The sequence below is a fragment of the Tamandua tetradactyla genome, chromosome 16 (genome assembly GCF_023851605.1).
Source record: "Tamandua tetradactyla isolate mTamTet1 chromosome 16, mTamTet1.pri, whole genome shotgun sequence".
Classification (NCBI taxonomy): Eukaryota; Metazoa; Chordata; class Mammalia; order Pilosa; family Myrmecophagidae; genus Tamandua; species Tamandua tetradactyla.
In genome coordinates this window covers 29,198,908-29,302,404 of record NC_135342.1, presented here as the reverse complement: position 1 = coordinate 29,302,404, position 103,497 = coordinate 29,198,908, and the positions used below count along the sequence as shown (strand labels likewise).

Below are 103,497 nucleotides of genomic sequence, written 5' to 3'. Positions count from 1 at the left end.
GACACTGGCATTTGAGACTGTATATCATATGACAGTGCTGTTGTGGCCGACTGTGAGTGTGATGAAAAAGGCTTATTCTGTGACTGTAGGAATTTGGTGTGTCGGAGTAGAGCTTCATTTCTGCGGTTTTAGGTTTGATGTTCGGACTGAGGAGTCTGTGGAAAAATATGTCCTTGAGTATGTTTGTGACTCTGACGACTCCAGTGAAGACCATCCTCGGTTAACCAGTTGCCCTGTGCCACAACGTCGCCTGAGTTGTCTTCATCAGGACACTTCAGCTTCCAGTGACCAGCCTAGTGCTTAACACAGATTGGGTATGGGTGGGGTCATTGTTGTCTGCCTAAAGGCCAATTGTAGATTCAAGATAGTTTCTTGGACTGTATCCCTGGATTCCCTGTTGCTTCCTCTGTACTCTTGCCTTACAGCTAGATGGACCCTAAAGGGGAGTCAAATATTTGAATCATAAAGGTTGCAAGTAAAAAAAGCACAAACATGTTTTGGGGATAGGAATTTCACAGTTGGAAGTGCCCCTTAGGCAAAGTTCTAGGAAGACATAATGAGGGAAGCCTAGTAGGATTCCTCCCTCAGAAGACTTCCCTTGGGAGCTAGCTGTGGGAGGACAAGTTCTATGTTTCAGAATAACATCATTCTCAGAGCTCTCTTCCCAGGAGATAGCTATGAATTTAAGAGCTTCCAGGCCAAGGTGTGAGTGACTCTGGTGTTGCTGACAGGGCGACACGAGAATTAAGACAGACACAGATTTCTGAAAATGGGAGCAGGGAACTCTTGAACTTCTAGAGCCAACAGCCCTTTGCTAGTTTTGCTCCAGCTAGTTATTAGTGGTTATTTCAAAAAGCAGGAGGAAGTAACATCAAGTTAATCTTTAATGTTAATTATTATTACACCAATATGTAAAATGCAAAATCTTTTAAGCTAAGTTGTTATCTGTGAAGTCTCTTCTAAGAATAGCACATTCTAGGCCCCCCCTCCTACCCTTCAAAGCTTCCTTGTAGGTGTTCCACAAGAACGATGTGACCCAGTTCTCTGGGTCACTGTCTCAAGGTTTAGCCTGAAGGTCAAAAGGTCTGTTTCCCACACCCTGACCTTTCCCTGAAATACTAACAAGGATTAGCATTCCTCTAGCCTCCGCTTTACTTCCATCTGGGTATGTGTGTGGTAGAGGAGGTGAGCTTGTGTAGTAATGGAGGATCTGTTCTAATTAGCCAGTCTGGGCTCCAAGAAAGGTCTGAAGTTTCATGTTCATACCTCTACACCTCCTATTGTAGTTCTATGAGAGAACCCCTGAGGAAAAGGAAAGCATTACTGGGCATATTTGAAAACCTACCTCAAGGTCAATTTGCTTGTTTCTCATGATCTTTTTGTTTTTCAGAAGAGGGAATATTTGTTCACCTCTTGAAATGCTATTTAGTGGTTAGGTTACTATTAGACAGGGCTTTGTGATGTGCTTTGACCAACAGAATGTGGTAAAAGTAACATTGTGAAACTTCCAAGATAAAGCCTCAAAAGGTTTTGTGGCTTTTGCCCTTGCTGTCTTCCTGCCCTGAGACCACCATGTACTCAAAGCTAAGGCTAACTCACTTGAAGACAAAAGATCACTTGGACAGAAAGTAGCCCAGTTGACAGCAACAATAGCCAGGTATTTAAGTAAGACCACCTGGACCATCCAGTACCCTCCAAACCACCGGCTGACTCCTGTGAGTGAGACCAGCAGAACTACTCAGCCAAGTCAAGTCCAAATTACCAGTCCCCAGAATCATGAGCTAATGAATATTTGTTGTTTTAAGCCACAAACTTTTGGTTGGTTACATGGTGATAGATAACTAAAACAAATGATTAACTTTCTAGACATTTTTGAGTCTCTATATTGCTGTAATTGTATTGTCCAATCTGTTTTGTAAATTGATTTCTCTTGAAAATATTCCATATCCATAAATATTTTCTATAATTTTGCATTTAATGTCTTAGTATTAATTATATTGCATGGATATTCTATAAATTATTTGCCCAGTAACCTTCCTGAGCAACTCCTACTTGCTATCTACTTCCCATGTCTTGACCAACTTTACATTTCCTCCCAGAACCCTATGGAGTCATAGATACCTGTCATTTCATGGGTATATTGACTCAGGGAGGTGGTACTCACTTCTAAGGGTGGAGTATAGAATCATTCGCCCCACTCAGAGGAATTTGTTCAGGGGTGTGAGATAGGATTTATAAACATTTATTTAACCAACCAATTGGGTCTTGCTGATTTCAAATATATCTTTTTACCTTTCTAATTCAAAATCTGCATTCTGGAGCATCTTTCTTCCTTCACTGTGACTCATTGGGGGAACTTTTGGAGTGCATCACTGACTTTATGAAAGTTTATGATTTATAGAATTGCAAATAGGCCTTTCCTCTGTGTTATTCCTAAGATGCCATCTTGATCTTTCACATTGCTGCCTCAACTTCTTTCCTATTTCATGACCAAGGAAAAGGCATAGACACTTTAAGCCTAAATCCCATTTCTTTTCTTATGTATGGGGATAATGTTAATGATGATAATGGTGATTGATTGATTTCCAAGCCAGATGTTATTTCCTTATTGGAGCAATGGTTGGTTGAGAGATTGGTAACAAAAAACATGAGCCCAAGTAAGTTAGGGGTAACCAGTAAGGGGAATCTACTGTGTCTCAGCATTTGAGATTTAGGAGCTTTAAAGTGGTGTTTGAATCTGAAAGGCCTCATCAGCCAGAATTCACAACACTTCAGCACCACTGCCGTATATCATACACATCTCCTTTTATTCTATCTTACTCTCTGAAAGATGTATTAACTCCTAGAGACAGCTACTTTTAACCTAGAGACAATTCCTTTGAACATTTTATTCCAAATCATTTCATCTTTCTCTCTGAATAAGCACATGGATATAGGCATATAGGACTTTTAATATGGTTTCTTTTAGAGCAGTTTTAAATTCTTATACAGAAAGTACAGAGCATTCTCACTTAATCCCTATACCCCCACACTTTCTCTGCCCTTGTTTTAATGTGGTACATTTGATGAACCAATATTGACACATCATTATTAACTAAAGTCCATTGTTTACATTAGGGCTCACTATTTGTGTGGCTTGTGACAAATGCATAATGTCATATGTCCACCATTATAGTGTCATATGGAAGAGTTCCAGGGTATTAAATATTCCCTGTGCTCCCTGTTTTCATTTCTTCCCCTTTCTGCTGGAACCCCTGCCACCCACTGATCTTTTATCTCTACAGGTTACCTTTTCTAGAGTGTCATACATTTGGAATCATAGAATATGTAGATTTTCTTTCACTTGTTAAAATACATTTAAGGTTCTTCTGTGTCTTCATGGATTGATCATTTCTTTTTCTTTTTTTTTTTTATTGTATAATATAACATATACACAAAGCAAAGAAAGAAAAAAGCAAGTTTTCAAAGCAGTCTTCAAAATAGTTACAGGACAGATCCCAGAGTTTGTCATGGGCTTCCATGCCATCATCTCACAGTTTTTCTTCTTGCTCCACAACATTGGAGGCTAGAAGGAGTAAATACTTTTTTTTTTTTTTATCATTTCAATCTACCTTTTTTTTTTTGGTGTGTGTGAAAAATAACATCTACACAAAAAAGCAATAAATTTCAAAACATAGCACCACAATTAGTTGTAGAACAGTTTTCAGAGTTTGCCATGGGTTACAATTCCATTTTAGGTTTTTACTGCTAGCTGCTCTAAGATACTAGAGACTAAAAGAGATCTCAACTTAATCCTTCAGCAATCATATTCATTTGTTAAATCCTGTCTTCTGTGTATAACTCCACTATTAACTTTGATCTTTCTATCCCTCTCTTTAGGGGTATTTGGGCTATGGCCATTCTAACTTTTTCATGTTAGAAGGGGGTGTCATATTGTGGGAGAAGGAAGTAGCTGATGTTCTGGAGAGGCTGAGCCCTCTAGGTTTCAGGACTTACCTGGTCCAGGGACCTATCTGTAGGTTGTAAGTTTCTGGAAAGTTACCCTAGTGCATGGAACCTTCATAAAATCTTATATATTACCCTAGGTGTTCTGTAGGATTGGCTGGAATGGTTATGGTTGGGGTTTGGCAAGTTATGATAGGTAGTAATGTCTAACTGAAGCTTGCATAAGAGCAACCTCCAGAGTAGCCTCTCTACTGTATTTGAACTCTCTCTGCCACTGATACTTTATTAGTTACACTTCTTTTCCCCTTTTGGTCAGGATGGAATTGTTGATCCCATGGTACCAGGGCCAGACTCATCCCTGGGAGTCATATTGCACACTGCCAGGGAGAGTTTCACCCCTGTATGTCATGTCCCAAGCAAGGGGGACAGCAATGATTTCACTTGCAGAGTTGGACTTAGAGTGAGGCCACATCTGAGCAACAACAGAGGTTCTCCAGAAATAACTCTTAGGCACACCTGTAGATAGGTTAAGCTTCTCTGCTACCTACATAAGCTTCACAAGAGTAAGCCTTAAGATCAAGGGCTTGCCCTATTTATTTGGGTGCCCCTAAAATTTGACACAGTATCAGCAGATTCCCTGATGGTAAAGTTTAATACTTCCATAATTTTTCTTCCATCCCTCAAGGGACTTTGCCAATGCTTTTTTTTCCTTCCTGCATGGGCAGGCTCCAGGAATTGAACCCGGGTCTCTGGCATGGCAGGCGAGAATTCTGCCACTGAGCCACCATGCACTGTTCTGTCAATACTTTTTGATTATCTGCTTAATATATTCTAGGAGTTATCCAGGTATTACATTAAGCTATACAGGATTAAAGGCCCTCTCTCTTATTTTGGGCTCCCAAATAAGATTGATATTTATTTCAATGTGTTTCATTTCCTCAAATGAATATACAGATAGATTAAGTTCAACTATGTGCTACAGAGAATTTAGGTTCCAGACAAAAGAAACCTTTCTTCCTTTGTTCTCAAAGAGTATGTGTGGTTCTAAAATAGAGAGTGTCTTCTTTACCCCGGTGTTCTGAATTACTTTAACCCCAACCTGCTCAGCTTCATTCTTATATATTTATTATTATTTCTAAATACTGGGTTGTATGTGTGTGTGTGTGTGTGTGTGTGTGTGTGTGTGTGTGTGTATTATATATATATAAAACAGCCTCTCAGAAAACAGAGATAATAATTACCACTCCAGACTAAATGTATCTGCTATAAGAGCTTACAATCTAGGCTGCTGTTTTCTTATAAGCATTTTCTAAAGGAGACCACACAATAATTGTTCTTTTGTTTCTGGCTTATTTTACCTCGCCAAATTACTACTTTGTTCCTTTTTGTAGCAGTATAACATTTGATAATATATGTCCACCATCATTGCCAATTTACTTCTCAGTCAGTGCATCCTTCAGCCACTTGGATTCATTAGGTATCATGTAGAATGCCCAAAGTCCACACTCCCTCAACACTCTCAATTTTAGATAATTTCATTGTTCCCAAGAGAAAGATAACCAATAAACACACCCTCACCAAATAGGAAATCGAAACCTTCTCTTGTCAATCCCCTATCTCTGCTGCTGCTGAGGTAGTGCTGATGTTTTCCTCTTAAACATAGCCCATAGCCTGCCATAACAGTTTCCCCCCTCTCCTGGATTTAAACACTCTTTTTACATGAATCATACCTTTGAAGTAGTTCTTGCAAGAACTAATTCTAGTGTTAATCAGTGGGACACATAGGTCTATACAACCTCTTTCAATCTTGTTCAACTTCAGCATGGTGATATTACTTATAGACCCACTAGACAACCGCCTTCACTTCTATTTATTTTGTTACATTTGAGTTCAAAATCATTAGCTAACTGTTCACCCATCTCTAGCTTCTATGTATCTCTAAGTCCCCTATATTCAGTATTGGAAGCCTCTGATTTTACCTTTACAATGGGCATAAAAGTAAAGTCATACAGTATCTGTCTGTTTGTGTTTGGCTTATTTCACTCAGCATTATGTCCTCAAACTTCATCCATCTGATTCTGTGCTTCAGGAAGTCATTTTGTCTTACTGCTCCATAATATTCTAGCATATTGTGGTAGTTAGATTCAGTTGTCAACTTGGCCAGGTGAAAGCACCTAGTTCTGTTGCTGTGGACATGAGCCAATGGTAGGTGAATCTCATCTGTTGCTAATTACATCCGCAGTCGGCTAGGAGGCGTGTCTGCTGCAATGAGTGACGTTTAACTTAATTGGCTTGTGCTTAAATGAGAGAACGCAATGTAGCACAGTCTAGCAGCTCAGCATTCCTCATCACGGCACTTGCAGCTCAGCCCAGGCCTTTGGAGAAGTCACCCCGGGGAAAGTTGTTGGAACCCAGGGGCCTGGAGAGAAGACCAGCAGAGACCATCCTGTGCCTTCCACGTAAGAAAAGAGCCTCAGTGGAAAGCTAGCTGCCTTTCCTCTGAAGAACCAACAAAATAAATCCCCTTTTATTAAAAGCCAATCCGTCTCTGATGTGTTGCATCCCAGCAGCTAGCAAACCAGAACACATATGTATATACCACATTATTTAAAACCACTTGTCTGTTCATGGGCATTTGGTTTGTTTCCATCTTTTGGCAATTGTGAATAATGCTGCTATAAACATTGGTGTGCAAATGTCTATTTCTAAAAGAAAGACACACACACACACAAAAAAAAGAACAAAAGAAATGTCTATTTGTGTCATTGCTTTCAGCTTTTCTGGGTACATACCAAGTAGTGTTATTGCTGGATCATAAGGGCAACTCGATATTTAGTTTCCTAAGGAACTGCCGAACTGTCTTCCATAGTGGCTGCACCATTATACATTCCCATCAGAAGTGCATAAGTGTCCCAATTTCGCCACATCCTCTCCAACAATCATAGTTTCCTGTTTGTTTAATAGCAGCCATTCTTACAGATGTGAGATGGTATCTTATTATAGTCTTGATCTGCATTTCCCTTATACCCAATGAAAATGAACATCTCCTCGTGATTTTGAGTCATCTGTTTGCTCTTCAGAAAAATGCCTATTCATATCTTTAGCCTATTTTATAATTGGATTGTTTGTATTTTTGTTGTTGAGTTGTATGATTTCTTTGTGTACACAGGATATCAAATCTTTGTTTGATATGTGATTTCCAGATATTTCTCCCATTGAGTTGGCTGCCTCTTCACTGTTTTGACAATCTTTTGAGGTGCAGAAGCATTTGATTTTGAGGAGGTCCCATTTATTTTTTCTTTTGATGCCTGTGCTTTGGGTGTAAAGTTTAGGAAGCTACCTCCTATTACTAGATCTTGAAGATGTTTCCCTACATTTTCTTCTAGAAGCTTTATGGTGCTACTTCTTATATTTAGGCGTTTGATCCACTTTGAGTTAATTTTTGTATACGGTGTAAGGTAAAGGGTCCACTTTCATTCTTTTGGCTATTGTATCCAATTCTCCTGTGCCCATTTATTGAAAAGATTGTTGTGTCCCAGTTCAGTGGATTTGGGGGCCTTGTCAAAATCACTTGACCATAGATTTGGTGGTCTATTTCTACGTTCTTGATTTGATTCCATTGGTCAAAACTTCTATCCTTGTGCAAGTACCATGCTGTTTTGACCACTGTGGCTTTATTAATAAGTTTTAAAGTCAGGGAGTGTTAATCCTCCCACTTTGCTCTTCTTTTTTATGATGCTTTTAGCTATTCCAGGTCTATTTCCCTTCCAGATGAATTAGGTAACTAGTTTTTTCCAAGTCTCCAAGGTAGGTTATTGGAGTTTTGATTGGTACTGCGATTAATCTATAGATCAGTTTGGGTAGAACCGACACCTCAACTATATTTAACTTTCCTATCCATGAGCAGGAAATGTCTTCCCCCCATTTAGATCTCCTTTGATTTCTTTTAGCAGTGTTATGTGGTGTTATGTATAAGTCCTTTATGTACCTAGTTAAGTTCATTCCTAAGTACTTGATTCTTTTAGTTACTATTTTGAATGGAATTTTTCCTTAACTGACTCCTCAGCTAGGTCATTGCTTGTGTATAAAAATGTTACTGATTTTTGCACATTAATTTTATATACTGCCACCTTGCTGCATTTGTTTATTAGCTCAAGTAACTTTGCTGTAGATTTCTCTGTATTTTACAAGTATAGTATTGTGTCATCTGCAAATAAAGTTTTGCTTCTTCCTTTCCAGTTTGGATGCCTTTTATTTCTTTTTTCCTGCCTGATTGCTTTAGCGAGAACTTGTAGCACAATGTTAAATAATAGTGGTGACACTGGGCATCCCTGTCTCATTCCTGATTTTAGGGGGAACGCTTTCAGTCTCTTTCCTTTGAGTAAGATGCTGGCTATTGGTTTTTCATATATGCCCTTTATCATATTGATGAAGTTATCATTGATTCCTATCTTTTGGAGTGTTTTAATCAGAAAAGGATGTTGAATTCTTGTTGAATGCTTTTTCAGCATCAATTGAGATGATCATGTGATTTTTCCCTTTTGATGTGTTAATGTGCTATATTACATTAATTGATTTTCTTGCAACAAACCATCCTTGCATTCCTGGTATAAATGCCACTTTGTTGAGTTGTATAATTCTTTTAATGTGATGCTGGATTCACTTGCTATATTGTGTTGAGAATTTTTGCATCTATGCTTATTAGGGAAACTGGCCTGTAGTTTTCCTTTCTTATAGCATCTTTACCCATGAACTGGTTTGAAAGGATTTATGTACCCTAGAAAAACCATGTTTTAATCCTAATCAATCTTGTGGGAGCAATAGTTTCTTCTAATCCCTATTTAGTACAATAGGTTGGAAACTTGATTAGGTTATCTCCATGAAGATGTGACTCAATTGATTAACTGTGGATATTAAACTTGATTAGATGGAGACGTGTTTCCACCCATTCTACGTGGGTCTTGATTAGTTTACTGGAATCTTATAAAAGAGGAAACATTTTGGAGAGAGTGCCTTTTGAGAACAACAAGAAAACCACAGCAGTCTTGTTAGTGGCCCATCAATTTTATTGATTTTCTCAAAGAGCCAACTTTTGGTTTTATTAATTCTTTCTATTTTTCTCCCATTCATTTAACTCTGCTTTAATCTTTGTTATTCTCTTCTTCTATTTGATTTAGGGTTAGTGTGCTGGTTTGAAAGGATGTATGTCCCCTAGAAAAGCCATGTTTTAATCAAAATCCCATTTCATAAAAGCAGAATAATCCTTATTCAATACTGTATGTTTGAAACTGTAATCAGAACATCTCCCTGAATGCTGTGATTTAATCAGGAGTGGTTGTTAAGCTGAATTAGGTGATGATATGTTTTCACCCATTCGGGTGGGTCTTGATTAGTTTCTGAAGTCCTATAAAAGAGGAAATATTTTTTTAACTTTTTTTATTAATTAAAAAAAATTAACAAACAAAACATTAAGATATCATTCTATTCTACATATACAATCAGTAATTCTTAGTATCATCACATAGTTGCATATTCATCATTTCTTAGTAATTTGCATTGATTTAAAAAAGAAATAAAAAGACAACAGAAAAAGAAATAAAATGATAATAGAGAAAAAAGATTATACATACCCTACCCCTTACCCCTTGCTTTCATTTACCAATAGCATTTCAAACTGAATTTATTTTAACATTTTCCCCCTATTATTTATTTTTATTCCATATGTTCTACTCTTCTGTTGATATAGTAGCTAAAAGGAGCATCAGACACAAGGTTTTAACATTCACAGAGTCTCATTGTGAAAGCTATATCATTGTTCAATCATCATCAAGAAACATGACTACTGGAACACAGCTCTACATTTTCAGGCAGTTCCCTCCAGCCTCTCCGCTACATCTTGAACAACAAGGTGATATCTACTTAATGCATAAGAATAACCTCCAGGATAACCTCTCAACTCTGTTTGGAATCTCTCAGCCATTGACACTTAGTCTCACTTCACTCTTCCCCCTTTTGGTCAAGAAGGTCCTCTCAATCCCTTGATGTTAATTCTCAGCTCATTCTAGGTTTTTTCTGAGTCCTTTGATGCTGAGTCTCAGCTCATTCCAGGATCTCTGTCCCATGTTGCCAGGAAGGTCCACACCCCTGGGAGTCATGTCCCATGTAGAGAGGGGTAGGGTGGTGAGACTGCTCGTTGTGTTGGCTGGAGAGAGAGGCCACATCTGAGCAACAAAAGAGGCTCTCTTGGGGGTGACTCTTAGGCCTAAATTTTAAGTAGACTTGACCTATCCTTCGTGGGGTTAAGAGCCCCCAAGACTGGGGGCTCAGCCTATAGCTTTGGTTGTCCACACTGCTTGTGAGAATATCAAGAATTCAACTTGGGGAAGTTGAATTTCTCCCTGCTCTCACCATTCCCCAAAGGGGCTTGCAAATACTTTTCCAGTCACTGATCAAATCATTCTGGAATTCATCGGGGCATCACTCTGGACAAACCAACAAAATCTCATGTGCTACCTGAGATTCCAAGTACTTATGACATTCAATCAAACTATCTACATGAGTTATATTAGGAAATGCTCTAGTCAAAATATAAATTTTGTAACAAATAAACATTTTTTGCTTTAGTCTCACACATAAGGTGACATTTTAAAGTATTATCATCTATTTTCAGCACTCTGCAATAATGACATTCCTTTGTTCTTCCTCATACAAAAACATTTTTAAAATTTGTACATTGTACATTTCGCTATTATTATACACTCTAAGGCATTCCTAGATTATACCATCTCGATCTTTAACATCTATCTTTCTTTCTGATTTCATTTATGTCCCCAGCCCTCCTCCCTCTATCATTCTCACATGCAGCTTCATTCAGTGTTTTAACATAATTACATTACAGTTAGGTAGTATTGTGCTGTCCATTTCTGAGTTTTTGTATCCAGTCCTGTTGCACAGTCTGTATCCCTTCAGCTCCAATTACCCAATATCTTACCCTATTTCTATCTCCTGATGGTCTCTGTTACCAATGACATATTCCAAGTTTATTCACTAATGTCAGTTCATATCAATGAGACCATACAGTATTTGTCCTTCAGTTTTTGGCTAGTCTCACTCAGCATAATGTTCTCAAGGTCCATCCAAAGAGGAAATATTTTGGAGAATGAAAGAGATTCAGGGAGCAGAGCAAAACGACATAGCCATGAGAAGTAGAGTAACAGCCATCAACCTTTGGAGATGAAGAAGGAAAATGTCTCCCAGGAACTTCATTAAACAGGAAGCCAGAAGAAGAAGCTAGCAGATGATGCCATGTTCACCATGTGGCCTTCCAGATGAGAGAGGAACCCTGACTGTGTTCACCATGTACCTTTCCAGATGAGAGAGAAACTCTGTGTTCACTATGTGCCTTCTCTCTTGAGAGAGAAAACCTGAACTTCATTAGCCTTTTTGAACCAAGGTATCTTTCCCTGGATGCTTTAGATTGGACATTTCTATAGACTTGTTTTAACTGAGACATTTTCTCAGCCTTGGAACTGTAAACTAGCAACTGATTAAATTCCCCTTTTTAAAAGCCATTCTTTTTCTGGTATATCACATTCCAGCAGCTAGCAAACTAGAACAGATTTTGGTACTGGAGAGTGGGGTACTGCTGCTGAGGTTTGCAAATACAAAACATGCCGGAATAGCTTTTTAAATGGACAAGGGGAAGATTCTGGAAGAGTTGTGAGAAGGTTGATAGAGAAGGTCTAGAATGTTTTGAAGAAAATCTTGCTTTGAAGATACCTCTGCCCAGGCTCTAGACAGAAATGAGGTATGTGCTATTGCAGACTGGAAGGAAGACAAGCCTTATTTTAAAATGGCAGATAATCTGGCAAAATTGACTAGTGGCTTTGGCTGGAAGGGAGATTTTAAAAGCTGTGAACTTGGATATTTAGCAGAAGAGATCTCCAAATTAAATGTGGAAAGTGCAGCCTGTTTTTTTCTCACAGCTTATAGTGAAATGTGACAGGAGAGAGATAAGCTGAAAATTGAACTCTTGGGTACAAAGAAACCAGAAATTGATGTCCTGGAAAATTCTGTGCTTCCAGGAACGGAGACCCAAGAGAATAGTGCTCCATGTGAGGATCTGGCCAAATGTGGAACCAGTCAGCCATTTCAGAGAAAGCCAGGATCGGACATGGAGTTATCCAGGAAGGATTTGTGGAAACTCCTTATGTCTGATGGGTACAATCCAAGGCTACTGCATAGAAAGCCAGCAAGAGTGCTATGGGACCTGTATTAACAGAGCCACTGCCAGTCTGGACTGGGGGGTTCAGAGAAGGGACACATTGGAGGAAAAATAACATCAGAGGCAAAACCATGGAGGCTGAGGTCTGAAGTCAAGAAGCCTTGGGCCAGGAGAGTGGACCCACCCAAGCCCTTGGAGAGGGTGAAATTCCCCAAAGCCAGAGGATGGGCCTTCCACCTCCTTGCAGTGAAAGAGTCATGCCACCTCAGTCCTTGGAGAGGGTGAGGACATTCCTTGGGGTTTGGGGAGAGCCTGGCTGCCACCACATGGAGGGGTTGAGTGTGTGTCCCAGAGATGGCAGAGAGCCCGGGTGTGGCCCCAATGCTTGGAGGGGGTGGAGCTGAGAAAAAGGTGGTCTCCCCAATGTCCCCCAAGGTTCCATTTGGAGAGAGGCAGGCCGCTGTGTAGGCCTTCGGAAAGGGTGGGACTGCCGCTTTCTAAAGCCCCGAAGATAAGTGATTCTCAGACTTTGAAATCTGATGGACTTTGCCCTGCAGGTTTTCGAAACTATATGGGTCCAGTGATCCCTGTGTTCCTTCCTCACTATGGAAATGGGTATATGTATCTTATGAATGTTCCTCCTTTGTATGTTGGTAGCAAATAATTTGTTTTGAGTTTTTGTAGGTCCAGAGCCAGAGGAAAACTTTGCCTTAGAACAGACCATGCCTGTAACTAACTTTGATAGTTTTTTTACTGTTTCCAACTTTGTGTTTCATTTGTTTTGCTACTGAAATGGTTTAAGGATTTCTGATATTGTTGTGAAATTAATGTATTTTGTATATGGGGAAAACATGTCTATTTTAGGGTCCAGAGGGTGGAATGTGCTGGTTTGAAAGTTTCTGGTGTATCGCATTCCGGCAGCTGGCAAACTAGAACAGTTAGTTTGCTGTTCTTTCTCAAGTTCCTTCAGGTGAGCAGTTAAGTCCTCAATTTTTGCTCTTTCTTGCTTTTAAATATAGGCATTTAGGGAAATAAATTTCCCTCTCAGCACAGCCTTTGCTGCATCCCATAAGTTCTGATATGTTCTATTCTCATTTTCATTCATCTCCAGATAGCTATTGATTTCTCTAGCAATTTCTTCTTTGGCCCACTAGTTGTTTGAGTGTGTCATTTATTTTCCATTTATTTGGGAATGTTCTCATTCTTTGGTGGTTATTGAGATCCAGCTTCATTCCATTGTGAAATTTGAATAATTTCAATGTTTTTAAATTTATAAAGTCCTGTTTTGTGCCCCAGCATATGATCTATCCTGGAGAATGTTCAGTGAGCACTGAGAAGAATGTATATCCTGGTGTTTTGGGGTGTAATGACCTATATATGTCTGTTAGGTCTAATTCATTCATCAAGTTAACTTCTCTATTTCCTTGCTGATCTTCTTCTGGTTGTTCTATCTATAGGGGAGAGTGGTGTATTGAAGTCTCCTACTATTATCGTTGAAACCTCTATTGCTGTCTTCAGTCTTACCAATGTCTGTCTCATGTACTTTGGAGCTCCTTTATGGGGAGCATAAACATTTATGATTGTTATTTCTCCTTGGTGAATTTTCCCTTTAATTAATATATAGTGTCCCTCGTCTTTTATGATGTCTTTACATTTAAAGTCCATTTTGTCCAATATTAGTATAGCTACTCCTGCTTTCTTTTGGTTACAGTTTGCTAGGGAAATCTTTTTCCATTCTTTTGCTTTCAATCTATTTGTATCCTTGTGTCTAAGATTAGTTTCTTGTAAGCAGCATATAGCTGGATTATATTTCTTTATCCATTTTGCCAATCTGTATCTTTTAATTGGTAAGTTTAGTCTGTTAACATTCAAAGTTATTAATGTAAAAGCATTTCTTAAATCCACCATCTTATCTTTTAGATTTTACTTGTCAGATCTATTTATATATTTTTCCCCTCTTTCTCTTTTTATCCTTTAAATACCCTTACTGGTACTCTTCAATTCTGTGCCCTACTCCAGACCTCCCTCTCCTGTTTTTTTTTTTTTTTTTTTTGTCAGCTGTCAGACTCCCTTTAGTATTCCTTGTAGGGCCATTCTCTTGTTGACAAATCCTTTCAGGATTCATCTGTCTGTGAAAATTTTAATCTCTCCCTCAGTTCTGAAGGACTCTTTGGCTGGGTACAGAATTCTTGTTTGGAAGTCTTTCTCTTTCAGGATCTTAAATTTATCATACCATTGCCTTCTCACCTCTATAGTGCTCGTCGAGTAGTCTGAATTCAATCTTATGTTATTTCCCTTATATGTAGTAGATTGTTTTTCTCTTGTCACTTTCAGAATTTTCTGCTTCTCTTCAGCGTTTGACAGACTGATTAGTATGTGTCTTGAGGAATAGTTATTTGGATTTATTCTATTTAGAGTTCTTTAAGCATCTTTGACTTGTGTATTTATGGCTTTTATAAGGGCTGGGAAGTTTTCCCCCATTATATTCTCAACTAATCTTCCTAGCCCTTTACTCTTCTCTTCTCCTTCTTGGACACTGATGATTCTTATATTTTGTCCATCATTTCCCTGAGATCTAGTTCAAAAATTTCCAGCTTTTTATTGCCATTTGCTTTTTTGTGTGTTCAAAATCAGTTGTCCTTCTGTTGTTTTAAAGGGAAATTGATTCCCTTTAGTATTCTACAGCCTTGTGTTTGTGGGATGGATGTATAGCAGGATATAGGGCACACGTTGGGGCACAATAGTGCAGTGATGCGTTGCAGCATAGGTATAGGTGCAGGTTGGGGATGCTATGTTGGTGCCTTTAAATGTCAGCACCCAGCAGTGGGGATGGATGTGGCTGTGCAGATGTATGGGTCTGGGTCTGGGGGGCATGGCCCTGGTGTGTGCTGGTCGAAGGCACAGGGCCCATTGTGTACATGCACAGAGCTATGGCAGTGGGTTGGAATTATGCCTGCATGGGTTTGGGGCAGATGTGATCTGGATGCGTAGGTCAGTGCTTTTCCAGAGTGGGGGTGTATGACTGGGGTCTGTGCCCATGTGTGGGTTCTAGGAGTGCTGTAAACTGATATGCCCATGCGCAGAGCTCAGGGGGGATGGGGTGGGGCTGTGCCACTGTATGGGCAGGGGGCAGGTGTAGCGTGGGTATGGAGGTAAGTGCCTGCAGCCTTTATGTGCTAGTGACAGTCTGCAGGGAGGGGGAGCTAGTGCTTGGGTGGGGTACAGGGGAGGTAGTTTGGGTTGCACTTGGGGTGGGAGTGAAGGGCAGGTACATGCACGAGTAGTTGTTGGGGTGGGGGCACTTGGAGCTTGGGGAATGGGGGCGTGTGAAGGGGTTCAGGTACGTGGGGTGTGTGGTGAGTTGTGGTCATGGGCCTGCACTGGTGAGGGTAGCACATTCAAGGAATGCAGCTTGCTTACTTCCTAGTCCCCATCTCCCTGTCCATGCACTCCTGAGGGCTCTGGGCTTCCACGTTAGGGTGTTTGCATCAGCTGGATGTTTCTCCAGTTCTCTGTTTCTCAGTTCCTCAGTTTTTGCAACCGGGGCCACCCTATATGATGCAGAAGACTCTCCCAGATCACTTACACTCTGGAATCGCTGTCTTAATTGCCGTCCCATCCCTTCTCTAACTGTTCCATGGAGCAGGGCTGAATTCAATCTATCCTATTCTGCCATCTTTCTGGAACTCTCAGTAGTTCTTTTTACCATCAAATAATATTCCATTGTATAGTTGTACCACTGTTTGTTTACCATTTATCTATTGAAGGATGTCTTGGTTGCTTCCAATTTTTGGCAATTATGAATAAAGTTACTATAAACATTCTCGTACAAGTTTTTGTCTGGATATAACTTTTTAACTCTTTTGGGTAAAGACCTAGAAGCACAATTGTTGGATCATACGGTAAGACTAAATTTAGCTTTGTAAGAAACTGCCAGATTTCCAAAGTGGTTGCACCATTTGCATTCCCACCAACAATGAAAGGATTCTCCTGCTGTTCTGCATCATCAGCATTTGGTGTCATGTTTTGGATGTTAGCCATTCTAATCGGTGTGTAGTAGTAGTAGTAGTAGTATCTTGTTTTAATTAGCAATTTCCTAATGAATATGATGTTGAGTATCTATTCATATATGTGATGGCTAGGTTCTGGTGTCAACTTGGCCAAGTGATTATGCCCAGTTGTCTGGTCAGGCATGTACTGACCTGACCATTGCTGCAATGATAGTTCATAGCTAGTTGATAAACTGGAAGGCTGGTGTTTTAAATCATCAGTCAGTTGATTGCATCTGCAATCAACTAAGGTGTGTGTCCCACAATAGATAATCCAATCAGTTGCAGCCTTTTAAGGAAGAAGAGAGACTCTTTCACTGCTTCTTCAGCAGGTGAGCTTTCCAGTGAAGTTTGTCCAGACCCTTCATCAGAGTTGCCAGCTTTATAGCCTGCCCTACAGATTTTGGACTCTTCCATTTCCATTGTTGCATGAGACACCTTTATAAATCTGTATTTATAGATTTCTCTTGTTTGTACTGTTTCTCTGAGAACCCTGATTAATACAGGTTGGTAGTGAGAGTGGTTCTTGAGGAAACAGAATCTTAAAAATGGGTTTTTTACAATTGGTTTTCTACTCTTGACTACATTCAGAGGTACTAATGACTCTGTTTCCAATAATCAAGATGGCACTGACAGTCCATAGGGTGAGATGGCAAAAGAGATACTAAAAATACCACCATCAGATTCTGCTCATTGTATGCATACATGGGACAAGGCTCTGGATGAGAATGTTTTTGACACCTTTACAGAGTTTTGTGGAATTAAGAGGTATAATGATGTTTGTTGGTTGTTAGATACACTGGATACAGTAATGAGGGAAAGGAATGAACTGAAGGCTTCAAATTTGCACCTTAAAATGCACCATATGAATGACTTAAAAGTTTCCATGTTTGTCCTGAAAGAAAATCTGATTTCCTGTGGTCACAGACTTCAGATCTCCAAAAACCAGACATAAAGCCTCATTGTGCGAGTAGCAGATTTAAAACATAAACACAAGCCTTAACCTTGCAGGGTGTCTACTGTTAAAGTGTCCTTGGAGAAGGACTCTTTTACACTGTCCCAGATTTACCTTCCTCACCTTTTAACAGGGTGACCACATTGAGGAAAAAGAAATGATCAGCTATTTGGGGGGATTATTAGACAATGTGGCTCAGAAGCAACATTAATTTCCAGGAAACCCAAAATGTCACTCTGGTTCACCAGAGTAGGGGTTTATGGAGGTCAGATGATCGATGGGAGTTTTAGCTCAGGTCCATCTCACAGTGGGTCCCCAGACTCATTCTGTGGTCATTTCCCCAGTTCAGAATGCATAATTGGAACAGGCATACTGAGAAACTCACAGAATCCCCACAATGGCTCTCTATCTTGTGGAATGAGGGCTATTATGGTAGGAAAGGCCAAGTGGAAGCCACTAGACCTGCCCCTACCTAGCAAAATAATGAATCAGAAGGAATACCATATTCCTGGAGGAATTGCAGAGATTAGTGCCACTTTTAGGACTTGAAGGATCTAGGGGTGGTAATCCCCACCACATCCTCATTCAACTGTCCTATTTGGCCTGTGCAGAAAATAAATGGGACTTGGAGGATGATAGTGGTGAGAGGAAACCCTTCCAGTGGATAGAACTTCAAGCAGTGCATTTTGTTGTTCATTTTACTTAGAAGGAAAACTGGCCAGAGGTGCATTTGTATACTGATTCATGGGCTGTTGCTAATGGTTTGGCTGGATGGTCAGGAACTTGGAAGGAGTATGATTGGAAAATTGGTGACAAAGAAGTCTGGGGAAGAGGTATGTTCCCCAGAAGAGCTAGATCCTTTTGAGTGGGCAAAGAATATGAAGATATTTGGGTCCCATGTGAATGCTCACCAGAGGGTCACTTTAGCAGAGGATGGTTTTAATAATCAAGTGGATAAGATGACCTATCCTGTGGATACAAGACATCCTCTTTCCTGAGAAACTCCTGCCATTGCCCAGTGGGCTCATGAACAAAGTGGGCATGGTAGTAGGGATGGAGGTTATGTATGGCTCAGAAACACGGACTTCTACTCACCAAAGCTGATCTGGCTATGGTCACTGCTGAGTGCCCAATCTGCCAGCTGCAGAGACCCACATTCAGTCCCCAATATGGCACCATTCCCCGAGGTGATCAACTTGCTACCTGGTGGCAGGTTAATTACATTGGACCACTTCCATCATGGAAGGGGAAGCAATTTTTTCTAACTAGAATAGACACATACTCTGGATATGGATTTGCATTCCCTGCATGCAATGCCTCCGCAAAAACTACCATACATGGACTTACAGAATACCTTATCCACCATCATGGTAATCCACACAGCATTGCTTCTGATCAAGAAACCCACTTCACAGCAAATGAAGTATGGGAATGGACACATGCTTGTATGCTTGTAGAATTCTCTTGTCTTACCATGTTCCCCATCACCCAGAGGCAGCTAAGTTGATAGAATAGTGGAATGGCCTTTTCCCTTTCTGTTTTCTTTTCTTCTTCTTTTTTTTTTTTGGCATGGGCAGGCTCCAGGAATTGAACCCGGGGAGAATGGCCTTTCGAAGACCCAATTATGGTACCAAGTTGATGGCAATACCTTGTAGAGCTGGGGCAGTGTTCTCCAGGAGGATGTATATGCTCTGAATCAGTGTCCACCAGATGGTGCTGTTTCTCCTATAGCCAGGATTCATGGGTCCAGGAATCAAGAAGTGGAAATGGGAGTGTACCATTCACTGTCACCCCTAGTGATCCACAAGGAAATTTTTGCTTCCTGTCCTTGAAACCTTAAGCTCTTCTGGTCTACAGGTCTTAGTTCCAAAAGGAGGAGTGCTCCTACCAGGAGACACACGATTCCATTGAACTGGAAGCTAAAACTGCCACTTGGCCACTTTGGGCTTCTCATGCCACTGAGTCAACAGGCACTAAAAGGGATTACTGTTCTGTCTGTGGTGATTGATCCTATCAAGGGGAAATAGGACTGCAACTATACAATGGAGGTAAAAAAGAGTTTTCCTGGAATACAGGAGATTCCCTAGGGCATCTTTTAGTATTACCAAGCCCTGTGATTAAAGTCAATGGAAAATTGCAACAACCTAATCCAGGCAGGAGTACCAATGGCCCAGAAACTTCAGGAATGAAGGTCTGGGTCACCCCACCTGGCAAAGAACCATGGCCAGTTGAAGTGTTTGCTGAGGGTAAAGGGAACATGGAATGGGTTGTAGAAGAAGGTAGTGATGAATATGAACTACAACCACATGACCAGTTACAGAAACAAGGACTGTGATTGTTTATTTCCTCCCTATTTCATTATGAATTTGTACATAAGCAAGTATCTTGTTTTCCTCTTATCACATGACATAAGTTGTACTGTTCATATTATAGTATTTAAGTTATAGGATATGAAGTTTAAGAGTGAATGTTGCTTAAGGACACGCACCCTATTCTGGAGAGATGTAGTTCATTTCTGGGTGTACACAGGACATTTGAGTATTGTTAGGTGAAACATATTTCTGTTACTTGAAACAGACTTGACAAAGTCAAACTGTCAAACTGTTGGCTGACATTTGATTAAGCATGTTTCAAGGTGAGGTGTATAACTGCCAAGTTGACAAGGGGTGGACTGTGATGGTTAGGTTCTGGTGTCAATGTGGCTGTTCTAGTTTGGTAGCTGCTAGAATGCAATATACCAGAAATGGAATGACTTTTAAAAAGGGGAATTTAATAAGTTTCTAGTTTACAGTTCTAAGGCCAAGAAAATGTCCCAATTAAAACAAGTCTATAGAAATGACCAATCTAAGGCATCCAGGGAAAAATACCTTGGTTCAAGAAGGCCGATGAAGTTCAGGGTTTCTCTCTCAAGTGAGAAGGCAAATGGTGAACACAGTCACGGTTTCTCTCTTGGCTAGAAGGGCACATGGCGAGCATGGTGTCATCTGCTAGCTTTCTCTCCTGGCTTCCTATTTCATGAAGCTTCCCAGGAGGCATTTTCCTTCTTCATCTCCAAGGCACTGGCTAGTGGATTCTCTGCTTCGTGGTACTGCAGCATTCTCTGCTCTCTCTGAATCTCTCTCATTCTCCAAAATGTTTCATCTTTTATAGGACTCCAGAAACTTATCAAGACCCACCCAAATGGGTGGAGACAGGCCTGTACCTAACCCAGTTTATCACCCACTCTTGATTAAATCACATCTCCAGGGAGATGACCTAATTACAGTTTCAAACATATAATGCCAAATAGGGATTAGAAGAAGCGGCTGCCTTCACAAAATGGGATTAGGATTAAACCATGGCTTTTCAAGTGTACATACATCATTTCCAACCAGCACCATGGCCAAGTGATGAGGTCCAGTTGTCTGGTTAGGCAAGTACTGGCCTGAATGTCAGTACGGGGATATTTCATGGCTGACTGATAAACCAGTCAGCCATGAAATACAGGCAGGTGTATTAAATTATCAGTCAGTTGCTTGCATCTGTGGCTGATTACATCTGCAATCAACTAAGGCATGCCTCCCACAATGAGATAATCCAATCAGCTGAAAGCTTTTAAGAAAGAAGAGAGATTCTTTCACTACTTCTTCAGCCAGCGAGACTCTCCTTTGGAGTTCGTCCAGTCCCTTCATTGGAGCTGCTAGCTTCACAGCCTGTCCTACAGATTTTGGATTCTTCCATTCCCAAGGTTATGTGAGACACCTTTATAAATCTCATATTTACAGATCTTTCCTGTTGGTTCTGCTTCTCTAGAGAACCCGGACTAACACCATATGCTCATTTGTCATCTCTGTCTCTCCTTTAGTGAGGTGTCTGTTCATCTGTGTGTGTGTGTATGTGCCTGTTCTGTACTTGGTCTATTGTCTTATATTGAATTTTAAGAGTTCTTTATAATATTTTGGATACAAATCCTTTATCAGGTATGTGTTTTGCTAATATTTTCTCCCAGTTTTTGGCCTGTCTTTTCACATATGTCTTGAAGAGAAGAAATGTCTGATTATATTGAAGTCCAACTTACCAGTTTTTTCTTTAATGCATTATGCTTTGGCTGTTGTATTTAAAAAGTTACCAATAACCCCAAAGTCATCTAAACTTTCTCCAGTGTTATCTTCTACATGTTGTATAATTTGGCGTTTTACACATTGGTCTATGATTCATTTTGAGGTAATTTTTATGAAAGGTATAATCTGGGTCTAGATTCATTTTTTCTGCATATGGGTGTTCAGTATTTCCAACACCATTTGTTGAAAAGATTATCTTTTCTCCATTGAATTGCCTTTGCTCCTTTGTTAAAGATCAGTTTTGATTATATTTGTGTGTATCTATTTCTGGGTTCTCTTATTTTGTTCCATTGATCAATCTGTTTATTCTTTTCTCAGTATCAGTCAGGAAGTGTCAGTCCTCTCACTTTGTTCTCCTTCAGTATTGTGTTGGTTATTCTGGGTCTTTTGCCTTTCCGTATGAATTTTATTTATTTTCCATATACCTTTCAGATTTAGTTTGCTGATATCTAAAAAATAACGCTGGAATTTTTATTGGGGTTGCATTAAATCTATAAAAGAACTGACATCTTAACAAAACTGTCTTTACATCCATGAACATGTAATATCTTTTTTCATTCAAAGCAGGATCATAACACATGTACTGTTTTGTAATCTACATTTGACATCTAACAAGATATAGTGAACACCTTTTCATGTAATTAAATTATGAACTCTCATAATATTTTATGGCCACTGCTGGTTTGAAAGGATGTCTGTACCCTAGAAAAGCCATGTTTTAATCAAAATCCCATTTCATAAAAGTAGAATAATCCTTATTCAATACTGTATGTTTGAAACTGTAATCAGATCATCTCCCTGGAGATGTGATTTAATCAAGAGTGGCTGCTAAGCTGGATTAGGTGACGACATGTCTCCACCCATTTGGGTGGTTCTTGATAAATTTCTGGAGCCCTATAAAAGAGGAAACATTTTGGAGAATGAAAGAGATTCAGGGACAGCAGAGAAGAACGACATAGGCATGAGAAGCAGAGAGCCCACAAGCCAGCGACCTTTGGAGATGAAGAAGGAAAATGCCTCCCGGGGAGCTTCATGAAATAGGAAGCTAGGAGAGAAAGCTAGCAGATAACGCCTTGCTCGCCATGTGCCCTTCCAGCTGAGAGAGAAACTGTGACTGTGTTCGCCATGTGCCTTCTCACTTAAGAGAAAAACCCTGAACTTCGTCGGCCTTCTTGAACCAAGGTATTTTTCCCTGGATGCCTTAGATTGGTCATTTTTATAGACTTGTTTTAATTGGGACATTTTCTTGGCCTTAGAACTGTAAACTAGAAACTTACTAAATTCCCCTTTTTAAAAGCCATTCCGTTTTTTATGTTGCATTCTGGCAGTTAGCAAACTACAACAGCCACATTGTTTTTTTCTGGATGTATTATAATTTAACCACTTTCCTTTTGTAGGATATTTTAAATTCTTTTCAGTTTTTTCCATTTTAAATAGTGTTTTCTGCATACCCCTCTTCATGCACACATAAAATTATTTTCTTTTGGGCAGTCTCAAAAATATTGTTGAGAATTAAGCTTTCATAGTTAAGTCGTGCTTTTAATCTTGCACCAATATACAACATACCAAAACCATGTCTAGTCTTCAAATATGGGGTATCATCAGTCTTTTAAACCTACCAAGCTAGTGACAGTTATGTTTGTTTGTTTTTAATGAATTACCCATGCTCAGGTTTACTCTGTGTAATAAAATTTTAGCTTCAGAGGCAAAAGAAGAATTAAAAGAGAACTGATTTTGTTAACTACAAAATGTAGTTTCAAAACACAGATCTACTACCTATTTTGAGCATGTGATTTATTTTTTCTTTTGTGCAATATAGAGCACAAATCCTAAAATCATAGCTCAGTGATATTATTGGTGTAACATAAATCCATGCAACCACTATCAAATAAAGATATGGAACATTTTCAGCACCCCAAATGGCTCCCTTATCTCTCTCCCAAACTGATACCCCAAAAAGTTAACCAGTATTTTGACCTCTATCACAGTAGATTGGTTTTCTCTGTTTTTAAATTTTATATTAATAGACACTACAGAGTATGTACTGTTGGGCCTGGCATCTTTTGCCCAACATATTTGTAAGTTATAGATGTTGTCATATTTAGTAGTAGTGTATTTATCATTTGTTATGAAATAAAATTGTCTGAATATACCATACTTTTTCCATTATTCTCCTGTTGATGGGACATTTGGGTTGTTTTCAGCTTTGGGGCATTATGAATAACACTGCTATGAACATTCTTCTACTGGTCTTTTGATGTTTAGATACTAGTCCTTTGTCGGATATGTAATTTTCAAATATAATCTACCAACACATTGCTAATTTTTCATCCTTTAAATGTGGTCTTTCAAAGGGTAAATATTTTTAATTTTGATGATGTCCAGATTATCAGTTGTTGCTTTTTTGTTGTTTATTTGTTTGTTTTTTGGCATGGGCAGGCTCTGGGAATGGAACCCAGGTCTCCAGTCAATTGTTGCTTTTATAGACATAGTGCTTGCAGTATCGAGTTCAAAAACTTTTTGCCTAGCCTTAAATCCTAAATATTTTCTCTTAAAAGTTTTATATTTGACATTTAAGTTTGTGGTTGATTTCAAAGTAATATTTGTATATGGACTTAAAGGATCACTTATTTGCCAGCATGTATTTATTTGTCCAGTTGCACCAGAAACTTTTCTTGAAAAGACTATTTTTTCTTGAAATGCTTTTCCGTCTTTGTTAAAAACAAACAAAAACATATGGTCATATTTCTATTGGTCTATTTCTGGGTTCTTTCTTTTGTTACACTGAATTATGTCTGTCCATCTGCCAAAACCATATATATAGATTACTGTAGTTACATAATAAGTCTTGAAATCAGGTAGACTGATTCCTTCCACTTTATTTTCTTCTCTTTCAATATTGTTTTAGCAATTATAGTTCCTTTGCTTTTCCATTATAATTTTATTAATTTTTAAGTTTTTAAAAAAATATAACACAAACATTCTTAACATATAATTCTGTTCTACATATATAATCAGTAATTCACATCATCACATAGATGCATATTCATCATCATGATAATTTCTTAGAACATTTGCATTAATTCAGAAAAAGAAATAAAAAGACAACAGAGAAAATACATACATACCATTCGCCTTACCCCTCCCTTTCATTGCTCACTAGCATTTCAATCTAAATTTATTTTAAAAGTTGTTCCCCTATTATTTACTTTTATTCCATATGTTTTACTCATCTGTTGATAAAGAAGATAAAAAGAGCATCAAATGCAAGGTTTTCACATTATATCATTATTTTATATATATAATGATATAGCTATATCATTATACAATCATCTTCAAGAAACATGGCTACTGGAACACAGCTTTACATTTTCAGGCAGTTCCCTCCAGCCTCTCCATTACACCTTGAATAACAAGGTGATATCTATTTAATGCGTAAGAGTAACCTCCAGGATAACCTCACGACTCTGTTTGGAAACTCTCAGCCTTTGACACTTTATTTTGTCTCATTTCGCTCTTACCCCTTTTGGTTGAGAAGGTTTTCTTAATCCCTTGATGCTGAGTCACAACTCATTCTAGGATATCTGTCCCATGTTGCCAGGAAGGTCCACACTTCTGGGAGTCATGTCCCACATAGCCATGGGGAGGGTGGTGAATTTGCTTGTTGTTTGGGTTGGAGAGAGAAGCCACATCTGGGCAACAAAAGAGGTTCTCTCGGAGATGACTCTTAGGCCTAATTTAAGTAGGCTTGACCTATCCTTTGTGGGGTTAAGTTTCATATGAACAAACCCCAAGACTGGGGACACAGTCCTATGTTCTGCCTCTCAAAGTCTACCATTGTAGTTTCCATTGTTTTTTCATCTGTTCTACTGTGCCTTTCATTCCCATAAGTTTTGTTGTTTGTTTTTTCAGACTTTTGATTTCTTCTTTTTGTTCATTCCTTGCCTTCTTTATATCCTCCCTCAATTCATTGATTTGGTTTTTGATAACGTTTTCCATGCCTGTTTGTATATTCTGATTTAGTTGTTTCAACTCCTGTATCTCATCTGCGTTGTTGGTTTGTTCCTTTGACTGGGCCATATCTTCAATTTTCCTAGTGTGATTTTTATTATTTTTTGCTGGTGTCTAGGCATTTAATTACCCTAATTAGTTTATTCTGGAGATTGCTTTCACTTCTTTTACCTGGGGTTTTCTTGCTGGATGAATTTGTTGTCTATCTGTTCTTTGACATTCAGTTCAGCTTTTTCTGGACCTCTAGCTTAAGTTTTGTTTAACAGAGAATTTTTCAGTTCTTGTTTTCTTGTTTCTTGCCCTGCCTGAATGGTACCTTTTCCCCTCCACCCTTACGAGGGTTTACTTAGGTATTATAGACCCCAGCCAGATTTTCCCAGACCAAACTGGCCTCCTATCAGGAGGAAAGAGTCTCCTGTGTCAGTTTTCTCTGAGGGTGAGACACAGCAGGTTGAAAGACTTTCCTGTGAAGTCTCTGGACTCTGTTTTTCTTATCCTGCCCAGTATGTGGCACTTGTCTGCCTGCAGGTCCCATCAGCATAAGATGATGCGGTGCCTTTAACTTTGGCAGACTCTCCCTGCTGGGGGCATGGTGGAGACAGAGGAGAGGTTGTAGGCTGGTTTTAATGGCTTCAAATTACCAAGCCCTGGTGTCTGACTTCCTTCAGGGAGGGATTCCACCTGAGTTGGACTTTACCCCTCCCCTGGGGAAGGCATGGGCTCCAGACAGACTCTCAAACTAGCTTGTTTCTGCCTGTGCCTGGTGCAGTTGCAGCCTGAGACGTCCTGCTGCTGTATCCAAAGGCAGTCAAGCTTTTGTAGAAACACAGCCACAAAAACCTCTGTTTCTTTTTCCATAAGCCCTGCCCCCTTGACCCTGGGACAAAAATGTGCAACCTCCACTTTGACCAGGTTTGCCTGAGGTGGGGGCTTAATTTTAGTAGTCAGAATTTATTAATTAATTCCACAATTGGCATTTGGTTGTGTTCAGCCCCTACTGCTGGTAATGTCTTTTTCCTTTCCCCTCTGGGAAGCAGCCTGTGGGGGAGGGGTGCTGGACAGCACGGCTTGGGGAACTCACAGTTCTGGGGAGGCTCGCAGCCAGTCCAGCTGGTCCAGACTGGGGTACATGGTGTGTCTGGTCACTGACATGGCCCTAGGAGCTGTTCTGTAGTTTCTGGTTATTCAGTAGCTGTTCTGGAGGTTGAACTAAGTCATGCACATTGCTAAGCCACCATCTTGGCCCAAAACTCTGATACTTTATTAGTTACACTTCTTTTCCCCTTTTGGTCAGGATGGAATTGTCAATCCTGTGGTGCCAGGGCTGGACTCATCCCTGGGAGTCATCTTGCACGCCACCAGAGAGACTTTCACGCCTGGATGTCATGTCCCATATAGGGAGAAGGCAATGATTTCACTTGCAAAGTTGGGCTTAGAGAGAGTGAGGCCACATCTGAGTAATAGAAGAGGTCCTCCAGAAATAACTCTTAGGCACACCTACAGGTAGGCTAAGCTTCTCTACTAATACATAAGCTTCACAAGAGTAAGCCTCAAGATTAAGGGCTTGGTCTATTGATCTGGGTGTTCCTAAAGTTTGACACAGTATCAGCGGATTCCCTGATGGTAAAGTTCAATAGTTCTATATATTTTCTCCCATCCCTCAAGGGACTTTGGCAATACTTTTGATTATCTGCTCAATATACTCTAGGATGTATCCAGGCATTATATTAAGCTATACAGGATTAAAGGTCCTCATTCTTATTCTGGGCTCCCTGTGTTTGGATTGCTTAAATGATCTATCCAGACAGGCTGTTATATTATATCCTACAGAAGATTTAGGTTCTGGACAAAATAAACCTTTCTTCCTTTGGTCTCAAAGAGTAGATGAGTTCTAAAATATAGATAATGTCTTTCTTACCCCTGCATTCTAAATTACCTTAATCCCGATCTGATTGGCTTGTTCTTAAATCTAAACACCAGGTTGTACATATATAAAACAGCCTCTTAAAATCCAGGAATAATAATTACCACTCTGGGCTAAATGTGACTACAATAAGTACTTAAAATCTAGGCCCCTGTTTTCTTATAAGTATTTTCTAAATGAGACCATACAATAATTGCTCTTTTGTTTTTAGCTTATTTTACTTCACCAAATGTCCCACAGGTTCATTCACAATGTTGCATGCCTCACATCTTTGTTCTTTTTTTGTAGCAGCACAATATTTGATCATATGTATATACCATCATTCACAATCTTTTTCTCAGTCAAGGCATCCTTTAGCTACCTCCATTCACTATGCATCATGTACATAAAAAGTTAACAGTCCATCAACACTGTCAATTTTAGATAATTTCACTGTTCCCAAGAGAAAGAAAAACCAATAAACACCCTCTCACCAAATAGAAAATCTAAACATCCCCTTAACCTTGTTCCTACCCTCATTATCTACCCTTGCTGTTGCTGTGGTACTGTTGATGTTTTCCTGTTGAACATAGCCCATAGCATGCAATAGCAGCTTTCCCTCTATATCCCAAATGCATATACTCTTTGAACAAGACTCCTACCTTTGAAGTAGTTCTTGCAATAACTTATTTATATTATGTTATGTTATGTTAATCAGTGGGACACATAGGTCTATACAACCCCTTTCAATCATGTTCACCTTCAATGTTAATATTATTCATAGACCCACTAGTGAACTGCCTTCACTTTTATCTATTCCCTTACATTTGAGTTCAACTTCATTAGCTACCTGTTCACCTATCACTACCTTTCATGTATATCTAGTTCCCTATATTCTGTATTATAAGCCTCTGATTTTACCTTTACCGTGGGCATAAAAGTGGAATCACACAGTATCTATCCTTTTGTGTATGGCTTATTTCACTCAGTATTATATCCTCAGGCTAATCTATCTCGCCATGTGATTCAGGGCGTCATTTCTTCTTACTGTTGCATAATATTCTATCATATGTAAACACCACATTTTCTTAATCCACTCGTCTGTTGATAGGGACTTGGATTGTTTCCATCTTTTGGCAATTATGAATAATGATCCTATGAACATCCCAGAATGCAAATGTCTCTCTGTGTCACTGCTGTTGCTCTTTGGGTTATATACTGAGTAATGATATTGCTGGGTCATAGGGCCACTCAATATTTACTTTTCTTAGGAACTGCCAAACTGTCTTCCATAGTGGCTCTACTGGGTATATACCAAGTAGTGCTATTGTTGGGTCATAGGGCAACTCAATATTTAGTTTCCTAAGGAACCGCCAGACCATCTTCCATAGTGGCTATACCATTTTACATTCCCACCAGCAGTGCATAAGTGTCCCAATTTCTCCACATCCTCTCCAACATCTGTAGTTTGCTGTTTGCTTAATAGCAGCCATTCTTATAGGTGTGAGGGGGTATCTCACTGTATATCCCTGTAGTCTTGATCTGCTGTTCCCTTATAGCTAATGAAACTGAGCATCTCTTCGTGTGTTTTTTAGCCCTTTTCTCTTCAGAAAAACCCCTATTCATATCTTTAGCCAACTTTATAATTGGGATGTTTGTTCTTTTGTTATTGAGTTTTATGGTTTTTTTATGTATAGAGGATAACAAACATTTATCTGATGTGTGATTTCCAAATATTTTCTCCCATTGAGTTGGCTGTCTCTTCACCTTTTTGACAAAGTCTTTTGAGGCACAAAAGTATTTGATTTTGAGGAGTTCCCATTTGTCTTTTTTCTTCTTCTTCTTCTTCTGTTGCTTGTGCTTTGGGTGTAAAGTTTAGGAAGCTGCCTCCTATTACTAGGTGAGTAATTACTAGGTAAGTAATTACTAGTTCTTGAAGATGTTGCCATACATTTTTTCCTAGAACTTATGGTACTGGGTCTTGTATTTAGGTGTTTGATACACTTTGAGTTAATTTTTGTATTGGGTGTAAGGTCATTCTTTTGGCTATTGATATTCAGTTCCCCCATGCCCACTTATTGAATAGACTATTTTGTCCCAGTTCATTAGATGTTTTTTTTCTTTTCTTTCTTTTTCATGGGCAGGCAATAGGAATCAAAGCTGAATCTCAGGCATGGCAGGTGAGAATTCTGCCACTGAGCCATGCCCCGCCCCTAATTCATTGGATTTGAGAACCTTCTTGAAGATCAGTTGACCATAGATTTGGGGATTACTTTCTGTGCTCTTGATTCAATTCCATTTGATCAATACTTCTTTGTGCCAGTATCATGCCATTTTGACCACTGTGGCCTTATAAGTTTTAAAATCAGGAAGTATTAATCCCCACACTTCATTCTTCTTTTTCTTTAGGATGCTTTTAGCTATTTGGGGTCCCTTTCCCTTCAAGATAATTTGGTAACTAGTTTTTCCAAGTCTTTGAAGTTGGTTGTTGGAATTTTGAGTGTTACTGTGTTGAATCTGTAGATCAAATGTGGGTAGAATTGACATCTTAATTATATTTAACCTTCCTGCCCATGAGCAGGGAACTTATTTGATTTCTTTTAGCAGTGTTATGTAGTTTTCTGTGTACAAGTCCTTTACATCCCTAGTTAAGTTCATTCCTAGATACTTGATTCTTTTAGTTGCTATTTTGAATGGACTTTTTCCATTCGTTGACTCCTCAGTTAGGTCATTGCTTGTGTATAGAAACATTACTGAGTTTTGGACATTAATTTTATATCCTGCCATCTTGCTGAATTTATTAGCTCAAGTAACTTTTTTATAGATTTCTCAGGATTTTCCAAGTATAGTATGCTATCTACAAATAATGAAAATTTTATTTCTTCCTTCCTGTGGTAGTTAGGTTCAGGTGGTAACTTGGCCAGGTGAAGGTGTCTAGTTCTGTTGCTGTGGACATGAGCTAATGGCATGTGAAGCTCATCTGTCACTGACTATATCTGCAATTGGCTAGGAGGCATGCCTGCTGCAATGAATGATGTTTGATTTAATTGGCTGGATGCTTAAATGGGAGAGCTCAATGCAGCACAGCTCAAGCAGCTCAGCATACCTCATCTCAGCACTCAGCTCAGCCCAGGCCTTTGTAGATGCAGAAAGGAATCACCCTGGGGAAAGTTGTTGGAACCCAGAGGCCTGGAGAGAAGGCCAGCAGAGATCACCCTGTGCCTTCCCTTATAAGAAAGAACCGCAGTTAAAAGCTAGCTGCCTTTCTTCTGAAGAACTATATGTTTTTAACTAAATAAATCCCCCTTTATTAAAAGCGAATCCATCTCTGGTGTATTGCATTCTGGCAGCTTTGGCAGACTAAAACACTTCCCAATTTGTATACCTTTTATTTCTTTTTTCCTGCCTGTTTACTCTAGTGAGAACTTCTAGTACAATGTTGAATAATAGTGGTGACAGAGGGCATCCTTGTCTCATTCCCAATTTTAGGGGGAATGCTTTGAGTCTCTCTCCATTGAGTATGATGCTGGCTGTCAGTTTTTCATATATGCCCTTTATATTGAGGATGGTACCTTTGGTTCCTATCTTTTGTAGTGTTTTAATCAGAAAAGGATGTTGAATTTTGTCTAATGCTTTTTCAGCATCAATCAAGATGATCAAGTGATTTTTTCCCCTTTGATTTGTTAATGTGGTATGTTACATTAATTGATTTTCTTCTGTTGTATCATCCTTGCATTCCTGGTATAAACTCCATTTGGTGGTGGTGGTGTATAATTCCTTTAATGTGTTGTTGGATTTGATTTGCTAGTATTTTGTTGAGAAGTTTTGCATCCATGTCAATTAGGGAAATGGGCCTGTACTTTTCCTTTCTTGTAGTATCTTTACCTAGTTTTGGAAGTAATGTTAGCTTCATAAAATGAGTTAGGTAGTGTTCCTTTTACCTCAATTTTTTTGGACAAGTTCAAGCAGGATTGATTTTAGTTCTTTTTGGAATGTTTGATAAAATTCCCCTGTGAAGCCATCTGGTCCTGGACTTGACTTTGTAGGAACATTTTTGATGAACAATTGGATCTCTTTACTTGTGGTTAGTTTATTGAGATCTTCTATGTCTTCTGAGTCAGTGTAGCTTGTTCATTTGTTTCCAGGAATTTGTTCATTTAACCTGTGTTGTCCAGTTTGTTGGCATATAGTTGTTCATAGTTTCCTCTTATGATTAAAAAAAAAAATTTCTTCAAGGTCTGTGGTAACGCACCTCTTCTCATTTCTGATTTTCTTTATTTGTGTCCTCTCTCTTTTTTTCATCAGCCTTGCTAGTGGACCATTGATTTTGTTGATTTTCTCAAAGAATCAACTTTTGGTTTTTTGATATTTTCTATTGTTCTCCCATTCATTTAACTCTGCTATTTGCTTTGTGGTTAGTTTGCTGTATTTTCTCTTGTTCCTTTAGGTGAGCAGTTAAGTCCTCAATTTTTGCTCCTTTTTCTTTTTTAATATAGGCATTTAGGGCAATACATTTCTCTCTCAGCACAGACTTTGCTGCATCCCATACATTTTAGTATGTTGTATTCTCATTTTCATTTGTCTCCAGATAGCCACCAATTTCTTCTTTGACCCACTGGTTTTTTAAAGTGTTTTATTTAACCTCTATACATTTGTGAAAGTTTTCATTGTTTTGCAGTTATTGATTTCCAGCTTCATTCCACTGTGATCAGAGAAAATGCGCTGAATATTTTCAGTGTTTTTAAATTGATAAAAGACCTGTTTTACAAAATAGGAACATATCCTGAAAAATGTTTCATGAGCACTAGAGAAGAATATATCTTGGTGTTTTGGGGTATAATTACTTGGATATGTCTGTTAGGCCTAATTCATTTATCAAATTGTTTTAAGTTCTCTATTTCCTTGCTGATCCTCTGTCTTGTTGTTGTATTTATAGGGGAGAGTGGTGTATTGAAGTCTCTTACTCTCATTGTTGAAAGATCTGTCACTCCCTTCAGTTTTGCCAATGTCTGTCTCATGTACTTTGGAGCTTCTTGATTGGGAGCATAAACATTTATGATCATTATTTCTTCTTGGTGAACTGTCCTTTTTATTAATGTATAGTGTCCTTCTCTGTGTCTTAAGGTGTCTTTACATTTAAAGCCTATTTTATCTGATATTAGTTTTGGTTATAGCTTGCATGGAAGATCTTTTTCCATCCTTTCACTTTCAATCTATTTGTATCCTTGTGTCTAAAATGAGTCTCTTGTAAGCAGCATTTGGCTGGGTTATGTTTCTTAAACCATTCTGCCAATCTATAACTTTTAATTAAGTTTAGTCTATTAACATTCAAAGTTATTACTGTAAAAGCGTTTCTTGAATCCACCATCTTATCCTTTGGATTTTATTTGTCAGATCTATATATATATTATTTTCACTTTTCTCATTTTATCCTTTACGTTACCTCTACTGGTACTCTTCAATTCTATACCTTCCACCAGAGCTCCCCCTAGTGCTTCTTGTAGGGCCAGCTCCTGCTGACAAATTCTTTCAGCATTTGACTTTGAAAATTTTGCTCTTTCCCTCAGTTTTGAAGGACAGTTTTGCTGGGTATAGAGTTCTTGGGTGGACATCTTTCTCTTTCAGGGTCTTGAATTTATCACACCATTGCATTCTCACCTCCACAGTGCCAGCTGAGTAGTTCAAACTCAGTCTTATATGATTTTTCTTTTATGTAGTAGATTGTTTTCCTCTTGCCACTTTCTGGATTTTCTGCTTCTCTTCAAAATTTGACAGAGTGATTAGTACGTGTCTTGGGAAGGCCTATTTGGATTTTTTCTATTTGCAGTTTGTTGAACTTCTTTTATTTGCATATTATATCCTTTATAAGGATTGGAAGGTTTCCCCCATTATAGCCTCAACTATATCTTCCTAGCTCTTTACCTTTCTCTTCTCCTTCTGGGACATCGATGATTCTTATGTTTGTGCACTTTATTTTGTTCATTTCCCTGAGATCCAATTCAAATTTTTCCATGGTTTTTGCCATGTGCTGTTTTGTGCATTCAAATTCAGATGTCCTGTCCTCTTGTTCACTTTGTGCACCTTTAAACCTGTTGTTTGTCTTTAGTATATTTTTTATTTGGTTTACCACATTTTTAATCTCTGTGATATCTGCTATTTTTCTATTTATTCTTTCAAATTCTTCTTTATGCTCTTCTAGTGTCTTCTTGATCTCCTTTATGTTATTAGCCATCTCATTGACTTTACTTAGTAAAATTATATGAGTGTCTTTGATTGGTTGTTCCAAAGTCTGTCTCTCCTCTAGTGTTTTAATTTGGTCATTAGGATGAGCTATATCTGCTTGCATCTTGATATGCCTACTGATCTTCTGTTGCTTTTGACGCATGTAAATATCTTGATAAGGTTACTTTGGAAGTTGATTTCCTATAGTAGTCTAAAGTATCATATTTGCAGGATGGATGTGGAGGAGGATACGGGGCACAACAGTCTAGTGATGGGCTTTAGCATAGGTACAAGGAATGTTCAGGGATGCTACACTGGTGCCTGTGGGCCTGGGGCATGGGGCATTGGGTTTGCGGAGGTGTGGTGCAGGGGCTGTGGAGGTGGGTTGCAGCTCAGGCAAGCCTTGGTGCACAGGAGCAGGGTGCGGCGTGGGGGACAGAGAGGAGGGCGCAGCAGGAGGCAGATGGAATGGCTAAGTGGGGATGCACGGGAGCTAGTGTACAGGCAGGATGTGGGTGGGTGCATGAAGCGTGGGGGTCATGCATGGTATTGTTGTGGGGTAGGTGGCACAGAGATCTGGGAACCAGGAGGGCAGGGCACAGGTGTGTCCTTGTGCAGGGGGGTGGGGCGTGGGATGTGGATGTATGTGTAGGGGCAGGGCACAGGTCATGAGACTTGTAGGATGTGGGTCAGGGGTGGGTAATGTCAGGTGGGTGGAGCCCTGGCACAGGTGCTCAAGTGTGGGGGGTTGGGGTAGGGGTGCAGGCGTATACAGGGGAAGCTATGTATACTGATGTGCATGTGAGCACCTGCCAGGTATGGGAGGTCGCTTGTGCAGGGTGTTGGGACAACGGTGTGCACATGTGTAGGGCAGAAGAATAGGGTGCAGGGGTCAAGAGGTCTGTGCATGGATGCATGGGCACTTGGCGGGGAGAATGTGGCTGTACACATGTGTGTGTCTGTGGGGCAGGGCACTGGTGTGTATGGGTTTAGGGGACAAGGCAGGGATGAGCATATAAATGGATCTGGGAGGGCCTTCAACTGAAGTACATATACGAGGGCTGGAGGTGGGGTGGGGTGGGATCGCACAACTGTATGGGCTGGGTGCAAGTGTGGCCCGGGTATGAAGGTGTGTGCATGCAGCCTGGAGGTACCAGCAACCGCCTGCAGGGGACAAGGTGGGGAAAGTGGAGGTGAAGGGGATGGGCACAGGTTCGCAGGTCTCTGGAGGCTAGACTGCACTTACCCAGGAGATGTGGGGCAGGCTGGGGTAGGCCTGTGTGCACACAGGTTGGGATGTGGGGTAGGGACATGCGGACAGGGCACAGGGTTAAAATGTGTGGGGTGTGGAGGAGTTGTGGGCCAGGGGCAGTACATGTAAGGATAGAGCATTCAAGCAAGGCAGCTTGGCTTATTTTCTAGTCCCCGTCTCCCTGTCTGTGCACTCCTGACAGTTCTGGGCTTCCGTTTTGAAAGGGGTGCTTTAGGCTGTTTGCACTAGCTGGATGGTCTCCAGTTCTCTGAGCCTCAGTTCTTCACTTTTGCAACCAGGGCTTCCCTATGTGGTGTAGAAGACCCTCCCAGGTCACTTTATACCCTGGAATTGCCATCCTAGTCGCAGTTATGGTATATCACATTCCAGCAACTTTCAAACTAACATAGCCAGGTATGACAAATACACAAACGGGTTCACTTAAAGTCTCAAAGTTTTGGAAACTAGAAGTCCAATATCAAGGTATCGCCAGGCTATGCTTTCTCCTGGAATCTGTAATGTTCCAGTGATAAGCTTGTCAGCAATTTCTTAATGTTTTTTGGCTTACAGATGGATCATGGCTTCTATCACATGATGGCTTCTCTCTCCTCTGGCTTCTCCTCCCATGTTTCCTTTCCTTTCAAAGACTTAAGCCTTACTGGATTAAGGCCTACTATCATTCAGTTTGGCCACTCTTTAATAGAATCTTTAAAGTTCCTATTTACAAATGGGTTCACACCTATAGAACTGGGGATTAGGACTTAAACACGTCTTTAAAAAAATTATTGTATAAACATATCTTTTGTAGGAGAAATGACTCAATCTCCAACATCTCTGGGGAGGGAGAATTAGAGGAACTCTGGATTCGAAGACAGCATTCACAGCTTAAAGCAGGACAACTCTGTTTAAGCAGAATAATGCCCTCCAAATATGTCCACATTCCAATCCTTAAAACCTGTCATTAGGTTATCTTACGTGGTTAAGGAGAATTAAGGTTGCAGATTGAATTAAGGCTGCTGAGCATCTGACTTTTTTTTTCTTAAAATTACAGCTTTGAGGCATTTTATTATAAAAAGTTTTAATTATATACATAAACTAACATGAACTTAAAATTTGCATCATGCATTTACTTCATTTTTTTAGCTTGACCTTCCAGTAAATCTTTAGTGTCATTGATTTTGGTTGCTAAATAAGGAAATCCTCCCTTGTCTGGGTGATTTAAGAGCATAATTCATTGATGAGCATCTGTTATTCTTCCTTTATTGGCAGTCAGGCTAACAACTGGTATTAATGCTGTTTCCCACTTCTGTAATAACCACCACTGAAGGCAGATTTTAGAAGACTGAAAAACTTGTTTTACTTGCAGTCCATAGGCTTCATGGCTTGCAAAACAAAAGGCCCGCAAATCCTGCAGCTACAATGGTCAGTCCAACTGCTATCACTGTACTGGTCTCCAGCAACTGCAAACTGCCCAAGCAGAACAATATCAGTGACAAGCCACGAAGCTAGAACAGAAAACTGTCATAAAATCATTTGACTTTAAAATAGGTAGATTATGCTAGATTATCTGGGTGGGCCTACTGTAAACACAAGAGTCCTTAAGTATGGAAAAGAGAAGCAGAAGAATATATGAGAGTGAGAAGGATTTAGCCTACCATTGCTGGCTTTGAAAATGGCAGAAGGGGCCACAAGCCGAAAAATTCAGGCAGACTCTAGAAATTGGAAAAGGCAAGGAAACAGATTCTCCCATACAGCCTACAGAAAGGAAAGCAGCTCTGAATTTAACTGCCTGAATTCAGTTTAGTGAGACTGTGTTGAACTTCTGACCTACAGAAATGTAAGATAATAAATGTGTATTACTTAACTCACTAAATTTGAAGTAATTTTTACAGCAGCAATGGGAAACTAATACAATTACCAAACTGAAAATTACAATGAAGACTTGGGAAAAGAGAAACACTGAGTACTCAGTACATTCAGCTCCTAGAACACTGTGAGTCAGACCCATATCTTCCAAGTAAAAGAATAGAAGATTTTTCTCTGGGAATGTGAACAGTCCAGAAAGAAACTGACATTTAGGGTTTCCCTGGTGAAACAGATCTGTGAAGCCCTCAGCTCAGGAAACAATGCTCAAATGCAAATGGCTTTCAGTCAGCCTTTTATTGAGCTACATTTTTTTTTAATTAATTAATTTTTTTTCTTTTTGAGCTACTCTTAATTATAAAGCAAGCAGTGAAGAATTACTTTAAGAAAACCTCCAGCATAAAAAAAAACAAAGACTAAAATAAAACAAACAAAAAAAAGGAAATGGAGATAGTATAGAAGAAAGGAAATTTTTAAAAATCCTATTATTAATATCCTTGGAGACAGAGGGTATTGCATTCACAAAACAAGAAAGGATGTTATAAAAAAGGATGTTACAAAAAGAGAGAGCCTTTGGAAATTTAAACAAATAATAATAAAAACAAAAATTTCAGCAGATAAAATTAAGGAATTCTCTCAGAGGTGTATAAAAACACAAAGAAATGGAAAATAGGACTGAACAAGTAATAGAAATAACAAAATAATGGATCAGTATAGGAAGTCCAATACTGAATAAGAGTTCTAGAAAAAAGGTGACAGAAAAATGGAAGTTTTCAAAGCAATAGTGGCATTTCCCAAGATCAAAGGAAAATGAATGAAAATTGAATCTCACCAAAATACATCATCATGAAACTTCAGGATAGGAAACAAAGTTAAGAAGTCCAAAGATAGGTAACAAAAATGATCAAGAATCAAAAGAGTATTAGATTTATTAATAAAAGCATAGGAAATAAGAATGCAGTGGAACAACGAATGCTAAAATCTCAGTAATCCCAACCTAGATTTCTATTCCCAGACCATTTATTTATCAATCCAGCAGGTGAGTAGAAAAAACAAAACATTTTTAGGCATACTAGGTCTCAAGAAATTAACCTGCCATATACACTTTTCAGGAAGCTAATGGAGAATGTTCCCTACCAAAATGAAGGACTAACCCAAATAAGAGGAAGATAGGCAATTCAGAAAACAGGGGACCCAACTGAGAAGAGAAGCAAATTCCCAGGATGATAATGAAGAGAGTCCAAGAAAAGAGCTAAGCATCAGGCATAAAGAACAGTTAGTCTAGACTGTAAAAAAGCCAAGGGCTTCAGGAAAAATGACCCATTGGTGAAATTGATAAAACTAGCTCAAATATTTTGGACATACTGAGAGGAAAATACACTTATTCCAGATTTAGGGGATGAACTGGTGACAGGTGCACAGAAACTAAGTAAATAAAGATAAATATAACTCCAGAAGCACAGCCTTTTACATGAAAGGAAATATATACATAGTACAATATATACCTCAGTTGTGAAGAATGTTTAAATAATCCTAATAATTTAGACACTTAACTTCATGATATATTAGGAGGATGGGTGTGGTGGTTTGAAACTGTATGTACCCAGAACACAATGTTCTTAATTTTAATCCATTCCTGTGGGTCTGTAAGTAGGACCCTTTGATGAGTCTACTTTAGTCAAGGTGTGACCACCTCATTCATGCATGATGGGTCTTAATCCTCTTAATGGGGTGCTTTATAAACAGGATGAATACAGAGAGGAAGACATGGAAACATGAAGCTGAAAGCAACGAAACCCAGAAGAGAAGGGAGAGAACAGCACAAGCCCCACCATGTGCCTTGCCATGTGACAGAGGAGCCAAAGATTGCTGGTCTTCAAGAAGAAAGCATTGCCTTAATGATGCCTTTATTTGTACATTATCCTAGCCTCAACTGTAAGCTAATTCATTCTCATCGTTTGAACTGAAACTATTTCAAGGAATCTGCTTTCAGCAGCCTAGGAAACGAAAACAATGGGTGAGATAAAGTATATGTGGAGGGATGTGGGGACAACAATGAAGTTAGAGAAGAATGTGATAAAGAAAGCTAAGTGGTTATATCTTATAGTAGGAAATCATAAGTGATACCTAAAATTAGAACATCAAGAGGTAATAGTTTAAGGTTTTGACTCATGTGACTATCAAAGGTAACAGGCCTAACAGTTTAAAGTATTTCTCCCGGAACTGGAAAAGAACATAATAAGATGGCTATCTAGTATAGTAAGTCTTGTAGAATAATTGATTCTTTTTACTTTTTTTGTTTTTTGCCATAGGCAGGCTCCAGGAATCAAACCGAGGTCTCTGGCATGGCAGGCAAGAATAATTTATTATTTTTAACCATGTGCATTTATAACTTTGCTTTTTAAGCACAGACAATGTAGTGATTGTACTGGAAAAATTATCTTTGTATACAGAAGATAATGGCTTTATTATATCATAGAGGACATGCATGTGGTTTGTAAGAAATTGGACAAAATTAAGAGTATAGAGATCTGGATTCTAACGCTGTAGCACAGACAAACAGAGAAGGTTAAATAAGTTCCTTGAACTCTTTTGAGTAAAAGCATTGTCATTCGGGATATAAGAATAATGAGTAAGACCCCCAAAATATTAACTGTTCAAGTCTTAGCTCCCTGAACCAAAATACATGGATATCTTTTCAAAGAATAAAGCTACTTCTTTAGTTCTCTGCTTCTCAATCTTTCTCAAAGTCCACCAAAGCGGGTGGGCCACAGTGGCTCATGAAAATGTGTTTTCATGGTAATTTTACACTCTTTATCACAATAAATTACCAATTTCTATTTTTAAAATCATGTTTTAAATTATTCTTATTTTAAAAAAATCTCCCAAAATTTCAAGTAAAAGTGATGCTTTGGGAAGCTTAAGATAAGGAAAGTGAGGGTTAAAGTGGGTACCACCTCATAATCTCACAAATACACACTTTCCTGATATCACAGTCTCTTCTCATCTTCTCTCATAAATCACATCCAAACACACACAAAAATACATTTATCAAATATCTACGCACATATATGTCCCATGAATCATAGTTAAAACACACACATCAACCTCAATGCCATTAACAGTATAATTACCTGCCCTATTCACATTTCATCCACACTCTTGGGTACAGTCACAAGACTCACCGTCCTCTACCCAGTGACAGTCTCAAATGTAAACCATCTCACACACATGACCAAGAATCGAAACAAAGAAACGGTTGTTCTCACAAATAACAGCATTTCCACATATCATACTTAGAGATCCGGCTTCTGGTCTTTCTGCTAGGTTAAAATTCTTTATGCTAGATTTGTCCCTTCTGGCAGGTAATCTGTACTAATTTCCATCCCTCTCATTAGCCCTGGTCCCTCAAAAACAGACACACAAAGTCATCTCATACTGCTTCCGTTCATACGTCGGAAGCTCAGGGCAAGTCTGCCCTGCTCAAGGGATCTGTGGTTCATCCAGCTCAGCAGTCAGTTCCTTTCACTGATCCAACTCACTTGTGGACTCGCGTCACCCACCACGAAGCCTACCTGCCCGCTAGTCACACTTGTACCCTGCATAAATTGCGACACACAGCACGTCACAAGATAACGGCGAGAGCAGTTGCAGGAGTCCTCCCCAGACCTGCGCAATCACGCTCAAGCCGCCTCTCACACTTAAAACACATCACATTATTTCCAACCACAATAATGGAGCGTGTGGCCCAAACTACGCGGATATGTGCACAGACAAGGAGGTCTCAAAACTGTTTCACACAAACCTCCTCACACACGACACTCTCCTAGTCGGTATCACCTTCACCCTCTCTCTCTTGATGGGGCTTACTCTCGGACACGCGCACATACGGATTCACTCGAAACATCCCTCATATCAAAACTTTTCAGAGGTCTTAGTCTCCTAGGGTAACTCCTAGGGTGGCGCACCGCCACCTCGAGGGAGTAGGGGTAGTCTTTGTGCTAGGCCCGAGATCGGTCCTTAGAGGAATTCGAGGTGCCGGAATCCAAATTTCAAATCGGGTCTCGGTGGTGGAAACCAGTCCGAGGAGGTTATAATGTCTCTCCAGCCCCCGAAGCCTGGCGGAAGACTCAAGGAGCTGGATGCCGAAGCGCTTCCTTCTCGGACTACGTTTCCCAGAAGGCACCGCTATCCAAAATTGCTTCCGTTAGAGCGTCGGTTGAATGGTCTGGCGTGAGGGGCCGGTGAGGGCGTCCTCAGATTTGGCGAGAAGACTTGGCTTGGCGTGAGGTTCCCCTTGGAACCCAGATCAGAATTTGGACCCGATCCCTTCCTGAGGAGGCTGATGGTGAGGAACGCTGAAGTTCCAGGGCCAGAAACTTGAGCATCGGGATGTCAGACCTGTAATTGCGGGAGCATCCCAAGGAAGGGTGGGTTGTGGGATGAGTGTGCGCGATGAGACTGAAGTTTGTTTCCTGAATTCGTGTGTTGCAGTTTGTTATGTGACAGCGACATGTTGTGCATTTGTGGCAGTGCGATTGCGTTTGTGACCATTTGTGTGAATGGAATTTCTATGTGACTTGTTATCATGATTGTGGGTGGCTATTGTGTAGGTCCCCTTAGACTTACAAAAGAAAAGCAAATTAACAAAAACCATTACACTCAGGCCCACACACACGCGAAAGTGGTCAGCTGTAGGGATACACTTCAGAGTGGCTAGCTGTAGATTCATGCAACAAAAAGCTTCTCTTCCATTTGCATTTTTAGCCTCTATTTTTGAAATTCCAGTTATACATACATTGGGTCATCTGGATGAGTTTTCTAGTTCCATGATCCTTTATTCTCATAATTTTCTTTTACTTTTTTTCTCTTAATTCGCTGAAAATCGGAGGGCAGCCCTGTCTGGGATCCATTTTATCATGGAATTGGGGCACTGGTCAGGCCTAAATCCCTGATGCTGAGGAGCCTGGGCCCTATCTTTATTGAATCCATCTTGCTATGGCAAGTTCCCTAGTAGTTTTGAGTAAGGCTGGCATTTGTCAGTTTCCCTCTAATTTGTATGGGGAGTGAGGGTAGGAGACAGGAAGGAGAAAAAGTAGTCATTCTAAATTAGTATTTTGGGCAAGATTATTTCATTTCTTTCCTTATCCCTCTCTCACCCAGCAACAACTTCTTTGGACTGAGTTTCTTCTAATCTGGAAGCCAGAAGAGGACTAATAAATACGTTTCGTTCTAAATAAAAAAAGAGCCATGGCCCATGTAAGTTTGTGTTTTCTTGCTACTAGTTGAAATAGTCCTTATTTTTCCTAAAGATCATAGGAATATTTGCATTCTTTATCCTGGCATTGTTACCTATCTGAGAATCATACAATAATCTACTAGTGAATGATTAAGTAATGGTGCCAAAATTTCGGGCCTTTCCTTTTTGCTCTTTTCTCCAGTGTTCATATACTCATTCAGTAAATAATTTCTCATCTCCCATATGTTCAACCTTCTGCCAGGAATGTGGAAATAAAAGAACTAATATTATTTTAAGGGAAATATTAGTATTTCTCTTAAGAGAACTTTGGTTTGATGAGGTGATTTAACATATTTTTCAAGTACCTACTATGTGACACCCTTCTAGGTGGCTAGGATTAAATCAATGCAAAGAAAGTCACACAAAAGTCACAAAACCTTCCCTTGTAGAACTTAATTAATAGTGAGTGATTTAGAAAATAAATAACTAAATTATATAGGACAAGACTTGATACATATATAAAAAGGACAGAATGAAGAATTAACAATAATTACATGATAAAATAAGACTAAAGACCAAATATGTGTCTTACCAATAGATGCATGGTACTTTAACTCACCTATTAAAAGAAAAAGACTTTCAGGTTGAATACCAGAGAAAAACCCAACTCTCTGCTCTATACACCAGACACTTGATTTGAAAATTTAAAAATAAACTCTCCCTCTGGGCTGCATGATTATAAGTATACCAAGATGTGGCCTTCTTAAGTTAGCAAGTTACCTAATGATCTTCCACTTCCACATGTTGAAGGACCTTTCTCTCAGAAAGAAACGATAGTACAAAAATAAAAAATAAATAAAATAAAAGTATGGATGAATTGTATCAGGCAAGTAGCGTCTAAAAGAAAACACTAAAATTTGGGCCATATTATAGCATTAAGGAAGGATCTTGAGATAGTGGAGATTATGCTGGATTATCAGGTGGGTGCAATGTCATCACAGTTTTTAAAAATGGAAGAAGGAATCCATAGAGTCAGAGTCAGAGGGAGCTATAAGGATGAAACAATGGTCAGACAGATGCAATGTTACTGGCTTTGAAGATGGTAGAAGGGAGTCATGAGCCAAGAATGTGAGTGGCCTCTAGAAACTGGAAAAGGCAAAGAGTAACAGATTGTCCCCTAGACCCTCTTGAAAGGAACACAGTCCTGCTGATACCTTGATTTTTAGTGTAGTAAACTGTATTGGACTTTAAACCTACAGAATTGTAAAATAATAAATATATGTTGTTTTAAGCTACTGCATTTTGTGGTAATTTATTGTAACAGAGATAGAAATAGAGATTTTTAATTAACAATTTAATTTCTTTAATAGGTGTAGGTCTCTTTAGGTTTTTAAATTTCTTAAATCAGTTAAGATAATTTGTATACTTCAAGGAATTTGTTCATTTCACCTTAGATGTCAGATTTATTGGCATAAAGTTATTCATAATATTCCCCTTTTTTCTTTTTTAATGCCTGTAAGATCTGTAGTGATATCCCTTCTTTAATTCAACAGCTGGTATTGGTAATTTATGTCTTCTTATAATGATCATTATATTGAGAGGTTTATCAATGGTGTTGATCTTTTTTGAGACCAGCTGTTGGTTTTGATTTTTCTCTAGTTTGTTCTTGTTCTATTTCATGGATTATTGGTCTTATTTATTCTTTCCTTCCTTCTATATACTTTGAGTTTAATTTTCTCTTCTTTTTTTAGATTGTTTCCCTTATGATTTCTTCTTCAAATAATATCTATTTATTCATTTTTAATTTAATTCTCTTGTGCTCAGAGAACATACTTCATGATTTCAGTCCTTTTAAATTTATTGAGTTTTATTTCATGGGCCAAAATATGTGCTACTTTTTTGAATGCTCCTTGTGCACTGGAAAACACTGTGTCTTATAATACTATGGTTGAGTGGGGGATATTTGTCACTTAGGTTAAGTTGGTTTTAGTGTATTTACAGGATTATTCGTTAGTCCATTGTAATAGCAAAAGGTTGAAAACAATCAAATGTTCATAAATACAAAAAAGGGAATGATATGTCACTGTAAAAAATAAGGAAATCATTAGCCACTGATATTGTAAGATCTCTTTAATTCAAAAGGTAAATAAATCAAGTACATAACTGCATATATTACAGTATATTACCTTTTGTGGAAAAGTTTGGAAAATAATATATCCATATTCATTTGTATTTGCATAAAAGCACTGGGAGAACATACAAAAAGTTATAAAAGTGTTTCCTTATAGAGAGCAGGAGGAAGGAGATAAAATGAACAAGAGGGGAAGAAGCAAGACTTCTGAATATTGTTCTTTAGTTCTGAAATATTGATGAAAGAAAATATATAAATTAAAACCTACCATCAATACTGATGATTTTTCTCTAGCCACATTCAGTTACTTAGATGCAACAAGAGAGTAGGTAAAGAGTTGAATTCATCTAAAATTCAGACTTGAATAAGCAAGTATAAAATGAGAGGATAAAGGGAGTTCATGTTGGGAGTGATTTTGAAGTTGAGTGACTTGTTGAGCATGGAATTTAAGTGGGATAAAGAGAGAAGGAGAGGGACAAGTGGAAAGAGTATCAATGTATTGTTGATGATTGAGAAGGATACTTGAAATTGCTGTTTTGGAGATGTTGCATTTATTGCATATGATAGGGTAGAGGGTAATAACATGGAAAGGAAGTTAATCTTCTTTCTAATCTTTGAAAGAAAGACAAATCATTGAAGTAGAGGAGGTCAAGTTGCTGGGAGGCCAGGATGTTAGAAGAAATAGGTATGTGGTTATTTGAAATCACGGGAGAATTAAGATGGGAATAATGCTGGAAATAGGGACACTGAGCCAGCACCTAAAACTACTGAGGGGCAGAAATCTGGATGTCAACAAATTAATACAACAGACAGAAGTATTGAATATTATAATCTGATGAAAAGATGACTTTAGATTTTAGAGATGAAGGAGAAACAGTTGTATGACACCAGTAGCAAGAAGGAAGGACAGTTCTATGACACTAATAGCAAGAAGGAAGGACAGTTGACACACTTCAGTAGCAAGGCATGAAGGTTATGGGAGAAAAAAACTTTGGTAATGTAAAATAATACAGCTGCTCTAGAAGAAAGTTTGGCAATTCCTCAAAAAGTGAGAAGCAACCACCATATTATGGCAATCCCCCTTCTCAGTATATACCCAAAAGAATTGAAATCATTTGTACACCATTGTTCATAGCAGTGTTATTCACAATAGTGAAAAGGTGGAAACAACCCAGATGTCCATCAGTGGATGAATGGATAAACAAAATATGGTATATACAATGGAGTATTATTCAGCTGTAAAAATGAATAACATTTTGATTCATACTATAGCATGGGTGAACCATGAAAACATCATGTTGAGTGAAATAAGTCAGACACAAAAGGACATATTGTATGATTCCACTTATTCGAAATAATGAGAATATGCAAATTCATAGGGACAAAGTAGAATAGAACACAGGTTATTAGGAGTGTGAAGGGTAAGGGGAATGAGAAGTTAATGCAGAAGATTTCTGTTTGGGTTGATGGAAAAATTTTGGTAATGGATGGTGGTGAGGATAGGACAACATTGTGAATAAGATTAATACCACTGAATTGTATGCTTGAGGGTGATTGTGATGGAAAATTTTATGTTGTATATGTATAAACGTGTACACAGCTTAAAAGAGAGACAGATTCTAAAGAGACAATGACAGTTAAATGCAATAAATAAGCCTACACTGGATCAGTATGCCTAAAAGGAGGCAGAAAATGCTCAAAAGGACATTATTGGGACAATTGCAAAAAAATGACATATAAATGGTATGATTTATTATCAGTGTTAAATTTCTTGAACTTGATAACTGTACTTTATGAGGTTTCATAGTGAATATCATTGTTTTGAGGATATAATACACATGGAAATATTAACTATTCAAGAAGCATCACATATGCAACCTACTCTCAAGTGTTGAGGAAATAGATCCCTTGATAGAAAGAATAATATAACAAATGTGGCAAAATGATAAAAGTTGGTAAATCTGGTATCTGGTTAGGGAGTATTTTGGAGTTCTTTTATTGGTTTTGTATTATTTTTACAATTGTTCTGTAAGTTTGAAATTATTTCAAAATAAAAGTTTAAATACAAAAAGTAATCACTACTTGTAATTTCCTTATGGAAGTTGGTATTCTCAAGCAATAAATGTTTATTTGGCTCAAGCATGGAAAATTTCTGAACTTCTCCACAATTTTGGGTTTCCAGTTAGATATGATATGACAGGAATTGGTGTTAGGTGATCTCACTGGGTGGAGAGACCTTTTTCTTTGTGAGGCTTTAGAATTAGGTGGAGATGATTGATACCTGCATTGGTCTTGCCAAGAATTAGGTGAGCACCATTTACAAAGTCCATTTTAATATTGAAGAAATAGACTTGACTTAAGTCACTATGTGAGTTAGGATCACTCTACATTAATATTCTCTAAATTAGGAACATGGATATTGAACAGGGAAGGATGGTGGATAGTTATAGGTAAAATCTCCCAGGTATAATTGTAAAAATCTGAGAACTGGAAAAAACCTTAGAGATTTTGTCCACCTCAGAGGCCCAAGTTTAAGAGAATGATTAGATCTCTTATAAGATCAAATGTTACGCCACCAATTAAAAAAAAGATACAGTTACTTTTGCTGCATAACAAACCACTCTAAAACTTAGTAAACAGAATAACAATTATCCTTTGGCTCACAAATCTGCAGTCTGAGCAGGGCTCCGTGGCACTGACTTATCCCTATTCCACGTGATATTAGCTGGGTTGACTCTACTGAGGGTTGGAGGATCCACATTCAAGATGGCTACCTCATGTGGTTTGCAAGTTGTTGCTGGCTGTGGGCTAGGAGTTCATTCCAGGCTATGGTTTGGGGCTCTTGATTCCTTTGCAGATGAGCTATTCCATAGATTGCTTGGGCTTCCTAGAAATATGGTGGTTGAGTTTCAAAAATGGGCATCCCAAGAGAATAAGGCATTTTTATGATCTGCCCTTGAAAGTCACATAGCCACTTCTGCCAAAATCTCTAGGTTGAGTATGTAACAGATATATCTAAGGTTCACGGAGTGTGTAGACCCCACACCAATGGGCACGTCAAGGTTATATTAAAGAAGAGCATATGGAATGGGAGTTATTGCTGTGTCCATCTTTGGAAAATATAATCTGCATCAGTTGTTTGCTAAATAATTTGCATGAAAAGAATTTACATATACTTATGACATAATAGTCATAATTAAGAATTTTTGAGACTTTTGTAAGACTTTCTGGAAAGATTAAAAATTTTTCAACTAAATGTTTTATTTGGTACAAATTTATATTTTGACTAGTGCATTTCCTAATATAACTTATGTAGATAGTTTGACTGAACACCATAAGTACTTGGAATCTCAGGTAGAACATGAGATTTTGTTGGTTTGTCCAGAGTGATGCCCTAATGAATCCCAGAGTGATTCGATCAGTGAGTGGAAAAGTATTTGCAAAACCCCCTTTGGGGAGGGTGAGAATGGGGAGAAATTCAACTTCTCCAAGTTGAATTCTTGATATTCTCACAAGCAGTGTGGACAACTAAAGCTGTAGGCTGAGCCCCCAGTCTTGGGAGTTATTCATATGAAACTTAACCCCACAAAGGATAGGTCAAGTCTACTTAAAATTTAGGCCTAAGAGTACCCCCAAGAGAGCCTCTTTTGTTGCTCAGATGTGGCCTCTCTCTGCAGCCAACACAAAAAGCAATCTCACCCCCCCCCCCCCCCGTGTACGTAGGACATGACTTCTAGGGGTGTGGACCTTCCTGGCAATGTGGGACAGAGATCCTAGAATGAGCTGAGACTCAGCATCAAGGGATTGAGAAAAACCCTAGAATGAGCTGAAACTCAGCATCAAGGGATTGAGAAAACCTTCTGGACCAAAAGGGGGAAGAGTCAAATGAGACAAAGTATCAATGGCTGAGAGATTCCAAACAGAGTCAAAAAGTTATCCTGGAGGTTATTCTTAGTATTGAGTAGATATCACCTTGTTAATTCAAGATGTAATGGAGAGGCTGGAGGGAACTGCCTGAAAAGGTAGAGCTGTGTTCCAGTAGCCATGTTTCTTGAGGATGATTGAATAATGATATAGCTTTCACAATGTGACTGTGTGATTGTGAAAACCTTGTCTGATGCTCCTTTTATCTACCTTTTCAACAAACGAGTAGAACATATGGTATAAAAATGAATAATAGGGGGAACAAATGTTAAAATAGATTTAGGTTGAAATGCTAGTGATCAGTGAAAGCGAGGGGTAAGGGGTATGGTAGGTATAATCTTTTTTTTTTTCTGTTTTCATTTAATTTCTTTTTCTATGGTGTTTTATTTCTTTTTTGAATGGATACAAATGTTCTAAGAAATGAATATGCAATAAGTGATAATATTGTGAATTACTGATTATCTATGTTAATGTTTTATTTTGTTTGTTAAATTTTTTTAATTAATAAATTAAAAATTTTTTTCAACTAATTTAAATGGGAATCATTACTTAGTTTCTTAATTTCTAGATATCTGGTTAGCAGATATTTCCCCCTCCATGTAAAAGGATATCTCTGGAGTAATCAAATTGTTTAAGAACAAGTAGGCCCTCTGCCTCAGTCACACTAAATTCCTTTTGACGTATGTCACCGGCTTCCAGCCTTAGCCTTTTCACTTAATATACCTGCAGTGCCTTCTTTTAGTACCTTTCCCTCCTTTTTTTTTTTTTTTTTTTAACATGGGCAGGCATCAGGAAATGAACCAGGTCTCTGGCATGGCAAGCGAGAATTCTGCCACTGAGGCACCATTGCACTGCCCTACCTCTCCCTCCTTTAAAAAAATGTTTCTTATAATTTAAAAAATAGTGCTGTGCAGGTCTGTGGGCCGCCACTGGCCCAGGTGAGCGGGAGGAGGATGCACGGACATGGAGCATGTAACTGCCTCCTAGCCCTGGGCTTGCCATGCTGCCTAATGCGCCACCCCCAAATCCCCACCCCCATCCCTAGGGTTCCTGGGCGAGGCCAAATGCTGCACGGATGGCTGTAGTTCCACAGCTGGCTCTTGATCACTCTCTTGCTCCTCTTCCTGGCAACTGCTCCTAGGTTCCCCGAGGAGGCCCAGACCACCGACTGGAGGACCACCCTTAAGACCATCTGGAACAGCACAAGATAGACACATACCTAACACATGCCTTTCACCTCTTTAAAAGGGAGGGCTGGCTTTGCCAGTACAAGCACAGTTGGATCTAAGCCTTTCCCACCTATGGTTATAAACCTTCTCCACTGAATGGATGAGACTCTCTGCTGTTTAGTATTTACCTTAACATTGGCACCCCCACGCTGACAAAGTGCTGCAACCAACATGATAGGTGCTATGAGACCTGTGGCAAAGGCAAGAATGACTGTGATGAGGAGTTCCACTATTGCCTCTTCAAGATCTGCCAAAATGTGCAGAAAACACTAGGACTAGCTCAGCATGTTGAGGTATGTGAAACAACAGTGGAGCTCTTGTTTGACAGTGTTGTACATTTAGGCTGTAAAACATACCTGGACAGCCAAAGAGCCTCATGCAGGTGTCGTTATGAAGTAAACGATTTATAAAGAAGATGCTGACAGCTGGTAATAAATCAGAACAGCAAAGCATAACCTCGGACACAGTACTAACGTTTTTACAGCATACAGTTGCCTTATTTTATGAAAGGATTGTTTTAAGAGCTTAACAAGTTTTATATTTTGAAGTTAAAACCTCACGCCAAAATTGCAGGCAAAGACGGCAGCTTAGCAAGGTGTGGGATTTAGTTTGTCCCCCAGAACAGCTGCTAAATAACCAGGAACAGTACAGAACAACTGCTGGGGCCATGTTAGTGACCGGACACACGGCGTACCCCAGTGTGGACCAGCTGGACCAGATGCGAGGCCCCCCAGAACCATGAGTACCCCAAGCTGCAGCGGCTGGCTCCCCTACCCCACAGGCTGCTTCCCAGAGGGGAAAGGAAAGAGAATTTACCAGCAGCAGGGGATGAGGGCAACTAAGCTTCAAGTGTGGAATTAATTAAATTAACAAATTCGGACTACTAAAAATAGGCCCCCAGCTCAGGTAAACTTGGTCAAAGCAGAGGTCACTCATTTTTGCCCTGGCGCCCAGGGGGCAGGGCTGATGGAAAAAGAAAAAAAAAGAAACAGAGGTTTTTGTGGCTGTGTTTCTACAAAGGCTTGACTGCCTTTGGATACAGTGGCAGGGCTTCTCAGGCTGCAACTGCCCCAGCCATAGGCAGAAACAAGCTTGTTTGAGAACTTTTCTGGAGCCTGTGCCTTCCCCAAGGGAGGTGTGAGGCCCAACTCAGGTGGAATCCCTCCCTTAAGGAATTCAGACCCCAGGGCTTGGAAATTGGAAGCCATTTAAGCCAGCCTACAACCTTTCTTCTGTCTCCACCATGCCCTCAGCAGGGAGAGTCTGCCAAAGTTAAAGTACCACATTATCTTATGCTGGTGGGACCTGCAGGCAGACCAGTGCCACATACTTGGCAGGATAAGAAAAACAGAGTCCAGAGACTTCACAGGAAAGTCTTTGAACCCGCTGGGTCTACCCTCAGGGAAAACTGATGCAGGTGACTCTTTCCTTCTGACAGTAGGCCACTTTGGTCTGGGAAAATCTGGCTGAGAACTATAATACCTAAGTAGACCCTCCTAAGGGTGAGGGGGGAAAGGCACCATACAGGCAGGGCAAGAAACAAGAAATGAAAAATTCTGCTCTGTTAGGCAAAACCTAAGCTAGTGGTCTAGAATAAGCTGAACTGAATGTCAAAGAACAGACAGACAACAAATTCATCCAGCAAGAAAATCCTAGGTAAAAGAAGTGAAAGTAATCTCCAGAATAAACTAATTCAGGTAATTAAATGCCTAGACACCAGCAAAAAATAACAAATCACACTAGGAAAATTGAAGATATGGCCCAGTCAAAGGAACAAAACAACAACTCAAATGAGATACAGGAGTTGAGACAATTAATTCAGAATATTCGAACAGACATGGAAACCCTCATAAAAAATCAAATCAATGAATTGAGGGAGGATATAGAGAAGGCAAGGAATGAACAAAAAGAAGAAATCGAAAGTCTGAAAAATCAAATAACAGAAGTTGTGGGAATGAAGGGCACAGTAGAAGGGTCGAACAAAACAGTGGAAACCTATAATGTTAGATTTCAAGAGGCAGAAGATAGGATTAGTGAACTGGAGGATGGAACATCTGAAATCCGACAAGCAAAAGAAAATATAGAGAAAAGAATGGAAAAATATGAGCAGGGACTCAGGGAATTAAATGACAATATGAAGCACATGAATATACGTGTTCTGGGTGTCCCAGAAGGAGAAGAGAAGGGAAAAGGAGGAGAGAAACTAATGGAGGAAATTATCACTGAAAATTTCCCAACTCTTATGAAAGATTTAAAATTACAGATCCAAGAAGTGCAGCGCCCCAAAGAGAATAGATCCAAACAGACGTACTCCAAAACGCTTACTAATCAGAATGACACAGATCAAAGAGAAAGAATCTTGAAAGCAGGAAGAGAAAAGCAATCCATCACATACAAGGGAAAACCAATAAGACTGCATAGATTTCTCATCAGAAATCATGGAGGCAAGAAGACAGTGGGATGATATATTTAAATTACTAAAAGAGAAAAACTGCCAACCAAGAATACTATATCCAGCAAAATTGTCCTTCAAAAATGAAGGGGAAATTAAAATATTTTCAGACAAAAAATCACTGACAGAATTTGTAACCAAGAGACCAGCTCTGCAAGAAATACTAAAGAGAGCACTAGAGGCAGATACAAAAAAAAAACAGAGAGAGAAGTTTGGAGAACAGTGTAGAAATGAAGACTATCAGTAAAGGTAAAAAGAAAAAAAATTAGATATAAAATCCAAAAGGCAAAATGGTAGAAGAAAGTACTACCCGTACATTAATAGCATTAAATGTTAATGGATTAAACTCCCCAATCAAAAGATATAGACTGGCAGATGTATTAAAAAACAGGACCCGTCTGTATGCTGTCTACAGGAAACACATCCTAGACCCAAGGATAAACATAGGTTGAAAGTGAAAGGTTGGGAAAAGATATTTCATGCAAATAACAATGAGGAAAGAGCAGGAGTAGCTATACTAATAGCCAGCAATTAAACTTCAAATGTAAAACAGTTAAATGAGACAAAGAAGCACACTGTATTAATAAAAGGAACAATTCAACAAGAAGGCATAACAATCATAAATATTTATGCACCAAGCCAGAATGCTCCAAAACACTGAATAGAGAAATAGACACATCTACCATAACAGTTGGAGACTTCAATTCACCACTCTCATCAATGGACAGAACATCTAGACAGAGGATCAATAAAGAAACAGAGTATTTGAATAATTCAATAAATGAGCTAGACTTAACAGACATTTATAGAACATTACATACCACAACAGCAGGATACAGCTTTTTCTCAAGTGCTCATGGATCGTTCTCAAGGATGGGCCATATGTTGGGTAACAAAGCAAGTCTCAATAAATTTAAAAAGATTGAAATAATACAAAACACTTTCTCAGCGCATAAAGGAATGAAGTTGGAAATCAATAATAGGCAGAGTGTTAGAAAATTCACAAATATGTGGAGAGTCAACAACACATTCTTAAACAACCAGTGGCTCAAGGAAGAAATTACAAGAGAAATCAGTAAATATCTTGAAGCAAATGAAAATGAAGACACAACATATCAAAACTTATGGGACATAGCAAAGTTAGTGCTAAGAGGGAAATTTGTTGCCCTAAATGCCTATATCAAAAAAGAAGAAAGGGCAAAAATCAAGGAATTAACTGTCCACTTGGAAGAACTAGAGAAAAAACAGCAAACTAACCCCAAAACAAGCAAAAGAAAAGAAATAATGAAGATTAGAGCAGAAATAAATGAAACTGGGAACATGAAAACAATCGAGAAAATCAACAAAACCAGAAGCTGGTTCTATGAGAAGATCAATGAGATTGATGGACCCTTAAGAAGATTGACAAAAAGAAGGAGAGAGGATGCAAATAAATAAGATCAGAAATGGAAGAGGATACACAACCACTGACTCCACAGAAATAAAGGAAGTAATGACAGGATACTATGAACAACGTTATGCTAATAAATACGAAAATGTAGATGAAATGGACAACTTTCTAGGAAGGCATGGACAACCAACATTGACTCGAGAAGAAATAGACGACCTCAACAAACCAATCACAATTAAATAAATTGAATGAGTCGTCGAGAAGTTCCCCAAGGTCAAACCTTAGGGATACCCAAATCAATAGGCCATGCCCTTGATCATGAGGCTTACTCTTGTGAAGCTTGTGTAAATAGCGGAGAAGCTTAGACTACCTATAGGCATGCTTAAGAGTTACTTCTAGGACTTCTGGGCCAAGATGGCGGCTTAACAATGTGCGTGTTTTAGTTTGTCCTCCAGAACAGCTACTAAATAACCAGACACAGTACAGAACAGCTCCTGGGGCCACATCAGTGGCTGACACAGCGTACCCCAATCTGGACCAGCTGGACTGCCTGCTAGCCCCTCCAGAACCATGATTTCACCAAGCCGTGGTGGCTGGCGCCCCTCCCCCACAGGCACCTTCTGAGAGGGGAAAGGAAAGGGACTTTATTAGCAGCAGGGGCTGAGCCCAACCAACCACCAATTGTGGAACTAATTAACAAATTCTGAGTACTAAAAATAGGCCCCCAGCTAAGGTGAACCTTGTCAAAGCAGAGGTGGCTCATTTTGCCCCGGCACCAAGGGGGCAGGGCTGACAGAAAAAGGGAAAAAAAGAAGAAACAGAGGTTTTTGTGGCTGTGTTTCTACAAAAGCTTGACTGCCTTTGGATTCAGCGGCAGGGCTCCTCAGGCTGCAACTGCCCTAGACATAGGCAGAAACAAACTCGTTTGAGGGCTTGTCTGAAGTCTGTGCCTTCCCCAGGGGAGGGTTGAAGCCCAGCTCAGGTGGAATCCCTCTCTCAAGGAATTCAGACACCAGGGCTTGGTAATTTGAAGCCATTAAAACCAGCCTACAACCTCTCCTCTGTCTCCACCACACCCTCAGCCAACGTTAAAGGTACCACATCATCTTATGCTGGTGGGACCTGCAGGCAGACAAGCACCGCATACTGGGCAGGATAAGAAAAACAAAGTCCAGAAACTTCACAGGAAAGTCTTTCAACCTGCTGCGTCTCACCCTCAGAGAAAACTGACACAGGAGACTCTTTCCTCCTGATAGGAGGCCAGTTTGGTCTGGGAAAATCCGGCTGCAGTCTATAATACCTAATTAGACCCTCCTAACTGTGGGGTGGGAAAGGCACCATACAGGCAGGGCAAGAAACAAGAACTGAAAAATTCTTGTCTGTTAAACAAAACTTAAGCTAAGGTCCAGATAAAGCTGACTTGAATGTCAAAGAACAGATAGACAACAAATTCATCCAGCAAGAAAACCCTAGGTAAAAGAAGTGCAAGCAATCTCCAGAATAAACTAATTAAGGTAATTAAATGCCTAGACGCCAACAAAAAATAATAAATCACACTAGGAAAATTGAAGATATGGCCCAGTCAAAGGAACAAAACAACAATTCAAATGAGATACAGGAGCTGAAAAATTTAATTCAGAGTATACAAACAGACATGGAAAAGCTCAACACAAACCAAATCAATGAATTGAGGGAGGATATAAAGAAGGCAAGGAATGAACAAAAACAAGAAATTGAAAGTCTGAAAAAACAAATCACAGAACTTATGGGAATGAAAGGCATGGTAGAAGAGATGAAAAAAACAATGGAAACCTACTATGGTAGATTTCAAGAGACAGAGCATAGGATTTTTGAACTGGAGGATGGAACATCTGAAATCCGGCAAGAAAAAGAAAATATAGGGAAAGAATGGAAAAATATTAGCAGGGACTCAGGGAACTGAAAGACAATGTGAAGCGCATGAATATACATGTTGTGGGTGTCCCAGAAGGAGAACAAAAGGGAAAAGGAGGAGAAACACTAATAGAGGAAATTATCACTGAAAATTTCCCAACTCTTATGAAAGACTTAAAATTTCAGATCCAAGAAGTGCAGCATACCCCAAAGAGAATAGATCCAAATAGACTTACTCCAAGACATTTAGTAATCAGAATGGCACAAGTCAAAGAGAAAGGGAGTATCTTGAAAGCAGCAAGAGAAAAGCAAACCGTCACGTACAAGGCAAGCCCAGTAAGACTATGTGTAGATCTCTCAGCAGAAACCATGGAGGCGAGAAGACAGTGGGGTGATATATTTAAATTATTAAAAGAGAAAAACTGCCAACCAAGAATTCTATATCCAGCAAAATTGTCCTTCAGAAATGAGGGAGAGATTAAAGCATTTTCAGACAAAAAATCACTGACAGAATTTGTGACCAAGAGACCAGTTCTGCAAGAAATACTAAAGGGAGCACTAGAGACAGATACAAAAAGACAGAAGAGAGAGGAGTGGAGGAGAGTGTAGAAAGGAAGACTATGATTAAAGGAAAAAGAAGGAAAATGAGATATGACTTATAAAATCCAGAAGGCAAAATAGTAGAAGAAAGTACTACCTGTGCAGTAATAACACTAATTGTTAATGGATTAAACTCCCCAATCAAAAGATATAGACTGGCAGAATGGATTAAAAAACAAGACCCATATATATGCTGTCTCTACTCAAAGGACATGGAGCAAGGACACAAATGGACATTTGCACACCAATGTTTATAGCAGCATTATTTACGATTACCAAGAGATGGAAACAGCCAAAATGTCCTTCAGCGGTCGGGTGGCTAAACAAACTGTGGCATATACATACGATGGGATATTATGTAGCTGTAAGACAATAAAGTTATGAAGTATGTAACAAAATGGATGAACCTTAAGGACATTATGCTGAATGTGATTAGCCAAAAACAAAAGGACAAATACTGTATGGTCTCACTGATATGAACTGACATTAGTGAATAAACTTGGAATATTTCGTTGGTAACAGAGACCATCAGGACATAGAAATAGGGTAAGATATTGGGTAATTGGAGCTGAAGGGATACAGATTGTGCAACAGGACTGAATATAAAAATTCAGAAATGGGCAACACAGCACTACCTAACTGTAATACAATTATGTTAAAACACTGAATGAAGCTGAATATGAGAATGATAGAGGGAGGAGGGCTGGGGACATAAATAAAATCACAAAGAAAGATAGATGATAAAGATTGAGATGGTATGATCTAGGAATGCCTAGAGGGTATAATGATAGTGACTAAATGTAAAAAATTTAAAAATGTTTTTGCATGAGGAAGAACAAAGGAATGTCAGTACTGCAGTGTGCTGAAAATAGATGGTAATTAGTATTTTAAAATGTCACCTTATGTGTGAGATTAAAGCAAAAAAATGTTTATTTGGTACAAAATTTATATTTTGACTAGTGCATCTCTTAATATAACTTATGTAGATAGTTGGTTTTACAACATAAGTACATGGAACCTTGGGTAGGACATTAGATTTTATTGGTTTGTCCAGAGTGATTCCCCAATGAATCCCAGAGTGATTCGATCAGTGAATGGAAAAGTATTTGCAAAGTCCCCTTCAGGGAATGGTGAGAACAGGGGAAAATTCAACCTCCCCAAATTGAATTATTGATACTCTCACAAGCAGTTCAGACAATCAAAGCTATAGGCTGAGCCCCCAGTCTTGGGGTTTGTTCATATGAAACTTAACCCCACAAAGGATAAGTCAAGCCTGCTTAAAATTAGGCCTAAGAGTCACCCCCAAGAGAGCCTCTTTTGTTGCTCAGATGTGGCCTCTGTCTCCAGCCAATACAACAAGCAAACTCACCACTCTCGCCCTGTCTATGTGGGGTGTGGCTCCGAGGGGTGTGGACCTTCCTGGCAATGTGGGACAGAGATCCTGGAATGAGCTGAGACTCAGCATCGAGGGATTGAGAAAAACTCTAGAATGAGCTGAAACTCAGCATCAAGGGATTGAGAACACCTTATCGACCAAAAAGGGGAATAGTGAAATGAGACAAAGTGTCAATGGCTGTGAGATTCCAAACAGAGTCGAGAGGTTATCCTGGAGGTTATTCTTACACATTAAGTAGATATCACCTTGTTATCCACGAAGTAATGGAGACGCTGGAGGGAACTGCCTGAAAATGTAGAGCTGTGTTCCAGTAGCCATGTTTCTTGATGATGATTGTATAATGATATAGCTTCCACTATGTGACTGTGTGATTGTGAAAACCTTGTGTCTGATGCTCCTTTTATCTACCTTGTCAACAAACGAGTAGAATATATAGAATAAAAATAAATAATAGGGGGAACAAATGTTAAAATAAATTCAGTTTGAAATGCTAGTGATCAGTGAAAGCGAGGGGTAAAGGGTATGGTATGTAAATTTTTTTTCTTTTTCTGTTTTTGTTTTATTTTTCTGTTGTCTTTTTATTTCTTTTTCTGAATTGATGCAAATGTTCTAAGAAATGATCATGATGATGAATATGCAATTATGTGATGATATTGTGAATTACTGATTATGTAGAACGGAATGAGTATGTATTAAGGATGTTTGCGTTTCTTTCTTGTAATTTCTTTTTAATTAATAAAAAATTATAAAAAAAAGAAGCTCCCCAAAAGGAAAAGTCCAGGACCAGATAGCTTCACATGTGAATTCTACCAAACATTCCAGAAAGAATTTGTACCAGTCCTACTCAAACTCTTCAAAAAATTTGAAGAGTAGGGAAAGCTATCTAACTCATTCCATGAAGCCAACATCACCCTCATACCAAAGCCAGGCAAAGATATTTCAAAAAAAGGAAACTACAGACTAATCTCTCTAATGAATATAGATGCAAAAATCCTTAACAAAATTCTAGCAAATCAAATGCAGCAACACATTAAAAGAATTATACACCATGACAAGTAGGTTTCATCCCAGGTATTCAAGGATGGTTCAACGTCAGAAAATCAATTAATATAATACACCATATCAACAAATCAAGGCAGAAAAACCACACGATCATCTCGATTGATGCAGAAAAGGCATTTGACAAAATTTAACACCCTTTCCTGTTGAAAACACTTCAAAGGATAGGAATAGAAGGGAACTTCCTCAAAATGATAAAGGGAATATATGAAAAACCCACAGCTAACATCATCCTCAATGGGGAAAAACTGAAAACTTTCCCCCTAAGATCAGGAACAAGATAAGGATGTCAATTATCACCACTTTTATTCAACATTGTGTTGAAAGTTCTAGCCAGAGCAATTAGACAAGAAAAAGAAATACAAGTCATCAGAATTGGAAAGGAAGAAGTAAAATTCTCACTGTTTGCAGATGATATGATACTATATGTCAAAAACCCTGAAAAATCCACAGCAAAACTACTAGAGGTAATAAATGAGTACAGCAAAGTGACAGGTTACAAGATCAACACTCAAAAATCTGTAGTGTTTCTTTACACTACTAATGAACAATCTGAGGGGGAAATCAAGAAAAAAATACCATTTACAATTGCAACCAAAAGAATAAAATATTTAGGAATAAATTTAACTAAAGATACAAAAGACCTATGCAAACAAAACTACAAGAAATTGTTAAAAGAAATCATAGAAGACCTAAATGGATCGAAGGGAGTACTGTGTCATGGATTGGAAGACTAAATATTGTTAAGATATCAATTCTACCTAAATTGATTTACAGATTCAATGCAATACCAATTAAAATCCCCAAAACATACTTTTCAGAACTATAAAAAACCAATAATCGAATTCATCTGGAAGGGCAGGGTGCCCTGGAGGTCTCATGCTACCTGACTTTAAGGTGTATTATGAAGCTACAGTGATCAAAACAGCATGGTACTGGCATAAAGATAGATATACTGGCCAATCGAGTAGAATAGAGTGTTGAGATATAGACCGTCTTGTCTATGGACAATTGGTCTTTGATAAGGCAGTCAAGCCAACTCACCTGGGACAGGAACTGTCTCTTCAATAAATGGTGCCTAGAGAACTGGATATCCATATGCAAAAGAATGAAAGAGGATCCATATCTCACACCCTATGCAAAAATTAACTCAAAATGGATCAAAGACCTAAACATTAGATCTAATACCATAAAACTGTTAGAAGAAAATGTAGGGAAATATCTTATAAATCTTATACTAGGAGGCAGTTTCCTAGACCTTACACCCAAAGCCAGAGCATTGAAGAAATAAATAAATAAATGGGAACTCCTCAAAATTAAACACTTTTGCGCATCAAAGAACTTCGTCAAGAAAGTAAAAAGACAGCCTACACAATGGGATACAATATTTGGAAATGATATATCAGATAAAGTTCTAATATCCAAAATTTATAAAGAGATTGTTCAACTCAACAGCAAAAAGACAGACAACTCAATTCCAAAATGGGCAAAAGACTTGAACAGACACTTCTCAGAAGAGGAAATACAAATGGCCAAAAGGCACATGAAAAGATGCTCAACTTCCCTGGCTATTAAGGAAATGCAAGTCAGAACCACAGTGAGATATCATCTCACACCCACCAGAATGGCCATTATCAATAAAACAGAAAATGACAGTGCTGTAGAGGATGTGGAGAAAGAGGTGCACTTATCCACTGTTGGTGGGAATGTCAAATGGTACAACCACCGAGGAGGGCTGTTTGGCGGTTCCTCAAAAAGCTAAATATAGACTTGCCATATGACCCGGCAATACCATTGCCAGGTGTCTACTCAGAGGACATGAGGGCAAGGACACAAACGGCATTTGCACATCAGTGTTTATAACAGCTTTATTTACAATTGTGAAGAGATGGAAACAGCCAAATGTCCATCAACAGATGAGTGGCTAAACAAGCTGTGGTGTATACATATGATGGAATATTATGCAGCTGTAAAACAGAATAAAGTTATGAAGTATGTAACAACATGAATGGACCTTAAGGACATTATACTGAGTGAGATTAGCCAGAAACAAAGGACATATACTGTATGGCCTCACTGATATGAACTGACATTAGTGATTAAACTTGGAGAATGTCATTGGTAACAGAGACCGTCAGGAGATAGAACTAGGGTAAGATATTGGGTAATTGGAGCTGCAGTGATACAGATTGTGCAATAGGACTGATTGTAAAAACTCAGAAATGGACAGCACAATACTACCTAATTGTAATACAATTATGTTAAAATGCTGAATGTGAAAATGATAGAGGCAGGACGGCTGGGGGCACAAATGAATCAGAAAGAAAGATAGACAGTAAAGACTGGGATGATATAATCTAGGAATGCCTAGAGTGTATAATGATAGTGACTAAATGTATGAATTTAAAAAATGTTTTTGCATGAGGCAGAACAAAGGAATGGCTTTACTGCAGGGTGTTGAAAATAGATGGTAATTAATATTTTAAAATTTTAACTGATGTGTGAAACTAAAGCAAAAAATGTTTGTTTTGTACAAAATTTATATTTTGACTAGTGCATTTCCTAATATAACGTGTAGACAGCTTAATTGAACACCATAAGTACATGGAACCTTGAGTAGGGCATGAGATTTTGTTGATTTGTCCAGACTGATGCCCCGATAAATCTCAGAGTGATTTGAACAGTGAATAAAACAGTACTTGCAAAGTCTGTTTGCAGATGGTGAGAAAGGGGGAAAGTTCAACTTCCCCAAGTTTAATTCTTGATATTCTCACAAGCAGTGCAGACAACCAAAGCTATAGGCTGAGCCCCCAATCTTGGGGTTTGTTCACATGAAACTTAACCCCACAAAGGATAGGTGAAGCCTACTTAAAATTAGGCCTAAGAGTCACCCCCAAGAGAACCTGTTTTGTTGCTCAGATGTGACCTTTCTCTCTCCACCCAACACAGCAAGCAAACTCACTGTCTTCCCCCTGTCTATGTGGGACGTGTCTCCCAGCGGTGTGAACCTTCCTGGCAACATGGGACAGAAATCCTAGAATGAGCTGAGACCCAGCATCAAGGGATTGAGAAAACCTCGACTAAAAGGGGGAAGAGTGAAATGAGACAAAATGAATTGTCAATGGCTGAGAGATTCCAGAGTCATGAGGTTATCCTGGAGGTTACTCTTACGCATTAAGTAGATATCACCTTGTTAGTCAAGATGTAATGGAGAGGCTGGAGGGAACTGCCTGAAAATGTAGAGCTGTGTTCCAGTAGCCATGTTTCTTGAAGATGACTGTATAATGATATAGCTTCCACAATGTGACTGTGTTATTGTTAAAACCTTGTGTCTGATGCTCCTTTCATCTACCTTATAAATCATATGGAATAAAAATAAATAATAAGGGGAACAAATGTTAAAATAAATTTAGATTGAAATGCTATTGATCAATGAAAGGGAGGGGTAAGGGGTATGGTATGTATGAATTTTTTCTGTTGTGTTTTTATTTCTTTTTTTGAATTGATGCAAATGTTCTAAGAAATGATCATGATGATGAATATGCAACTATGTGATGATATTGTGAATTACTGATTATATATGTAGAATGGAATGATCAAAAGTTAAGAATGTTTGCATTCATTATGTTTTTTTTAAAAATTTTAAAAATTAGTAAAAAAAAAACACCTTAAGCCAAAAAAAAGCAGGGGGCAATTGATGGAGGGATTGTCCTCGTCTCCGAGATATTTTCCTGGGTGATACTGAATTCGTATGCCAAATTGTGTGAACCCATCCCAGAAAGTATTAAGAGGGGAGTCTTTTTGAAGAGAGAGTGTCTATAACTCAGTTATTGCAACTATATTTACAAAAAAGGAGGTCAAATGTAAAAGTTCATTGTAAGATATGTTCAAAATTATCTTATTTACAAACACGGGAAAATCGTCTCTTAGATATTTGTTTACTGTGAAATTTAAAAATACTTGCACATTTATGCCTGGAAGGATCTGACTTACTTTTTCTTCTATTTTAATTGCACATAGTATGCTATTTATTTATAACCTGTTTAGCATATTAACATGTCATGTTTCTATTAATGATAGATGTAGTTACACAGATAAGGTTTCCATGTGTTTCTTTTGTAAACTTGGAACCATCAGCTGATAACTTCTCAGGGAGCAAAACTAGAGTATATCTGTATTATTAGGCTTGGAAGGTGATGTGAACAAGATTCAGAAGTACAACTACTCCCATTTTATAAACCCATGTGAATCGCAGATGTCATATTTTACTATAATCTTTGCCAAAACTGCATAAAAGATAGATTTAACGAGACAAATGAAAAGTTCTTTAACATACTACACTTCAGAACCCAGCATACTGTTATGTTTGTGGTTTATTCCCTAGCACTTTTTCCAGATTCTAGGATACTTTTAAAATATCCATTAGTGGTCTAAGCAAAAGTTGTTCTATATGATGTGGTTATTTTAATTTTTAACTGTGGAGTAAAAAGAGATAGATACAAAAGCGCAAGATGCCAAGAACTACTATGCAAAGTAAATCTCTTATTTACTTTAACAGCTAATAAATGAAAAGATTATTAAAATATTAAAAGACAATTATTTGTTTAAGGGCAAAAAAAATAGTGCTGTGATTTATCATTTCAGGGGTTGGTGATGTTCAGAGATGTGGCTATCGATGTCTCACAGGAGGAATGGGAATGCCTAAACCCTGCGCAGAGGAATCTGTTTAAAGATGTAATGTTGGAGAACTATAGCAACTTAATGTTGGAGAACTATAGCAACTTAATGTTGGAGAACTATAGCAACTTGTTTTCACTGGGTAAAGTTATCCGCCCCTAATAATCCACAGTCTGTTATCTTGGAATGTCTGATTTCTCCCCTTTGAATTTTAGGTTACCATCCAAATAACTAGAAGAATATTCTGTTTGTGTAGAAATGAGCACATTTAGATGGAAGTACACCTTCATTTTCCCCATCCTCACTCTTTCCTCTCATCTTTCCAATAATTAAGTCTTTTCTTAATGATTAAGGGGAGAAATTGGAATTTTGCAACACCAAAGCATCACACTGTCAAAGAAACCAGGCTTCGTTTTGTATTTCATTTCCAGTGAACAAAACCTTCAGTGTACTATCAAAGATTAAAATGAAACTTATGGGCCCAGATGTGAAAACTTTTAGCCTTCTGGATTAGTATAGTAAGGAGTTGGATCCAGCTCTTTAGCCTTCTGGACTAATGAGGTAGTGGGTTGAATCAAGAAAAGTAATTTACCATTTACAACAAGTGAATATAACAAGTGTAATATCTTAAACAGTTTGCATTTGGAAGTTACCGTCCTAGAACTTTGCATTTAATATTAAAAATTATCAGAATAAATGTCTAAGGAAGCTCCTTTTTTTTCTAATAGCAGAATAAGGAGAAAATTTATATAAATTTAAATAGCAGATTCTCATTTATTTGCTTTGTTTCTTATGACCATGGTTTCACCTGAATATGAGTAAATCAACCCCTCTCCTTTCTTTCCTCTGTAGGCTTTATCAAGCATCCTTTGACCTAAAGTTTATTTTTATTTTAATCAATTCTGAATCATAGTATTTGGGTATTTTCATTTCCACCTCATCTTCACTTCTTTTCTTATAACTAGGACTTTGCATTTCTAAGCTGGCTCTGATCTCCTAATTGGAACAAGGGAAGGAGCCCTGGATGGTTGTGAGGGAAGTGACAGGAGAGCAGTGCCCAGGTGAGTAATCATTGATCAGGTAGCAGCAAGCTGTTGCAAGAAGGAGCTCAGCTGGTCATTGAGACAGCAGCAACTTTGAGAAGGTTGTGGGAATCTCTCATCCAAGACCCAAGGTCTATGGAGAAAAGATCTTTTCAGTATAATCTTCCAAAGAATTTCATTTTTACCCCAACTTTGTACTCCTATATTTCACTTCTCTGATTTTTTTTCCCCATCTCAAAGCAAGAGTTACTCTTCTTTCTCCTCAATGACAATCTTTTTACCAGTTCCTTGAATCAAGTTCCTCCTTTGCATTTAGACTCATATATACGAGTCTCTGTTTCTTAAAAATCTAGTAAACAGTATTGAATGTATGAATAAATGGATTCATTTATTCAGTACTATTTACTAAGTGCCTGTTGTGTATCAGAAACTATGGTAGGGGCCAAGGATATACTACAATAATCTCAGTCTTCTGTGTAGTTCACAAACTAGTGGGGAATAAAGAAATATATACTCTAATGTCAGGCACTGGTAACACCATGAAGAAAGGCAGGGTAAGAGTATAGATAATTTGAAGGATATTGGGACAACAGGATTATTTTAGAATAATTAGGGAAAGCCTCTCTGGGAAGATATTTGAGGAAAGATCTGAAAAAGAGTAAGCGAGGTAAAAATCTGGGGGCTAAAAAGGGGAACACAACAATTCTAGGCAGAGAGAACAATAGCTGCAAAAATCCTGAGGTGGAAATACACTTTACTTTTTGAGAAATGGCAAGAAGGTCTACATGGCTAGAGCAGAATGAGTGAGGGGAGAGACAGGAAGAGATGAGGTCACAAAGATTATGTGGCCAGATCCTTTAGGGCCTTGTAAGCCAGTGGAAGGAATTGAATTTTTTAATATGTTTGATGGGGAAATTATTGGAGGATTTTGAGCAGGAAAATGAATATTGGATAAATTTTTTAAGAGGACTTATTGTTGTGTAGAGAATGAGTATCAGTAATAATAAAAGGAAGACAGGAGACTATTTTAGCATCCAGAGTAGAGCAATTGTTTGTATTGGGGTGGTAGCAATAGAAGATTTGGAATATAATTTGAAGGTAGTGCTAACAAAATGTGCTAATAGATTATAAGGGAGCCAAGAGAGAGGAAAAAAAAAGTAGGATCTCAAGGTTTTTATATTACCTGTAGGTGGTGTCTTTTATGATAATAGGTATAGAGTAGGTTTTAGGATGGAAATTTAAAATTCTGTTTTGGTCATGTTAAGTTTGAAATTCCAGTTAGTCATCAAATGAAGATATTTAGAAGTTCTAGAACAGTTTAGGGCTGTATATATAATTGTGGAAGTCTTCAGCATATGAAAGTATTTAAAGCTATGGCACTGGATCAGATCTCCTGTAGAATGAGTACAGAAATGGAGAAGATGGCTGAGAACTGAGCCCTGGGACTCTGACAATTAGAAGTGGTCTCACGGAGGAGGTGGTACAGTGAAAGAGACTGACTAAGAAAAGCAGCCAGAAAAGTTGATTCTGAGTCCCAGAAGTTGAGTGAAGAAAATGTTTCAAGAAAGTAGGACTAATAAGCGAATCACATGCTGCTAAGAATGAATATAAGATGAAGGTGAGCTTTAAAGATAGTGGTCCGGCCCAAGCCCAGGTGTAATGGCTTAAAGGAAGGGCGGGAGTGGTGGCGGTGGTGATAGTGAGTGTGGAAGACTATTTGGAGTTTTGTTTTTGAAGGGAACAGAGAAATAGGGTATTAACTTGATGGTGACACAGAAAATAAGGTTTGTTTTTATAATTATATGAGATAGTAGAGCATGTTTTATTTATTCAGAGGAATGACTCCATTGAGAGGGATAAATTAATACAAGAGAGAGGGTAATTGCAAGGTTTAAGTCCTTGGGGTATTGTGAACAAGAGGAAGGATGGCTTTAGAAATAAATGGGAATACTTAGAAAATGCATGAATTTGGTGGAATAGAGATTAAGTAGTAATTAATCGTTTCCTTTTCTTAATGATAGGTCCTCTTCCAGAAGAGGAGAAATGGTCTCTGATGAGAGGAAAGGCAGTCAAAGGAAGAGGAAAAGGTGTGAAATATTTTCTTCACATTGGTATTCAGTTTTACCTACTCCTCAATATTTTGACTTGCTTCTTTGATTAGTTGACTTGCTTTTTTGACTTGCTTCTTTGATTAGTTCATAAAAATACTGCTAATATTAAAATTTTAAATTTAAAATATTAATATTAAAACACTGAATATCAGATGTTCTAAGTTTTTTACATTTAATCTTTTTGACAACTCTATAAAGTAGCTTTTTTAAAAAAAAAAATAGATGTAGAAACAGAGACCCTGGGAGTTTAAGTAGATTTCCTGAAATTGTACAGCTAGCAAGAGTCAGCAGGCTGACTCCAAAAGCTCTTACTCTTAACTGCTATACCACATGCTTTTATTCTTTTACTCTTTTAACTAGTGCTTATTGATTTCTTTTTAAAAAAAATTCATACAAGTTGCTTTGCTAGGTGATGGGAATAAAAAAGTGTTATAAAGACATTTTCAATTTTAGTAGGGAATCAAGAACATAAGAATAGAAATTCTAATAGAATACTTAGGAAAAAGTTAGGATTGGTAGAGTTAAAGAAAATAATATAAGACCACATTGATGATGTTGAGACAGTAGAAGGGTGATGGGGACAGAAGGAGGCCAATCAGGGAAGCACAGTCCTGGCGTCAAGAGCAGGCTAACTTTTCTATTGATCAGAGGTCTTTGGTAATGTTGATGACCCATTACAGAGCTCTAGGCAGGAATTTGAACCTTAGGCAGGAATTTGAACCTAAGGAGCATAATTGTTTTTTTTATATGGGCAGGCACTGGGAATCGAACCTGGGTCTCTGGCATGGCAGGAGAGCATTCTGCCACTGAGCGACCATCACACTGCCCCCCTTTTTTTTTTTTGTATAAGTGAAATAGAAGAAAATTTCTTCCTTTGTAAAAAACAAATCAATTTCAAAACATCCCATTATTATGCTCACAAAATGTGAACAATTTGTTGGCATGGTGTTTTGAATACATTTTTAAATACAATTTACAAACAGTGTACTGTATGCATCTTAAGTGTACAGTTTAATGAAATATGACATATGTATACCCCCATGTAATCTACACAGCTATCAAGATATAGAACATTTTCATCACCCCAGAAAATTCCCTATACTGATTCTCAGTTTCTAACCATGCTGCCAACCCAGGAAACCACTATTCTTATTTTTATCACCAAAGATCATTTTGTTTATTGTAGAACTTCACGTGCATGCATTCATACAATTTGTACTTTCTTGTAAGGCCTTGTTCATTTAGCATAACGTTTTTGATATTCATCCATGTTGTTGAGAATTTCAGTAGTTCATCGATCCATTCTCCCCCTTTTATTGAAAGCCAGTCTGTCTCTGGTGTGTTGCATTCTGGCAGCTAGCAAACTAGGACACCTTCCAAATAAAATTTGGGTAGAATTGAGACCTTTAAAGCATTCAACTTTCCTATTCATGAGCATGGCATGTCTTTCTATCTATGTATGTCATTTTTATTTATTTTAGCAATGTCTTATAGTTTCTGTGTACAACTCCTTGATATCTCTGGTTAAGATTACTCTTAGATACATGATTCTTCTGGTTGCTATTTTGAATGGAATTTTTCCTTTAATTGTCTCCTCAGATAGGTCATTACTTATGTATAGAAACATTACCGATTTTTGTACATTAATATTGTATCCTGCCACTTTGCTGCATTTATTAGCTCAAGTAGCTTTGTCGTTGACTTCTCAGGGTTTTCCAAGAATAGGATCATGTCATCTGTGAATAATGAAAGTTTTACTTCTTCCTTTTCTATTTGGATGTCTTTTATTTTTTTCCTGTTGGACTTCTATTACAATGTTGAATAATAGTGAAGATAATGGTTATCTTTCTCTCTTTCCCAATCTTAAGGGGAATGCTTTTAATCTCTCACCATTAAATATGATTCTGGCTATGGGTTTTTCATATATGCTCTTTATGATGTTGAGGAAGTTTCATTCAGTTCCACCCTTTTGAAGTGTTTTTATCAGGAAAGCTTACTGAATTTTGACAAATGCTTTTTCAGAATCAATCAATATGATCATGTGATTTTTCCCTTTCAATTTGTTAATGCGCTGTATTACTTTGATTGTTTTTCTTGTGTTCAACATTTTTGCATTCCTTTAAACCCCACTTGGTAGTGATGTATAATGCTTTTAATGTGTCATTGGATTTTATTTGCTTAGTATTTTGTTGAGAATTTTTGCGTCTCTATTCATTAGGGAGATTGGTCTGTAGTTTTCCTTTCTTGTAGCATCTTTATCTTTATCTAATCTTTATCTAATACCAGTTTTGGTATTAGAGTGATGTTAGCTTCATAAAATGAGTTAGGTATCATTCCTTTTTCTTCAGTTTTTTGGAAGAGTTTGAGTAGGATTAATGTTAGTTCTTTTTGCAATGTTTTATAAAATTCCCCTGTGAAGCCTTCTGATCCTTGGCTTTTCTTTGGGGGAAGATTTTTGATGACTGATTGAATCTCTTTATTTGTAATTTGTTTGTTGAGATCTTCTATTTCTTCTTAAATCTGTGTAGGTAGTTCTTGTGTTTCTAGGAATTTGTCCATTTCATCTAAATTGTCTAGTTTGATCATGTATAGTTGTTCATAGTATTGTCTTATGATTTTTACAATTTCTTCAGGGTAACTGCCCTGAAGAGGCATGGTAACTGCCTCCTCTCTCATTTCTGATATTGTTTATTTGCATCCTCTGTCTTTTTTTCTTTGGGTCCATCAATTTCATTGATTTCCTCGAAGAACCAGCATTTAGTTTTGTTGATTCTTTCTTTTGTTTTTTTGTTCTCCAGTTCATTTATTTTTGCTTTAATCTTTTTTATTTCTCTTCTTTTATTTGCTTTGCACTTAATATGCTGTACTTTTTCTAATTTTCCCATGTGAGCAAGTAGTCCTTGATTTTTGCTCGTGTTTTGTTTCTTCGTATAGGCATTTAGAGCACTAAAGTTTCCTCTCAGCAAATTCTGGGATCTATCCTGTAACTACTTGTTGAAGAGTGCTTTGAAAAATATTGCTTTTTTTTCTTTGCTTTGTATATATGTTATACTGTATACAATAAAAAGTTTTTAAAAAAGGTCCGTTAAAAAGGAAAAAAAAGGGAACAGAAATACAGAGTGCAGTGAAGCTGTTGTTAGGGAGGCCACAGACATAGGGATTCAGGTCATATAGAATTTTGATCATATAGACCCAAATCCTACTACCTAACAGTTGTGTGACTTCATCTCTGAGTCTATTTTCCTTTCTGGGAGTAGCAATCCTAGACCTCTACTGGGTCAAAGCTAAATGATTTTGCTCCTTATAAGGCATGTGCCTGACACCTAGTTGGAGAAAATACCTAATAAATGGGCACTGGGCTTTATGATATGGCTGTACCCCAAGTACTGTGTGGGTGTAGAGTTCCAGTCTCTGTATTTCACTCCTCACTTCCTCTGTGTGTATCTCCTCCCCCTGACACCAGTCTTCTCTAGTGAGAAAATTTCTACTTCCTAAGGTGAAAACAGGACCACCAAGAGCCAGAGAATCAGGGAGCATCAAGAACTGATTCCTTGTGATATTGTAAGCCATTGATTATACAATGAATGGACTGTATATATATGAAGATTTCTCAATAAAAATATTTAAAAAGCAAAAAAAAAAAAACAGAATTTCCCTCTCAGCACTGCCTTTGCCTCATCCTTAAGTACTTATATTTCATATTCTCATTATCATTCAACTCCAGATATTTACCAACATCTTTAGCAATTTGTGTCCTAGGGAAAAACATGCATGTCTTATAAATAGTATATCGGTGAACTATATTTTTCAATCCATTCTGCAAATCTGTATCTAAATCTGTACCTTTAATTGGTGAGTTTACTCCATTAACATTCAAAGTAATTACTGTAAAAGCAGTTCTTGAATCCACTATCTTATCTTTTGGTTTTTATTTGTCAAATTGATATATTCCTTTCCATCTCTCTCTTTTTATCCTTTAAATTATCTATACTGGTATTGTTCAATTCTGTGCCCTCTTCCAGACCTTGTTCTCCTGTCTCTTTTATTTTTCAGCTGACAGGACTCCCTTTAGTATTTCTTAGAGGGCAGATCTCTTGTTGACTAGTTCTCTCAGTCTTTGTCTTTGAAGATTTTAATCTCTCCCTCAGTTTTGAAAGACTGCTTGGCTGGATTAAGAATTCTTGGCTGGAAGCCTTTCTGGTTCAGGATCTTAAATATATCATACCACTGCCTTCTTGCCTCCATGCTGCCTGTTGACTTGTCTGAACTCACTCTTATGTTTTTTCCTTTGTATGTAGTAGATCTCTTTTCTTATGCTGCTTTCAGAACTTTCTGCTTCTCTTCAAAATTGACAGTTTGATTAGTATGTTTCTTAGAGTAGGCCTATTTGGAGTTTTTCTATTTGGGGTTCGTCGGGCCTTTTGATTTGCATACTTATATCTTTTATAAGGGTTGCAAAGTTTTCCCCAATTACATCTTCAACCATATTCCTTTTCTCTTCTCATTCAGGTATATCAATGATTCTCATACTTGTGCAGCTTTTTGTCCATCATTTCCCAAAGGTCCAGTTCCTTTTTTTCCATTTCCTTGCCATTTGTTCTTTGTGCACTCTAGTTCAATTGTTCTGTCTTCTAGCCTACTTATTCTTACTTCTACTACTTCAAGTCTGTTATGATGTGTCTCTAGTATATTTTGAATGTGGTCTAGTGTATCTTTCATCTCTGTGAGATTTGCTATTTTTCTATTTAATCTTTCAAATTCTTCTTTATGCTCTTCTAATGTCTACCTGATATCCTTTATTTCTTTATAAAATATCCTCGAGTAGTTCTGTATTCTATGTCCCCACCAGTGGTGTAGGCCACCATTTGGTTAGGCCATTTCTGCATGTATCTTCATATGTGATTTTCTGTTGTATTTGGGGCATTTGATTATCTTAATAAGGTTATTTTGCAAGTTGGTTTCCTTCACTTGTCCAAAATTTTTTATGTACTTTGGTATTTACTTGGTTGTCTAAAGTTGTCTAAAGTTTTGCGTTTACTTGGTTTAGCAATGAAGGTTCTCTTTTCTTTTTTCACATGGACAGGCTCCGGGAATTGAACCCGGGTCTCCGGCATGGCAGGCAAGAATTTTGCCACTGAACCACCATTGCCCACCCTGAAGGTTTCCTTTTACACTTGGTTTATCAGTAGTTCCTCATCAAACCAAGGCCCAGATTTCACGTAGGAAGTACAGTGCTACTTAAGGGTCTATTAAAAGCTAAGCAGGTGTGCATGAATAGTTCAGTGCAGATCAGCTGCCCTCCACACAGGAGATGTGGGCTTGACTCCTGGCCCACGCACCCAAATAATAATAAAAATGAAAAAAATTTTAAAGCACACCTCAACAATAGTTGGCTCCAAAGTCAGAAAGAGACACCCCAAGATATTTGGGGAGTGAACTGAGACAGAAGGAAGAGAAAAAAATTTAAAAATCAATAAAATTATAAATATATAAAGAAATATATAAATAAAATGAAAAATTATTGATATTTCTAATGAATAGAGAAAAAATGTTTTTTAAAAACCTAGGCAGATAGGGAGTTTGCCAGATTGCACTTACTACTTCTTCTCAGCAGGTGGTACTCCTAAGGCCCTTCCTCCCCTCAGGCCTACCCCTCCCCAACTGCAGTGGCTAGCTGGGAAGATGACACATGCATACATTGTGAGATATTACTCCCGGTGCGTGGAATGGGGGAGCCAATCCTGGCTTCTGAGGGGGCAGCTGTTAGCCATGTCTGGTGGATCTTCCATTCACCATACCCAACAGGATGGCTGTTCTCTGTGCACTGCAGCGGCAACTGCTCCCAGAGCCCAGTGGTGCAGCTTTTCATAGTAGATGGCTAGGCATGCCTCTGGGCTGACTACAGGTGCTGCTAGCAGCACAGCCATGCAGGAAGGTTTCCCCACCCATCAGATGGGGCAGGCTGGAGCAGAGGGACTGTCTATTTCCTCAGATCTGCACTTCCCCATGTGCTACCACCTGCTCCAGTTGTGGGTCAAGGCCAGTCAGACCCACCCTACTCTCTCCATCCCAATCTCCCTGCCACTCTCCTCCCTATGAAATATGAAGACCCTCTTTGATCATTCAACCCCTGAGTCTGCAGTCCTGGTCATTTTTTCCCTATCCCCTATCTTGTTCTACAGAACAGGAGTGAATCCAGCCTGCCCTGCTCTACCGTCCTGCTTACCCTACTCCACTACTTTCTTGGAAGTCAGTGTCCATATTTTTTATCAGGGCTTCTTGGCTAACTACCCACATGGTTGACTTTTAGTCTCCAGCCCCTCTTTAGAGGGTAGAGCAGATGCTGCATGGCCCAGAATCCCCATCACAAATTACATTATTTGACTGTCCAGTGTACAAGGTCCCCCAGTAAACAAATATGCTTTTCTTAGAGACCACCTACTAAAAGACCAGGGCAAGACTAGACCTCTCTTTGGGTAAGGTTAAATTCTTTACTACATGACATAGAACATACTCTGTGATTTTTACTCTTTTAAATTTATTAAGATTTGTTTTATGACCCAGAATATGGACTGTTTTGGAGAATGTTCCTTGTGCAGTGGAAAAAGTATGTACTCTTTCTGTTGTTGGGTGGAATGTTCCATAAAAATCTATTACATCCTCTTTGATGGTGTTCTAGTTTGCTAGCTGCTGGAATGCAATTATACCAGAAACAGAATGGCTTTTAGAAAGGGGAATTTATAAAGTTGAAAATTTATAATTCTAAAGCTGTGAAAAATGTCCAAATTAAAGCAAGGATATAAAAATGTCCAATCTAAGGCATTCAGAGAAAGATACCTTGGTTCGAGAAAGCTGATGATGTTCAGGGTTTCTCTCTTAACTAAGAAAGCACATGGGCAACATGGCAATGTCTGCTGGATTTCTCTCCAGGCTTCTTGTTTCATGAAGTTCCCCTGGGGGCGTTTTCCTTTTTCACCTCCAAAGGTCTCTGGCTGCTTGGGATGTCATGGTTCTCATGGCTCTGAAGCTTTTTCCAAAATGTTTCCTTTTTTAAAGGATTCCGGTAAATGTCTGAAGGCCCTCCTGGAATGGATGGAGTCACATATCCCTCTAATCAAAGGTTAATAAATACCCAAAACTGGGCACGCCACATCTCTGTGGAGATAATCTAATCAAGTTCCCAGCTGACAGTGCTGAATAGGGATTAAAAAGAATGGCACCTCCACAAGATGAATCAGGATTAAAACATGGCTTTTTCAGGGTATATAATCCATTCAAACCAGCATAAATGGTGTCATTCAGTTCTTTACAATCCTTGCTGATTTTCTGTCTAGTAATTCCATTAATTGCTGAGAGCAGGGTGTTTAGGTCCCCAGGTATAATTGTAGTTTGTCTATTTTTCCTTTAACTGTATCAGTTTATGTTTCATGCGTTTTAATGTTCTGTGGTTTGGTAAATACACAGTTAGCATTACTATACATTTTTAATAGTTTGATCCTTTTATCATTACTTTGTGTCCCTCATTGTCCTTATTAGTTTTCTTTTCTCTAAGGTCTACTTTATCTGATATTAACATAACTACGTCTGTTTTCTTTTTATTATTGTTTGCATGACATACATATTTTTCCATTCTTTTACTTTTAACCTACTTATGTCATTATCTGTGAAATGGATTTCTCATGCTCACAATGCAGTTCAAATCTTGTTTTATTCACTCTGTCAATGTCTATCTTTTAATTGGTGTATTCAGACCATTTATATTAAAGTAATCCATATAATTAGGGTTTCAGCCTGTCATTTTATTGTTTTTTTATGTTTCCTCTGTTGTTCATTCTTCTGTTTTTTTTCTTGCCTTCCTGTGAGTTAATTAAATATTCTTAGAATTCCATTTTGATTTATTTAAAATGTTTTAAAATATTTTTCTCTGTATGTTTTTCTTAGTGGTTGTTCTAGGTATTACCATATACATGTGAATATATCACAGCCTGCTAGTGTCTACATTTTATAACCTTGAGTGAAATGTAAAAACTTTATATTCATTTAAGTCCTTTTACCATCTCCATTTTTTTCTTTTTTACTTTTTATTTTGAAATACTTTAAAACTTACAAGACAGTGTGACAAGAACAATATAAAGCTGGGGGGCCCCCCCACCTTTATGTAGGTTGATTGCATCATGCTCCTTGAATGTTTAAAACTGCCATGTATATTTCCTTACAGCATGTCAATATTCACTTATGTATCCTGCCTTAAGTCCAGCTACCAAGTTTAAGAAATTTAATATTGATAGGAATCTGACAGTATCACAGATTGCATTTAATTGTCATTGTCTTTAATTGTTCTTTCTTTTTTTTTTTAATTTGTGGGAACATATATACACCATAAACTTTCCCATCTCAACCATTTCTAAGCATGCCATTCATTGGAATTAATTTCATTCACAATATTGCAGTACCTCCACCACCTACTATTACTGAAACTTTTCCATCTCCACAAACAGAAACCCTACACCATTATGCATTAACTCCCTGTTCCTCCTACCCACCATCCCTGACAACATGTACTTCACTTTCTGTCTCTAAGAGTGTGTATATTCTCTGTTGTTTTTTTTATCATAGGGTTTAAATTGAACATCCTAAATCTCTAACCATCTTGTTTGCTTTGATTCACAAACTATGTTCTATAGCCCCAATTTTATGTTGTTCTTGCACAGATTACATGTTTATATGTTATGAGTCCAAAACCACTCATTTATCATTACATTTTATGTCTTAATCCCTGCTTCATTTTTGAAAAACAGTTTTGTTGGATATAGAACTCTTGGTTGGCAGATATTTATTTCACACTTTAAATATGTCTTCCCACTGCTTTCTTGCTTCCATAGTTTCCAATGAGAAATCTGCATTTAATCCCATTGAGGTACCTTTGTATGTAGCACTCTTATGGCTTTCAGAATTTTCTCTTTATCTTTGGCATTCAGTAGTCTGAATGGCATGGTATGAGTCCATTTGGATTTATCCTGTTTGGAGTTCATTGAGTATTTTGGATCAGTATATTCTTGTCTTTTGCTAAATTTGAGAGTTTTTTCCAGACATTATTTCTTTGAATATTCTCTCTGCCTCTTTCTTTCTTCTCATTCTGGGACTCCTGTAGTGCATATATTGATACACATGATGGTATCCCACAGCTTCCTCAGTTTCTGTTCACTTTTTTTCATTCTTATTTCTGCCTCTCAAACTGGATGATTACAATGGTCTTCTCTTCAGGTCCACTGATTATTTCTTCTGCTAATTCCAATCTGCTGTTGAACCCCTCTAGGGATTTTTAAATTTTTTCTTACCATGATCTTTAGCTCTGTTTGGTTCCTTTCATAAATTCCATCTATCTATTGATATTGTTTTCCTTATTTTTTAAATTCTTTGTCCATATTTTTCTTTAGCTCGTAACATAATTAGGACCTTTTTTGGTGGGGGGGGGGAACGGGGAGGGGCAGGCCCCAGGAATCAAACCTGGGTCTCTGGCATGGCAGGCAAGAACTCTGCCACCGAGCTACACTTGCACTGCCCAGTTAGGACCGTTTTTAAAAGGTCTTTGCCCAGGCCTGATCTTCCTCATTGATAGTTTCTAAGATTTTATTATTTTCCTTTGGCTGTGCTGTCACAACCTGTTTCTTTATATATTTTATAATCTTTTGTTGAAACCTGGGGATTTTGATATTTTAATGTGTTATCATTGGAATGTAGGTTCTGAGGCATCTCTTCCTTAAGCTTGTATCAAACTGTTATGACTGGAATTTTCCATCTTTAGCATTTAAAGTTACAAAGATTAATTAACAATGCCTTCGTATACTTGGGATGGACAACAAATAATTTCTTGTACCTCAGTAATATTAAAAAAACTTCTAAAGAAAGATATTTTTATTATTACAAACATAAACATGTTCTAAGAATTTAACTCTAAGAGGGTCACTAGGTAAATAGCAATGATTGACATTTAAATCAAGTGAATATAAACTACTCTCTTGTCTGTACTAAAGAATGTGTCAATTTTTATTTTGTTCTTTCTCCCTACCCCAAATCAAATGGGTTTCCTATATTACCATTAATATTATCCTGATTTTTTTTTCTTTTTTTTTTTTTAATTTTTTTTATTAATCCAAAAAAAGAAAAGAAATTAACACAACATTTAGAAATCATTCCATTCTACACATGCACTCAGTAATTCTTAGTATCATCACATAGATGTATGATCATCATTTCTTAGTACATTTGCATCGATTTAGGAAAAGAACTAGCAAAACAGCAGAAAAAGATATAGAATGTTAATATAGAGAAGAGAATTAAAATAATAATAATATATATATATATAAAGGAAAAAGAAAAAAAAACAAAAGCAAAAGATACAAACAAACAAACAAACAAAAAACCATATTTCAGGTGCAGCTTCATTCAGTGTTCCAACCTAATTACATTACACTTAGGTATTATTGTGCTGTCCATTTTTGAGTTTTTGTATCTAGTCCTGTTGCACAGTCTATATCCCTTCAGCTCCAATTACCCATTATCTTACCCTGTTTCTAACTCCTGCTGGTCTCTGTTACCAATGATATATTCCAAGCTGATTCTCGAATGTCGGTTCACATCAGTGGGACCTTACAGTATTTGTCCTTTAGTTTTGGGCTAGACTCACTCAGCATAATGTTCTCTAGGTCCATCCATGTTATTACATGCTTCATAAGTTTAGTCTGTCTTAAAGCTGTATAATATTCCATCGTAGGTATACGCCACAGTTTGTTTAGCCACTCGTCTGTTGATGAACATTTTGGCTGTTTCCATCTCTTTGCAATTGTAGATAATGCTGCTATAAACACTGGTGTGCAAATGTCCGTCTGTGTCTTTGCCCTTAAGTCCTTTGAGTAGATACCTAGCAGTGGTATTGCTGGGTCGTAATCCATTCTGCCATTCTATGTCTTTTGATTGGGAAATTCAGTCCATTAACTTTTAGTATTATTACTGTTTGGATAATATTTTCCTCTACCATTTTGGCTTTTGTATTATATACATCATATCTGATTTCCTTCTTTCTACACTTTACTCCATACCTCTCTCTTCTGTCTTTTCGTATCTGACTCTAGTGCTCCCTTTAGTATTTCTTGCAGAGCCGGTCTCTTGGTCACAAAGTCTCTCAGTGACTTTTTGTCTATAAATGTTTTAATTTCTCCTTCATTTTTGAAGGACAATTTTGCTGGATATAGGAGTCTTGGTTGGCAGTTTTTCTCTTTTAGTAATTTAAATATATCATCCCACTGTCTTCTAGCTTCCATGGTTTCTGCTGAGAAATCTACACATAGTCTTATTGGGTTTCCCTTGTATGTGACAGATTGTTTTTCTCTTGCTGCTTTCAAGATCCTCTCTTTCTCTTTGACCTCTGACATTCTAACTAGTAAGTGTCTTGGAGAACGCCTATTTGGGTCTATTCTCTTTGGGGTGCGCTGCACTTCTTGGATCTGTATATTTAGGTCTTTCATAAGAGTTGGGAAATTTTCAGTGATAATTTCTTCCATTAGTTTTTCTCCTCCTTTTCCCTTCTCTTCTCCTTCTGGGACACCCACAACACGTATATTTGTGCGCTTCATATTGTCATTCAGTTCCCTGATCCCCTGCTCAAGTTTTTCCATTCTTTTCCCTATAGTTTCTGTTTCTTTTTGGAATTCAGATGTTCCATCCTCCAGTTCACTAATTGTAGCTTCTGTCTCTTTAGATCTACCATTGTAGGTATCCATTGTTTTTTCCATTTTTTCTTCTTTGTCCTTCACCACCATAAGTTCTGTGATTTGTTTTTTCAGATTTTCTATTTCTTCTTTTTGTTCAGCCCATGTCTTCTTCATGTCCTCCCTCAATTTATTGATTTGGTTTTTGAAGAGTTTTTCCATTTCTGTTTGTATATTCAGCATTAGTTGTCTCAGCTCCTGTATCTCATTTGAACTATTGGTTTGTTCCTTTGACTGGGCCATATCTTCAATTTTCCGAGCGTCATCCATTATTTTCTGCTGGTGTCTGGGCATTTGATCAGATTTCCCTGGGTGTGGGACCCGGCTGGTTGAAAGGTTTTTCTGTGTAATCTCTGGGCTCTGTTTTTCTTTTCCTGCCCAGTAGGTGGCGCTCGTGGCACTCGTCTGTCTGCACGGCAGTCGGCCCGGGAAACCACGCGTGGAGGCGGGGGTCGCTGGCCGCCGCGGCTTGGGAGAGTGCCGGTCCTAATTGCCCAGCTGGCCCGAAACGCCAGGTGTGACGGGAGGGCCCCGCTATCCAACGTTCCCAGTCAGACCGGGGAGCCACGTGCGTGGAGGGGACCCCAGTCGCCAGCCGCCCCAGCGGGAAAACGCGCGCCCCTCGGGTATCTCACCGCAGCAGATTCTCCCTGCCCGTTCAGCTGTTCCAGAATGGGGTACGCTGTCTTTTTGGTCTCTGTCGTGACTCCGGGAGCTGTTTCGTATTGTTTCTGTTTCTTTAGTTGCTTTTCTGGAGGAGGAACTAAGACCTGCGCGTCTTACTAAGCCGCCATCTTCTCCGGAAGTCTTATCCTGATTTTTTAATCTTTATTCCATCATAGGTTTCATTCCTTTTTTTTCTTATATTTATTTTTTTTAACTTTTTTTGTATTGTATAGTGTAACAATTATACAAAGCAAAGAAATAAAAAAGCAAGTTTTCAAAACACTCTTCAACAACTGGTCACAGGACAGATCCCAGAGTTTGTCATGGGCTACCATACGATCCTCTCATATTTTTCCTTCTATCTGTTCCAGAATATAGGAGGCTAGAGAGCTTAAATACTTTTTTGTCATTACAATCAACTTTTTTCCCTTCTTTTTTGTGAACAATAACATATATATCTAAAAGCTATAAATTTCAAAGCACAGCACCACAATTAGTTGCAGAACATATTTCAGACCTTGACATGGGTTACAATTTCACAATTTTAGGTTTTTACTTCTAACTGCTCTAAAATACTGGAGACTAAAAGAGATATCAATTTAATGATTCAGCATTCATATTCTTTTGTCAAGTCCTATCTTCTATGTATAATTCCACCATCACCTTTGATCTTTCAAATACCTCTTATTGGGGTTGTTTGGGCTATGGCAATTCATTGGGATTAATTTCATTCACAATATTGCATAGATTTTTGATATTGGAAGGGTCTGTCACTAATGTGGGGTACGGAGATGGAACTATCTAATGCTCTGGAGAGGCTGGGCTAGGTTTCAGGACTTATCTGGACCAAGGACCCATCTGGAGGTTGTAGGTTTCTGGAAAGTTACTCTAGTGCCTGGAACTCTTGGGGAATATTGTATATTGCCCTAGGTGTTCTTTAGGGTTGGCTGGAATGGTCCTGGTTGCAGATTGGCAGGTTATGATAGGTAGCAATGTCTAACTGAAGCTTGCATAAGAGCAACCTCCAGAGTAGCCTCTTGACTATTTGAACTCTCTCTGCCACTGATACTTTACTAATTACACTTCTTTCCCCACTTTTGGTCAGGATTTAATTGTTGATCCCGTGGTGCCAGGTCTGAATTCATCCCTGGGAGTCCTCTCCCACGTCTCCAGGGAGACTTTCACCCCTGGATGTCATGTCCCATGTAGGGGAGAGGGCAATGATTTCACTTGCAGAGTTGGGCTTAGAGAGACTGAGGCCACATCTGAGCAACAACAGAGGTCCTCCAGAAGTAACTCTTAGGCATGCCTATAGGTAGTCTAAGCTTCTACACTACCTACATAAGTTTCACAAGGGTAAGCCATCGAGGGCATGGACTATTGATTTGGGTATCCCTAAAGTTTGACCCAATATCAGGGGATTTCCTGATGGTAAGGTTTAATAGTTCCATATTCTTTCTCCTCTTCCTTAGGGGACTTTGCCAATACTTTTTGGTTATCTGAGTAATATACTCTAGGATGTTTCCAGGCATTACAATAATGTATACAGGATTAAAGGACCTCTTTCTTATTCTGTGCTTCCTGTGTTTCAGTTGTTCAAATGGCTATACAGATAGGTTGAATTAGATTATTAACTACAAAAAATTTCAGTTCCGGATCAAATAAACCTCCAAGTAATCTATTAATATTTTCTTTGTATTTAGAAAGCTTCCTTTAGGCCTTCTTAAATGGCAAGTCTTAAATTCTCTTAGTTTTCTCTCATCTGAGAATATCTTTATTTCTTCTTCATTCCTTAAGGATAGTTTCTCTGGATATAGAATTTGGAGTTGACAGTTCCTTTCTTTCAGCAATTGAAAATGTTGGGTCCCTTCCTTTTGGCCTCCATGGTATCAGATGAGAAATCTGCAGTCATTTGACTGGTATTTCTTTTCTTTCTGGCTCTCTTAAGATTTTTTTCTTTGTTTTTGGTTGTCAAAGTTTAATTATGATGTGTGTTTGTATGGATTTCTTTGCATTTATCAGGGGTTTCCTCAGCCTCTTGCATCTAGATTTATATTTTGTACCAAATTTGGAAAATTTTCAACCATTGTTTCTTCAAATAATTTTTCAGCTTCACGGTCTTTCTCATGTCCTTCTGGCACTCTGATGGATGAAAGTTGAATCTTTTGTAATTATAAATAGTATTTCTCTGTGTTTTCAGACTACGTGAACTTTATTGAGCTAAGTTTACTGAAATTATCCCCTGTCATCTCCATGCCACTTTTGAGACCATTTGGTGTGTCTTTTATTTATTAAATTTTTCATTTCATTTGCGTTTTTTTGGTAAGTTTTAAATTTTTTCCTCTGAGATAGTCTATATTTTCATTTGTTTAAAGAGAATTTGTGATTGATTGTAGAAGCATATTTGCAAAGACTGCTTTAAAGTCCCTTTTCATATAATTCCAACATCTGCTTCATCTCAGTAGTTGTGTCAGTTGATTGTGTTTTCTCCTTCAGAATTTAGTTTTTCTGACTTTTGATAGAAGCAATTTTCAATTATACCTTGGTCATTTTAAATTGTATTTTAGGAGAGTCTTGATCCTATTTAAATCTTCTATTTTAGCAGGTAGTTGCCTTGTTAGGTTTAGTGTGTAGGTATGGCCTACTTTTTTTTTCTGCATAAATTTTTTAAAATTTTTTTATTAATTTTAAATTTAAAAATATGACAAAAAAGAAACCCAAACATTCTTAATATATAATCATTTCATTCTACATATATAATCAGTAATTCACAATATCATCACATGGTTGCTTATTCATCATCTTGATCATTTCTTAGAACATTTGTATCAATTCAGAAAAAGAAATAAAAGATAACATAAAAAGAAATAAAATGAAAACAGAAAAAAAAATTATACATACCATACCCCTTACCCCTCCCTTTCATTGATCACTAGCATTTCAAACTAAATTTATTTTAACATTTGTTCCCCTTATTATTTAATTTTATTCCATATATTCTACTCATGTGTTGACAAGGCAGATAAAAGGAGCATCAGACACAAGGTTTTCACAATCACACAGTCACACTGTGAAAGCTATATCATAATACAATTATCATCAAGAAACATGGCTACTGGAACACAACTCTACATTTTCAGGCAGTTCCCTCCAGCCACTCCATTACATCTTGAATAACAAGGTAATATCTGCTTAATGCATAAGAATAACCTCCAGGATAGCCTCTCGACTCTGTTTGGAATCTCTCAGCTGTTGACAGTTTGTCTCCTTTCACTCTTCCCCCTTTTGGTCGAGAAGGTTTTCTCAATCCCTTGATGCTGAGTCTCAGCTCACTCTAGGGTTTTGCTCAATCCCTTCATGCTGAGTCTCCGCTCATTCTAGGATTTCTGTCCCACATTGCCAGGAAGGTCCACACTCCTGGGAGTCACGTCCCACATAGACAGGGGGAGGGTGGTGAGTTTGCTTGTTGTGTTGGCTGGAGAGAGAGGCCACATCTGAGCAACAAAAGAGACTCTCTTGGGGGTGACTCTTAGGCCTAAATTTAAGTAGGCTTGATATGGCCTACTTTTATAGACTTTGATTCTACTGACTGTTTTGTTTTCAGAGTTTGTAATGCCATTGTAGTCTGCTTGATACCTCTGGTGTTCCTTTAACTCTCTTTTTTTTTATTAATTAAAAAAAATTAACAAAACATTTAGAAATCATTCCATTCTACATGTACAATCAGTAATTCTTAATATCATCACATAGTTGCATATTCATCATTTCTTAGTACATTTGCATCGATTTAGAAAAAGAAATAAAAAGACAACAGAATAAGAATTAAAACGATAATAGAGAGAAAAAAAAACCTGTACCTCACATGCAGCTTCATTCAATGTTTTAACATAATTGCATTACAATTAGGTAGTATTGTGCTGTCCATTTCTGAATTCTTATATCCAGTCCTGTTGCACAGTCTGTATCCCTTCAGCTCCAATTTCCCCTTCTCTTTTTTTTTTTTAATTAACGGAAAAAAAGAAATTAACCCAACATTTAGAAATCATACCATTCTACATATGCAATCAGTAATTCTTAATATCATCACATAGATGCATGATCATCGTTTCTTAATACCTTTGCATCGGTTTAGAAGAACTAGCAACACAACCGAAAAAGATATAGAATGTTAATATAGAGAAAAAAATAAAAGTAATAATAGTAAAAACAAAACAAAACAAAAACCTATAGCTCAGATGCAGCTTCATTCAGTGTTTTAACATCATTACTTTACAATTAGGTATTATTGTGCTGTCCATTTTTGAGTTTTTTATCTAGTCCTGTTGCACAGTCTGTATCCCTTCAGCTCCAATTGCCCATTATCTTACCCTGTTTCTACCTCCTGCTGGACTCTGTTACCACTGACATATTCCAAATTTATTCTCGAATGTCCGTTCACATCAGTGGGACCATACAGTATTTGTCCTTTAGTTTTTGGCTAGACTCACTCAGCATAATGTTCTCTAGGTCAATCCATGTTATTACATGCTTCATAAGTTTATCCTGTCTTAAAGCTGCATAATATTCCATCGTATGTATATACCACAGTTTGTTTAGCCACTCTTCTGTTGATGGAGATTTTGGCTGTTTCCATCTCTTTGCAATTGTAAATAACGCTGCTATAAACATTGGTGTGCAAATGTCCGTTTGTGTCTTTGCCCTTAAGTCCTTTGAGTATATTCCCAACAATGGTATTGCTGGGTCGTATGGCAATTCTATATTCAGCTTTTTGAGGAACCGCCAAACTGCCTTCCACAGTGGTTGCACCCTTTGACATTCCCACCAACAGTGGATAAGTGTGCCTCTTTCTCCGCATCCTCTCCAGCACTTGTCATTTTCTGTTTTGTTGATAATGGCCATTCTGGTGGGTGTGAGATGATATCTCATTGTGGTTTTGATTTGCATTTCTCTAATGGCCAGGGACATTGAGCATCTCTTCATGTGCCTTTTGGCCATTTGTATTTCCTCTTCTGATAGGTGTCTGTTCAAGTCTTTTTCCCATTTTGTGATTGGGTTGGCTGTCTTTTTGTTGTTGAGTTGAACAATCTCTTTATAAATTCTGGATACTAGTCCTTTATCTGATATGTCATTTCCAAATATTGTCTCCCATTGTGTAGGCTGTCTTTCTACTTTCTTGATGAAGTTCTTTTTTTTTTTTTTTATTAATTAAAGAAAGAATTAACAAAACAATTAGAAATCATTCCAATCTACATGTACAATCAGTAATTCTTAATAACATCACATAGTTGCATATTCATCATTTCTTAGTACATTTGCATCGATTTAGAAAAAGAAATAAAAAGACAACAGAATAAGAATTAAAACAATAATAGAAAGAAAAAAAACAAAAACAAAAAACCTATACCTCACATGCAGCTTCATTCAGTGTTTTAACATAATTGCATTACAATTGGGTAGTATTGTGCTGTCCATTTCTGAGTTTTTATATCCAGTCCCGTTGTACAGTCTGTATCCCTTCATCTCCAATTATCCCTTCTCTTTTTTCTTTTTTTTTTTAATTAACGGAAAAAAAGAAATTAACCCAACATTTAGAGATCATACCATTCTACACATGCAATCATTAATTCTTAACATCATCACATAGATGCATGATCATCATTTCTTAGTACATTTGCATTGGTTTAGAAGAACTAGCAACATAACCAAAAAAGATATAGAATGTTAATATAGAGAAAAAAATAAAAGTAATAATAGTAAAATCAAAACAAAACAAAACAAAACAAAACAAAAACCTATAGCTCAGATGCAGCTTCATTCAGTGTTTTAGCATGATTACTTTACAATTAGGTATTATTGTGCTGTCCATTTTTGAGTTTTTGTATCTAGTCCTGTTGCACAGTCTGTATCCCTTCAGCTTCAATTACCCATTGTCTTACCCTGTTTCTAACTCCTGCTGAACTCTGTTACCAATGACATATTTCAAGTTTATTCTCGAATGACCGTTCACATCAGTGGGACCATACAGTATTTGTCCTTTAGTTTTTGGCTGGATTCACTCAGCATAATATTCTCTAGGTCCATCCATGTTATTACATGGTTCATAAGTTTATCTTGTCTTAAAGCTGCATAATATTCCATCGTATGTATATACCACAGTTTGTTTAGCCACTCTTCTGTTGATGGAGATTTTGGCTGTTTCCATCTCTTTGCAATTGTAAATAATGCTGCTATAAACATTGGTGTGCAAATGTCCGTTTGTGTCTTTGCCCTTAAGTCCTTTGAGTAGATACCTAGCAATGGTATTGCTGGGTCGTATGGCAATTCTATATTCAGCTTTTTGAGGAACCGCCAAACTGCCTTCCACAGTGGTTGCACCCTTTGACATTCCCACCAACAGTGGATAAGTGTGCCTCTTTCTCCGCATCCTCTCCAGCACTTGTCATTTTCTGTTTTGTTGATAATGGCCATTCTGGTGGGTGTGAGATGATATCTCATTGTGGTTTTGATTTGCATTTCTCTAATGGCCAGGGACATTGAGCATCTCTTCATGTGCCTTTTGGCCATTTGTATTTCCTCTTCTGATAGGTGTCTGTTCAAGTCTTTTTCCCATTTTGTGATTGGGTTGGCTGTCTTTTTGTTGTTGAGATGAACAATCTCTTTATAAATTCTGGATACTAGTCCTTTATCTGATATGTCATTTCCAAATATTGTCTCCCATTGTGTAGGCTGTCTTTCTACTTTCTTGATGAAGTTCTTTGATGCACAAAAGTGTTTAATTTTGAGGAGCTCCCATTTATTTATTTTCTTCTTCAGTGTTCTTGCTTTAGGTTTAAGGTCCATAAAACCGCCTCCAGTTGTAAGATTCATAAGATATCTCCCAACATTTTCCTCTAACTGTTTTATGGTCTTAGACCTAATGTTTAGATCTTAGATCCATTTTGAGTTAACTTTTGTATAGGGTGTGAGACATGGGTCTTCTTTCATTCTTTTGCATATGGATATCCAGTTCTCTAGGCACCATTTATTGAAGAGGCTGTTCTGTCCCAGGTGAGTTGGCTTGACTGCCTTATCAAAGATCAAATGTCCATAGATGAGAGGGTCTATATCTGAGCACTCTATTTGATTCCATTGGTCGATATATCTATCTTTATGCCAATACCATGCTGTTTTAACCACTGTGGCTTCATAATATGCCTTAAAGTCAGGCAGCGCGAGACCTCCAGCTTCGTTTTTTTTCCTCAAGATGTTTTAAGCAATTCGGGGCACCCTGCCCTTCCAGATAAATTTGCTTATTGGTTTTTCTATTTCTGAAAAATAAGATGTTGGTATTTTGATTGGTATTGCATTGAATCTGTAAGTCAATTTAGGTAGGATTGACATCTTAACTATATTTAGTCTTCCAATCCATGAACACGGTATGCCCTTCCATCTATTTAGGTCTTCTGTGATTTCTTTTAGCAGTTTTTTGTAGTTTTCTTTATATAGGTTTTTTGTCTCTTTAGTTAAATTTATTCCTAGGTATTTTATTCTTTTAGTTGCAATTGTAAATGGGATTCGTTTCTTGATTTCCCCCTCAGCTTGTTCATTACTAGTGTATAGATATGCTACAGATTTTTGAATGTTGATCTTGTAACCTGCTACTTTGCTGTACTCATTTATTAGCTCTAGTAGTTTTGTTGTGGATTTTTCCGGGTTTTCGACATATAGTATCATATCGTCTGCAAACAGTGATAGTTTTACTTCTTCCTTTCCAATTTTGATGCCTTGTATTTCTTTTTCTTGTCTAATTGCTCTGGCTAGAACGTCCAACACAATGTTGAATAATAGTGGTGATAGTGGACATCCTTGTCTTGTTCCTGATCTTAGGGGGAAAGTTTTCAATTTTTCCCCATTGAGGATATTAGCTGTGGGTTTTTCATATATTCCCTCTATCATTTTAAGGAAGTTCCCTTGTACTCCTATCCTTTGAAGTGTTTTCAACAGGAAAGGATGTTGAATCTTGTCAAATGCCTTCTCTGCATCAATTGAGATGATCATGTGATTTTTCTGCTTTGATTTGTTGATATGGTGTATTACATTAATTGATTTTCTTATGTTGAACCATCCTTGCATACCTGGGATGAATCCTACTTGGTCATGATGTATAATTCTTTTAATGTGTTGTTGGATACGATTTGCTAGAATTTTATTGAGGATTTTTGCATCTATATTCATTAGAGAGATTGGTCTGTAGTTTTCTTTTTTTGTAATATCTTTTCCTGGTTTTGGTATGAGGGTGATGTTGGCTTCATAGAATGAATTAGGTAGCTTTCCCTCCACTTCGATTTTTTTGAAGAGTTTGAGGAGAGTTGGTATTAATTCTTTCTGGAATGTTTGGTAGAATTCACATGTGAAGCCATCTGGTCCTGGACTTTTCTTTTTAGGAAGCTTTTGAATGACTAATTCAATTTCTTTACTTGTGATTGGTTTGTTGAGGTCATCTATGTCTTCTTGAGTCAAAGTTGGTTGTTCATGTCTTTCCAGGAACCTGTCCATTTCCTCTAAATTGTTGTATTTATTAGCGTAAAGTTGTTCATAGTATCCTGTTATTACCTCCTTTATTTCTGTGAGGTCAGTAGTTATGTCTCCTCTTCCATTTCTGATCTTATTTATTTGCATCCTCTCTCTTCTTCTTTTTGTCAATCTTGCTAAGAGCCCATCAATCTTATTGATTTTCTCATAGAACCAACTTCTGGTCTTATTGATTTTCTCTATTGTTTTCATGTTTTCAATTTCATTTATTTCTGCTCTGATCTTTGTTATTTCTTTCCTTTTGCTTGCTTTGGGATTAGTTTGCTGTTCTTTCTCAAGTTCTTCCAAGTGAACAGTTAATTCCTACATTTTTGCCTTTTCTTCTTTTCTGATATAGGCATTTAAGGCAATAAATTTCCCTCTTAGCACTGCCTTTGCTGCATCCCATAAGTTTTGATATGTTGTGTTTTCATTTTCATTTGCCTCGAGGTATTTACTAATTTCTCTTGCAATTTCTTCTTTGACCCACTCGTTGTTTAAGAGTGTGTTGTTGAGCCTCCACGTATTTGTGAATTTTCTGGCACTCCGCCTATTGTTGATTTCCAACTTCATTCCTTTATGATCCGAGAAAGTGTTGTCTATGATTTCAATCTTTTTAAATTTGGTAAGCCTTGCTTTGTGACCCAGCATATGGTCTATCTTTGAGAATGATCCATGAGCACTTGAGAAAAAGGTGTATCCTGCTGTTGTGGGATGTAATGTCCTATAAATGTCTGTTAAGTCTAGCTCATTTATAGTAATATTCAGATTCTCTATTTCTTTATTGATCCTCTGTCTAGATGTTCTGTCCATTGATGAGAGTGGGGAATTGAAGTCTCCAACTATTATGGTATTTGTGTCTATTTCCCTTTTCAGTGTTTGCAGTGTATTCCTCACGTATTTTGGGGCATTCTGGTTCGGTGCATAAATATTTATGATTGTTATGTCTTCTTGTTTAATTGTTCCTTTTATTAGTATATAGTGTCCTTCCTTGTCTCTTTTAACTGTTTTACATTTGAAGTCTAATTTGTTGGATATTAGTATAGCCACTCCTGCTATTTTCTGGTTGTTATTTGCATGAAATATCTTTTCTCAACCTTTCACTTTCAACCTATGTTTATCTTTGGGTCTAAGATGTGTTTCCTGTAGACAGCATATAGAAGGATCCTGTTTTTTAATCCATTCTGCCAGTCTATGTCTTTTGATTGGGGGATTCAGTCCATTAACATTTAGTGTTATTACTGTTTGGATAATATTTTCCTCTACCATTTTGCCTTTTGTATTATCTATATCATATCTGACTTTCCTTCTTTCTACACTCTTCTCCATACCTCTCTCTTCTGTCTTTTCGTTTCTGACTCTAGTGCTCCCTTTAGTATTTCTTGCATAGCTGGTCTCTTGGTCACAAATTCTCTCAGTGACTTTTTGCCTGAGAATGTTTTAATTTCTCCCTCATTTTTGAAGGACAATTTTGCTGGATATAGGAGTCTTGGTTGGCAGTTTTTCTCTTTTAGTAATTTAAATATATCATCCCACTGTCTTCTAGCCTCCATGGTTTCTGTTGAGAAATCTACACATAGTCTTATTGGGTTTCCCTTGTATGTGATGGATTGTTTTTCTCTTGCTGCTTTCAAGATCCTCTCTTTCTCTTTGACCTCTGACATTCTAACTAGTAAGTGTCTTGGAGAATGCCTATTTGGGTCTAATCTCTTTGGGGTGCGCTGCACTTCTTGGATCTGTAATTTCAGGTCTTTCATAAGAGTTGGGAAATTTTCAGTGATAATTTCTTCCATTAGTTTTTCTCCTCCTTTTCCCTTCTCTTCTCCTTCTGGGACACCCACAACATGTATATTTGTGCGGTTCATATTGTCCTTGAGTTCCCTGATACCCTGTTCAAATTTTTCCATTCTTTTCCCGATAGTTTCTGTTTGTTTTTGGAATTCAGATGTTCCATCCTCCAAATCACTAATTCTATCTTCTGTCTCTTTGAATCTATCATTGTAGGTATCCATTGTTTTTTCCATCTTTTTTACTTTGTCCTTCACTTCCATAAGTTCTGTGATTTGTTTTTTCAGTTTTTCTATTTCTTCTTTATGTTCAGCCCATGTCTTCTTCATGTCCTCCCTCAATTTATCGACTTCGTTTTTGAAGAGGTTTTCCATTTCTGTTCGTATATTCAGCATTAGTTGTCTCAGCTCCTGTATCTCATTTGAACTATTGGTTTGTTCCTTTGACTGGGCCATATTTTCAATTTTTTGAGCGTGATCCATTATCTTCTGCTGGCGTCTGCACATTTAGACAGATTTCCCTGGGTGTTGGATCCAAAAGTTTGGAAGATTTTTCTGTGAAATCTCTGGGTTCTGTTTTTCTTATCCTGCCCAGTAGGTGGCACTCGTGACACACGTTTGTCTGCGGGTCCCACCAGTAAATGGTGCTGTGGGTCCTTTAACTTTGGAAAAGTCTCGCCATCCGGGAGTTTCACTAGCCGAAGCGGCTTGGAAGAGTGCTAGCCAGCCCGGGGTCCGAACGCGGGGAGGGTCGCTGGCCGCCGCAGCCCAGGAAAGCGCCCGTCCGAATTTCCTAGTCGGCCCGGGGTGCCAAGCGTGGCGGGAGGGCGCCAGCCGCAGCAGCCCGCCCGGGAGAGTGCACCGTTCCCGGGGAGTCACGGGTTTGGAATGGCACCCCCGTCACTGTTCTCCACGGCCTGGGGATTTCCGATCCAATTCTCTCAGTTGGTCCGGGGGGCCGCGCGTGGTGTGGGCGCCAACCGCCGCGGTTTGAGGGGACCGCCTGTCCAATTCTCCCAGCCGGCCCGGGGAGGGGGAATGGAGTGACTCCGGCCGCTTGCCGCCCCACCCGGTGAAGCCCGCGCCCCTCGGCGATCTCACCAGAGCAGGTTCTCTCAGCCAGCCAGCCATTCCAGGATGGGGTACGCTGTCTTTTTTATCTCTGTCGTGGCTTTGGGAGCTGTTCTGTATCGTTTCTACTCCCCTAGTAGCTGTTCTGGAGGAGAAACTAAGATCCGCGTGTCTTACTAAGCCGCCATCTTCTCCGGAAGTCGTCCTTTAACTCTTGCTCTAAACCCGCTTGAGTTATCTGAAAGAGCAGAAGACACATCCTTGTTCCACCTATGTGGCTGGCCAATGCAAGGCTCTGCTGTTACTGCTCCTTTGGGTGGATTGGTCTTCCTGCCAATGCCCCTGTGAAATTGGAGCTGGGAAAACCAGAGACTTCTTCCTGTTGCTGCTGCTGCTGGCTGATCAAAATGCTGTTGGCGTCCAGATTGTGGAGCAAGGGTTAGGGCTCCCACTAGGTGTTTTTTTTTTGGACTTCCTTATTCCTCGTGCATTGGTCAGGGAGATCAGGCTTTTCTTGCTTCTGTTGTTTTTTTCTTTTTCTCTTCTAGGTGTTTGCATATCCCTCTTGGCCCTTCTGGGTTGCCAGCCTCTTCAGTGCCCAGTCTGGGAGTATTTCGGAGATAAAAAGAAAACTCAGGGAATTCACCATATGGTCATTCTTCAAGTCAAGAGGACCCTAACCAGTCTACCTTCTTCCTTCCAGTTTTGAGCATTCTTCAATTGTTGTCTAGTAGATAATTTCCCGGATTTTTAGTTGTATTTAGAGGGGAGGAGCAGGGAAACATGAGTTTATGCCATCTTTGTGAGTGGGATTTAAAATGGTCATTTTAAAAGTGAACTAAGGTTTTAGTCTGCAAGCTGCTGGAATGTGATATACCACACCTGGAATGGCTCTTTAAAAGGGGAATTTATTTAATAAGTTACAAGTTTTTACAGTTCTAAGCCTATGAAAATGTCCAAACTAAGGCATCTAGGGAAAGACACCTTAAATCAAGAAAGGCTGTTGGGTCTGGAACAGCTCTGTCAGCTGGAAGTCACATAGCTATAACATCTGCTGGCCTTTTGCTCTTGGGCTCCATTGCTTTCAGCCTCTGTACCTATGGAGGTTCCTCACTTTACTTCTCCAAAGTTGGCTTTCATTTCTTGGCTTCCCTTGGTTTTCTCCAGGTTCTGGATTGCTTAACATCTCACAGCAACATCTGCTGGGCTCTAAGCATCTCCAAACATCCGTGTTTCTGTTCTCTTTTTCAGCTCTGAAGTTTCTGTTGACTCTCTCTGTTGGCTCTGTTGTTTCTATCATTTATGTCATTTTTTACTCTCTCCAAAATTTTTCTTCTTTTTAAGGATTCCAGTAAACTAATCAAGACCCGCCTGGAATGGGTGGAGTCACATCTCCCTCTAATCAAAGGTCACACCCACAATTGGGCGTGTCACATCTCTGCAGAGATAATCTAATCAAAAGATTACCACCACAGTATTGGATCAGGATTAAAAGAAACAGCTGCCTCCACAAGATTGAATGAGGATTAAAACATGGCTTTTCTGAGGTACATAACATTTTCAAGCCAGCACACTTACAAAATGCATTTTCTATGATTTCCTTTGAGTTTCTTTAAAGAAGACAAAGATTATAATGATGATGGAAATGCAGAATACAACATTTTTATGTCCTGCTTGCCACTGGTCTTTTTATCTTTTCTTGTCCATACTAAATATGATAGTTTTTTTTTCCTGAAGCAATTGCCATTATTTAGTCTTTGCAAAGAAGTTCGCTTAGTTTTTTATAAAAACCACCCAGTTTCCACATGCCTCTCATCTACCAGTATAAACAGGCCTGGGGACAAACACACTGTATTTCTAGTAGGTGCAAAACTTGGCAGGCCAAACAGCACAAAATGCACCTATAGCTCAGTAGCTGATTTGCTGTATCCTGTCAGAATATTTCCCAGAGGAAATGGAGTATTTCATTTAATCTGAGGAGCCTATCTCTCTGTTAAGATCTAGTGTATTGCCAATACTGTATTAAGCTACCTGTATACTTCCAGGTGTCACCATTATCTTGAATTTTGTTACAATCATGCCCTTTTTAAAATAGTTTATGATACATGTATATGCTCTTAAATAGTATTGAGTTTTGCTTGTTTTTGAATTTTATAAAAATATTAGGAATGCATCTGTGATTGATTGTTCATATGATGTGATTTCTGATAATTTGCCCATATAGTTTTATACCTAAGTTCATTTTCACATTTGTATAATACTCTATTCTATATTTGTTCTGTTGTTATAAGTTGGGTTGTTTGTAGTTTTTCCTAGTGTAGACATTGGTGCTATGAATCCTTGCATCTGTCTCCTGATACATATAATACAAGGTTTTCTTTAGTGTATTTACTAGAATCGAAATTCCTGGGTAGTAGAATATGTACATCTTCAACTTTATATTTTACCAAATTATTTTCCTCAATGGTGATAATATGTATCGCAGCTAGCAGTGCACAGTAATTCTGCTTGTTCACCATTCATAACAGTGTGCAATATTCTTAGATATTTTAAATTTTACCAATCTGATGAGTATGAAATGGTATCTCAGTATTTGTTCATTTGCATTCCCTTGATTCCTAATGAGTTTGAACATCTTTTCCTATAGTTCTTTAACATGGTGTTTCCTCTTCTGTGAAATTCTTGTTCAAATCTTTTGCCCATTTTTCTATCAGGTTGTTTATCTCTTCTCTGGTTAGCATGTTTATGTCTTGTTTAAGAATCCATTTCTACCTCAAGTTTTAAAATATATATGTTTATCTTATTTTTTTCTATAAGCCTCATAATCTTGCCTCTAAATTTTAAATCTTCAATTCATTTCGGGTTTGTGTTTTGTGTATTTATGGTGCATGATAGGAATCCAAGGTAATGATATTCAACTGCTATATATTAAATAATTTATTCTTTCCTCACTGATCTGCAGTGCTTCGTATGTGAGTCTGTTTCTGGTTTTTTTTATTCCATAAGTTAAGTCCTATGTGAATACCACACTATCTTAATTTCTAAGGCTTTACTGTAAGTTTTGATATCTGGTAGGGGAACTTCCTGAACCTTGTTTTTCAGGAGCATCTTGGCTGTTCCTGGACATTTGCTCTTCATATTTTTATTTTTGCATCAGTTTTTCAAGTTTCTCGAACAATCTAGTTAAAATATGATTTGACTTGCATTGAATCTCATTGACCTCCAGTTCTCCCTGTTCTCTTACTTGATTCCAGCCATCCTAGTTTCCTTGCTGTTCTTCTAACAAACCAGTAAAGCTCTCATTTTAGGGATTTGCTACTTTCTGTTCCTGAATTGCTCTTCTACCAGATAGCCATGATTTGCTGTCTTGTACAGTATTTTTTCTCAAATATCACATTTCCAGTGAGCATTTTCTGACTACGCAATTTGTAATTATCATCCCATCTCCATCATTTAGAACTTTACATCCCTTTTCCTTTTATTATATTTTTCTATAGCATTTTTCACCTTCTGACCTACTGTACATTTTACTAATTTATTTATTAGAAGTCATCCCACTAGAATGTAACTCTATGAGGGTATGGATTTTTGTTTGTATTAATGTCCCCTTTCTCATTTCTAATTATGCTTATTTGTATCTTCTGAATTTTCCAACAACAATGTGTTTTGATTTAAATTTGAAATTTACAGAAGGTACGAGAATAGTAAAGAACTCCATATACTCTTCATCCAGTTTTGCTCATTGTTAATATTCACCACATTTGCTTTGTTATTCCATCTTTTTATTCCAAAAAGTATATTCATATTTTTTCCTAAATCATTTGAGAGTTAGTTGCAGATATTATGCCCCTTTATTCTAAATAGTTAAGCTTATATTTCCTAAGTATGAGGAATTCTGTCATATTTCATAAATTTAGGAATTTTACATGACCCATAATTATTCTAATATATTGTCTATATTCATATTTAACTAATTGTCCCAATATTTTCCTTTTTTTGCAATTTTTCACCTGAGGCTCAACATTATATTTCTCTTTACTTTCATTTAATATAACAGTTCCCTAGGCTTCCTTTGGATTTCATGACCTTAGTATGTTTGAAGAATACTGCCAAGTTGTTTTATGGAATGTTTTTCAGTTTGGGTATGTTTAATGGTTCTTCCTGATTAGATCTAGCTTATACATTTTTGGCAGGAATACTGCATTAGTATCTTTTTCAGTACATCACTTCAGGAGGTACATGATGCTATTCTGTCCCACTATTGGTGATATTATCTTTCATCGCTTGCTTAGGGTGATGTTTGCCAGGTTTCTCCACTGTAATTTTTTTTTTTTGTAATTAATAATCTGTGTGGGTATACTGTGTTTTCCTAGAACAGTCTTTTCAAGATTCCTCTCTCTTTTATACTTGTTTCTTTTTTGTCTATTTCCCTCCCTGATGTTTTCTTCATTCTACTGTTTTGAAGTTTCTGGGTTGCTGGTAATGTTCTATTTCTTGATCAAGTGGCTTCAGAGATGTCTTCACTTAGTGAAAAAGTCATCTCTAAGTGATGTGGAAAAGTGTGTATGTGTGTGTATATACAGTTATGATGTATAAGTGTTTTAGTGGTTTTAAAGAATGTCTGAAAATTCTTTGACAGCTTTCCCATAAAAAAATAGAGTCTAACTGTCCTCCCCTTAAATGAGCCAGCTTTAGTGACTTGCTTCTAACAAATAGAGTACAGCAAAATTAACACTGCATGGTCTCCTGTCGCTAGGTCCTAAAATAGCTACAGCTTCTACCTGGCATGCATACTCTCTCTCCCTCTCATTCCCTCTTCCCCCCACTTTCTCCCGCTCTCTCTCCACATGCCTTTGGCATCTTGAACCGCCATGTCAAAAGGCACCTATTACCTTTAAACACTAGGCTAGAGAGACCATATAAAGATAGAGACCCCAAGGCATCCCAGCTGCTCTAGTCTCCAACCATTTAAATCTTCTCAGGCCTGGTGCCAGACCTATAAGTAAGGAAGGTGTTGAAATTACTCCAGCTGAGCCACTATCTGCCTAAATTGGAACTAAGTGAGGAGTGCTTAACTGAGCTCAGTTAATCTCCAGATCTGAAAGATAATAATACTAGCTATGTTTTTGTTGTTGTGTTTTAAATGTTTCTATTGTAAAATATATACAAAGCAAAGAAAAAAAGCAATAATTTTCAAAGCACATTTCAACAACTAGTTACAGAACAGATCACAGAGTTTGTCATGGGCTTCCATTTTACCATCTCAGATTTTTCCTTCTAGCTGCTCCAAAACACTGGAGGCTAGAAGGAATATTAATATAGTGATTCAGCAGCCATATTAATTTGTTAAATCCCATTTTCTCTGTTATACCTTCTCCTTCTCCTTTAATCCTTCTCCCAATCAGTAGGAATATTTGGGCAATGCCTGTTCTGACTTTTTCATGTTGAGAAGGGGTGTCCACAGTTTAAAGGATAGGGGAATGGAATTAATTGATAATTTTGGACAGGCTCATCCCTCTGAGTTTCAGGATTTATCTGACCTAGAAACCCTCCAGGAATGATATGTTCCAGGAAAGCAAACCTAGTGCATGAAACATTTATAGAGTTGCAGTTTGAGCCCTAGGTGTTCTTAAGAGTAAACAGGAGTGATGTTGGTTGAGGTTTAGCAAACTGTGGCAGTTAGCACTACCTAATTGAAGCTTGCATAAGAGTAGCCTCCAGAATAGCCTCTTGTCTCTATTTGATGTCTCTTTTAATTAGAAATCAACAATTCAGTGAATATACAAAAGGCAAGAGTAGACATCTGGGGACAACTAGCAGTTTTTGTCCCATGAAACTTTGATCTGGTAGAGAGTGTTAAACATTGCCTCATAGATCTGATACAGTTGATTTTATTCCAAGACTAAATCTAGAATATTCTGATTCAGTTCATCTAGGATGTTTCCAAACACCCATAATAGCAATAAATTCCCAAGGTGGATTCTGAGGTAGATCAAAATTTTAGAACCATTGAATTGACTTATTTCACTAATTAACTCCTTCATTTTCATTCACTCATTTCTCTGTGTTCTCTTTACCCTTCTTTAAATGCCATTTTATTGAGATATAGTCACACTCTTCTTACCCTTTTAAAATTTCAAAAGCGTTATAGTATTTAACAGCTCTCCAAGCCTTTCAGTTCATATGTGAATTATTTTCAGTTATCTCTTGTTTCTACACTTATTTTCTTTCTCTTGAAACACAAGCCCAGCTATTAAAATTTTTTTCTTATTTTTCAGATTTGGTTTCCAGGTATGAGCCCAAGAAGTTATCTCCAAAAAGGGACATTTATGGAACAGAATCATCCCAATGGACTATCATGGAACAATATAAAAGCTGTAGTCCTGAGTGGTCTGTTTTCAGAGACCTTTGGGAATGCAGAAGTCAGTTTGAAGAACAAAGGGAGAGCTATATAAGACAATTTATGACTAGTCATGCAAACATGTCCATGTTGAGCTAGCATACTTTTCTCACTCAGGAATTTTACAGTAGAGAGAAAATCTCTGAATGTAAAGAATGTAGGAAAAAACTTCAGTTACCATCTATTCTTTAGTCACCACAAAAGAAGCCATTCTAAAAAAAAAGTTTCTGAATGTAAAGAATGCATAGAAATTATTACATCATACCTTATTAAACAAGAAAGAATTCAAAATAGTGACAAATGCAGTGATTGTAAGGAGTGTTGGAAGACCTTTATTCATTGCTCACATCTGAGCGTTCATAATGGTGAAAAACACTATGAATGTAAAGAACGTGAAAAGTTCTTTAATTATGGCTCAGAACTTACTCTACATCACAGAATTCATACTGATGAGAAACCCTATGAATGTAAGGAGTGTGGAAAGGCCTTTAGACAACGTTCACAACTTATTCAACATCAGAGACTGCATACTTGTGAGAAACCCTATGAATGTAAGCTGTGTGGGAAAGCTTTTATTCGTGGCTTTCAACTTACCGAGCATCTGAGACTCCATACTGGTGAAAAACCCTATGAATGTCAGGAATGTGGGAAGACTTTTCGACATCGCTCACACCTTACCATACCTCAGAGAATTCATACTGGTGAGAAACCCTATGAATGTAGGGAATGTGGTAAAGCCTTTAGCTATCACTCAAGTTTCTCTCATCATCATAAAATTCATTCTGGCAAGAAACCATATGAATATAACAAATGTGGGAAGGCCTTTTGTGATGGTTTGCAACTTACCTTACATCAGAGGATTCATACTGGTGAGAAACCCTATGACTGTAAGGAATGTGGGAAAAGTTTTAGACAATGTTCACACCTCAAAAGACATCAGAGAATTCATACTGGTGAGAAACCTCATGGATGTATAATATGTGGTAAAGCCTTTAGACTTCATTCACACGTTATTCAACATCAGAGAACTCATACTGGTGAGAAACCCTATGAATGTAATGAATGTGGGAAGCCCTTCAGCTATCGCTCAAGCTTCTTACACCATCAGAGAATTCATTCTGGGAAAAAACTTTATAAATGTGGGAAGACTTTTAGTCATGGCTCACAACTTAATCTACATCCAACACTTCATACTGATGAGAAGCCAGTAAAATTTCCTCATCTCTGCCCATCACAGTCTAGTGTCATGAAATTATTTGGGGGAGTTATGTTTTTTCATTAAGGAAAAATTTAATTAAGTACTAAGTTTTAGTGGTATTGATTTATTTCACTAATCCTTGAAAAATTTTTTTCAAGTGGGAAAATGATAAAGTGATTAAGTCATAACGTTAGATCTGATGTCAATGCTGTTTCTGAGTTGTTGTAATAAGCAACATTGGAAATTATTGTAAAACTGTATAACATTTTTTTACTGAAACCTGTGAGGTTTTTGTAAACCTAAATAATAGTCAGTGTCTTCCCCTCCCATAAATCCATGAGTTAACCACTATGAGTCTGTTGTTCCTTTCTTTATGCTTAAAGAAAAACATTGCATATATGAAGTGTTTGCTGCCTGTGTATGGAGGTTTTAACCTCTTTAATGATATATTTTATTGTATTTTGCCTTTTTAACCTAATTTTCTTGGGCATTTTGAGGTTAATACATATGCATCTAATTAATTCTTTTTGTTTTTTGTTTGTAAATAATTTTTTAATGCTTCAGAATATTCTCTAGTCTGGGATATATGTCAGCATTTTGAGCCATTCCCTAATGTAGTCATTCATGTTGCTTCTACTTTTTTTTCACCAGAGACTATCTTGCAGTAAAAATCCTTACATTGTCATTCTTTTATTTCTGTTGGACAGGTTCCCAACGGAGTGAGATTTGTGACTTTAAGAGTATAGGCAAACCTTGTTTTATTGAGCTTTGCACATACTCCTTTTTTAAAAAATAAAATTTAAGATTTTGTGGTAATCCTGTGTCAATCATGTCTATCAGCATTTTTCCCACAGCCTTTGCTCACTTCACGTCACCATGTCACATTTTGATAATTTTTGCAATATTTCATGCTTTTTAATTGTTATTATATCTGTTATGCTGGTCCGTGATCAGAGGCCTTTGATGTTACTATTGTAACAGGAGAACTAGAATTAGAAATGAAGTCTGAAAATGTGCTGAATTGCTGCAATCTCATGAAAAATCTTGAACAAATGAGGAGTGGCTTCTTATAGATGAGCAAAGAAAGTGTTTTCTTGAGATGAAATCTACTCCTGGTGAAGATGCTGTGAACATTATTGAAATTACAATAAAGGATTTGGAATATTACATCAATTTAATTGAGAAAATAGTAGCAGGTTTTGAAAGGATTGTCTCCAAATTTGAAAGAAGTTCTACTGTGGGTAAAATGATATGAAATAGCATCACATGCTACAGAGAAGTCTTTCATGAAAGGAAGAGTCAATTGATGCAGCAAACTTCATCATTGTCTTATTTTAAGAAATTGCTTGCAGCCACCCCAACCTTCAGCAATTGATCCCCTGAACAGTCAGCAGCCATCAACATTGAGGCAAAACCCTCCAGTAGCAAAAAGACTAGCTTGCTGAAGGCTCACTTAATGGTTAGCATTTTTAGCAATAAAGTATATTTTAAAGTATGTATATTTATGAAGACATTGCTACTGCACACTTTATAGACTGCAGTGTAGTGTAAACATAACTTTTATATACACTGGGAAACAAATTTATATGACTTATTTTTTTGTGTGATACTTGCTTTATTGTGATCTGGAACCAAACCCACAAAATTTTTCAGGTATGCTTGTATCTGAATAGTGTTTGTGTGTCTGTGTGTCTATAGTAATTTTTTTTCAATTCTTATTTAAGTATTTTTATCTAAGAAAACATATAAGACAATTAGAACCCCTAAAAATGGATATCTTAATTAGCTTATCCATAGGCACAATTAAATAAAATATCTACATAATCATTGTAAAGCCTGTGTTGAAACAATGTTTCATAAACCAATTTAAAATAAGCAAAGAAAATTTACAGATATGAGTTTCCTAAATTCTAAATATTAAACACTATCTTCAGTACCTATTTAATTAGCTGTAAAATCTGTGTTCTCAAAATATCAAGTAGCAAGTTGTTACAAATAGCAACTTTGCAATAGTAACAACCTGTGTTACTAAACATTTACAAGTTCCTCATTTCAGGAATCTATCTAATATTCTATAGCTGCCTATAGTTTTTGTCTGATCTATATATTATTTCCCCTCTCTTGCTTTTTATCCTTTAAGCTATCCTTGCTAATATGCAATTCTGTACCCTCCTCCAGACCTCCCTTTCTATCTTTTTTTTTTTTGGTTGCCAGAGCTCCCTTTAATATTTCTTGTAAGGCAGGGCTGTTGGCAGATTCTTGCTGCCATTGTTTATCTGTGAAGATTTTATACTCTCCCTCAATTTTGCAGAACAATTTGGCATGATAAAGAATTCTTGGCTGGAAGTCTTTCTCATCCAGGATCTTTAATATATCAAGCCACTGCCTTCTCGCCTCCATGGTGCCTGTTGAGTATTCTGATTTCAGTCATGTATGTTTTCCCTTGTATGTAATAAAACTCATTTCTCTTACAACTTTCATGACTTCTTGCTTCTCTTCAAGATTTCACATTCTGCTAAGAATATGTATTGGAGTAAGCCTATTTAAATTTGTTCTAACTGGGATTTGTTTGGCTTGTTTGGTTTGGATGTTTGTCTTTTATAAGGGTTGGGAAGTTTTCCCTATTGTATCTTCAACTAGCCTTCCTATCCCTTTTCTCCTGGGACACCAGTAATTCTTACATTTGCACATTTCATTTCCTGGAGATCAAGTTGCATTTTTTCTATTTTTCTTCCCATTTTTTCTTTTGAACATTCAAGTTCAATAAGCATATTCTTCTGCCTTTTGAAGTCAACTGTCTCTAATACACTTTTAATTTTGTCTACAATATCTTTCACCTCTGATATCTGATATTTTTCTATTCTTTCAAATCTTTTATGATCTTCCAGTGTCTGCTTGATATCCTTAATGTTGTGTGACCAACTTTAATTCGTTCCAAATTCTGTGTCCCCCCAGGTAATTTAATCTGGTCATTTAGCTGAGTCGTATCTGCCTGGATCTTCACATACAGGGCATTTTAATGTCTTAATAAGTTTATTTTGCAGATGTATTTCCCTTCCCTCTTCTAAGTCTTAGAATCTACTTGTATTAGCTTTGACAATCCCCTGCTGGATGTGGAATTGCAGTTCTATTTAAGGCTTTTAAGAGCTAGGCAGATAGGCAGTTTGTCAGACTGCACTTTCTGCTTCTCCCTAGCAAATGGTGCTTTTGAGTCTTCTCATCACCTTAGGACTACCTGTCCCTGACTGCAGGTGCTATGCTAAACAACCGGTCATCATGCTAAACTTGGCCAGATTTCTTGGCCTTACCTCTCTGTCCACACACGCCTGTGGTCTCTGGGCCTCCATGGGAGAAGGAGAGCAGTATCAGGACCCAAACAAATCCCTTTTTCTGGTTGGATGTCGGACAGGCATCACACTATGTCTCCCCCTCCTCCCCAGGGAAGGGCCCCTAAGTCTGCAAAAAAAACAAACAAAAAAACAAACAAAAAAAAAAACAGGTATTGTTCCTTAATTAAGTGGAATCTGTTCACAGGAAAAGAATGTCTGTTATCTTCCCAAGTTTTCCCAAGGAACTCCCAGCTGTGAACCAGAAGAGAAAATCTTCCCAAGCCAGCTGCTGGAACAGGCAAAGTCATGCCCAAGTACATTCGTCCCATTCTCTCCATCCCAATTTCTCCAGCTTTTCTCCAAGGGCGTTCCTATGTAGAGTAGAAGACCCTCTGTAATCATTCACACCATGGAAGCACTGTCCTGGTTGTTTTTCTATTGCATCTGTCATTGTGGAGACCTGGGGTGAATTCAGCCTCTCCTATTCTGCCATCATGCAGGGATGTACAGTAATCTTTTTAAAATGTTTTTTTTTTTGTAGTTCAGATAAAAGTGTGTGTTACAAAATTCAAAAATCACAAAAATAGTAAATTGAAAATAAATCTCCCTTAATAGGAAATTTATTTTCCTGTTTCTTTTCTTCCATTCCTACAGCTACCTACTTTGCCTCTCCAGGGACAACCACTGCTATCAGTTGTGTTTTTTTTTTTTTTGTGAAATATATATACACACAAAGTAACAATTTTTAAAGTACATTTTAACAAGTAGTTACAGATTTCAAAGTTTGTTATGGGTTACTATTCCACAATTTCAGGTTTTTCCTTTCCTCTGCAGCAAAAATCTGGAGACAAATAAATATATCATTGTAATGATTCAGCAGTCATACTCATTGGTTAAATCTTTTAATTCTCTTTTATAATTCCTCCTTCTTTGAACTTTCTCCCAATCTAAAGGGATTTTTGGACTATGCCCATTCTAATTTCTTCATGTTGAAAATGCGTGTTAACAATATAGGATAGGGGAATTAAATTAATTGATGCTCTTGGAGAGGCTGGGCCCTCTCAGTTTCAGGGCTTATCTAGCCTAGGAACACTGTGGAGGTTATGGGTTTCTGGAAAGTAAACTCAATGCATGAAACTTTTGTAGAATCTCAGAGCCCTAGGCATTCTTTAACATTAACAGGAATGATGTTAGTTGGAGTTCGGTAAACCACAGCAATTGACAATAGCTAGGTGAAGCTTGCATGAGAGTAGCCTCCAGAAAAGCATCTGGACTCTATTTTAACTGTCAGTTATTGATACCTTATTTTGTTACACTCTGAGCCAGTTTGAATCTGTTGTGTACCCTAGAAAAGCTATGTCCTTTAATCCTCATTCAACAACAGTCTTTTTTGTTGTTTCCATGGGGATGTGACCCACTTAATTGTGGTAATAACTTTTTATTAGGTGGTTTCCGTGGAGATGTCTCCACTCATTCAAGATGGGGTTGCTTACTGGAGCCCTTTATGAGGGAACCATTTTGGAAAAATCTGTAGAGCCATGAGAGCCACGAGGACCGACAGAGCCAATAAAATGGACAGAGCTCCAGGGAAGCTGTTGAAGATTCCTAGAGAGAAAGCCAGCACATGTCACCATGTGCCTTTCCAGCTGAGAGAGAATCCCTAAACATCATTTACCTTCTTGAACAAAGGTATCTTCCCCTGGATGCCTTAATTTGGACATTTTCATGGCCTTAAAACTGTAAACTTGCAACTTAATAAATTCCCCTTTTTAAAACCATTCCATTTCTTGCCACATTCTGGCAGCTTGCAAACTAGAACACATTCCTTTCGTGCCTTTTGTTCAGAAAGGCGTTGTCAATCCTATGGTGACAGGGCTAGGCACAATCCTGAGAGTTATGTCCCCCATTGTCAGGGAAACTTTCACCCCTGAATGGTCCCAAGGAGGGGGGAAGGTAATAATTTCCCATACAGAATTGGGCTTAGAGAGTAAGAGGCCACATCTGAGCAATGAAAGAGGTTTCCTGGAAGCAACTCTTAGGCTTAGTTATAGGTAATCTTAGCTTCTCCCCTACGAATAATTTTCATAAGAACAAGCCTCAAAATCATGGACTTGGCCTATTTTTTTGGAAGTCTCTAATGACTGAGACAGTACCAGGGGTTTCCTAGGTGAGAAAGTTTATTATTTCCATATTTTTTCTCCAGTCCCTCAGAGGACTTTACCAATACTTTTTAATTATCTGCACAATATACTCTGGGATGGTATCCACATAATACATTCAAGCTGTACGGAATTACAAAGCCTCATTCCCATTCTGGGATTGATGAGTTTGGGTTGTTTAAATGAGCTATCCAGGAAGGTTGATTTAGTGTGTTACAGAAAATTTAGGTTCTAGAGGCAATAAGTCTCTGCCTTTCTTCTCACATAGTAGATGAAGTTCTAGAATATGTACAATATCATCCTTTGCCCTGTATTCTGATTTACCTTAGTCCCAATCAGATTGGCTGTGTTTTTTAATCTCTAATTGAAGCCTCTTTCCTTTCTTGGTTGCTAGATATTCTTTTAGTTGCTATTGTAAATGGAAATTTTTTTCTTAATTTCCTACTCTGATTGCTCATCACTAGTATATAGAAACACTACTGATTTGGGGGTGTTAATCTTATATCCTGTCCACTTTGCTGAATTTATTAACTCTAGCTTTTTTGTAGATTCTCAGGGTGTTATTTTTAGGATCATGTCATCTACAAATAGGGAAAATTTTACTCTATTTCCAATTTGGATGCCTTTTATTTTATTCTTGTCTAACTGCTCTATCTAAAGCTTCTAGCACAATGTTGAATAATATTGGTGACAGTGGGCATCCTTGTCTTGTTCCAAATTTTAGAGGGAAAGCTTTCAGTCTTTCACCATTGAGTACAATGTTAGTGATGGGTTTTTCACATGTTATTTATCATGTTGAAGAAGTTCCCTTCAATTCCTATCTTTTGAAGTGTTCTTATCAAGAAAGGATGCTGAATTTTGTCAAATGCCTTGTCTACATCAGTTGAAATGATCATGCATT

General features: G+C 37.9%; 1 protein-coding gene and 2 pseudogenes across 1 annotated transcript; 2 read left to right on the top strand and 1 right to left on the bottom strand.

The window, feature by feature from the left end:
- Positions 1-35,787: 35,787 nt before the first annotated feature.
- On the bottom strand, positions 35,788-36,669 carry LOC143658386 (mitochondrial import inner membrane translocase subunit TIM14 pseudogene; annotated as a pseudogene).
- A 4,196-nt stretch (positions 36,670-40,865) lies between these two features.
- On the top strand, positions 40,866-98,741 carry LOC143660061 (uncharacterized). The gene is given in 5 exon segments (XM_077133457.1): positions 40,866-40,954; positions 41,688-41,783; positions 62,482-62,656; positions 95,789-96,072; positions 96,074-98,741. Coding segments are annotated over 4 exon segments (1,587 nt in total). The 5' UTR covers positions 40,866-40,954; positions 41,688-41,774; the 3' UTR covers positions 97,193-98,741.
- LOC143659965 (group XIIA secretory phospholipase A2 pseudogene) lies at positions 48,782-49,738 on the top strand (annotated as a pseudogene).
- Positions 98,742-103,497: the final 4,756 nt, after the last annotated feature.